We start from the raw sequence: 144,179 nt of genomic DNA on the forward strand, positions 1-144,179 counted from the left end.
AGATTCTACTCTGAGAAGACTCGACTTTACATTTTGACACATTTTATTTTTGATTTAAAACAATTTCAGTTATACAAGATTTGGCCATAGATGCCCCATCACTCTGACTGTCTCTGTTTATCTTGTTACACAGTTCACTGTAAGAAAGACACAAATCCTTATGACTGTGTGGAAGCCAGAGCTGTCATTCTTCTTGCTATCACAGAATTGGCTACTGCAATTTGCCTCATGCTCAGCAGATGGTGCTGCTCTTTGTTTTCTACTTACCATATCACCTTGTCAGTCGTTTTACATATGCTATTTGCCATAAGAAAGAAAAGCCCAATAACTTTGCGGAGGCCAGAGCTGCCATTCTTCTTGCTATTATATAACCAACTTCTGCAATTTGCCTCATGCTCAGCACATGGCGCTGCTCTTTGTTTTCTTTCTACCATATCACCTTGTTGATCATTTTACCTATGCAGTTTGCCGTAAGAAAGAAAAGCCCAATAACATAGCAAAGTCTGAAATTGTCATTCCTCATACAAACAGCTTCTGCAATTTGCCTCATGCTTAGCAGATGGTGCTGCTCTTTCTTTTCTTTCTACCATATCACCTTGCTGATCATTTTACCTATGCAGTTTGCCGTAAGAAAGAAAAGCCCAATAACATAGCAAAGTCTGAAATTGTCATTCCTCATACAAACAGCTTCTGCAATTTGCCTCATGCTCAGCAGATGGTGCTGCTCTTTCTTTTCTTTCTACCATATCACCTTGCTGATCATTTTACCTATGCAGTTTACTGTAAGAAAGAAGAAACACCCAATAATGGTGTGGATGCTGGAGCTCTCATTCTTCTTCCTGCTGTCACATGATCATTTTCTACAATTGCGTGCAGCGTCGTCTTCCTTGCACAAAAATGGCATATGTAAGCTGCTTTATGCTCAGCAGGTGTCGCAGAGGTTCTTTTCCTGTCAATGCATATGCTATTATTCTTATCCTGTCAGCCATGGCATGGGATGGTGCCATTGGTTGCTGTGACAAGGACGTGAAGCCCAGTTACGTGGGTGAAGTAGGCTGCATGACCAATTCGGGGCTTATGTTACGTATTTCTCCTTATAAGCTCCTGATTAAGACAAAGGTCAAGGCTTAAGACCCTCATGAGTTTTTGCGTGACAGGCAACCATTAGCATTTGATATACACAGACATAAGGCACACCCCACACTCACCCCCAATTTTGAGGCGCCCGTCCACCTAATGTTTGGGACGTGGGATCAGACTGGCATACCGCAGAGGATTTGTTACTGTTATGTTGTTGTTCTACAAGACAAGACGCACTTTGTGCTCCTCAAATGAAAGGCGCTGTATAAATAAAATAATTATGAGTGGTGTAGCGTAGACCCCCACCATACACACCACACGGAAATGGACGGATGGACAGGTGGGTAAATGGGTGGATAGGTGGGCAGGTGAATTAGTAGTGGGACTGGCGCCTGATGATAGGTCGGGGGGGGGGTGGGGGGGGCTACAGATGAACGTCTGGGTCAGTGGGAAGGCTGAACAGGTGGAGGTCTGCAAGTTGACGAGGGGCTGCTTGATGCTTGGTGGAAGAGGCAAGGAAGAGTGGATAAATGGGTGGCCCTGTTGAGGTTCCCCAGACTCCCACAATGGTTTAGGCTGAAGACATTTTATTTTGTTTCCTTGACGTCTTGAATGCACAATGATGGTCACTTTGTGTTGATCGGTGACACAGCCCCACTGTCAACTGTTCGGAGGATGTGACGGAGGAGGCGAGTGGCCAGCTGTGGAGTGGACTTCCTGTGTCTTTTCTGTCTCACACACTGATGAGCTCCAATGGGTCGGGCTGATCCTTCAGAGTTCATTTCATATAGCGCCCTGCACATTGGAAATAATGAGATCGACAAATATGTAAGAAAAGCAGTCAAACAGAAAACAGCAAGCAACAGAACAGACGGCCTTAGGGGTGTGCGGGGCCTCGGGCTGACCAACTCCACGCAGGGACGGTTACGTCAAACGCCGTTGCTGGTATGTGTGGACTGTATAAACTCGCATGCGAATTTAATAAAGATAATGTTAACATAGGGTGGCACGTTGGCGCAGTGGTAGCTCTGCTGCCTCACAGTAAGGAGGTCTGGGTTCGCTTCCCGGGTCCTCCATGCGTGGAGTTTGCATGTTGTCTGCGTGGGTTTCCTCCCACAGTCCAAAGACATGCAGGTTAGGTGCATTGACGATCCGAAATTGTCCCTAATGTGTGCTTGGTGTGTATGTGTGTGTGTGTGTGTGTGCTCTGCGGTGGGCTGGCACCCTACCCAGGATTGGTTCCTGCCTTGTGCCCTGTGTTGGCTGGGATTGGCTCCAGCAGACCCCCGTGACCCTGTTTTCGGATTCAGCGGGTTGGAAAATGGATGGATGGACACAAGGACCTTATCAAAATATAACTGGAGAATATAACTTGACAAATCGAACGGGACACGCGGACCTCAAAAGCAGGGCCCCCTTAGGCACGTCACCCCACTTGCCACCCTCAAACGCCGCTCTTGCATGAAGGTCTAGGGGTTGAGAAGCGAGGTGGGGTGGGATAAGCTGATGCTTTCCCTGACACATTCAAATGTGCTCCTTCATATATTTATTATATTGAATTGTCGATTCATATGACATTCTATTCCGGTGTCCCTTTTGTTGGGTTTTGTGTCCGTGTTGCTATTCTGTGAGATAGAGAGAGAGACAAGCAAGCAGGAATTTCTCTGTGCTGTGGACACGCAATAACAAACCTGACCTGGAAAGGCTGAACGCCCAGGATGAATGAACCGTTTTGCTGTCGGTTATTTGATAAACTGAATCATCTCCTCGATGAAGACTGCGATCCGCTCAGAGCGTTTTTCCACGGGTGTTGTCTCTCTTGTTGTTTTACCTGCACTCTGTAAGTGACACACATGCTTTATGAATGAGAACTTCATTGTAGTTGCAACCCGGCAGTTCTGTGCAAGCGGTTCCCAGGATTCTTTGCAATTTCTGCGGCTCAATGAAGAACATGCATTCAACCAGGAACAAAAAGAAAGAAATGATCTTGTGCATCTGAGTGTTACGGATCAGCTGCATGTGCCTCACTTCACCGAGGACCACAGGTCATAGCGGCGTTTCTCTCCATTTGTGACCAAGAGGACGGTCAGGCATCCCAGACAGCACTGAGGAGGGTTTCTTGCTCCAGGTAGATGGACAGACGTCCCGGCTGGGTTTATCTGCAGGACTTTTCCTGGCCGGAAAGAACTGGAGTGACAAGGATGTACTGTCTCTGCTGTATATTTAATCCCACACTACGCTAGGTGGCAGCTTCCCTCGGGTGGAGCTCCCATTCATACTCTCGCTAGGCACCCTGGGAAATGCAGTCTTATTGAGCAGCCCTGTTAGGGTGTGGGGGTCCCACCAGAGGGGACTGTAAGAAAGGCGCATACCTGGAAAGAGGTTCCACCTGACCCGGCTGCAGTCCTTTGACACTGGAAACTCTCGGGCCTGGCATAAAAGAAGTCACCTGACCTCCTCCAGGTGAGTTGAGTCGGGAGGAAGTGGACAAAGCTGTGCCTGGTGGAGTTATTGTGGAGAGACGTCCATGTTTTGAAGGATTGTGACCTGTATAAGGTATCTGGAATTAAGTAAACCTCACTTTATTGAAGCTCTTGACTCTGTGTCCAGGGATCTGGGCTCCCCCCTAGTGTTCACACCACTTTGACTCCTAAGACCCTCCCTGGTTAGCCCGAGTGCTCAAATAATGTAAAATGTGAAGGAGGGATGAGTAAAGGGAGTGATGAAACAATCCAAGACCAAGTGATTCCAGCTGCCCAGTTTGACTTGACTACATGTCCTCAGATGGGTGATGGGCCAGCAGCTTAACCACTAGATCTGCCAGTGGCATAAGATGGCCATATCTTATCACTGTTAGTTCTGGCGCCGCCAAGAGTGGCAGCCTTTTCAGCAGCTCTGTGTATGACTGTATGTGTATGTGTACTTTTCTAGTGAATTTCCCCTTGGGATTAATAAAGTATCTATCTATCTATCTATCTATCTATCTATCTATCTATCTATCTATCTATCTATCTATCTATCTATCTATCTATCTATCTATCTATCTATCTATCTATCTATCTATCTATTATATAGTGCCTTTCATATCTATCTATCTATCTATCTATCTATCTATCTATCTATCTATCTATCTGCACTGCTGACTAAACGGTGGGAGAAATAAATATTCACCACATCAACGTCAACGTTTCTACATACGAGATTTAGACGAGACATCGGTAAGAATGCAATAGAATGACACAGCCAAAATATCCATGCTTTTCCAATCTATAAAAAGTTATGTGCAATTGAGAGGAATGACACGAGGGAAAAAAGTACCTGAAACAGTGAGGTGGCGAAGCTTTTGTTTGCCACAGATTCCCACAGAGCACCATGGGAATTGGAGTTCTTCGACTCTGTGGGTGCCACCAGGGGGTGCTGCAGGGACTGGGGACCCCTACTTCGTGGGGCTCCAGCCTTTCATGGAAGTGATTCCGAGCCAAGCCTTGGGAACACCAGAAGTAGTTTTGGGGATAATATAAAAGAGGCTGCGTGCCACTGCTCAGGGAGCCAGAGTTGGGAAGAAAAAGACACATTTTTCTGGGAAGAGCAGGTGACGCCGTGACCGAGGGAGAAAGAGAGAGAAGACATTTACAGAGAATGTGAAAAGCCCGGGCTCCTAGAAACTATTGAAATTGTCAGAAAAAAACCTGAAATGCAGAGTTGGCGGTTTCATTTTATGGATGCTCTCGCCCCTTCTCCCTGTCTATCAGCAGCTAACTTGTTAACTTAGGGCCGCTTTGCCAGCTCTATGAGCTTCATTGCTGTAGCTTTGCACTTCCGGACTGGACAGACACACTTCCACGCATAGACGTTTATAAGAGCGCCCTCTTCTACGCAGTGGTGTACTGGGGAGACAGCATAAAGAAGAAGGACGCCTCACACCTGGACAAACTGGTGAGGAAGGCAGGCTCAATTGTAGGCACGGAGCTGGACAGTTTGACATCCGTGGCAGAGCGACGGGCGCTGACCAGACTTCTGTCACTCATGGAGAATCCACTGCATCCACTGAACAGAATCATCTCCAGACAGAGGAGCAGCTTCAGCGACAGACTGCTGTCACCGTCCTGCTCCACTGACAGACTGAGGAGATCGTTCCTCCCTCCACACTATGTGACTCTTCAATTCCAGCCGGGGGGGGGTAAACGTTAACATTATACAAAGTTATTGTCTGTTATACCTGCATTTTTTATTACTCTTTAATTTAATATTGTTTCCTTATCAGTATGCTGCTGTGAATTTCCCCTTGGGATTAATAAAGTATCTATCTATCTATCTATCTATCTATCTATCTATCTATCTATCTATCTATCTATCTATCTATCTATCTATCTATCTATCTATCTATCTATCTATCTATCTATCTATCTATCTATCTATCTATCTATCTATCTTATATATAAGATGTTCTTGCTATTTACTGGCTGTATTGTGCCTGATGTTGTGGGAAACACTTACCGGAAGGCTTTCCCATGAATAAAAACTCTTAGTGCTTTTATACTTGAATCTGTCTGAGTTGGGTGCTTGGGGACCTGGAGTGCCCCCTACAGTCCACAGCATATATTGCATGTGTATTGCTCACCTAGGTGCCCCAGCTCTTTATGATCTTTGTTGTCTCCTTATTTACATTGTTTTTGCTTCACTTTATTTCATATAACATTTTTATGGATTGCAATGTTATGATTTCTTGGCTGTTTTCTGCTGTCTGGTCTACAATTCATGTGCAATGCTGCAGTGGAAATATGTGTGATGTGAAAAATGTTGACATGTTGTGCTTTTATTTCCCCTCACTGCATATGGAAAGTCCGGGCAACCGTCAGACTGGGCTGCACAAGCCTTCTAGTATGAAGTTAGGATTTTGAAATCTTTCACTCCGACACATTCGGAGCTGCCTAATTACACACCGGCCGATCTGTTCGGTGAGTCAGCGGCGTACGTTTAACTTGATGCTTCCAGTTTGGCTCCTTAGTCATTCAGCCCACACGCCCGCCTGCTTACCCAATAACTCGTCTGACGGCATGCGAATGAAGACGGCTGCATGTTGTGCATCCATCATATTCTCATCTGACTCGCCAGAGCCAATGCAGGCAACACAGACTGGGTGCCACCCACACACACACCCACCCCGGAATGGCTAATCAACATAACTGGCACAGGTGATGACAGGGTGTAGAAATCAAATGTGGGGTACTGGACCAGTGACCCTAACCACTGCTGTAGTGTAAGTGGGGATAATTTAATAATAAAACACGTGGCAGTGGGGTTAGTGCTGCTGACTCACAGCTGACCTGTCTGTGTGGAATGTGAATGATCTCGCTGTGTCTTTGTGTGTTTTCTCCCAGCATTCACATCTTCTCCCCATATCCCAAAGTTCAGGATTCTATTCTTAGACTTAGCACCACATTCACTACAATTAGCCGTCAGCGCTCCATTCATAAGCTTGTTCTACTAGGTCTTTCTGCAACTGGATAGTAGACTTCCTGACAGACCGGCCCCAGTAAGTCCAAGTTGGAAACAACACATCAAATATCATCCTTCTGAGCACTGGTGCCCCCCACCATGCCTGCGTGTTGAGTCATCTACTCCTCACCCTGACGACCTATGACTGTTGTACCAAGTACCGCATGAACATATCATTAAGTCTGTGGATGATACAACAGTGATAAGCCTCCTCAGTGGTCAAGACTAAATGACTTATAGAGAGAAGGTTACACAACTCGTGGGCTGGTGTGTGAGAACAATAACTCTGCATCCCCACCCTCATCTGTTTCTACAGAGGCAGCATAGAGAGTGTACTGACAACTGGCATCTCTATCTGGTTTGGAGACTAATCCTGTTTGTTGATAAAACAAAGATCACCGACGAGTTCAGGAACAACCATGCTCACCCATCTTTCCATCTCTATCAAGGGCTCCACTGTGGAGTCAGTCAGGGGCACAAGGGTCCTGGGAGTGGAAATAACAAATGATGTCTGCTGGACCCAACACACCAACTCCCTGTACAGAAGAGAGGACAGAGGCAACTATGCTCCCTCTGGCACCTGAGAAGAGCTGACCTCCTCCATCCCACCCTCATGTACTTGTATAGAGAAATAGCTGCAGAGAACGACTTTGCTAGGAGCAGGAGAGCCTAGCATTTTGGTGGTTGTGGGGTGTCACCAGGCCAAGCTCCTCCTGCGTCTCACCAGGAATAGATCCTGTGCACTGCGCTACACTTGAATTTTCAGGCCTCATTTGTTCTTGTAGACCTTGCCATTTGCCAAAGTCGTCATCATGAGGTCCATATTGATATCCTCTACCCCCCAAGGCCCCCCCCCCAGGCACCCCATGGGTATGTCTCTGTGGGTCGATCTATAACTTTGTTGGGTTCTTCCTCAATAAAGATGCAGGTCGGGCTTCTTCCCCTTTCTGCCCCTGTTGCTATCTTTCTGTGCCATCAACTGTCTCTCCAGTTGTTCTGACCATCTGCATCTCTGTCTGGTATGGGGACTACATTGCCTCCCAGCAGAAAGTGGTGAGAGTGGCTGAAGAAATCATTGGGACATCTCTCTGTCCCATACAGGGACTCCATAGTAAAACAGGGCCACCACCATTATCAGAGACTCCACTCACCCTCACAATGCACTGTTTGCCCTTCAGTCTTCTGGCAAGTGGTACCAAGAGTTGCTAGAGTTCATAAAGGTTTCATCCCACAAGCCACTTGACTCCTAAAAAATGGTCTGTCTGATAAAACAGTGCAATACTTTATTAGGTACACCTTGCTAGTACTGGGCTGGACCCCCTTTTGCCTTCAGAACTGCTGTAATTCCTCATGGCATAGATTCAGCAAGGTGCTGAAAACATTACTCATGGATTTTGATCCATATTGACATGATAGCATCACTCAGTTGCTGCACATTTCTCGGCTGCACATCCTTGATGCACATCTCCTATTCCAGGACATCCCGAACGTGCTCTATTGGATTGAGATCTGGTGACTGTGGAGGCCATTTGGGAACTCATTGTCATGTTGAAGAAACCAGTTTGAGATGATTTGAACTTTGTGCTCTGGTGTGTTATCCTGCTGGAATTAACCATCAGAAGATGAGTATACTGTGGTCAAAACGGGATGGACATGGTCAGCAACAATACTCCGGTTGGCTGTGACATTTAAGCAAAGCTCAGTTGGTAGTAAGGGTCCCAAAGTGTGCCAAGAAATTATCCCTCAAGCCATTACACCACCACCACCACCAGCCTGAGCCGTTGATGCAAGGTAGGATGGATCCATGCTTGATGTTGTTGACCTGACCATGCGATTGTCACAGCAGAAATCAAGACTCATCCAACCAGACAACGTCTTTCCAATCTTTTATTGTCCAATTTTGGTGAGCCCATGGAAATTTTAGCATCAGTTGCCTGTTCTTTGCTGACAGGAGTGTCACCCTGTGTGGTCTCCTGCTGCTGTAGCCCCTTCGCTTCAAGGACATCTTGTGTATTCAGAGATGCTCTTCTGCACACCTCGGTTGTAAAGATTTGCCTATTTAAGTTACTGTTGCCTTTCTATCAGCTCGGACAACTCTGGCCATTCTCCTTTGACCTCTGGCATCAGCAAGGCATGTTTGCCCAGAGATCCCCTCACTGAATAATAGATCAGGAGTTTCTGAAATACTCAGAGCAGCCCCTCTGGCACCAACATCCATGCCATGTTCAAAGTCACTTAAATTACCTTTCTTCCCCATTCTGATGCTCCGTTTGTACTTCAGTGGGTCGTCTTGACGAGGTCTACAGACCGAAATGCAGTGTGCAGCTGCCATGTGATTGGCTGATTAGAGATTTGTGTTAACAAGCAGTTAAACAGATGTACCTAATAAAGTGGCCAGTGAGTGTATAACACATTTGCACAATATCCGACATACTTTGATAATCCTTGAGGGGTCTTTTCACATGAACTTTGAGGGTCAGAGTGCAGGGCCAGCCACTGTATAGAGCCCCCAATGGAGCAATTTTCAAGTTACGGGCCTTACTTGAGGGCCAAACTGAGTAGGATCCTTTCTGACAGTAACAGGATTTGAACCTCCAGCCTTCCAGGTAATATGCTGGCGACTGTGCAATACGGCTGTGATTGCGTCAGACTGTTGGACCATCACAAAGCTGTAGTGGATGTAGACAGTGGGTGGCATAATCTCAAAGCCAGCACAATTGCGTTTTCTTCTTTTTAAGCACACTTGTTTCTCTCTTGATAGCAGTTGTGTTAATCTTGCTGTGACCAGACCCCAAATACCCCAGACAAAACCACACAAAACATTCCCGTGTGACAACAAACACTCTTTATTAACAAACATACCTCCAATAACAGCCCAGTATGACACTGCCAATGCACCAATACACGTTCCTCCGACTCCAACCAGGCGAGTGTTGCTGGCAGGGGTCGGGCTTCCTCTTTTATCCCAGACCCGAGAGTATTTTCAGTACTAGGACAAACCCCGACTACCTGGGTCAATTAGAAGTCGTGAGAAAGAAGATCTTGTGTTGTATGCTCTCAGCTCCACCTGAAGGCTCCCATGGAACCCAACAAGGCTGCTCCATGTGACTACAATATCCAGCGTGCCCTGCGGGTGTCCAAGTGGGAAATCAAAGCTGAGGAGATTGCCCTCTAATGTTTTCAGGGAAGAAATTGCTGTGAATAGAATATCCTCCCCGATCCTTCTATGTTATGGGCATCCCTGTCGGGTAAAGAAGCAAGTTGTGTTCCGTCCGGGTGGCCGATTCCCACGTGGTATCTCTCACACTGATTAATCTGGGTATTATTTGCAGTCTGTTCTTGCACATAATTGAGATGGGTGATGCACTTTTGTTCTGCTGTGCTCTGTTGTGACTAACGCGGTTCTGTGCCAGAGATGCCCACGCCAAATTGTCAAGATCTGATGCTGCGATCACATCACCAACAGAGAGGTTCTATGAAAAAGTGGATTGTTCAAACTCCACGTCATCGTCTCCCACAGAAGACTCTGATTGGCCAGCCACATCCTTCAAAATTGAGAACCACCGGATCCCAAAGATGGTGATGACATGGGTACCTCCCAACACCAAACAATGAAAACAATGCCCGCGGAACACTTGGAGAAGAATGACAGTAGAAGACCTGAAGGTGCTGAACATCATTTGGGATGAAGCTGAGACCTTTACCAAAGAACAGAAACGATTCAGAACGCTTGTTGCCTGATATGCTATGTAGTATGGCAGGATCTAAGTGAGTAGTTCTATGCACAGCTGTGTGTGGTATGGAATGATAAATGAAGTTAACCTTATCGTAAAGTGAGCCCATTTTGAGGTGTATGTGTTTGAGGGTGCCTTGTGCTAGACTGCTGGACCCTCACAATGGCTGAAATGGACATAGACAATAGATGGCATATTCTCAAAACCAGTGCGATTGTGTTTTCCTTCTTTTTATGCACACTTTGTTCCACTCTTGATAGCAGTTTTGCTGATGTGAATTCATAGATACGTGCCATGGAATCTCGACTTCGCCTTCTCCAAGCCCAGGGCCTCCTGTACTAAAGTCTTCACAGCTGCAGCTGCCTGGTCTTATGTGGTTCACGGATGCCAAGTGGCTTTCTAACAGTCACGCCATTGCTTGGTGGTGGTACAGCTGCTGCTGTAACAGTTGCACCACCCCCAAATGCCACTCTGTGTCCGTTGGCAGGTGTTCTTTGTCTGTCTTGGTACAGGGCATCTGCCTGGGAGGCTTCTGCACTACACCTGTCCACTTGTAGGCCTCAGGTGATCTTCCGCAGGACCTATCACACACTTGGCATTGCCTTCACTTGGAAAGAAAGGAAAAGCAAACAAGTAAAAGTGAAATTAGAGCAGATATAAAACTGAAAATATATTAGTCAGGAGGGACCTGGAGAGCCAGCTGCTGGGCCGCGAGGAGGGGTGGATGAGATGTGCCAGTGCTGCACTTGTGGCGAGCAGGCCAGCTGACGCTGATCCTCAGTTGTTCACTTGTAGTCTGCATGATCATTTTTGTGCCATTACATCAGAATGTTGGTGGGAGGAAAGGAAAAAAAAAATAAGTTGGCACCGAGCAACTCGCTGTCTAACACTCAGCTAGCAGTTTTGGGATCTTTGAGGCGTCTAAAGAGGGTGGAGGTGCACCACAGCGCAATCTGCCATTGCCACTACTGAGCTCAGGCTTCTGCTTGTTGGCATTTCATGTTATTTCTCTTTGACCGAACTGTCACGTTGCACCCATGAGATGCTTGCTCAGCAGTTTACCCTAGAATGGTCTGACCAAAGTGTACCCAGGAGCAGAGCATTCATCGGTTTAATTGGTGGCCATGGATGCAGTGCCCGTCTATGAAAGCAGCTGGCAGGCGTCCTGCAAGAGTGTCATGTAAAGACTGGCTTCACTGTGCCACCTGCCCAGGCTTTCTCCAACCATTAAAAAGGCTTACAGAGATGCACTAACTGCAGCCAAGAATGCACACTATGGCAGAATAATAAACTGTGGCCATGATAACCCGAGTGTTTTGCTCTTTCCGTGGCTAATAAATCATTTCAGCCTGCATCTGGCCTGATCACTTCTTCCACTTCTTCTTCTTCTTCTTTCGGCTGCTCCCGGTTTTCCTGTCCTCTACATCTTAGGCCCTCCAACCAGCAGGGACGAACCTGTGGGTTGGTGGCAGAATTGGCACTCCAGCCATCATAAAAAACATTACACTGGTTCCATTCCATCTAAACTAGTGTGGTGCTGAGGTGTCACCCTTTGCATGGCTGCACTCGGGTCCTATTTTGGGATCCTGAGTTGGTTTGTCATGTGGTGGGTGCAGTAATGTGCTGTATCAGTGTGTGCTCCTAACCCCCCTCTCTCTCTCTCTACATCTTGCTCTGTCACACCCCCCACCTGCATGTCCTCTCTCACCACATCCATAAACCTTCTCTTAGGCCTTCCTCTTTTCCTGTTACCTGGCAGATCTATCCTTAGCATCCTTCTCCCAATATACTCAGCATCTCTCCGCTGCACATGTCCAAACCAACACAATCTCGCCTCTCTGACTTTGTCTCCAAACCGTCCAACTTGAGCTGACCCTCTAATGTACTCATTTCTAATCCTATCCATCCTCGTCACACTCAGTGCAAATCTTAGCATCTTTAACTCTGCCACCTCCAGCTCTGTCTCCTGCTTTCTGGTCAGTGCCACCATCTCCAACCCATATAACATAGCTGGTCTCACTACCATCCTGTAGATCTTCCCTTTCACTCTTGCTGATACCTGTCTGTCACAAGTCACTCCTGACACTCTTCTCCACCCATTCCACCCAGCCTGCACTCTCTTCTTCACCTCTCTTCCACAATCCCCATTATTCTGTACTGTTGATGCCAAGTATTTAAACTCCTCCACCTTCGCCAACTCTACTCCCTGCATCCTCACCATTCCACTGACCTCCCTCTCATTTACACACATGTATTCTGTTTTGTTCCTACTGACCTTCATTCCTTTCCTCTCTAGAGCATATCTCCACCTCTCCAGGGTCTCCTCAACCTGCTCCCTACTATCGCTACAGATCACAATGTCATCAGCAAACATCATAGTCCACGGGGACTCCTGTCTAATCTCGTCTGTCAACCTGTCCATCACCATTGCAAATAAGAAAGGGCTCAGAGCCGATCCCTGATGTAATCCCACCTCCACCTTGAATGCATCTGTCGCTCCTAATGCAGACCTCACACTTCCCTCTTACGTATCCTGTACAACTCTTACGTACTTCTCTGCCACGCCCGACTTCCTCATACAATACCACAATTCCTCTCTAATCACCCTGTCATATGCTTTCTCCAGGTCCACAAAGACGCAATGCAACTCCTTCTGGCCTTCTCTGTTCTTCTCCATTAACACCCTCAGAGCAAACATCACATCTGTGGTGCTCTTTCTTAGCATGAAACCATCCTGCTGCTCACTAATCATCACCTCACTTCTTAACTGAGCTTCCACTACTCTTTCCCATAACTTCATGCTGTGGCTCATCAATTTTATCCCCCTGTAGGTACTACAGTGCTGCACATCCCCCTTATTCTTAAAAACTGACACCACTACTTCCACTGATCACTTCTTCCACTGAAGACTAAAAAATTTCTTCACATTTTCTGTGGCAAAATGAAAGTCCTAAATAATTCAAGCAATTCAAATCCATCCTGCTTTTGTATTTTCCCTGTCTTCCCTTTCCACCCAGCTCCTTTACAACGTCTCGAATTATTAATGACCTGCTCAGCAGAACACTGGACCACCATCTCCACCACACTTAGCAAGTCCTGCCTTCATGCCATGATCCCAGTCCTGACAATAATAAATACATCTCTTGGCAGCGGCTCTGTGCCAGCCACTTTGAAAAGCACTTTCGTAACCCCAGCAGTAAAAAGTCCAGTCTTGATGCTGACAATCTAAACAATTGTTGGCCCATCTCTCCCTTACCTTTGCAGTTTAAAATTCACAATTCCCCAGTTATTTAACTTGTGTAAAAAGCCTTGAAAACTTTGAAAACCTTGTTCAAAATAATAAAAATGGTCTTCACAGACTTGAGTTCAACACAGAACCGAATAGTTTAAGCAAGATGGCGGGTTTATAGGCAAGAAAACAGGAAGAGGAGGGATCTTGTGGGACCTGAACCGGAAGTGACATCATCAGGTTGCAATGTCTTGAAAGGTGAAAATGGTGTCACTAAGAGGTGGACTATTCTGATGGTCTGCAGTGGGAGAAAAAGAAGAAAACATCAGAGGACAGCGCCAACCACGGGCTCAGCTGAGAAACACATATTCAAGCCATAAACCATCTCCCGTGCATGCCCCCCAGCCCAGACCCATCATGTTGGGCGGTCCAAACCGAGAAGTTGTGAACCCGAGAAACAGCATTGGCCATAATAATAAATGACAGCATATCTGTAAGGATGGAGGTCCAAAAACCACCTTGTGACTTGCAGGGTAGATCCTTGTGCACAGCCATCCACTGTAAAGTGGCATGGTGGGTGACCAGGATAAACTCACGGCCTAGGAGGGAATACCTCAACTGTGTAACTGCCTACTTAATTGCCAAGGCCTCTAATTCCACCGCTACATATCTGATTTACCTGTCCAGCAGTTTCTGGCTTAGGAACATGACAGGGTGTTTGACACCATCAACGCTTTGCTCAGCATGGTACCAAGTCCTATGTCCGAAGCATCGGTCTGGAGGATACAAGGTAAAGAAAAGTTAGGAGCCATCAAAACCGGTGCTGACATTAGGGCCTGCTTTAGGTCACGAAATCCACGGTTGGCTTTTCCATCCTTTCTTTGTTAAATTTGTCAAGAGTGCTGCTTTCTCAGAAAAGTGTGGCACAAACAAATGGTAATATCCCACCAATCTGAGAAAGGCCAATTAGACACTGTGGTATCACTGTGCCCCTGCCCATTAAGTTGTCTAAACATCTGGCCTCAACACGGTTGATGCTAAGGTTTTTCACACCCTGAGAGTGCCTTCACTCTCTAAAAGTCACCGCCTGTTGATGAGGTGCTGCCTGAAAGGCCATAAAGCATTACTTAGTCATATATGCGACTCCTAAAAGCCTATTCAGCTTTAGGGTGGGTGTCCCAAATGGCACCAATCACAATAAAATGGCACGTTAGTAATAGCGAGTGGCCTGTGTGGCAGCTGCTGACCTGCCACTTCTGACTCCACGTGCCCAGCACTTACTCCAATGACCCCTAGGAGCGATGGTGGTGTATGTGGTGGATCAGCTATGCGCCATTTTCTTTACATGCCTGGAAAGTGTCACTGATTCATATAAAGCACAATTAATGCCGGCCTATGTTTTACTTTAAAAGATTCATGAGCCGAATAGCTGAATCTCAGGCCCTAAATTACTCCAAACCCTATACCCAAGATCGATGACACATTCACCACGATATCTGTATTACTGTAAAGGACACCAATTCAATATTCTTGCAAGACAACAAAATAACGTTTTATTCTTTTCCACAATCCACTTCCTCATTATTCATTTTTCCACCAATCAGCCCACTCCAGACCTTTCCCTAATAATGTTGAGTAATTCCCTTAAGGTCACAGATAGCCAAATCCGTTAAGGCTTGCCATGCATATTTAAAACTTCAGGGAAATGCACACTGTAACCACAAGGGGGCGCCGGAGGGTCCCAAACCACTCATCCAACAATACACCACATGTTAATAGAATAAAGCATATTTATTATTTAATGCACCTTCACAGAGGTTTACCCAGCAATGTAACACACGTATACAATAAATGAAACTCAAATCGCACAATTCGTCCTCCTTCTCCCCTCCAGCTGAGTGATGCCAACTGCCTCCCAACTCCGACTAGATCATGTGTGGCACTGGGCTTCCTTTTATGCTGAATGCTTCTGGCCACGTCTTCCGGGAAACACTTCTGGACCATAAGGAAAGTAGGGAGGTCCTCTTCCGACAGTGTCCCCTACAGGACTGTACTTCAGTGGGTGTCCCGACTGGGTTCTCATACAAGGACCAATGCCACCTGGCGCGTAGGGGATGGAACTACTCCCAAGTTCCGACTTCTGCTGGTCCATCCATTATTTTATTCTGGCTGGGCACGGAGTTATCTTTCTGCCCAGCCAGCCATTCCATCCATTGTTCCTCTGGGGCCTTCCATCCAGGTAATAACCCATTCTACTTGGTGGCTGGGGTGTCCGTTCTTATCCCACAACACAAACAACATTCAGTTCAAACTATATTAGTGAGAGACTACTACGGGTTAACATAACTTGAATGACAATATGAAACTCATACGTCTGAGGTTTTAACCCACTCAGTCCAACACAGAGGCAGGAGGCATACAGTGAGGGGTTTAGAAGCTTGCTGTCGCCCCGTCTATGGGATCAGAGACTATTTGACCAACAGATCACAGATCAATAAGATGCTGCAGATGTTCTATCAGACGGTTGTGGCGAGCGCCCTCTTCTACGCGGTGGTATGCTGGGGAGGCAGCATAAAGAAGAGGGACGCCTATCGTAGACTGCATCAGCAGTGGGCAGGAGGAGGAGTATAGGAACCTAATCAAGGACTTTGTTAAATGGTGCGACTCAAACCACCTACAACTGAACACCAGCAAAACCAAGGAGCTGGTGGTGGATTTTAGGAGGCCCAGGCCCCTCATGGACCCCGTGATCATCAGAGGTGACTGTGTGCAGAGGGTGCAGACCTATAAATACCTGGGAGTGCCGCTGGATGATAAATTGGACTGGACTGCCAACACTGATGCTCTGTGTAAGAGAGGACAGAGCCAGCTATACTTCCTTAGAAGGCTGGCATCCTTCAACATCTGCAATAAGATGCTGCAGATGTTCTATCAGACGGTTGTGGCGAGTGCCCTCTTCTACGCGGTGGTGTGCTCAGGACTCAGCATAAAGAAGATGGACACCTCACGCCTGGACAAACTGGTGAGGAAGGCAGGCTCAATTGTAGGCACGGAGCTGGACAGTTTGACATCCGTACCAGAGCGACGGGCGCTGAGCAGACTCCTGTCAATCATGGAGAATCCACTGTATCCACTAAACAGGATCATCTCCAGACAGAGGATCAGCTTCAGCGACAGACTGCTTTCACCATTCTGCTCCACTGACAGACTGAGGAGATCGTTCCTCCATCACACTATGTGACTCTTCAATTCCACCCGGGGGGGGGGTAAATGTTAACATTATTAAAAGTTATTGTCTGTTATACCTGCGTTGTTATCACTTTTTAATTTAATATTGTTTTTATAAATATGCTGCTCCTGGAGTATGTGAATTTCCCCTTGGGATTAATAAAGTATCTATCTATCTATCTATCTATCTATCTATCTATCTATCTATCTATCTATCTATCTATCTATCTATCTATCTATCTATCTATCTATCTATCTATCTATCTATCTATCTATCTATCTATCTATCTATCTATCTAGTTTGTGAAGCTCAGGGCCTGTGTTTCAGAAAAGGTGGTGAGTAACACTGGGGAACCTTGGGGAACTGCCCTGTCTAATAATAATGATAACAATAATACATTTGATTTATATAGTGCCTTTTACATGCTCAAGGTGCTGTCTCCCTTCCTGTTTACCCTCTACTCAAGGGACTCCTAGGATAATACTAGAGCTTGCCATCTACAGAAGTTCTCAGATGACTCCTCCATCAGAGGTCATATTGGTAATGGAGACGAGTCGGAGCACAGGAGAGAACCACCTGCAGTTCAACATGAACAACGCACAAGGGTTAGCGGTGGACTTCAAGTGTGTTACGGTGCCCCAAAAGACCGTTTTACCATCCAGGCACTGGAAGTGCAGGTGGGGCAGAGCTGCAGGGATCTGAAGGCCATACAAACAGCAAACTCAACTGGTCTGACCACACAATGGGGCCATTGCAGATTATACTTTCTGATAGAGACTCAGGCCTTTGGACGTGTGTAGCAAGCTCCTGGAATTAGCGTTCTACCAGTCTGTTGTAGCCCATGTATTAGTGGTGGTCTCCCAGAGAAGCAACTTGTGCTCAGGTGATGCAAAATATAGGAACAAACGTATGTGAAAAACCAGGACTGGGCCGTGGACACTTTGGGAAGCTGCTGTGCAAAAGAGGACAGTGGCAAAATTGTGGGCACAATTCGGCCCATTCCCACCAGGAAGCGCTTTTAGCCACAGACCCTCATTGTGTAATAAGAAGCGTCTCTGGGGATCTTTCCTGCCTGCTGCCATTATACACATCAATGCTTTCCACCCAACATCCCGTCCTTCACTCCCACCGGAAGCCATAGGATGATAGGCCAGACTTAAATCTAGTGCAGTTATTGTAGTGTAATATTTATTGTATTAGATGTTTTTTTTTTCATTTTCTTATATTGCACTTTCAGTTGGTATTTGTGTAGTTTGTTTTTTATGTTTCTGCTGCTGTATGCATTTGAATTTCACCTTGGGGATTAATAAAGTATATCTAATCTCATTTAATCTAACCCCGACCAACTGTGTTCTGACATTAAAATTAGTGTGCAGAAGGCAAGAAAAACTGGCAAATTATAAATTAGGCACAAAGCGAGGGTCAAACCAATCTTTCGTCATCAGAAATTCAAAGTCAGAAGAGCGGAACAGTGCAGGGAACACAGCAACACCAAATGTTTTGGACGTCACAAACTCAAACTGTCTGACGTCTGGTGTTTGACGTACCACTGCAAGAAACTAGAAAAGGGGCCACAATTGTGGCTGAACTCGCCGTACCTGTTAGCCCTCCATAAAGCATCGGCTTCATAAGGCAGCACGCTAGAAAAAGGGTCACGCTCAGCACTGCCGGACAGTCCTTAAACAGCTGCCAAATGTCCTTTCCTTTAGATTCCAGTCTTTCAGGCGCTATATTGTGACAGATGCCACGCCTGCCACTTTCGTTCATTAAATCTCACTTGTCCCGCTATGAGGTGACATCATTATAGAGTATGCATTCATTTAACTCTTTAGTCATGGCATTACACACTGGTGCAGTTTTACATGTGTAATACCCTCTAGGTGGGCATATGCCATTCGTACCAGTTAATGTGAGTGTGTGAGCCAGGCAGATTTTACTATCACTTTAAAATAAGGGTGGTAGGGCAGCATGTTGGCATAGTGGTCTGCTCAACAACAAGGAGAGCTGCTTTCACATCCAAAGACATGCAGGTTAGGTACTTTGGCAATGCTAAATTGGCCCTTTGCGTGTGCACCCTGTGATGGACTGGCACCCCGTCCAGAGATTGCCTTGTGCCTTTTGTTTGCTGGGATAGGCTCTGGATCCCTGTGGCTCTGTTCAGGATAAGCGGGTATGGAAGATGGATAAATAAATATGGATGGTCATAACTAAAACAAACAGAAGGAAAACTCTGGTCAGGTTGGGGAGCATGCACTGGTACAGCACGTTGCTGCACCCACCACACAACGAAACAGCTCGGGATCCTCGTTGGCAACCCCCAAGGCAGACACACGGTCCGGAAACAATCCTCTATCTGCCGCAGCCAGGTGTTACGTGGACGTCCCCTGGGCCTGATTCACCCTCAGGGTATCGCGCCACATGGCTGTAGTGCCATAACTGACTCTCCCTCACAATGATCTGATGTACAGTAAATTAGCCCTTTAAATCTCACTTCACCTGTTCATTTATTAACATCTGCGTTTGCCCTTTACAGTTAACAGGGCATATTTCAGCAGGAATTTAAACGAGGGATGTACTGTACGAAGATGAAGAAAACTGGCATAACTTGAATATACTTATGTGATTATGAAGTGCAAGCAGGCACCAAGGAGCATTTGGCCAAGTTTGATTCTCCCACACCCTACAGGTATGCAGCTTTGGCTCGCTGCACACCATAAATCGACCCAGTTTGAATGAATGTGGTCGTGTGCCGGAGTGTCCCCTCACTCTGTCCGAGCCTCGTTTCTGCTCCGCACTGAATGCTGCTGCAGTTGGCTCCGTCCCCCAGAACTGGCCAGAAAATGATCGGAGTTCTGTTAAAGCGCACTCGTAATCCGTCAAATTTGTCTTCGATTACTTCTCCTGTTTCAGTGATCTCAGAACTATTAGATTTGCCAATGAAAACAAATGGTGTCATGCGAGTTAACTGGCATCCCGCACGGAGGTTTTGCCAGCCATCCACCTTTTTCCTCCAGGTTTGGCTTCGACTTCATAGCGTGGCCTGTTCACCAGCAGCTGTACCTCGGCGCTCTTTGCAGCTGATCACATAGGAGCCGTGCGTTGACCTCTAGCTGCCAGTGCTGTGGCAGGAGTCGCGCCTGACCAGCCTACTCATCGCGGTCCTGCGCCGTCCCGTCTCCTGACGTCATTCTCCTGACGTCACCCGCCGGCCACTTCCGCCTATTCTGGTCTCTTGAGTCACCCGTAGTGGTGGTGGAGCCTTCGGCGGCCTTGAGTCAGAAAAAAAGCCGCCGTCGGGGGGCCCCTGACGTGTCACGGAGAGGCAGGCCGATCAGACATGTGGTTGACTGGGTAATTCCGGTTGCCTGTTGTCACCTCCGTCTGTTTCTTTGTCATGCTAATGTCGTCCTTACTGACACGATGGCTCCCCTTCTTTGTCCACTTCATCGCATCTGGCTCATCTCTCCTTTCTAGCAGTTGGCGTCCCCATGATAAGGCGAAATGAACTTGTCCCCCAGCACCTCCCCAAACATCAACGACTGGCGATCAAAGTCCTCAACAATAAGACGATGATTAAATTATTAAATAAACAAAGTGGAGACGGCGTGCAGTATCGTGAAGTAAAAGAGCTTCAAACATTTCCTTTTTTATTTCGTTTATTTTAGTAACCCCCTTAGGCTCGAAATTTATCAAAAAACGTTTCGTGGTCAGGACATGTAAACACAGATGTTGGTGAGCGCCCCCAAACTTCAATAAATGAAGTCAGAAGCGGCACGGAAGCCATTCCTTGTTGTTAATGATTATAATAACGTTACATTATCAAAACATTACAGCGTGTAGACAAATTCAAACACGCATCAGCCCCATTTAAACTCTGAGTGCCCCCCTCCGCTACTGGAAAGGCGCTGACGTCACTCAACGAGGAATGACCTGCAGGGGGACCACTAGGCGAAGGTGCAGCCGCGACTACCCCAGCCCCGCATGCGCACTTCGCCTTGCGTAATTCTCTCTCGCAGACTAAAAAGTGGTTTTGAGAAAGCGACCGCTGAGCCAGAGCCTGTCATGACAGCAAAGGGCGCTGCGCGGTGTGGCGTATAGTGATGAAGGCTTTGGACGTTATTGGTTCAAATCCCACTACTGACACTGTGTGACCATGAGCAAGTCACTTCACCTGCCATGTGTCCTACTGCAACCAAATATATCTCAGATGTTGTAAATCGCCTTGGATGAAGGCAACGGCCAAATAACTAAGTCACAATACTGGTGTGCGCTAATTTGACCCCAAACGTCCCTGACTCAGTCATGAGGAAACCCCATACGAACTCGAACACTCCCTGGACGGGACACCACAGCACTTGGAAACGCACGTGGCCAGTATGGTGACACAAATCAGCGCCATACTATGTGTTTAAAATATATAGGGAAACCGTTATCTTTAAGAGTGTGGCAAAGGGGACCAGGTGCCAATCCGGGCAGCATTCAACTCAAAGTAGGAACTAGCAGGGGACTGGGCGGCACACACAAACAACGTCACTCGCATTACTTCGAGACAGGGACGGGATCGGGATTCGAATCTGGACATGCGAGACCACCGCAGCCCGAGTTGAATTACTTTGAAAACATTACAATTTTTAGAACATAACTCAAAGCATGTAATACCGAAATCTTTACGTTACAGCCGTTGCACAAAACGAGAGCGGGCGATCAATAAAAATGTTGTTTATATGGTGACTGCACTTCTAAAATGAATTTCACAAAACAAGATGGATAGATAGACGTGAAACGCACTTTATGATAGATAGATAGATAGAAATGAAAGGCACTATATAGATAGATAGATAGATAGATAGATAGATAGATAGATAGATAGATAGATAGATAGATAGATAGATAGAAATGAAAGGCACTATATAGATAGATAGATAGATAGATAGATAGATAGATAGATAGATAGATAGATAGATAGATAGATAGAAATGAAAGGCACTATATAATAGATAGATAGATAGATAGATAGATAGATAGATAGATAGATAGATAGATAGATAGATAGATAGATAGATAGATAGATAGATAGAAATGAAAGGCACTATATAGATAGATAGATAGATAGATAGATAGATAGATAGATAGATAGAAATGAAAGGCACTATATAATAGATAGATAGATAGATAGATAGATAGATAGATAGATAGATAGAAATGAAAGGCACTATATAATAGATAGATAGATAGATAGATAGATAGATAGATAGATAGATAGATAGATAGATAGATAGATAGAAATGAAAGGCACTAGATAGATAGATAGATAGATAGATAGATAGATAGATAGATAGATAGATAGATAGAAATGAAAGGCACTATATAGATAGATAGATAGATAGATAGATAGATAGATAGATAGATAGAAATGAAAGGCACTATATAATAGATAGACAGATAGATAGATAGATAGATAGATAGATAGATAGATAGATAGATAGATAGATAGAAATGAAAGGCACTATATAATAGATAGATAGATAGATAGATAGATAGATAGATAGATAGATAGATAGATAGATAGATAGATAGATAGAAATGAAAGGCACTATATAGATAGATAGATAGATAGATAGATAGATAGATAGATAGATAGATAGATAGATAGATAGATAGATAGATAGAAATGAAAGGCACTATATAATAGATAGATAGATAGATAGATAGATAGATAGATAGATAGATAGATAGATAGATAGATAGAAATGAAAGGCACTATATAGATAGATAGATAGATAGATAGATAGATAGATAGATAGATAGATAGATAGATAGATAGAAATGAAAGGCACTATATAGATAGATAGATAGATAGATAGATAGATAGATAGATAGATAGATAGATAGATAGATAGATAGATAGATAGAAATGAAAGGCACTATATAGATAGATAGATAGATAGATAGATAGATAGATAGATAGATAGAAATGAAAGGCACTATATAATAGATAGATAGATAGATAGATAGATAGATAGATAGATAGATAGATAGATAGATAGATAGATAGAAATGAAAGGCACTATATAGATAGATAGATAGATAGATAGATAGATAGATAGATAGATAGAAATGAAAGGCACTATATAATAGATAGATAGATAGATAAATAGATAGATAGATAGAAATGAAAGGCACTATATAGATAGATAGATAGATAGATAGATAGATAGATAGATAGATAGATAGATAGATAGAAATGAAAGGCACTATATAGATAGATAGATAGATAGATAGATAGATAGATAGATAGATAGATAGATAGATAGATAGAAATGAAAGGCACTATATAGATAGATAGATAGATAGATAGATAGATAGATAGATAGATAGATAGAAATGAAAGGCACTATATAGATAGATAGATAGATAGATAGATAGATAGATAGATAGATAGATAGATAGAAATGAAAGGCACTATGTAATAGATAGATAGATAGATAGATAGATAGATAGATAGAAATGAAAGGCACTATATAGATAGATAGATAGATAGATAGATAGATAGATAGATAGAAATGAAAGGCACTATATAGATAGATAGATAGATAGATAGATAGATAGATAGATAGATAGATAGATAGATAGAAATGAAAGGCACTATATAATAGATAGATAGATAGATAGATAGATAGATAGATAGATAGATAGATAGATAGAAATGAAAGGCACTATATAGATAGATAGATAGATAGATAGATAGATAGATAGATAGATAGATAGATAGAAATGAAAGGCACTATATAATAGATAGATAGATAGATAGATAGATAGATAGATAGATAGATAGATAGAAATGAAAGGCACTATATAGATAGATAGATAGATAGATAGATAGATAGATAGATAGATAGATAGAAATGAAAGGCACTATATAGATAGATAGATAGATAGATAGATAGATAGATAGATAGATAGATAGATAGATAGATAGAAATGAAAGGCACTATATAATAGATAGATAGATAGATAGATAGAAATGAAAGGCACTATATAGATAGATAGATAGATAGATAGATAGATAGATAGATAGATAGATAGATAGATAGATAGATAGATAGATAGAGCGCGAGCGCGCACCCTTTAAGTTTCATGAAACAGCGTCCTAGTCGGCTAATAGATTGACCAGCTCTGCATGGGGGTGCCGGTTAACATTTTCTATCTATCTATCTATCTATCTATCTATCTATCTATCTATCTATCTATCTATCTATCTATCTATCTATCTATCTATCTATCTATCTATCTATCTATCTATCTATCTAAACACAGGCGTCCATCCCTCCCTCCTTTCATTCCCGGGAGGCTATCCCAGCATTATTCTTCCAATGTCTTTTTCTAATCCGGTGCTCAGAGCCTTATCTTCAGATGTTTTTCTGCCCCCTAGTGGCCTTCACCCGGCATGTCATATTTTAGAGGGATTCTCCATTCACCACACCGACTTTTTCTTGTTCTTTCTGCCCGGTGTTTTCACGTAACCGGTTATAATGCGTACACGTCGTTAAGTGGTAATGCTCGCTACACGCAAGCACACACGTTGCTTTTTTGTGTGAAGCTTTTTCTGACATCTTTCAATTCCAAGGATGGTTGATTCACAAAGCGCTTCTTTGTTTTCCATTAATCCATTAGGGCTTGGCTTTGGCCTCTGTTATTCGTTCTCAGTGATTTCATTATATCCCTTTCGGGGGTCTTGAGCCAAACCCAAGTGACAGGAGCGGGGGCGACAAGACGTGAATGGGAATCAGGCAATGCGGACTAAATTACATGCGGTGATCAAAGAAGCCCCGAGACATTAGAAAGCATCTGCTTCCCCTCAAGAGGTAATTAAGAAGCTAATTCAGCGTCAACACAGAGACACAGACGAGCAATACTTTCCCAAATCCACCCTCCGCCCCCCCCCCCCCCCCCCCCAAAAAAAAAAACATTTGTGGGAGATGTGCATTTTTTTCACATTTCTTAGGCATCTGTGCCCGTCCAGTTCGGTTGCGCTTAACTGGACTTAACGGATTTGATAATAGATGGATGGAGAAATCTGTCACTGTTTTGTGAATTAACGACAATGATGCAAAATGGATCAGAGCAGAACGAGCTGCTTTTTTCTTTGCAGGACTGGGGCCATCGGATTTGCTCCACTGCGCCGAGCTTCAGTGACACGGGGTGCGTTTGCCCATGTGATCAGTAGGTCCTCAGGTGGCACACGATCGGCTTCTGCGTAAGTGCGATGTGATGCCAAACTAGGCTGGCAAACCATAAACCAGATCTGGTTATTAGAAATCTGGTTAGCCTTCCAAACTGCGTGGGACCGCGAACGGCGAACTGAAGCGGCGGATCGAATCAGAACATGACTTTAATTCATATTCCGAGTGACACAACAGCCGTGATATTGAGTCAGATGGATTTTACTTTTAACACTTTGGTGAATAAATAAGTGCTAAATAGAAAAATGAGGGCAATACTATCGACGAGGTGGCCGTACAGAAAATTGGGGGAACAACAAAGGAGAAGAGAGAGGGTGATGATCAGCGAATGGCTGAACAAATTCGCATCAGACGTGGAAATGTGACAAGAGTGGATGATCCGAATTCCTTCCCTTCACAATCTCACTTCTCACCCACGACCACAGGAGTCTGACAGCAGCGAGAGCGCCTCAGTGGTCTCTAAAACAACATCGATTGTCCTCGGACTGCGCTCCGTACGGTGTAGCAACGGTGAGCTTCAAAGTCCAAAAGCAAAACCTACGAATTTGGTAAATCTACAGCTCGAAGGCGCAGCCTCCACCTTAGAGCTCGAAGTACCTGGAGTTGACTTAATGGACAGCCGTCATCATTTGAGTCAGATGAAGCACAACGCTAATCCTGTGGCGTAACCAGACGGAGCTTCGGAGGTCTGCAGCTCGACTCTATTGGCGCCCATTGGCGCTAACTCCACCCACTTGGAGCTCCAGGCTGGAGGCCGCGGGCAGAAGAGATACTGAACATGGAAACCTGCGGGAGGAGGGAATAGTATAAAGCAGTGGTTCTCAAACTGTGGGGCTGGCCCCCCTAGGGGGGCGCGAAGTAACAAAAAGGGGGCGCGAAGATGTGAAAAAAAGAAAACAAGAATCGAAAATATGAAAAATACATCTATTGAAACCAAAACAAATGAACTTAAACTACAGTACATTCTGATACTGGAAAAATACATACAGAGTTAGATAAATGTCGATAAAAGTTAAGTAGGTCTAATAAAATATGCACCTATGATATATAATTTAAAAAGAACAAATTGGTATTAGTGGGCTCCTTTCAAAAAAACCTAAGGGAGGCACAATTAAAACTGTTATGAAAACTCGGGTCGCAAATACTTAAAAGTTGAGATACGCTGGCACAAAGACTAAACTGCGCCATCTGGCGGCGAGAAGTCAAAACTATCGGCGAGGAATTACAAAGCTGGGGGTGCTTGCTGTCTCAAGACTGGTTGGGACGCTCGGCCATTCTGGGAATTGCGCTCTTCAAAATAATGATTCTAAAATGGAACTTTATTAGGTTGTGCAGTTCCTCCTAGCACCATTGCTGGTCAAACAAGCATTTAATTCTAGGAAGGATTCTTTCAATATGAAGCTGGCTCTTTGGGCTTTGAAAAGGTTCCTTATACGTGGACAAAACAGACATCTTTAATATATAGAAGGTGACCTAGCAAGATACGTCAGATCAAGAGCTTGGCCTGTGTTATTGCATGTAGCCAGAATCTTTTTTCACAAATTTGTCATCATCTACTCATGGCAGTTTATAGAGCCTTTCATGGATCTAAATAAATAAAATCACCTCTCTGGAACCTTCATGTGAATGGATCTTTAGGGAACCAAATATAGCTATATATAAAATAAAGCACATTTGGATGATCTGTTCAATAGTTAAGACTAAGATGGGAAAATCAATGTTTGTGGCACAGTGGCTGTAAGAGGCACTACTGCAATAGGTGCTTCGAGCGTGATATGCAAACTCACCTAAAAGGAGAACTTAACAGGCAAAACTGTAGATAAAATCATAGATGGTAGAGATTACTTAGTAAAGGCAGATAGATAGATAGATAGATAGATAGATAGATAGATAGATAGATAGATAGATAGATAGATAGATAGATAGATAGATAGATAGATAGATAGATAGATAGATAGATAGATAGATAGATAGATAGATAGATATGAAAGGCATTATATAATAGATAGATAGATAGATAGATAGATAGATAGATAGATAGATAGATAGATAGATAGATAGATAGATAGATAGATAGATAGATAAGGCACTATATAATAGATAGATAGATAGATAGATAGATAGATAGATAGATAGATAGATAGATAGATAGATGGATATGAAAGGCATTAGATAGATAGATAGATAGATAGATAGATAGATAGATAGATAGATAGATAGATAGATAGATAGATAAGGCACTATATAATAGATAGATAGATAGATAGATAGATAGATAGATAGATAGATAGATAGATAGATAGATAGATAGATAGATATGAAAGGCATTACATAATAGATAGATAGATAGATAGATAGATAGATAGATAGATAGATAGATAGATAGATAGATAGATAGATAGATAGATAGATGTAAGGCACTATATGATAGATAGATAGATAGATAGATAGATAGATAGATAGATAGATAGATAGATAGATAGATAGATAGATACGTCTGACGTCCTCCAAGGGGGGCCTAGAGGTGCATCATGTGAGAGATGGGGTGCACCAAAGTCAAATAGTGGAACACGAGGCGCTGAAGACCTGCTGCCTGTTACCATGGCGATGAGACTCACAGCAGCCGCACCCCTCTCTGTTTATCACTGATTTTGATTCAGCCGCACCTTAGTAACGGGGCCTGCACCGGCAAGAGCTTAGAAATTTGGTAATCAATTTACCGTCTAGGACTTCTTCTTACATCAAGAATATACCTGCATGACCGGGTTAGCACTACTGCATGACAGGCATTCAAGAAAATGTCACCATTGTGACCTTGGCCATTATCCTCTGAAAAGTCTGGGTGCAGGCTAAACACTTTAACTGCTTGTGGTTTGCCATTTTTTGCTACCTTGTTCTATTCTGTGTTATAAGTGCTGAAAGTGAGGAAAGCAAAGTTTGATAGGCATGGATGACAGAGCACCCTTTGTGTCATATCCTGAACCCATAGAGGAGAACATAATATCTTGACGAGGGGTCCTCAGCTCCGGTGGCTGCAGGTTTTCATTCTAACCCTTTTCCTAATTAGTGACCTGTTTTTGCTTCTAATTAACTCCTCTTGAATTCATTTTATTTGTCTTGTTCTTGAAGATTCAGATCCCTTAATTGTTGCTTTTTCCATATTATTTAGCAGCCTAACAATAATGAAATTGAAAATGAGCCAAATCATGACCAGCAAACTGTGTCCATCATACAATATCTGAAAATAAAGAAAGATGAAGGTCTCGGGAATGTTGATCAGCTCAGGTCCCCAAAACATTTTCACAGTGTTCTTAGAAAAGAAAAAATCAGCAATTTCAGAAATGTCTGCTATTGCACAATGAGAGCAGCAACAAGCCACAGAATTACAGAACGGGTTTAATTAACAGTGAGAATTAAGCAGCTGGTTGGAGTTTGAGGCCCGGACTTAGTTGGTCTTCTGTTGGCTCCCTCATTTCATATTTCATTTCTATTTGGGTGTCATTTAAGGAAAGAAATGCAGCAGTACAGAGGAACGATGAAGAAATTCAAGGGAATAAATCTTTAAAAAAGCAAGTCAATTAAAAGTAATGGAAAAGGAGTTAATTAGCAGCAAAAGTGGTCACCAATTAGGAAAAGAGTTAGAATGAAAACCAGCATCTACCAGGACCAGAGCTGGAGCACAACGATCAAGGCAACTAAAATAAATCATGTGAAATTTTATTAGTAGAAAAAGAACATTTAAAATTATGTTTGGGAAGGCCAACCAACACAATTGCTCTGGGTTTGATTTCTCTCACATTTTCTCGTCACATTTTCTTACCCTAACAGTCCTATTAATTGACCAGCATGCACCAAGGAAGGCATGTGGGCACCACTAAAAGTGCTGGGCTTGTAATAGCTGATCTGTCGTTGAAAGAAAGGAGCAGCAAGGTGGGGGTTCAAAGAGAGGGGGGGGAGACAGCAAAAGATAAAGAAGCGCGCCACCCACCTCCTTCCTGCTTAGACATTCTGCTGGTCAGCGTCCCAAATCTCTTGTTTTTGTTTTGCCCTTCATTGGACTGGCATTAGGCCTTATGCCTTTTGCTGCCAAGGCTATGCTCCTACTTCCAGGTTTGAGAAAACTGGGGAAAGACAAAAAAAATAAATTAATTTGCCGCAGCTTTTAAGCATCATAGTGGCGCAGAATATAGTATGGCTGCTCCATGCTGGGGTGCCACTGTGTTGACTTTCCATGTTCTTGTTGAGATTCCTGTGCTGGATTTTAAACCCAGTGATGGTGTCTTTCAAGTTTATTGTCCTGTGTACACCATACAATGAAATTCTTTTTTTTTTTTTTACTTTAGTTATAAATTTTTCATGACACCATAACAGCATGAACACAACTGAGCAAAAGGGGGAAACAGAGAAGTTGCCTCTCTATTATAAAAGAAAATCTTGAGATGAGACTATTGCCAAGAGATTTTTCCAAATACCGTCCTCCTCTCAACCATTTCATGTTAACGGCCCACGCCCGCGGTCCTCTCACCTCTCATTCGTGTGAATGCTTTTGTCAGACACAGTTCCTGCGCTCTCAGCTCCTATAAATGTTTACGCTTTCCTCGCTTCAAGTTCCCAATAAAAGTAGACGTATTCTGTCCAAATCTTATTGAAGAATTTCACCCCAAAGGGTTATCAACAGAAGAAATGAATATACGGGCAATCCTAGCACCGAGAAACGATGAAGTCAAACGAATTAACATGACAATTGTCGATTGATTACACAGCAAATTGGTTAAATGTGTATCAATAGACTATGCTGAACTAGTTGGTGGTGATAGTGCAGAAGATGAAAACATCAATTTACAATATCCTGTAGAATAACTACAACCGTTAACACCGTCTGGTCTTCCACTGGCCTAATTACTGTAGAAAGAAGGATGTATCATAATGTTACTGGGTAATTTAGGTCTGAGTGATGGGCTATGCACTAGGACAAGATTAGTTGTATTCAAAATTGGTCGAACAATTGTGACATGTAAAATTTTAACAGGCGACAAGAAAGGTAATGTAGTACATCATCCATGGATAACATTAGACACCAAAGGAGATCTCGATGTGCCATTCCTATTAAAACGTTTACAGTTTCCTGATAGAATAGCTTATGCAAAGACAATTAACAAATCATGGGGACAAACATTCGAAAAAGTCGGTTTATTTATTAAAGAGAAAGATACGATATTTACTCACGGGCAGTTACATGTTGTCACAATGTAAGTCCAAACACGGAATCAAAATTCAAAGTGATACTGACGAAAAGTTAATTAAAAAAATTGTTTTTACTGAAGTTTTACAGTAAAAGTGTAAGTTTAAAAAGTATTTGTGTGTTAATTTCAAAGCCAAACAGAACGAAAATGTATAATGCAATGAATACCTCTAACACAACATGAAACGTAATTTTCTTTCCAATTTATTATGTTTTACTATTTTTTACTTTGGTTTATTACTTGCTGTAATCCTCTTTAATAAAATCCCTGTGTGTGTCCAGGTGTCCGTGTGTGTGTGCGTCTTCTGGTGAAATGCGCATGCGCGGGGCACGGTGTGACGCGCGATATTACTGTCAGAGAAAGTTAGAGGCGTTTTACGGACATACAAACCAGTATTACTGCGAGAGGAAATTAAAGGTATACAATACAGTGACACATATCACAGCCACATACAAGCCAGTATTACTGTCAGAGGAGATTAAAGGCATATTACTGACGCGCACGCCTGTATTACCGCCAGAGAAAATTAAAGGTATATTACGGACGTACAAGACAGTATTACTGTCACAGAAAATTAAAGACACACAATACACGGCGGCAGCCCACGAAGAACGGTCAGCTCAGCAAGTAAACATCAACAAAAGAAAGGCTGAAAGAAAGAAAAATACGACCAACAGACAGAATGAGGTCAAAGTCCCTTGCCATTTAATATAGACTGTTCCTACTAATGTTTATGCACTACTGTTCTAGCACCCGTTTTTGTAGTGGGCTAAATGACTAGTGTAAAATAATTAGGTCTATTATGCATATGTAACAATTCCCATGAAAATAACAATCTGTTGTCACACACGTGCGCATGGGAGGCAGCTAAAGGGCTTGAGTGAGGGCAGTTCCGAGACATACCGGGATGTGGCAGAGTGCACTGAATGTTTTTCTCCCTTTCCTGTAGACCATTCATGGGAGATTCCACCAGGTCCTCTTGATGTCACTTCCGGGACCGAGCCTATGGAAGGAAACCTTGCTGGCTCCGGTCTCTGTGATGTGACGTCCGGGCTCGAACCTATGGCTGAAGACCTTCATGAGCCCGAACCCCTTCAATCTCACTTCCTGTCTTCCCCTTTAAAAGCCTCCACCTTTTCCCTATTCCCTCAGTTCTGTTTTGGACTCGGTTTTGTGCACATCAGTGCCGTACCTAATTTACGACTTTGCAGCCAGGAAACCAATTATACGGGTGGCTGCCCCAAACCTTTCTATGACTCTGAGTCGAGTTTGTGACACTGTTTAAATTGTATACAGTAATCCCTCCTCCTTCCAGAACCCCCCGCGAAAGGTGAAAATCGCGAAGTAAAAACCATATGGTCATATGGTTATTTTTATATATTTTAAGCCCTTATAAATTCTCCCACACTATTATAAACATTTCCCGCACAATGATACAGCATAAACCCTTTGTATTCTCTTAGATATTAGGTAAGATTCATTGAAATTAAGTACGTATGTAAACACACTGTTTATATACAGTAAAACCTAAATATTATTTTAAAGATATCGAGCGTCTCCGATATCACATATGTTACAGCCATTACGACAGACAGGCCACCAGCAATAAATATGTACAATACAAGAAAAATTGTATACAGTAAAATGTGTGTACAGTGACACTAAACTATGTACATGTAATAAGTACTGTACGTAGAAAATTAATTATGGTTACTCACCAACAATGACACAACGACTTGTCCGATAACAATTAATTTAATTTTACTGCACAACAAAGGATAGCGTTACAGCTCTTCTAAAGGAGCCTCTTCAAGCGATTGTGTAGCACCACCATTGTTCTTCTTCCGGCAGTTTTCAATCCAAATCCCTAAAGCAGATTCCATCCGGACTACTGCCTTATCACGTCTACTTACAACTCGTTTTGCACCCTGGTTAAAGGACACTGCAGCCGTAGATCTTATATGCTTTTCCTCCTTTTTAAATAAAAAGAATCTTGGACTCATTGATGCCGTAATGGTGTCCTACAGCAGTGCAGCTGTTCCCTACCTTCAACATATCCAAAAATTGTACCTTTCGGCAATCGTTAGCATCTTCCGTTTGCACTTGGGCACGGCCCCTGAAGCAGTTGCAGGAGCAGATCGTTTTTGGAGCAATAACGAAGGGCTTGACTACACACAAAGATAAATAAAAAGGAGCACAAAAGTTAACTCTTTACGCAGCGAAACATGTTGATGCTGAATGAGCGAGACAAGACTTCCTGGTTAATGCAGCGGAATCAAATTTGCCGCTTCATCGCTGAGCCAATCAGCACACAGGAACTTAACTGCGTGCTCTGATTGGGTAGCTTCTCAGCCATCCCCCAATAGAATCCCTTGTATGAAATCAACTGGGCAAACCAACTGAGGAAGCATGTACCAGAAGTAAAAAGACCCATTGTCCGCAGAAACCTGCGAAGCAGAGAAAAATCCACGTTATATATTTAGATATGCTTACATATAAAATCCGCGATAGAGTGAAGTCACGAAAGTCGAAGCGCGATACAGGGAGGGGTAACTGTATCTGCTTCCCCATATGTTAGCGACAGATTTGCAAAGTGGCTAGTGTGTAGCGCCTGCCTGGGGGTTGGCAAGCGAAGTGAGCAGATGGCAGAGCCCCCTAGTAACTATCCATCCATCCATTTTCCAACCTGCTGAATCCAAACACAGGGTCACAGGGGTCTGCTGGAGCCAATCCCAGCCAATACAGGGCACAAGGCAGGAACCAATCCTGGGCAGGGTGCCAACCCACCGCAGGACACACACAAACACACCAAGCACACACTAGGGCCAATTTAGAATCGCCAATCCACCTAACCTGCATGTCTTTGGACTGTGGGAGGAAACCGGAGCGCCCGGAGGAAACCCACGCAGACACGGGGAGAACATGCAAACTCCACGCAGGGAGGACCCGTGAAGCGAACCTAACTGCGAGGCAGCAGTGCTACCACTGCGCCACCATGCCGCCCCCTAGTAACTATATAAATTCAAAAAGTGATATCTGAGAAAACATTACACCATGTATAACAAAATTACAGAGTAACTGCCCCTTCAGATGCAATGAGAAACAATCAATCACTTACACAGTAGCTATAAATGTACTACACATGGATGGAGAGAGTGAAGGAAAGAAAAATAAACGAGAGAAGGACAGAGACACAGAGAGAGATGGTCAGCACACGTTGAGATTCAATGTTGTTATGGCTCTGGGAAAGAAGCTGTCCCTGAAGTCCATTCATCCTTCATTTGATGGACCTGTAGTGCCTACCAGAGGGCAACTGGTCAAACAGGTGAAAACCAGAATGTTGGTGGTGGTGGTGGTGGTGGGGGGTCCTTCAAAATATTTTTGGCCCTGCCAAGGCAGTGGGAAGTGTACAAGTCTTGTAGGGAGAGCGGAGAGCAGCCGACAGTCGTCTGAGCTGCATTGATGACATGCTGAAGCCCCCTCCTGTCTGTACCAGGCTGCTATACAGTAATGTCAGCACGCTCTCTGTGGAGGAGCAGTAGACGGTCACCAGCAGCTTTTGATCCACATTATTCTTCCTAAGCAGTCTCAGGGTGTGAAGTCTCTGCTGTGCCTTTTTAATGACCGCACTCCAAGACGGGTCAGCAGAGATGAAGGTATCCAAGAATTTGAAGGCCGGGACAATGAAACTCTTACTTGCCTGTCCACTCAGATCGGTGGTAATGATTCGATACCAACAAGACACACACAAAAAGCAGACATAGCTGAGGCAGAGTGGCCTCTAGTCCAAGGTGGACACAGTGCTTTTCCAGTAAGGTGGACCCAATGCTATTCTGATATATGTACCATCTTACAGGGTGGAGTCGTGGCTCTGAGGTAGGGATCTGCACTGGCAATCGGAAGGTTGCCAGTTTGAATTCCATAAACGCCAAAAATGATTCTACTTCGTTGGGCCCTTGAGCAAAGCCCTTAACCTGCAATTGCTCTGTCCTGGGTAAGATGCTAATCTGCATCCAGCCCTGCATGAAGACCCTCAAACCTGGAATTGACACTCCAGCCACCATAAAAAACCTCCCACTGTTCCATTCCATCTGAACTAGTGTGGTGCTGAGGTGTCACCCGTCGCATGGCTGCACTCGGGTCCTAATCTGAGATCCTGAGTTGGTTTGTCACGTGGTGGGGGCGGCAATGCGCTGTATCAGCCCCTGCTCCTAACCTCTTCCAGGGTAGAATATGAATAAACAGATGCAAGCTGTCTTTTTCTACTTTATTCTTCGTTATGAATGTATGTTGGGTGACTAACAGCCTCACAGCTCCAGGGAGTTGAATTCAAAAACCTTGACAGTCACAGCCTGAGTGGACATTGCATGTTCTCCTTGTGTTTCTGCGGGTTTCCTTTAGGACCATCATTTTCCTCCCATAGAACTGGCAGGCTTGGACTGGTGTCTTGGAACTGGCCCAATGTGAATGATTATGCCATGTGATAGCACACTCATGCACACTCTTAACTAAGATAATTTAGAAATAAAAGCAGGCCACACCAACTCCATCTTCTAATCTGTCCTCAAGCTCATTAGGCACAGCGGTCCGCTCGAGTGATGCGATTCATCAGCCACAGAGCCTCGTGCCCTCAACTGTTAAATCATTTATGTTGATGCGGCCTAGTCGGAGGCTTTGGGACTTGCTTAGCCATTCAAGCAGCGTGCAGAAAGTCAGGCCCGGGAAATGAGGAGCGCTCATCTATCGAACTTTTGCACGCCTCATTTGCGATCATTTGTAATTGAAAATATTTAAATGTATGCCTTATTGCCTTGAATAGAACATGCCTTCAATTTCAAGATTTGTGATATTCACTTGCGTTCTTGTTACGGAAGCAGGGGAGGTGGTCCGTAAGAGATTACAGGATGACCCCACACACAGTAAAAGGACCAGTCTCAGCACCGACCAAGTGTGTCTGCTCTTGGAACTGTCTTCAATCCAAATATTTTATATACAAAGGCCAGTACTACAGGCAGAAACATGGCTGCGCCATGGGTTCCCCAGTTTCACCTATTGTGGACAATCTGTATATGGAAGAGGTGGAAAAGAGAGCGCTACTATCCTATCCTGGAACACCACCGAGCCATTGGTTCATGTATGTGGACGACACCTGGGTGAAAATCAAATCTCAGGAGGTACCACAACTCACGGACCACATCAACTCAGTGGACAAACACATCCAGTTCACCAGGGAGGACATGAAACGTGACAGGCTAGCTTTCTTAGATTGTGAAATTTCCATCAGCAATGGGGGACATTTGAAAGTGGATGTGCACCGTAAACCAACGCATACAGATCAGCATTTAAGGTTTGACTCTCACCATCCACTAGAGCACAAAACAGGAGTCATCAGGACTCTACAACACAGAGCAAACATCATACCCACAGACACAGCGGCTAGGGAAGCAGAAGAACATCACATCAAAAAGGCAGTGAGAAAATGTGGTTATTTCAGCTGGACTTTTGTCAAAACGGGGAAGACACCTAAAGAATGCTCTAAGCAATCCAGATGAGAGGAAGGACAAGCGAAAACTTTTGGTGATCCCTTATGTGTCAGGAGTATCGGAACAGCTGAGACGCATTTTTTCAAAACACGAGGTCTCGGTGGCGTTCAAACTCCAAAACATGCTACACCAATAATTGGTCCACCCCAAGGACCGGGTGCCCCAGCACAGACAGAGTAATATAGTTTACGCAGTTAGGTGCCAAGAGGATTGCTGTGAATTATACATCGGGGAAACCAAACAACCACTGGCGAAGCGGATGGCACAACACAGAAGAGCTACCTCATCAGGCCAGGACTCCACAGTCTATTTCCACCTACAGGACAGTGGTCACTCTTTCAGTGATGAAGATGTGCACATCCTGGACAGGGAGGAACGCTGGTTTGAGCGAGGAGTCAAGGAGGCCGTTTACGTGAAAAAGGAACGACCATCTCTGAACCGAGGAGGGGGCCTAAGGGTACATCTTTCACCATCTTACAATGCTGTGATTGCAGCCATTCCCCAACTCTCTGTGAATGGTACTCATGGCCGTTGATCAATGGACAATTTGCATATCATTGATCACACGGCCCATTGTCAGTCAATGGTGCTAGTTGTGGTCATTATGCAAAGGTACTGTTTATAAGGTTGGAGAAACTTGCAGTCAACTGAGACTGAGGAAGTCACTTAGATGAGTGATGTAACGTATCTCCCTGGAAAAGAACTACGTCCAGATGAACTGAATCAACTTTCTAGAATTTGTGATAAAAGATCAGTGGCTCACTTGTTCCAGACATTATCTCTCACATCCAGAGATCTGTGTTCAATTGGAGAGGGGGGTGTTGACAATTGCATGTTCCTCCTGTGTCTGAAGTGTACATTAGGAGCACTGACATCCTGTTTTGTGTCAGCATGCTCTGTAATAGCATACTGCTCTGTCCAGATATGGTACCTGCATTGCATTGAAGTTATTGGGACAGACCCCAGCACTTCATGATCCTGTGATCGAAAATGAATGGAAGGATATGTTTCTTTCCCGAAAAAGCATTCAACTTTAAGAGGCACAAGCCTGCATCTTCATGTGTCCCTTGTGTCATCTGCAAACTGTACACAGCTGAAACAGAGCAGAAGTAATTATGTGAAATGGTTGCGTGCCAACTGAAAACATCTGGGAGGAGAATCAGACAAGCAAACAAGCTGCCGTGGAGCAGTAGTCCTTGTTAAGGCTCTTAAGGACACGAGTTTCCAGTGGTGGACAAAAGTAAAGGAGGCCAAGCCTAGTCGGTAGCAGATCATACTGAATTTATGCTTCATTTTATGAGAAAAAAGGTAAAACAAATCAATTTTTTTCAAGGAAATTTTGGCCAAATGGTACACTGCATAGTGACAGGTAGTCAGAAGTCTAACATCATTGTGCCGTATATGCAAAAATAACGTATGCCCAGTTTATTTATTTTTAAATTTCATTGATTTTATTGTAATCATTCCATACAAATAGATCAGTTTTTACAAAAAATAGGATTGAAAACAAATCAACCCCCACCCCTGAGAAAGAGAGCATGGCCAATGGAGTAAAACTTAAAGCTAATAAAAATAAATAAACTGATGAGTTTAATAGGCAGATAAAGATAAATGGAGAAGAAAAAGAAATGGGGAGAGAATCTACTTCCTCAGTGCTTTAAGAGCTTCTTCTAAAATATTATTGATTAGATCCTGCCAGGTTTTGAAAAAGTTCTGCACAGATCCTCTACGTGAAAATTTGATTTTTTCCCATTTCAAATAATATAAAACCTCAGTTACCCCCACGGTTATCAAACTTTTTTGAACAAGTACCACTCCGCGAGGACCAGTAAACTGAAGTACCACTGTCAATGAATCGTTAATTTACGCCTGTGTTGTTTTGAAGAAAAAGTCACTATAATCACTATAATGACTATAATTATGATGTTAAAGTGATATTAAACTAATTAAGGAAATGGGTGCCCGTGCTAATAAAAGCCGGCTTGGAATCTTCCACGCATTTACAGTAGTATACTTATACTATATATGATTATATGCAACATATTGGCATTCTAGCAACATCGATTCGTGGAAAATAAAGGACCACACGAGTACCACTTGGCATGACTTGAAGTAACACCAGTGGTACGCGTACCACAGTTTGAAAACCGTGGAGTTACCCACTGACTTAAAAGAGGTGAGTTAGGTTTCTTCCACTTGAGTAAAATAAGTCTGCGTGCCAATAGTGTAGTGAAGGCGATCACAGTTTGTTTGTCCTCCTCCACTTTAAGCCCCTCTGGAAGAACACCAAACACGGCTGTTAGTGGGTTAGGAGGGATTGGGACACCAACGTATGCCCAGTTTAGTCTTTTCTTTCTCCTTCCAGTCTACTTGTACTGGTTCAAACCCTCTGAGTCACAGTTACTTAAACTATTTGCTGTGATACAAAATGGCTTGCAGGTTGTCACCTTTTAGGTCACTCAGGGTTGTGACTTTCTGTTATACTCAATGGGAAAGGGTCTCATGGTGGGTTTCTGTGGGGAGTTTAAGCAACTGATATTGCTCAACTATCACTCCCACCCCCTTGCCGCCGCTAATGTGGCGATTCTCTCCCCTGCTCTGACGGTAGTGACACTATGAAGGTTGTAGGTAAAGCTCTTATATGTGAGGTTTATTACAAACACATCTCTCTATTATATAAAAAAATCTTTCAATGCGACAAGACTTTTTAGGAGATGAGACATTTTGGAAAAGATTTTTTCAAGTCCCCCGAGACAAGAGTATTGCCATGAGATTCTTTCAAGTCACATCCTCCTATCAACCATTTTCTTACAAGACCACGGTCCTCTCACCTCTCAGTCTTGTGAATGCTTTTGTCAGACACACTTCCTGCTCTCTCAGCTGTTATAAATTTTAACGTCAGTATGCCACACTTCACAGATATGAATAACCTATCTACTGATGTTTTGTAAGTGTTATGAAGACCAAACGTAGCATTTGGTAAGGTCTTGTTACATACAAGTAAATGACTAACCTCCACTAAAGTGTTACCCGATCTTTAGTGTTTGTCTCCTCCACTCTCAAGGATTTCATACTTCACTTTTTTACCAGTCTAATAAATAAAACTGAATGTGTGTTTCTCCGGTATGCAAATCCATACCAATGAATCGATCTCCATCAAATTTTGCACCAATGTATCATTTGTACGGTGAATGACCAGAGGCCATGTTACTTTTAGATTATTTTCACTTGAAGAACTTGATTCAGTGACTGTATCTGCGCTTTATTAGGGATTTTTGAAACTTGACACACAAAATTGTTCCATAAGGTGGGTTTAGCCAGTAAAATTTTGGTTTGTGGTGTGGCCACCAGGGTGCACACCAGCTCTCCAAACCCGATACAAACAGATGTGGACACAAGTCCAGCAACGCACACATTTTATTTTTCAGCTGGGGGAAACCCTTTCCTACATTTCCCAGCTAGACAGCACATTGCACAACCACCAAGCACAGTGAAGCACAACATGGCACTTTCTTTTCTTCTTCTTCTCCTCTGTCTCTGTTGCTCCTTCCACCTCCACTCCTCCTCTGGCAAGCTTTGTCCTCGTCCTCCTCCCGACTCTGCCTCCTTTTAAGTGATCACTAGAAGTACTTCTAGTGTTCCAAAGGCTTGGCCTGGGAGCACTTCCTGGTAAGGCTGGAGCCCCACTAAGTATGGCTCCCCAGTCCCCACAGCACCCCCTGGCACCCAACAGGGCTGAGTCACAGAATTCCAATTCCCATGAAGCCCTGTGGGAAACCATGGCACTGCCCCAACCCAGGGGGACTGCCATGTAGCAGCCCGAGGGAGGTACTGTCCTGTATATATTCTCTCCCTGGGTCCTTCTGACTCATAGGTGATACCCGACCAGGTAAGTGCCACAAGTGTCCACCACAGTGGCCAAACTGTTTCCCCCTGTTTTTATTTGGTGAGGGCACTTTCATTTTATTTCACCTTGTGCACCCTGCCATATAGCTCCTTTTAAAGAAGGTGATGATAAATGGAGCATCTTTGTTTCCAAATGATATTACACTCTCAGTCATACCGAAAATAATGAAGAATACAGGAATATACCCTGCCTAAAGCCGGCTGGTTACTTAGAGGCTTACAGATGATTTGATAGGTCATTTCGTGGATTATCTTACAAACAGACCTCAGTATGTGCGTCTCGGGAATTGCAGATCTGACATTGTGGTCAGCAACACAGGAGCGCCGCAGGGGACTGTACTTTCTCCGGTCCTATTCAGCCTATATACATTGGACTTCCAATATAACTCAGAGTCCTGCCACGTGCAAAAGTTTGCTGACGACACTGCTATCGTGGGCTGCATCAGCAGTGGGCAGGAGGAGGAGTATAGAAACCTCATCAAGGACTTTGTTAAATGGTGCGACTTAAACCACCTACAACTGAACACCAGCAAAACCAAGGAACTGGTGGTGGATTTTAGGAGACCCAGGCCCCTCATGGACCCCGTGATCATCAGAGGTGACTGTGTGCAGAGGGTGCAGACCTATAAATACCTGGGAGTGCAGCTGGATGATAAATTAGACTGGACTGCCAATACTGATTCTCTGTGCAAGAAAGGACAGAGCCGCCTGTACTTCCTTAGAAGACTGGCATCCTTCAACATCTGCAGTAAGATGCTGCAGATGTTCTATCAGATGGTTGTGGCGAGTGCCCTCTTCTACGCAGTGGTGTGCTGGGGAGGCAGCATTAAGAAGAAGGATGCCTCACGCCTGGACAAACTGGTGAGGAAGGCAGGCTCTATTGTTGGCATAGAGCTGGACGGTTTGACATCCGTAGCAGAGCAACGGGCACTCAGCAGGCTCCTATCAATTATGGAGAATCCACTACATCCATTAAACAGTGTCATCTCCAGACAGAGGAGCAGTTTCAGCGACAGACTGCTGTCACTGTCCTGCTCCACTGACAGACTGAGGAGATCATTCCTCCCCCAAACTATGCGACTCTTCAATTCCACCAGAGGGGGTAAACGTTGAACATTATTCAAGTTATTGTCTGTTTTTTTACCTGCATTTTTTATTACTCATTAATTTAATATTTTTTGCTGCTGGAATATGTGAATTTCCCCCTGGGATTAATAAAGTATCTATCTATCTATCTATCTATCTATCTATCTATCTATCTATCTATCTATCTATCTATCTATCTATCTATCTATCTATCTAACAGCTGATGTGGTCCTGCAGTGGTTACAACCTGCTGTCTCACATGAAGACCTTCTTATTATTAGTCAGACATCACAGATACCTCTTAATAATTCATCTTCTATAATTTGCATATCTCCATTCTTCATCTTCAATTAGAAAGGTCTTTAGGAGACATCTAGTAGTCCCAAAGGCCACTTAATCTAATAAAGCTCATGATTTAAAATTCTGTGCACCACCTGCTACAAAAGCTCATGAGAATCATGTTGTGCATGAGATGAATCTACATTTGAATGATTTTCAGAAGGCATTTGATAAGGCTCCACATAAATGGTTGGGAATGAAGCTAAAGTGGGAATTCAGGGTGTAATGCGTAGAGGCAAAATTAGGCTAAAGGACAGTAAGTAAAACTTACCAGAATTAGGTGATGTTAAAAGTGTCCAGCAGGGGGCAACGCTAAGGCTGCTTCTTTTTTAATATGCAAAAATGATCGGGAGAGGAAAATAAACAACAAGCTGCTTACATTTGCAGAAGATACCAAGCTAGGTGGGATGTCAGAAAAACTAGAATCCACTGAATCATTACAGACTTGGACAGATTTGTGGCAGATGAAATTTAATGTCAGTAAACTTAAAGTATTACATGTAGGAATTAAAAATGTGAGGTTTGAAACACAATGGGAGGTCTGAACATTGAACGTACACTTTATGAGAAGGATTTAGGAGTAATAGTTGTCATTCTGATGCTCGGTTTGAACTTCAGCAGGTCATCATGACAATGTCTTCAGGCCTCAATGCATCAAGTTGCTGCCATGTGATTGGCTAATTGGATAGTTGCGTTAACAAGCAGTTGGACAGGTGAACCTAATAAAGTGGCCAGTGAGTTTATGTTAAAACAAGAATTTCATTGGGTGTACTTACTTTTTTCACAGCCTGTCCCATTTAGTGTCTTCTCCTGATTGTACAGTCCCATCCAAACTCCCGGAGATCATGACGATCTATAGCAGACAAGGGAAGAGGAAAACAGTACGAGGCGAACTGAATGGGAAGTCAAGAGAAGACAAAATGTTCTGCTTTGTATTCTTCGAAGCAAATCCTATTGATAATTTTGAGATAAAACCTTTCCCTAAAATGAAATGAATACAATCCTAACTCTTGTGTTTGCTTGCTTTAGGCAAAACAATTGCCCAGAGAACGTCTGACAGTACTAATTACAGTAATCATCCTTATTATTCTAATTCTTGTCAGCTGCATGAGCCTCATAAGCTTTTAGGATGACTTCATTATAGGGTGTACCTAAGCTGGTCGCTGTCTGTACGACTGCAGCATGACTCTTCTTCTTGGAGGGTAATTAGGAATTGTCAAGTTGGCATTAAGCACACAAATGTTTGCCCTGCAGTTCTTGGTATGATGCGTTAATAAAATAAAATGAAAAGAACTTAATCCTGATGACTGCAAAAACAAAGGCTTATATTTCCTAGCAGAACATTTTCTATTATGGTGTTACAAAGGTCATGAATCAATTGTGGGCATAGCTCCATCCCAGGGTAGCAATGTACCATAGCCATCTTTTTAGCTGCAGACCATCACAAAGCATATTCACCTTCAGTCACTCACACTGGACCAATGTAGAATCACCGTCTCATCTCATTACACTTTCTGAAACTTCTCCTGGTCAGGGTGATGGTCCAGTACAATACAACTTGGAGTCCTGCCACGTGCAAAGGTTCACTGACAACACTGCTATTGTGGGCTGCATCAGGAGTGGGCAGGAGGACGACTATAGGAACCTAATCAAGGACTTTGTTAAATGGTGCAACTCAAACCACCTACAACTGAACACCAACAAAAACCAAGGAGCTGGTGGTGGATTTTAGGAGGACCAGGCCTCTTATGGACCCCGTGATCATCAGAGGTGACTGTGTGCAGAGGGTGCAGACCTATAAATACCTGGGAGTGCAGCTGGATGATAAATTGGACTGGACTGCCAATACTGATGCTCTGTGCAAGAAAGGACAGAGCCAGTTATACTTCCTTAGAAGGCTGGCGTCCTTCAACATCTGCAATAAGATGCTGTAGATTTTCTATCAGATGGTTGTTGCGAGTGCCCTCTTCTACGTGGTGGTGTGCTGGGGAGGCAGCATTAAGAAGAAGGACGCCTCACGTCTGGACAAACTGGTGAGGAAGGCAGGCTCTATTGTAGGCACGGAGCGGGACAGTTTGACATCCGTGGCAGAGTGACGGGCGCTGAGCAGGCTCCTATCAATCATGGAGAATCCACTGCATCTACTAAACAGTGTCATCTCCAGACAGAGGAGCAGCTTCAGCGACAGACTGCTGTCACCGTCCTGCTCCACTGACAGACTGAGGAGATCGTTCCTCCCCCACACCAAGTAAACGTTAACATTATACAAAGTTATTGTCTGTTATACCTGCATTTTTATCACTCTTTAATTTAATATTGTTTTTATCAGTATGCTGGTGCTGGAGCATGTGAATTTCCCCTTGGGATTAATAAAGTATCTATCTATCTATCTATCTATCTATCTATCTATCTATCTATCTATCTATCTATCTATCTATCTATCTATCTATCTATCTGTCTGTCTGTCTGTCTGTCTGTCTGTCTGTCTGTCTGTCTGTCTGTCTGTCTGTCTGTCTGTCTGTCTGTCTGTCTGTCTGTCTGTCTGTCTATCTATCTATCTATCTATCTATCTATCTATCTATCTAGTGGCAACAGGTCAAGCAGGTCAGCAAAGGCCTCCCTGTCCACATCTACAAATTTCTGCTCTTCCTGGGAAATCTCCAAGTATTCCCAAACAACCCAAAAGATATAATCACTCCAGAGCAGGTGTTCTCAACCTGTGGTGCCCGTACCCCCAGGGGGTGCAAGGTGGCATTTTCTGGAGTGTGACAAACAGGGAGGCTACATCGCGATTCTCTTACCTTGTCCCTTACCCTTTTCACTAGATACCTATTGACCCCCATTAGGGCAAAACGTGTTGTGTACTCTTTATATTATTTGACAGATACTGTATAGCATATATACTTTTGGATGACAAGATGGGAGCTGACGGCTATCCTTCCTCTTGTGGGGATTGTTGATTTATTTCTGGACATTTTGTGTTGTTTTTCCCGCTCCCCATATGTGAGGCCTGCTCCAGCTGAAGCCAGTAGGTAGATTTTGGGGCCTGGCTGAGCTTGGGTAAGCCTCTTCTGAGTGGGTTAATGAAGTTTCTAGCTTGCTTCTTGGCTTATTTTTGGAGACCTCACACCCACTCTACCTTTGTGAAGAATCCATTTCCATGACACTTTCTTTGTGACTTAGTGCTCCTGGCTCTTGATCCTCGTTATTGGTATTCTGAGTACAGTTTAGATTTATGGTTTGGCTTAGATATTGTCTTCTTCTTCTTTCAGCTGCTCCCATTGGGGTTGCCACAGCTGATCATCTTTTTTCATCTCTTCCATGTCCTCTCTCACCACATCCATAAACCTCTTCTTAGGCCTTCCTCTTTTCCTTTTGCCTGAATAGAAATCACAGAAGTGTTTTGTGAATATCGCAGGACTCGGTGAACTGCATCAAAGTCAATGGGGAAGGATAAACTGAACTAGATTTGACTGGATTATAATGGTGGAATCATCTTTGAAGTTTCCCTGAGGGTTAGGGAAACATCCGCCTGCTATACTGGACCACTTATTGTGACCAAAAAGACGACCTGAGCTGTGCAGCAGCAGTGCCAACCACAGCACCACCGTGCCTCCGTGAGATCAAAGAAGAACACTGTGGAGTTTGCTCATCAGTAGCATTCACTATAATTTACAGATTTTATTTTATATGCTACCAAGTTCTCAATCCTTATCTTAAATCCATATTTAACCTGAGGCCAGGACAGAAGGGCATGCAGGATGTGCTTACTGCCAGTATGCTTTACTGCTTTTCTCTCTGTTTTATAAAAAAATCTTGGAAGGAGATGAGACGTGATTTTCTCGGAGAGACACTTATACATCCCGTGAAATGAGTCCACACCCGGGGCCGGAAATGAAGGACAAAAAGTAGATGACAAAGTAGAACTTCGTAAAGAATTCAAAAATGTTGGCACATACACATGCAGAGCAGGTTAGAGATAATGGAAGTACTAAAATTCAAAAGTCTCAAAAAAAGGATAGGAAAGATCGCATTAGCGCAAACAAATGGAAATCATTACTTAATTATAATGGAACAGCGAAAAGAGATTGAATATATTATTTGGATTTAAACTTAAAGTCAGAGACTTGTAGATCGTCTAATTTGTGTTGCCAGCAAGAATCAAAAGATTCCAAAAACGTTGGCACAGTATGAAGTCTCGTGAGATGGAGACTTTTAACATGACATTTTTTTAAGTCATGCCCTACTTACAACTATTTACAAATAAGACCCCGGTCACCTAACCTCTCAGTTGTGTGAATGCTTTTGTCAGACAAACCTCCAGTGCTCTCAGCTCTTATCAATTTAATCAGGACAATAATGTTATACCTTCTAGATGACACGTCAACAACTAAGCGAAGAAGAAAGAGCATGGAAAAACATTCGAAAAAGTTGTTTTATTTAGTAGAGAAAAAGAAGCGATATTCACTCACAGGCAGTTATACGTTACATTGTCACGATGTAAGTCCAAACACGGAATCAAAATTCAATGCGATCTTGAAGAAAAGTTAATTCCAAATATTGTTTTTACTAAAGTTTTAAAGTAAAAGTGAAAATAATGCATATGTAACAATTCCCAAGAAAATAACAATCTCTTAAAATTGTATATCCGGTTAACCAAACCTGGGGGTGGGCAAGTGAAGCAAGAAGGGGGTGGAGCCCCCTAGTATAATATTAAATTAAAAGCAGCTTTTTTGCTTCAAAAGGTTGCTTATTTTGAACCATAACATTTTCTACTTTTTCTTATTGTGGTGCAGCCAATAACTATTAGCAGCGCAATAGCCCACTGACTGCGTAAGGCACCGAGTGACTACCTAATATGTCTCAGACACAGTAGGCTAATCATAAAGGCCGACTTCTTGGCCATTAGCAAGCCTGGTAAACAGCCCACTACAGACCTGCTGCAGGCCAAGTGAGCTGAGGCCCCTCCATTATTCTGCTGCTGTTTATTGAACCAACTCTGCCCTCTTCAGGAAGCATGAAGAATTTACATAGCTATATTCAGTATCTCAGAGAAAAGCCAAGCAAAATGACACCTTTTATTGGCTAACTAAAAAGATTACAATATGCAAGCTTTCGAGGCAACTCAGGCCCCTTTTTCAGGCACGATCTTGCCTGAAGAAGGGGCCTGAGTTGCCTCGAAAGCTTGCATATTGTAATCTTTTTAGTTAGCCAATAAAAGGTGTCATTTTGCTTGGCTTTTCTCTACATTCATAATGGCTAACACGGTACAACACCCTAGCACTTCAGTATCTCAGAAAGCTTTCGATAAGGTGCCACATGAGAGGTTGGGCATCAAATTAAAAGAAGTGGGAGTTCAGGGTGATGTTTTTAGATGGGTGCAGAATTGGCTCAGACACAGGAAGCAGAGGGTTACGGTGTGAGGAACCTCATCAGAATTGGCCGATGTTAAGAGAGGTGTACCATAGGGGTCAGTGCTAGGGCCACTGCTAGTTTTAATATATACAGTGGTGTGAAAAACTATTTGCCCCCTTCCTGATTTCTTATTCTTTTGCATGTTTGTCACACAAAATGTTTCTGATCATCAAACACATTTAACCATTAGTCAAATATAACACAAGTAAACACAAAATGCAGTTTTTAAATGATGGTGTTTATTATTTAGGGAGAAAAAAAATCCAAACCTACATGGCCCTGTGTGAAAAAGTAATTGCCCCCTTGTTAAAAAATAACCTAACTGTGGTGTATCACACCTGAGTTCAATTTCCGTAGCCACCCCCAGGCCTGATTACTGCCACACCTGTTTCAATCAAGAAATCACTTAAATAGGAGCTGCCTGACACAGAGAAGTAGACCAAAAGCACCTGAAAAGCTAAAAAATCATGCCAAGATCCAAAGAAATTCAGGAACAAATGAGAACAGAAGTAATTGAGATCTATCAGTCTGGTAAAGGTTATAAAGCCATTTCTAAAGCTTTGGGACTCCAGCGAACCACAGTGAGAGCCATTATCCACAAATGGCAAAAACATGGAACAGTGGTGAACCTTCCCAGGAGTGGCCGGCCGACCAAAATTACCCCAAGAGCGCAGAGACGATTCATCCGAGAGGTCACAAAAGACCCCAGGACAACGTCTAAAGAACTGCAGGCCTCACTTGCCTCAATTAAGGTCAGTGTTCACGACTCCACCATAAGAAAGAGACTGGGCAAAAACGGCCTGCATGACAGATTTCCAAGACGCAAACCACTGTTAAGCAAAAAGAACATTAGGGCTCGTCTCAATTTTGCTAAGAAACATCTCAATGATTGCCAAGACTTTTGGGAAAATACCTCGTGGACTGATGAGTCAAAAGTTGAACTTTTTGGAAGGCAAATGTCCCGTTACATCTGGCGTAAAAGGAACACAGCATTTCAGAAAAAGAACATCATACCAACAGTAAAATATGGTGGTGGTAGTGTGATGGTCTGGGGTTGTTTTGCTGCTTCAGGACCTGGAAGGCTTGCTGTGATAGATGGAACCATGAATTCTACTGTCTACCAAAAAATCCTGAAGGAGAATGTCCGGCCATCTGTTCGTCAACTCAAGCTGAAGCGATCTTGGGTGCTGCAACAGGACAATGACCCAAAACACACCAGCAAATCCACCTCTGAATGGCTGAAGAAAAACAAAATGAAGACTTTGGAGTGGCCTAGTCAAAGTCCTGACCTGAATCCAATTGAGATGCTATGGCATGACCTTAAAAAGGCGGTTTATGCTAGAAAACCCTCAAATAAAGCTGAATTACAACAATTTTGCAAAGATGAGTGGGCCAAAATTCCTCCAGAGCGCTGTAAAAGACTCATTGCAAGTTATCGCAAACGCTTGATTGCAGTTATTGCTGCTAAGGGTGGCCCAACCAGTTATTAGGTTCAGGGGGCAATTACTTTTTCACACAGGGCCATGTAGGTTTGGATTTTTTTTTCTCCCTAAATAATAAAAACCACCATTTACAAACTGCATTTTGTGTTTACTTGTGTTATATTTGACTAATGGTTAAATGTGTTTGATGATCAGAAACATTTCGTGTGACAAACATGCAAAAGAATAAGAAATCAGGAAGGGGGCAAATAGTTTTTCACACCACTGTATAAATGATTTAGATAGGAATATAAGTAACAAGCTGGTTAAGTTTGCAGATGATACCAAGATAGGTCGATTAGCAGATAATTTGGACTCCGTTATATATCATTACAGAAGGACTTGGATAGCAGACAGGCTTGGGCAGATTTGTGGCAGATAAAATTTAATGTCAGTAAATGTAAAGAATTACAGATAGGAAGTAAAAATGTGAGGTTTAAATACACAACGAGCGGTCGGAAAATCAAGAGTCCACCTTATGAGAAGGATTTAGGAGTCATAGTGGACTCTAAGCTATCGACTTCCAGACAGTGTTCAGAAGGCGTTAAGAAGACTAACAGAATGTGAGGTTATATAGTGCCTTGATGTGTGGAGTACAAGGCCAAGGTGGTGATGCTGAAGCTTTATAACACACTGGTGAGACCTCATCTGGAGTCCTGTGTGCAGTTTTGGTCTCCAGGCTACAAAAAGGACATAGCAGTGCTAGAAAAGGTCCAGAGAAGAGCGACTAGGCTGATTCCAGGGCTACAGTGGATGAATTATAACGAAAGATTAAAAGATCTGAGCCTTTTAAACAAAAGAAGGTTAAGAGGTGACCTGACTGAAGTGTTTGAAATTATGAAGGGAATTAGTCCAGTGGATCAGAGACAGTTATTTTAAAATGAGTTCATCAAGAACACGGGGACACAGTTAGAAACTTGTTTAGGGTAAATTTTCCACAAACATTAGGAAGTTTTTCTTTACAGAAAGAACGACAGACACTTGGAATAAGCTACCAAGTAGTGTGGTAGACAGTAAGACTTTAGGGACTTCCAAAACTCGATTTGATGTTTTTTTGGAAGAAATAAGTGGATGGGACTGGCGAGCTTTGTTGGGCTGAATGGCCTGTTCTCGTCTGGAGTGTTTTAATGTTCTAATGTTGTAATGTTCTAATATGATCCATGCAGGGTCACGGGGATCATAGGGTCAATATGTTCATAGTACAGTGAAATTCTTACTTGCATGTAAAGGAGGTTAGAAGGGTGCCAGCACACTGCTTTCTGTAAATTACTCAATTAAACTTTTTTGTACTGCGGTCTTCAAGCTAATCCTAATGGTGGGATATTACAATCTTAAAAACTTTTGTTTGTATTGTAACAAAGGTGCTATATTGCGCCCGAACCAACACAGACTGGACATGGAGGCACGTATAAAAACCAAGAAATCTTTTATTTTTCTTCACCTGTGGGGCACGTCTTCCCCATAATCCTCACAGGCACAACACATTCCCCAAGTAACACAAACACATCAAAGTAGAACACTCTTCCTCTGCACCACCACTCCTCCCAGGCAACCTTGTCCTCATCCACCCGACTCTGGCCGCTGAGTGGTGGTCGTTGGCTCCTTTTATTGGGTACCCGGAAGTGCTCCTGGTGCTTGATTGCCGACATCCGGCTGCACTTCCAGTGTGGCAAAACCAATGCCCAAAAGGGGCCAGCAGCTCCTGCTGCAGCACCCCCTGGCAGCGCCTGCGGAACCCAACAGGGCTGCACAGAACTCCAACCCCTATGAAGCCCTGGGGGAGTCCGAGGCACCGCTGCAACCCAGGGAGGCTGCCATCTAGCGTCCAGGGGGAGATACTGGGTTTCCCACTCTTGCCCCCCTGGCACATATGGTGCAGGGGCATCCCGGCCAGGCATGGGCCCCAGCCATCCGTCACAGTATTTAAAAACATGTCTCAAGTTTTTTGAGCGTAACATTTTGCATTTTAGTCAGGATGCTGGTCTTTCCTGTTTTCTCTTCCCTTTTGGTGGTGTCCATGTCATTGCTATCCTGGGATGTCGATGGTCAGGTGGGTGAAGAATATGTCCTGCTAATCGTAAGTGATGTTCCATTACGACATCCTCCAGTCGTTTCATGCCACACTATGTTGCAGGATTTCTTCATTTGTGATATAATCACAATAAGTGATGCCCAGGATTCTTCTTAGGCAGCGCTGTTGGAAAACATTCAATTTTCTTGCTACCTTTGCTGTGATTCTCCATGTCTCTCTGGCATAAATTACAATTGGAATGACAATGGTGTTGAAGAGCCGAATTTTCGTCTGCATGGTAATTGTTTGTGTTGACCAGATGGAGTGTATCTTTTAAAACACTGCTGATGCTTTGCCGATGCTCTAGTTGCCATCTGCTTCAGTGTCCCCATCTTCACAAGTCAGTATGCTGCCAAGGTACGGGAACTGTTGCCCTCTTTCGATCACTGTATTGCCAAATTGGATGTTTATGTGGTTTTGAATGGTGCCTGTGAGCTATCACCTTCATTTTATTTTGGCATATTCGTAATCCAACTTTGGCAGCTTCTGTCTCCAAGTTTGTGGTCATATCTTACAGCTGTTCATTCGTCTCAGCTAACAATACTATGTCGTCGGCAAAGTCCAAATCTGTCAGTCAGGTACCTTGTTTCCATGAAATGCTAATATCTGGTTTGTCCATTGCATTCTTCATGACGAAGTTGATGGCAAGAAGAAACAGAAATGGTGATAAAATGCATCCTTGTTTCACGCCTGTATAGATGTTAAAGAAAGTGGTGGTGCTATTGTCAGTTCTTACACAGCAACTGGAATTGTGATAGGGCTTCTTGAAGATGTTAATATATTGTTATATACTCACTCACCTAAACTAGGGACAGGGTTATCCTTTGTTGGGTTGTCACAGTCATTCGGATTTGGTTAAAAGCAGCAAATAAATGTCAGTTATGGAAAGAAAGAAGGGTGCAAAGCAAACTCGCCGTCTCTGCCGACTGTAGGCCACGTGACACCGCAGCGAACAACGAGCGCCGCTCCCTAGGAACCAATGCGCACTCGGAACCTTTGCTGACCCGCCGTGCGTTCCCCATCCGGAGTCAGTTCACGTTTCCGCTTGTCCAAGATGGCAGATCACGAGGATGCAGTGAGGGAATTTGTTGCGGTAACGAATGTGGACGAAGAACGCGCTCGATTTTTCTTGGAATCCGCCGGATGGGACCTACAGGTAAGCACCGGGAAGCTGGTGAAGTGTCAGCCTTGTGGATTAGTTGACAAAGAGCGGGGCGAGCGAGGATAATACGGGGACAGTCAACCACGGCGGAGAGTGGCTCAGAATCTGCAAGTCATTCATTACTTTCTCTTTCAGGACCCGGGCTATGTGATAAAGCGGTGGCAACAGTTGCTGGACCTTTTAAACACCCCCTTAATATTCATTTAGAACAGTATTCTCTAAGTAGAATGTTTTCCAGAAAGTGTTTTTGTTGTATAGTGGCGGGCCACTTTAGGTTCTCATGTGAATGGGAAAGTAAGAACAAGTCGGTCCACTTTGTGATTAAGGACCGTTTTTGTTCTCGGCGGTAGTAACATGAAGTGGCCAGGCGGGTTAGTTAGAGCTTTTCACTACGTTGGTCGCGGTGTTGCCCATGGGCTCCCGCAGACGGCAAGTCCGGACCTTCGGCTTCATTCCTACCTGGGCACGCAAGTGGAGCGGATTAGAACTTCAGTGATTTTTACACCCCGCACTCGCGATCCGTGCCATCTGCAGCCAGCAGTTAGCGGAATGCAGTGCTCGGTTAAGGTCACCGTCACATTTGTGAGGTATTCATAACATTATGCATATTGCGTTGGCTTAGGTGTCATTCGTGCAATTTTGTATATATTCGTTAATAGTTGTGTTACTTGGATTCGCCCGGTTAATTTCATGAGAAAATGGGCCATGGTAATAGTGCCGTCGGTTAATCGGATGTATCGGACATACTATGTAATGAAATGGTTTTCTGTTTTTTCACACCATGGGTTAATATTACAGTGGTGTAGTGGCTAAGGCTTTGGACTGAAAACCCTCAAGATGTGGGTTCAAATGTTGCTACTGGACACCATGTGACCATGAGCAAGCCACTGGGCACCAATTGAGAAATAAACCAAGGAAATGGTATCTCAAATGTTGTAAGTCGCCATGGATAAAGGCATCAGCAAAATAAGCAGATGATAGTAAGAATTGCATCATTTTGTTCAAGCACTGTGTAGATGTGAATGTATGTTATGATGGAGTAGCAGTTATTGGATCCAAGAAGATTACTACTCTGCTTCTCTCTCTCTCTCTCCCTTCCTTTTTGCTTCTAGCGAAGCAACACCTATACTCACAGCCACCATGCCTGGCACCCGCACTGGACTTTTATTGTGTTTGCTAGTCTTTGAGCCTGGCATCATTCTTGAGTTTTGCCAGATTTTCTTTTTGCATTTCACACCTCACTGTACTCAGGAAAACGTAATTTCTTTTTTTCCTGTCTGGGACACTGCATGCTTCTAAAGTCGTCCATCGATTCTTTTGACTAGTCAGTCACTTGTACTCCTTTGTTTGCGTAAAGGCACACCTATGCTCAGTGCAGAGCATGAACGTTAGCATAATATTAATAAATATTGGGGGGGGGGGGGACACAAGTTGGCTAATTTTCTTTTTGTCTGTAATGCCTCCAAATTTCAAAGGAATCAGTGCAAACGTTTTTGGGGTAATTATTTTTTTATGGGGGGGTATCCCTAAATATTGTGATATTGAAATGTCCTTTCTTAGCAGATGACAACCACCCTAGGTGTACTATCCTGCTAAGTCTGAGCTTTTTGACTACATGGGAAATAGTATTTTTGTTGATGAGTGAGTGGGTGAGCGAGTCGGTCAACTTTGCATTTTATGTATATTGGCTCTCTTGTTAAAGAGGAGTAAACAGGTTGCAAAAAAAAAAATTTGGGGGTCAATTACCTTATTGTTGTATTGACTAAAGTGAGACGAGTCCAGCCTTTCATTGAAGAACATTTATTCTGAGAAAAAATAAGCCTTCTTCAAGAATACCTATATTTAACAAATGACATGTGCCACTATTGTGGCACTCCTAGACATTCTCATGAACAAAGTGTAGCTCGAGTGTTTTTTTTTCCCATCTATAACTTGACTTTTTTAAATTGATTTTGTGTAGAACAGTGTTTCCCAACCTCGGTCCTGTGGCCCCCCTGTAACTGCAGGTTTTTGTTCCAACCAGATTCCTAATCAGTGACAACACCTGATAACACTGCGCTCATTTAATTAGCTGGTATTGTTTTTCTCTCTTATTCTACATTCAGAAAAGCACAGCAGCATGATTTTTACATTTGTAAGACATTTAGAAATATTTCTGCTTTTGCTATTGATTTAAATGCTTAACTCTCTTTTGTTGATTTTATTATATTTTGCCCTTTCTCTGTGCAGTTTTTTCCCCTTTGTTTTATCTTATTAACAATGAGCAGAATGACAATTAAGGCTGACAATTAACAAATTGAATGACAATTAACAAATTGAATGACAATTAACAAATTGAATGACAATTAACAAATTAACAATTATCAAACTGAATGACAATTAATGGCAATTAACAATGAGGAGAGCAGACATGCTGGTAAACAACACAGAATATTCAAAGGCTGCAACTACTTTAGCATCAGACACACTAATTAGTAAATAATGGATTAATAAAACAATTAGAACACCTAGAAAGGTAGAATGAAAATCAAGATGAAAATATTGTTAAAAAGAAAAAAATATATTAGTCCAATATAACTGTTTGGTACATTTTAATATCCATATTACTAACCAAGAATGGTAAACCGGATATGGACGCAGGTACATGGCATGCCCATGGACGCAGGAGACATCGCTCGCTGTCGGCGCCTGCGCACTAAGTGTGATCCACCGAGAACAAAGGAGTCACAGCTCAAAAACGAAGGAGCTCAATTAACGTAAATAAGAAATGAGGCAATGTTCCCATAGGTAACGACACAGCCACACAAAAAAGAGGATTCCGCGCTGCACCTCAGAGTCGAATGGAAGAGGCTACGGAGGCCCCACAGGTCCACAAAGATAGTATGGAAGGTGCGTGAAAGTACGAAAGGCACATGCGCCTACAACGCGCTTCTGAACTAAACGGCCACACTACACAGCATGGACCACGCGCTTCTAACACACCTACGGAGGCCCCACAGGTCCACAAAGATGCGAGCCCGCATGGATAAAAACAATAGACATGGGCACCTACAACGCGCGTCTGAAACCGCGGAAGCAAAACTGTCTCGGCTCCAAAACCAAACAGCTGGACTAACGGAGCTACAAAAATGAGCCTGCATGGACAAATACAATGTACATAGACGCCTACAACACGTGTCTGAAACTGCGGAAGCAAAGCAGGCACGGGTTCAAAATGAACGACCACAACTGACAGAGATACATACAGAAGCGAGCCCGCCTGAATACAATTAATGAACGTAGGCACCTACAACGCGCCTCTCAAACAGCAGAGTGAATAGATAAACGGCAAAGAAAGGAACGACAGACGGCCGATAAACAATTCCGCCAATTAGCTGACAACGCATTCTGTGATGAGTCCACTATTAGTGGACATTCATTAGGTTTAATGAATACACTTCCTTTGTTACACTCTAATATATCTCATACATTCATCAATGTATTTCGGGTTACCCAACACTGGGGGTAGGCGAGCGAAGCGAGCAGGGGGCGGAGCCCCCTTGTATCTATCAATTATATAAAAAAGTCTTGGGTCGAGACGTGATCATCTTGGGGAGACACTTTGAAGTCCCGGGAGACTACTTGCACGTCACGCCCTACTTACAAACAATTTCTCGGAGACAATTTAACGTCCCGGGAGACAAGGAAGTGAGACAAAAGGACAACTACTGTACAAGCTTTTAAATGATCACCGCATAGCGCGACATGCAGAACACGCAGTGTGGTAGCAGCAGCTGATTCGTCTGCATCTTCTTAGTGTCATTCAGCCCTCCCTCTTCACAACGCCAGCGGCAGAGACGTGAAGCGTGCCCCCGGAGAGAGGGGTTTGGGTGGGTGGGAAAGCGAATACACATACACACATATATATATATATATTTTTTTTTTACCAAACTTAGTTTTCTAATTTCGATATTGTTCCCAAAACACAGAACTTGGAGAAATAACACATCACTTAATTAGCCCAATTAAAAACAGAAGCTGGTTGGAACAAAAACCTGCAGCCACAGTGTGCCCCTCAGACCGAGGTTGAGAAACAGTGGTGTAGAACCTTTCCAGCAGTAATCCGTGACTTCCTATTTCACTGGGGTATAAATGTGAGGTAGCACAGAGGTCAACATCCCTAAGAATATTAGAGAACACACAATTTCAAATGAGAGAAAAGTGTGTTGACCTGCAGAAGTTGGGGAATTGCTATAAAAAATGACTACTAATAAAGCACTAAATGCAGTGAGGACCTGGGATTTGAACCAAGAAACCTCTTGACTACGAAGCAGCAGCTCTATCACTGCGCCGCCTGAGCGGATCTGCAAGACACAGCCACGTTTCCACTGTGAAACACGCAAACGTCATTATTTTGTACCAGCTGATATTTGGGCTTCAGTTTTTACACATTCTTAGCTACATGTCATTTGAATGATTTATTTTTATTTGGTTTTATGCTTGAATAGAAGCAGACATGTTTTGTTATACCTTGATATTTTACACATTCTGCACGTCATGTCAGCATTATGTCATTATCACTATAGCATATGAAAACATTTTCTGTTTTAGCTATGTGTACACCTTTTGTTGCCTCACATCTGTTATGTTATCCTATATTTACACAGATCGTTGTAGACACAGAACACGCAGGAAATGTATTTCAAATAATGACATATCATTTACAGTACCTGTACAGTTACCTACAACTCATTGCCAGATAAGCATCAACACAGACTTGGGCAGTGTGAATTTTGCTGTGTGATACCTTCATGCGGTTTAAATAGAGTATGGGTGAGTGCAGGCTGTGTGCACATTTGCAAAACATTTTTCATCATATGTTGTTCACTGTCGGGAGTCAGTACTTTTTTCAGGTTACCGGCACTCTGTCCAAAATTGTTTCTTGTCTCTGGTAATGCCCAAATAGGCATCAGCCACCAGGGCCGCTGTATGAGATCAAGTTCATCATAGGCTAAACAGTTATAGTGTACTAGGGGGTTTGCCCCCTGCTCACTTCGCTTGCCCAAACCCCCCCCCCAGCCTGCGCTACGTGCCAGCCACTTCGGGTCTCTGCCGCTCACGTTGTGAAGAGGTGGGGGGCTGAATGCACCCCAAGGAGACGCGGTCGCTCCTCTGAAACCCCCTCTTGATACATTCGTTAACAAATAGTTTTTTTTTTACCTCCTCTTTGCTCGATTAGCTGCTGGGTTGCTGCTGCTGCTGCCGTGCCACGTGATCTGCATCTTGTGCAGCACATTGAACATTTTAAAGCCTGTACAGCAGCTGCCCTACTCTTTGTCTTTTATTTCCGGCCTCGGGCATGGTTAAATCTCTTAGCACAAAATCTCATCTCACAGAACATGAGTTCTTGATATTTTTTTAGTTTATAATTTAAAAACGGAATAAGAATCTGAAGAATCTAACAACATCACATTAAGGTTTGCTAAATTCTGAAAAGAATGATACCAAACATATATATGTAGGTTTTAAAATAAGCCCGATTTAAAGCGTGACAAAAAATGTGTTGTACAAAATCGTTGCACTTTTAGGCTTAGGATTTTATATATATATATATATATATATATATATATATATATATATATAAAAGTAGATTTGTTTATTAGCAGACCAGTGGTTAGGATTATTGGCATTATAATTTCAGAATTCTGGCTTTGATGATACCTTGCATGCTGGTTGGTTGTCTGTGTGCCGTTTGCACACTCTCGCCATGACTGTGTTGCTTTTTCTCTCTCTGGTTTCCAAGAGAAAGAGTTGTTAAGTTAATTGGCAGTTCTGAATTGACCCAGCATGAGCAAGTGGGCATTATTCATTTTTGGAAGTTGGATAAGTGGGTCAGAGCTTACCTTGGTAATTTTGGGGTCAAGGTGGGCACCAACCTGATGTAGGATTTCTAGTGTATTAACAGGGTATGCTGGAAAAACTAAATACTGAAATAGACCAAAAAGAAATTGGCATATTAATTTAATGCAACATGATCAATATGCTGCATGTACAGTGGACCATCCACTTAGCCTGTCAACCCAAAATGTAATATATTCATAATAAAAATACTGTTAAGCATATATTAAATATATATTTGAAAGTACATTTTTATGTTTTTTTTTATTCATATATTTACTTTTGTGCTTGTGGTACATCTGTCAATTCTGAAGTGCTTAATGATATGTGCACAGTTGTTTAAAGAGGGCAGGTGAAAACTGCGGCCTTCAAGTGAATGTCACTCCTTAAAACACAGAATGCACAAAGTGCAATAATCAAAGAAAAAGTGGAATTGGGTGCACGTCTCCTGCCTTTGTCTACCTCTTAATGCACAGAGGAGCCCCAGACTTGCGATTGTTCAGACTCAGTAAGCGCAGTAAATTAGCACATTCTTCTTCTTCCTAGCTATGCTTCTTTTTGCTCGTTTGTAACATTACTAACTGTTCGCCTCTTTTTTTACGGTCGATACATTGAGGCACTATGAGGCTGTGCCTGTTTCACAAATGAAACAACTGAATGTACTAAATTGTGACAGTTTTTAAGCATTTCCCTGTAATTATATGTATTTAGCAGAATTCTGAATTTAAGGCAATTTGGAAAATTAAAAAACTTATAAAATGAGTTTAAGTGGGCAACACTACTACATTAGCAAAGAAAATAGAATATATTAATATATAAAGCACAAGAAGCCAACACTATAGTTACTTCTATGACTCGATGAAAGGTAACAAGCTATTAAAAAAAAAAAAAAGTGACATTCATGGATGACAGACAGGCTCTGTTGAATCTGACTTGGCAGTGCGGTGTGCCCATTATATACTGCTGGCATAAGTTTGCAATCAAATAGCAATAGACAGGACTGAACCAAAGTCCTCATGTCTTTGTTTTTCCATTTCACAGCTGCTGTTAAATACAGGTGACCTGCTTTTATTTCTTTCAGTTTGCTTCATTATTTTAGGCCTTTTGTGTCAAGTCAGCCCACCAGCTAAGATGCAGTCTATGTGTGAAACTGCAGTTTGTCTGAGTAGGCTAAATAAGCATTGCTGACATTGTATATTATAACTGCTTTAAAATGGTAACTTCTAAAGCAGTTCTAAACAAAAGGAAAATCAGAAACATGGTAGTTGTTTTCCCATTGTGTTTAATAAGAAAGGATAGAAGCTTGCTGCAATGAATGCTTAACAGTTGTAGCATAAAAAGCAGCAAGTTAGGGATCTCTGGCTCAAGGCTTAGGCTGAATGAGCCTGTTAATGTGCAGGAGAAGGATTTAAAAATGTGTTCTTAGTACAACTATACATCAAAGAGCAGAGAAGTGAAGCAGAAAAATTTGTTCTAGAGTACATTGTGCTGGAGTGTGTTTAAGAACGCTGACCTTTTTCCTTAATGATGAAACGAGCTAACCAATCAAAATTACAAACAAGCTAATCCTGGAAGTGATGTTCATAAATAGATGTATAAAATACTGCAGTACTGGAGCAGAGATGTCACAATACCATAATTTTTGTATTTAACACCAGTGAAATTTTATGATATTCGATACCTTTTTATACCTCTGCAAAAACAGAAATTCCATTCAGTGGCTTTTTACTAAAGTACCTCCATTATTCAAGTGAACAATGCTTTTTTTCTGTAATGGAATATAAAATATATAAATACTAACAGTAACAACAGCTCTAATTAATATTTTAAGTACACACATTTTGCCATTCAAAAATGTCAAAATACAATGCAAGGCTTAGATTTTAATGTGTGGCAGATGGGGGTGATTCCAGCATAGCGCTATGGTCCCTGTTGAAGACAGGTGGTAGAATATTTCAAAGGTATTTCTTGCATTCTGTGTACTTCCAGCGCCTTTCATCTGTATTCGTGTGTGTCTGAACTTCTCTTCACCGGCACTCCCTCTCTCAAGCTTGCTCCCGTAAATCCTGCTACTCCGACTCGCTCATGATTTTCGAGGCGACTTTCTTGCCTATTGTCCTGTTTTATACTTTCCATCTTTGAAGGCGACTCCCTAACTGTGTGTCTTCTCCTCGTGTGTCTCCCTCTCGCATTTCCTCTTTCATTGCAATGCCAAAGCCAAACTGACCAATTTGATTGCTTGGAGAGGCTGGGCACACAGATCTTAGTGTTTTATTATATAGTATAGGGTGGTCCAGATATAATTATGCAGTTTTCATTACGCTATAACATATTATGTTTATTACATAGAGAATTCACAGCACCTGCCCTGCACATAGAGATTTCACTTAAAATTCTTTTTGTTGCCGATAGATGGCAGCACCTGCCCTGCATTCCAAAATGGCGGGGAGACGGTTGTCAGTCGAACAGTTGCATAATTAGATCTGGACCTCCCTCTAAATCTATTCTATCATCCTGAGCCACCTAATTTATCTTAGTATATCCATACTTTAAATTTATTCTCTGACATTTTCTGTCCAGTAACTGAATACTACTGCTTATAATCCGTACTAAATTCAAACATTATTGCATATGAACTGTTGAATTGGTGAGTTCCAAAATAAATTGGGATATTGCCATTTAAATAAACTCTTTAAGGCTTTTTATGCTAGTAAGCTGATAAAGCTCTTATTTTAAATATTCTAAAGTAATAGGTGCAAATTTTATTTTTGACTTTTTGCTTTTAATGGTGTCAACTGCCTTGGCAACACTGCTGTTGTAATTGAACAGTTTTTTAATTTACTGAGCTCACTGCGGTATGCAAAGTAAATTGAGATCAGTGAGAACATTATGATATATTATTATTCTTCATTATAGAAGCCAAAAGAAGATTATTATATTTAATAACAATAATAATACATTTTATTTATATAATGCCCCTCCCATATTCGGTTTGGGTTCAGTTCGGGCTTCTGACTTGCTACCTCCAGTTGGGCAGGTTGTGGTCAGATTTGAGCATTAATTTCAGGCCTGTGTAGACCTCTGGATTTTAGTTTAGGGAGGGAGGGAGGGAGGGAGGGAGGGAGAGAGAGAGAGAGAGAGAGAGAGAGAGAGAGAGAGAGAGAGAGAGAGAGAGAGAGTCCATCTATCTAGTGTGCTGTGGGTGTTCTTCCAGTGGGAATCTAATATTTAAAAGTGAGTTTGTCTGGTATGCAAATCCACACTGTTGAGGTTATCTCTGCCAGATTTTGCATAGATTCCCCATCAGCACAAACTCTTCAGTTGTGATAGGTTTCCCACAACTTTCTTTAGTGACCACACCTGCACTTTACTAGGGAAGTGCCAATAGTAGGCCTTTTTTAGAACTATCACATTAGCATTGGTATGCCAAGTATGCAAAGTCTACCCTCAGTGGGCATAGTATGTGAAATTTTGGTTTGGGACCAAAATAGTGAGCATACCTGTAACTGTGCTCTGCTCAGGGTAGTACCAAGTACTCCTGATAGTCCTTAATATCTAAAAGTGTAACTTACTCCCACAAATCCTTTTGGATAGCTGCATTTTGCACTCTATCATGGCAGCTTACCCAGCAGGAGGGCCTAATTTCAATCACTTTTACCAGAAATGTTGTATTTCCTCTTATCTTATCTTTTAAACTTTGTCAAGGATGAGGATGTCGGTTGACTGGCAAATTAAAAAGTCCAAGGTTATTGTTGTATCTACAAAGTTAAATTAAATTCTTACTTTAATGGCTTCTCAGAGTAGTGGAAGTTTATTAAAGGACTCAAAAGAAATAACCATGACCTGCGAGCCCAAGGTGCCGATTCTCTATTTGCTGTGCATGCTAGAATAGACAGTCAGATGTGACCAAGTGGACAGATGGAACTCTCAAGTCATCAAAGTGAATAATTTACAGTTTTTAACCAAGATTTCCTGTTTCACACAACACTGTTAGTAAGTTTGCAGCTTTGCCTGCTCCTTCATGCTCACTTTTAAAGGCAATGCTTTAGAATTGTTGAACTGAAATACAAAACAGGGTAACAGAAATTAATTGATGCGAAAGCAATAACTGTTCATTGCTCATAATTTCTTTCAAATATTAATATAAAGTATTTTTGAAGTTTCTTATTTATTTCCTACTCACTAATCAGCAGAAGTTCCATTTTGGAGGAGTATACAGGTATACAGGCTGCTTCATCATTTAGCTTTCACTATCATCTGTTGCTAAGGCGTGCATGTACATTGTTGCATCAATCAGTGTGTGAGGGGTACACCGAGTTTCATGTATTTCGGTAACAAATCTGAACTTGTCTCTGAAGGTGAGGGCATTTCTTGGCATGCCATACATGTAGTTTGAGATCATTTCATGGCGAGCACACTCTGAGAGAGAAGATGGCAAACACATGTCTATGGTTCCATAATTAAATTACTTTCAAAGGAAGGGAAGAAGCCAAAGCAAATCAATGAGAGGTTGAATCCTGTGTATGGTGATAATGCATCTTCGTTCTGTAGGGTGACATTTTCCGTCAAGCAATTTAAATGGAGTAGGGAGTCAGTTGAATGTGACCCCTATAACTGGAGATTTTAAGGAGGCATTTTCATGGGAAATGTGCCAAAAACTGAAGGCTATGATTATGCAAGATCGTTGTTTTAAGGTTCATGTTATCGACCATGAACTACACATTGATACACAGAATGGTCTCCTCCCGTTTGTTAAATTTCTTATGTTCAATTCTCTTATTTTTCCTTTAGGTCTGGGCTATGGGGAACCACTGTCATTCAGCTCGGGTTGAGTGTTCGATTGCAGCCATTGCTGTTTTATTGGTGGGCACACTAACACACACCAGGACAATTTAGGTTGTCACTCCACCATGAGTATGGACTAGTATCTATATTACTAAACGACAGTTTAATTTATGCACGGCGGACACACCGAAGCGCATGTGCACTGCGCTGCAGCGCCCCAGAGTCAAACGCAGCGGCTTCCCAGAGTCAGTAGGTGGCGCCCAAACAACACAACCTGTAAACTAAACTTGCTCTAATCCACTGTGCCAGCACTCTGTGTGGCATGTTTGAATCACATAACGGTAATTCAGTAACAGAGAAACAAAAACGAGACCGCATGGATAAAAACAATAAATGGAGGCTCCTACAACGCGCTTCACAAACACCAGAAGCAAAGAAGTCACGGCTCCAAAACGAAACACCTCAAGTAACGGAAATACAAAAACGAGCCCATATGGATAAAAACAATGAACGAAGGCGCCTACAACGTGCTTCTGAAACACTACATGCAAGAGAGGCACGGATCCAAAAAGAAACTGCAGAAGGGCTACAAAGTCGTTTAAAAGGTTTAAGACGTTCAGTATTCCAACAAAGGAAAAGCCAAAGACAGGAACGACGGATAGACGCTGAACAATTCCGCCAGTTAGCTGAGAACGCATTCTATAATGAGTCCACTGTTCATGAAAATTCATTGGGATTAATGAGTGTCATTTGCAGTCATTGTCATTCACTTAACTTCCTTGAAGAAAAAACTGGCAGTACAACTGATGAGTTTACACGTTGTTGTCAAAAAGGTCAAGTTAAGCTGCCTCCTTTGGATGAATATCCTGAATATTTACGGAAGCTTTTGACTAACACTGTACCCGAAAGTAAAAGCTTTATGGAATGCGTTAGATCCTACAATAGTTCATTTGCTTTTGCATCTACCGGGGTAAATATCAAGCCACCACCTGGGAATGGCCCATACTGCTTTCGCGTGTGTGGACAAATATTGCATCGGATTGGAACAGTGCACCCTGAGCCAAATCACCACAGCAAATTTGCCCAAATGTACGTGTTAGATCTAGATGACGCAGTTTATCAACGAATGAACCTTCCTGAAAACAAGCAATGCACAGAGCTAATAATGAGAAACGTAGCTGAAGTCATAAACAATCACCCATTAGTAAACTCTATAAAAAATACTACATGAGGTTGAAAAAGAAGCCGATACAAAAGCAGAGGCAGACTGTGTGGCACCAACTAAAATTGCCTTAATGCTAATAAAGGACAAAGAACAGGATCCGAGACGATACAATGTTCCCATCGTTAATGAAGTGGCAATTGTGTTTCAAAGTAAACACAGTGAGCCTCCGTTTCACCGCGATATTGTCATGCATTTACGTCCTGATGGAACCAACCAACCTAAATTCCAACGCGTGGACATTTGTTTTCCTAAACTTGATAATTTGACATACCTCATTTTGTTTCCAACTGGCCAGGATGGATGGAGTGCTGGAATTTGCAGATATAAAAAAAAATCAAGCACAAAAAAGATCACGGGTATCAATGAAAGAATATTTTTCCTACAGACTCTCAGTAAGAGACGAGTTTAATCCATTAATCAATGCAGGAAAGCTAACTCAACAATACATAGTTGATGTTTACGTTCGAGCAGAATCAAATGATCTCCAACGGATTAAAAACAACCAACCTGCACTGAGGGCCAATAATTATGCGGATGTGATAGTTCACCCTGCTGGAAAAGCGGTTATTTTGAGTGCAGCGTACACGCCGGGTTTTACAGTATATATGCACAGATGCCAGAGGCAACAGGCAAGTCGTTCACACTACCACCGCTGCCAAAAGCGAGACTGCATGGATAAAAACAATACACGAAGGCGCCTACAACGCGCTTCTAAAACACACCTCATGACTACCAGAATCGTACATCAACGTCGCCGCCATACTGTGAGTGGCACTCTGGACGCACCCACCCTCCATGATATTTCATCCCTACAAATATCGGAGGGGACAGAAAGTGATTGCCATTCTTGGATTTGCGATTCTTTCGAGAATCGCGGGGTTGCTGGTTACTCTCTATTTGCCAGAAACAAAACAACAATTTCAAAAGTATCTGTACACCTCATACTATCACTAGGGGGCTTCGCTCGCCAACCCCTGTGTTTGGTTAATTGGATATACAATTTTACATTTTTTTTTTTTTGAATTGTTTCAATTTCATTATTTTCACTTTTACTTTAAAGCTTCATTAAAAACAATATTTTTTGGAGACACATTGTGACAACACAACGTATAACTGCCCGTGAGTGAATATTGTTTCTGTTTCTGTAATAAATAATCCGAGTTTTTCTGTTTGTCCCTGTGATTTATTGATTGTCATAGCAAAAGCTATGCTCACGGTAAACTGTAAACATTTTACAATGAATGGCATATCACAATCTCCTTTGAGTGTAATGTTATTCGCGGAATATATACATCACCTTTCTCTTTGCCTGTTAAAATTTGCATCACTTCTCTGAGATCATCAATATACACCCGACAGAATTGTGTACTCTTTGAAATTTAACTTGTCGTTCCTTTAACTGTTGTGGGACCACAGATTCTCATAGCATATGGTCCATTATTGTGTAAATCCACGTTTTGTCCATTGAATGATGCAAATGCGAAAAGACTTTGTTGTCTACTCTTTTTTTCAGACCTCAATTTGTCCTGGTATTTTTTCAATTACACCTGGTTCTGATGATTAATCACCTTTTGTTTGCGGTAATGCAATCGTTCCTATCTTTTCTTTGATACTGTAGTGACTGACATGATAAAGTGTCACAAAAGTTTCACTTGAACAATCGCTGACTTCCTAACCCCAAACACAACTTTCTAGCACCCTCTCCAACGACCCCCCCTTACCGCATCAAATCAATACCTCGCCATCAGTCCTCCGTGCTGTACTTCGCCTTCCCTCAATCGGACGGACCTAACAGTCACTTAAAACCAAAAAGCCCTCAACCTGGCTGGGACGCTACAATACTTTCGAATTTTACTGCTTTCATATTCTGTACCTTTGTCTGCATGTGTATCGCGCCATCGTTTGTTTGAGCCTTTCGAATTCCACTGCTTTCATAATCTCTTATGTGCCTTTTTTTCTCTCCAATGCCTTTGGGTCTCTATTCTCCGTATTGTCCTTATACGCTTTATATGCGCTGAGAGCACATGATTTGTGTGTACTATGTGCTTTTACACAATTGATTTTTTTTTGATGGGTGTGCTCTTATATATTTCGTACTATCTTTGTGGACCTTTGCGGACCCCGTAGTGTCTTACGTTTGACTCTGGGGTGCAGTGCAGAATCCTCTTTTCTGTGTGGCTGTGTCGTTAGTCCTCAGCTATGGGCGCGTTGTTTATCCAGGTGGGCTCGTGTTTATATATCCGTCAGTCGAGCTCGTTCGTTTTGAACCCGTGCCTGCTTTGCTTCCGCAGTTTCAGACGCGCGTTGTAGGTGCCTGCGTTCATTGATCTTATCCAGGTGGGCTCGTGTGTGTGTATCGTTGAGCTGTATTGTGTTTGGATTTGGTGTAACGTGTTCAGCGGTTTATACAATCCCAAGCAGCACATTATTCCTAACTTCACTTCGCAGTAGTGCCACTCACAATATGGCGGTGACGCCTGCGCCTTCCGTAACATCTCGGGTTTCACTATGCTGTGTAGTGTGGACGTGTGCGGCATCCGTACTCTCTCCGGTTTGACTTTGGGCGGTGCACCGAATCCTGCTGTGTTTGTTTGTTCTGTGGCCGTTCTCTGGGGCTGTGTGTTAGTTAGTTGAGCTGTTTCGTTTTTGTGGCTGCGTGTTTTAGACCGTGTGTTAGGTAGTTGAGCTCTTTCGTTTTTGTGTCTGCGGTGTTTTAGATGTGCGTTGTAGGCGCATGCAACTTCCATACTATGTCGGGTCTGACTATGCCATGTAGTGTGGGCGTGTACGCTTCCGTACTCCTCCATCTGGTCTCGTGTCTGTGTGTTCGGCGCCTGCGCACTATGTCTCCTGGCTCCATCGCCGTGTACCTGCGTCTGTGCCTTCCGGTTTAGCGAGAGACCTGCATCCATGCCATCCGGTTTACCATTCTCGGTTAGTAATATGGATCTCTACAATTGGTGATAAAATCTGGTTACGGGTTCTTAGGGCAGCAACAATCCAACAAAAAATGTGTTTTTACCATGATGAAGTTGGATTACATTTGAATTGAAAACTAAATAAGCGATGTTTTTAAACTTCTCAAATTAAAATTCCTCCATCTACTTCTCGAGCAGCTTAGAAGTGGCCCTCACAGTAAACGGCACACACTAGCTCGCCACACAAAGAAGCAGTCATGTGGAAAAGGAGCAAAAAAGTAGCCTGATTTCAAATGTTATTTTTAAATCTGAGTTATTTTAGTCCCTTTTTAATTTGTTGACCTGCATACACTCTCACGGGGCTTACATGGCAGACTTCACTTTGAAGGTACTGCAGAGATACTGCATCTATTTAATGACATTGGAGGTGCATTAAACTGCTGGTGTACATTAAAGGACTATATGTGAAGATTCCTCTTGCCTATATGCAGGCAAAAGGTTAGAAAAATTCTATCAATTTTTAAAGTTTGGATTTCTTTAAATGGTGCTGGACTGTGATTAGCACTGAGCCGTATGGCTCCAATAACTTGTTTTTGAACCCTGTTCCTGATAATATTCTGTGAGGATTTTATCAGAATTTCCTCCCACGGTCTTGTGACATGCATGATAGATTAAATGCCAATTCTTAATTGGTCCCATGTCTAACAGAGCCCTGTGTCTACCTCATCAGTGGTAGATTGCTGCCATGTTGCTGGTATAGACAATAATAACTCCCACCCCATAACCTGAACTGGAATAAGTGGGTATGAGTGTTATGTAATGATTTCATTATTACTAACTGTTCCACTATATCATGAAAACAGAGAGAGAGATAGGTAAAGAGGTGAAGGGAACAGCCGAACTACTTTTAAAATAGCAGAATCTCTGGGGAAAAAAAATGACATGGATAAGCTGCTTCACAATACGTGCGCAATTTTAAGATGTGGATCAACACTTGAGACCATTCTTGACTTGAAGTTTATTTAATAATTATATATTTTTTTTCATTTATGTTTGGTCTGATTGCCTGTACATCCAATTTTAAACTTCAAGAGAGGTTATGGTATGTTTTTTTTTTTTTTAAAGAATATAATTTTCCTGTGCCAAATTAATGGCTGCCATGATTGCAAATGAAATACCACTGTCTTCTAAAAAATGCCAAACTTATTGATTTGTGGAAATGATTATTGTAATGAAGTGTACCCTCCTGTAGGGTTTGGTTACTCTTGATGCTGCTGGCATAGGCTCCAGCCACACACCACTTTCACTTGGACTCATTTGAATATAATGTTAAATAAATGTGTTATAAACATTCTGTAATTGATTTTTTTTTCCATTTTTGAAATTCCCAAGGAAGAGAACAGGAGCTGGGCTTTAACATATCCTGGTAGATCACTGGTAGTGGTGACAAACCAAGTGTCACTGGATAACCAGTAGGGGGGACTTTCCCTTTCCATAAATGATGTTAACCCAACAGATAATTATTCCTGGGGTAGAGATTTGAGGGACAATAGAAAGTGGAGTACATGTTCCCCAAACTGATCCAGGAACTGATTATGTATTTGAATTTGCTTGTTTATAATGGTGCCATGTTGGTTGGACATCCAGATAAGAATTTCAGTACACACTGTACATATGACATTACTACTACTACTAATAATCTTTGGACACCAACATTTTTCCTTCTTCTTTATGTGATATGAAGCCTGTCTTGCCGAGCACAGCTATAGATTGTACATTTTTTTATTCAGGTCAGTTTTATTGATCCTGGGTATGACGTTGTCCTCCAACTTGCAGGGAAAACTCAGGGGTTGATGACAGGATTGGCACTCCAGCCACTGTTAAAAAGCCTCCCACTGTTCCACTCCATTCAAACTAGGGTGATGCTGAGGTGTCACCCATTGCACGGCTACACTCGGGTCCTAACTTGGAATCCTGAGGTGGTTTGTCGTGTGGTGGGTGCAGCAATGCGCTGTATCAGAGCAGGCTCCCCACCTCCCTCTCTCTATCTCTGGCAAAGTCTTCAAATATTTTTATTTATTGTTACACTCTAACAGTTTAGGGTTACTTGACTAGGAGCAGGGATTGCAGGTGTTTCACCAATAGCTTAAAAATCCTGCATGGTTTATAATAATAAGAAAACATCCTGCTGCATTTTCAACGCAAAAAAGCTTTCATTATGGCCGCTATTATGCCATTATAGAATTACTTGTGAAATGGCACAATTGGTGCATGCTTCTAAAGCATGATGATGTGATGAATCAACTGTTAGTCGATTGAGTTGAGCAAGTGGTGAGACGATTTTTTTTTTTTGATGCAGTGTCATACGTACAGTGCATCCGGAAAGTATTCACAGCACATCACTTTTTCCACATTTTGTTATGTTACAGCCTTATTCCAAAATGGATTCAAATCATGTTTTTCCTCAGAATTCTACACATAACTCTTTTCACGTTGTCATTATAGGGTGTTTACTTGAGGTTTTTGCAAATTTCTTAAAAATAAAAAAACTGAGAAATCACATGTCCATAAGTATTCACAGCCTTTGCTCAATACTTTGTCGATGCACCTTTGGCAGCAATTCCAGCCTTAAGTCTTTTTGAATATGATGCCACAAGCTTGGCACACCTATCCTTGGCCAGTTTCACCCATTCCTCTTTGCAGCTCCTCTCAAGCTTCTTCAGGTTGGACGGGATGCGCCGGTGCACAGCCATTTTAAGATCTCTCCAGAGATGTTCAATCGGATTCAAGTCTGGGCTCTGGCTGGGCCACTCAAGGACATTCACAGAGTTGTCCTGAAGCCACTCCTTTGATATCTTGGCTGTGTGCTTAGGGTCGTTGTCCTGCTGAAAGATGAACCGTCGCCCCAGTCTGAGGTCAAGAGCGCTCTGGAGCAGGTTTTCATCCAGGATGTCTCTGTACATTGATGCAGTCATCTTTCCCTTTATTCTGACTAGTCTCCCAGTCCCTGCCACTGAAAAACATCCCCACAGCATGATGCTGCCACCACCATGTAGGGTGGTACTGTAGGGATGGTATTGGCCTGGTGATGAGCGGTGCCTGGTTTCCTCCAAACGTGACGCCTGGCATTCACACCAAAGAGTTCAATCTTTGTCTCATCAGACCAGAGAATTTTCTTTCTCATGGTCTGAGAGTCCTTCAGGTGACCCTAAGTACACAGCCAAGATATCTAAGGAGTGGCTTCCGTCTGGCCACTCTACCATACAGGCATGATTGGTGGATTGCTGCAGAGATGGTTGTCCTTCTGGAAGGTTCTCCTCTCTCCACAGAGGACCTCTGGAGCTCTGACAGAGTGACCATCGGGTTCTTGGTCACCTCCCTGACTAAGACCCTTCTCCCCCGATCGCTCAGTTTAGATGGCCGGCCAGCTCTAGGAAGAGTCCTGGTGATTTCGAGCTTCTTCCACTTACGGATGATGGAGACCACTATGCTCATTTGGACCTTCAAAGCAGCAGAAATTTTTCTGTAACCTTCCCCAGATATGTGCCTCGAGACAATCCTGTCTCGGAGGTCTGCAGACAATTCCTTTGACTTCATGCTTAGTTTGTGCTCTGACATGAACTGTCAACTGTGGGACCTTATATAGACAGGTGTGTGCCTTTCCAAATCATGTCCAACCAACTGAATTTACCACAGGTGGACTCCAATTAAGCTGCAGAAACATCTCAAGGATGATCAGGGGAAGCAGGATGCACCTGAGCTCAATTTTGAGCTTCATAGCAAAGGCTGTGAATACTTATGTACATGTGCTTTCTCAATTTTTTTATTTTTAATAAATTTGCAAAAATCTCAAGTAAACTTTTTTTCACGTTGTCATTATGGGGTGTTGTGTGTAGAATTCTGAGGAAAAAAATGAATTTAATCCATTTTGGAATAAGGCTGTAACATAACAAAATATGGAAAAAGTAATGCGCTGTGAATACTTTCCGGATGCACTGTAGTGGCGATAAAGGAATAGAAGCTTTATATTTGTCTATAGATTGTTTTAAACATACTTAGTTATGTCCGTCCAACCATTTGGCTGATTTGTGTATTCAGTTCAGGGTCACAAGGAGTCAGAGCCCATCCTGGCTCATTGATTGCACAACAGATTCCAATGGTGGTGAGGCCAGCGACCTCATACACACCATTCAAAAATGTATGTAATTAGTGTTTCAGAACTTCCACGTTGGCAAGGCAGTCGTTAATATTTTGAAGCACAAGGCATATCTCTCCATATGTACGGCATGCACTGCGTTAACAGAAGAGCATAATCTCAGACACACTATTAGCAGAACAACTGTAAAAGTATGCTTAGTTTCTGAAAATGAATCCGAGAACCTAAAATTCGTATCTTTTGTCATATTGCTGGGTTGTTTGAAGCCAAAGTAATATTTATTAGTTAATTACTGTGACGAAAATTTTACTTAAAGCACATGCTTCATATATTTAATCTCCAGTCAAGACTAAGTTCTGCACTTACAGTCAGTCCAATGCAGTAGCTGATTCTTCAGTAATAAACAGGCACAAGCAGCAGAAATGGCTGTGCACTTGCGTAAAGTTAGAGAACGATTACAGAACTGAGAGAGGCTGTTTTATGGGAATTTTGAAATCTTAAATTGACTAGTTTGATTTTACTCGGGTAGTCGTAATGTTGGGACAAATCTTTAATGAGAGAGAGAGAGATATCTTGGAAGTTAAAGCATCTGGTGTTTGTGACATTTGAGTTAATTTGGCCTGTTAATTGTTACTTTTCATAAATGTTATCAGCCAGCTAGTGTCTCCTCCATATACCGATAGAAACATAAATACAACAGCACATGTCACAAACCTGATACGAAAAATGTGTTATTACAAAGGTTTGTGTGAATGAAAACATCCTGAATTACCTTTCTATTCAATAGCTTTTGTAACAATGATAAAATAATGTTAATAAATAAATATTTCTTACAGTTTTTTAGACCCGTTTGTATGGGTACTTAACGGATTTAGATTGGGTTTTTTTCTGTAATTTGCTTGAACATTCTGTTGATTTTGCAACTTTCTCATCATGCTAAGTTTTGTAGTCCGTTTGCGGTACCGATTTATTAGCGCGAGTCCGAGAGAGAGTCATTGGGCTGCAGGGAGGGGGGCGGGGCTCCTCTCACTCACATGTCTGCCTCGGGGCGTAACCTTAACTCCACTTAGTTAGTGAACGAGAGAACTACTTCACGGATTTAGATCTTTTTTATATATATAATTTGCTTCAACATTCTTGTTGAATTTGCAACTTCCCTCATTGCGCTAAGAATCATACTTCGGTTGCAGGAGTGATATATTCGTGCCAATCCAAGACAGAGGCTGCGGGCCGAGGGGAGGGGGAAGAGTGACGTCAGGAGTAGAGAGCTGGGAGGGGCCCTCCTCACTGTTCTGTTTCACTAGGCCGTGGGCAAAGCCACGGGGGATGGCTAGTCTTCTTGTATAATATGCTACCATGGCTGTCTGTTTGTCTGTCCAGGATTTTAAATCACCTGTAGCTTGCAAACCATTTGAACTATTGACCTGACATTTGGTACACATATACTACGTGACGTCTACTATCCGCTTTCAGGGTGATGATGATTTACCGTCAAGGTTATTCCTCTTTTTATTTTTATTTTATTTGATTGTAGAATCAACTCTCGGCTGTGGCCAGCAGGATGGCCGTTTGACGCATGTGTACGGGCGCCATTCTCATTCCCTACCACCTTCGCCGTCACTTCCCCTACCTCGTCATAAATTAAATCATTCTTGAGGCAGATTGAAGACTTAAGTGCCAGCTTAAGTGAAACATTAAAGAAAACATATTAAGTAATAGCAACCCAAACACTGACGTGATCAGTTTTAATGTGAAAAGATGCAGATGAAAGAAGAAAAGAAGCGGGCCGCCGGAGTGGAGAAAAGAAGAGCTGCTCAAGAAGCAGCAAGCGCAACAACCTCAGAGCAAACGAATGCTAAATGTACAGAGAAACAGGATGAGAGCTAAGAATGCTTAAGTCAAGTGGATTCACTGCACGTTATCTTGCAGTGTGTCGTTATTGGTTAATAATATTACAATTTGGGGGGATTTTTTTTTGCCCCACTTTGTACTCTAAGGGGCAAAGTTGTGTGAATAATTACACTTTGCTGTGGTTATTTGTGAGAGTGCTGTTTTTTCTTTGATTAGATACGTAATATTTTTTTCTTCTCCATACAAGGTTGCAATTATGTTAATTAAAAAGAAAAACAACAATGGCTCTCAAGTTTTTCTTCACAATCTATTAGTCTCTGCTCTTTACTATTCTCTCCTTCCAGCACTTTTAGCTTTCAATTACACAGCTTCATTTTCCAATATATCTTTTCCATTCACTGTAATAGTTGTTATCTGTTGTTGTTTAGCCCAAGCCACAGAAGATACTACTGTAATAGCTTTTAAATTGAGAGAATGTGTATGTTTTTGGCAGCTGTGTTTTTGAATTGCCATTGGTTACGCAACATTGTCTTTGAAGGGCTAAATGACATGAACACAGTGAAGTAATAGAAACTGTAATGTGAAACTCATGAATGATTAACTAATACTCGTTGATAGACAATTTTACTGTCATACCATCAGCTATTTTGTTACATCAATGATAATGTTCCTAGCTGTATCTGAGAATCCGCTGAAGGGCATTCCTGTTCTTCTCAGCTCGGTAGATTTATTATCCATCTGAATACAATGTTTTAAGAAATATTCTTCCCATCATCCTTATGGATAAACATAATTTGATCAATTGAACTGCATAATACAGGAGATGAATATTGATCTTCTTAAATATTGAATCAAGAAAAATAATTATTTATATGAAGTATAAATGGGGTGGATTGGCAGACTGGGGTGGTGGTCCCCCTCTTTAAGAAGGGGGACCGGAGGGTGTGTTCCAACTACAGAGGGATCACACTCCTCAGCCTCCCTGGAAAAGTTTATTCAGGGGTCCTGGAGAGGAGGGTCCGTCGGATAGTCGAGCCTCGGATTCAGGAGGAACAGTGTGGTTTTCGTCCTGGTCGCGGAACAGTGGACCAGCTCTATACCCTTAGCAGGGTCCTGGAGGGTGCATGGGAGTTTGCCCAACCAGTCTACATGTGTTTTGTGGACTTGGAAAAGGCATTCGACCGTGTCCCTCGGGGAATCCTGTGGGGGGTACTCCGAGAGTATGGGGTACCGGCCCCCCTGATAAGGGCTGTTCGGTCCCTGTACGATCGGTGCCAGAGCTTGGTCCGCATTGCCGGCAGTAAGTCGAACCCGTTTCCAGTGAGAGTTGGACTCCGCCAGGGCTGCCCTTTGTCACCGATTCTGTTCATAACTTTTATGGACAGAATTTCTAGGCGCAGCCAGGGCGTTGAGGGGGTCCGGTTTGGTGGGCTCAGGATTGGGTCACTGCTTTTTGCAGATGATGTTGTCCTGTTTGCTTCATCAGGCCGTGATCTTCAGCTCTCTCTGGATCGGTTCGCAGCCGAGTGTGAAGCGGCTGGAATGAGAATCAGCACCTCCAAATCCGAGACCATGGTCCTCAGCCGGAAAAGGGTGGAGTGCCCTCTCAGGGTTGGTAGCGAGATCCTGCTTCAAGTGGAGGAGTTCAAGTATCTCGGGATCTTGTTCACGAGTGAGGGAAGAATGGAGCGTGAGATCGACAGGCGGATCGGTGCGGCATCCGCAGTAATGCGGGCGCTGCATCGGTCTGTCGTGGTGAAAAAGGAGCTGAGCCGCAAGGCGAAGCTCTCAATTTACCAGTCAATCTATGTTCCTACCCTCACCTATGGTCATGAACTATGGGTAGTGACCGAAAGAACGAGATCGCGAATACAAGCGGCTGAAATGAGTTTCCTCCGCAGGGTGTCTGGGCTTTCCCTTAAAGATAGGGTGAGAAGCTCAGTCATCCGGGAGGGGCTCAGAGTAGAGCCGCTGCTCCTCCGCATCGAGAGGAGTCAGATGAGGTGGCTCGGGCATCTGATCAGGATGCCTACTGGACGCCTCCCTGGTGAGGTGTTCCGGGCACGTCCAACCGGGAGGAGGCCCCGGGGAAGACCCAGGACACGCTGGAGGGACTATGTCTCTCGACTGGCCTGGGAACGCCTTGGGATTCTCCCGGAAGAGCTAGAAGAAGTGGCCGGGGAGAGGGAAGTCTGGGCATCTCTGCTCAAGCTGCTGCCCCCGCGACCCGACCTCGGATAAGCGGGAGACAATGGATGGATGGATGGATATATGAAGTATTCTTCACGTGTAGATGAGACAAGGGGGCTCCGCCCCCTGCTCGCTTCGCTCGCCTACCCCCGGCGTTTTGAACCCGTGCCCGCTGGGCAGCCGTAGTTTCAGACGCGCGTTGTAGGAGCTTGCGTTGTTTTGAACCCGTGCTTGCCCTGCTTCTGCGGTTTGAGACGCGCGTTGTAGGCGTATATCTGTCAGTCGAGCTTGTTCGGTTTGAACCCGTGCCTGCTTTGCCTCCGCAGTGTCAGACGGTGGGTCGCGTTCGGCATTTTGTACGATCCCAAGCAGCACATTATTCCTAACTTTACTCCGCAGTAGTGCCACGCACAATATGGCGGTGACGCCTGCGCCTTCACTACACAGTAGTGCCACTCACAATATGGCGGCGACGCCTGCGCCTTCCGTATTATGTCAGGTTTTACCATGCTGTGTAGGCGCCTTTGCCTTTCGTACTGTCCCGCGCTTTCCGACGCGCGATGTAGGCGCCTGCACCTTCCGGGTCTGCCTCCGCTGTGTGGTGTGGACGTTTAACTGTCGTGTTTTCTGCTTTTATATTCTGTATCTCGCTGTGCATGTGTTTCGTGCCTAGGTTTTTTTGAAGCTGTTGCATCCCAGTTTTCATCATCTGTAACCTGCTCTCCATGTGTTTGGCCCCGTTCTTTAACCTCTTTATGACGTTTTACTTTGTTTTCTACTCTGTCTTTTATTTCTGACCTCGCTTTATCCTGCTTTTGTTTCAATGACACCTGGTCCGTGGTGATTATATTCTCCCTTTTTCGAGTACTAATTTCCATTTGTTTGCGAGACTGTGATCTTTACTGTACTGTCAATAATGCATCACTGTAATGTGATCCACCTATGCTGTATAGTTTGGACGTGTGAGGATGACGTACGTTTAATACGGAGCGTCCGCCCGTGTCACTCTGGGGCCCCCTATTGTTAATACGGAGCTTCTTCCGTACTATCATGCGGTGCATTGTGGACCACTGCGGACTCCGTAGTGTTTCCCGTTTCACTTTGTAGCTCGGTCAGTCGAGCGGTTTCTTTTTGGAGCCGTGCCTGCCTGGTTTGCGGCATGTCAGACGGTTCGTAGTTTCTCCCGTTTCGCTCTGGGGCGGGGGGGTCTTTGTGTGGCGCCTGCGCATGTTCATAGTCTCTCCCGTTTCACTCTGGGGAGGGGGGCTTTGTGTGGCGCCTGCACACTATGTCTCCTGCGTCCACGGGCAGGTCCCTGTGTCCATATCCGGTTTACCATTCTCGGTTAGTAATATGGATGACCCTGTTTCTGTCCCGTAAGCTGCTAGTGTATTTCTCAGTTCTTGCTTCTAAGCTATGCAGTAAGCTTTCTATACGTATCTGAACTTATCCCACTCTACTGTACAATGCATAACTGTGACTGTTGAGTAAAAAAATTTCCTTTTCTTTGTTTTTAAATGTTTCTTCTTTAATAATGATGTGTGTTCAGACCAGAGTGAGTGTGTTTCTGTGTGTGTGTAAAAAAAAAAAAAAAAAATTCTTGTCAAACGTTGGCGCTGTATCTGATCGTGTTCAGCTCTGACGGGAGAGCGTCCACCGCGTGGGGAGAAGAGCACGTGGCCATGATATCTCAGCAGCTACCCTCTAAAACACAGAGCTCTGATTTCTCTCTCAAAAACATCAAACGGTACTCCTTAACAATCTCTAGATGATAATGTCTGTTGAACAAACAGGTATCGCTAGCTAAGCTGAGGCATGGTGCGCTCCAACACGTGGCAATAGGTAGACCGACTCGAACGAAGGCTGGCTTGGGAGTGAGGAGGGCCCCACCCCCTCCTCTCGGCCTACAGCTGCTCTCTCAGATTTGCGCAAATAAATCAGTGCCGCAACCAAACTATAATACTTAGTGCGAAGGGAGAAGTTGCAAAATGAACTGGAATGTTAAAGCAAATTTTACAAAAAAACCCAATCTAAATCCGTTAAGTAGTTCTCTCGTAAAAAGCAGACAGACATTTATTTATGTATTTATTTAAAGTGCTTCTGTAAAAAGGAAGATTTTTCACTGTGGACAGATGTTATCTATCTATCTGTCTGCCTGTCTATCATATAGTGTCTTTCACATCTATCTCTGTCTATCTAAGCTCTCTTCAGTTGCACTTTTTCCTCAGAGTCAGTCGAATTACCGTCATCTTTTTATCCATCTGCTTTACCATGGGTATCCATAGCTTTTTCTGGTCCTATCAAGCACCTACAATGCATCCGGAAAGTATTCACAGCGCATCACTTTTTCCACATTTTGTTATGTTACAGCCTTATTCCAAAATGGATTAAATTCATTTTTTTCCTCAGAATTCTACACACAACACCCCATAATGACAACGTGAAAAAGTTTACTTGAGATTTTTGCAAATTTATTAAAAATAAAAAAATTGAGAAAGCACATGTACATAAGTATTCACAGCCTTTGACATGAAGCTCAAAATTGAGCTTGGGTGTCTCCTGTTTCCCCTGATTACCCTTGAGATGTTTCTGCAGCTTAATTGGAGTCCACCTGTGGTAAATTCAGTTGACTGGACATGATTTGGAAAGGCACACACCTGTCTATATAAGGTCCCACAGTTGACAGTTCATGTCAGAGCACAAACCAAGCATGAAGTCAAAGGAATTGTCTGTAGACCTCCGAGACAGGATTGTCTCGAGGCACAAATCTGGGGAAGGTTACAGAAAAATTGCTGCTGCTTTGAAGGTCCCAATGAGCACATTGGACTCCATCATCCGTAAGTGGAAGAAGTTCGAAATCACCAGGACTCTTCCTAGAGCTGGCCGGCCATCTAAACTGAGCGATCGGGGGAGAAGGGTCTTAGTCAGGGAGGTGACCAAGAACCCGATGGTCACTCTGTCAGAGCTCCAGAGGTCCTCTGTGGAGAGAGGAGAACCTTTCAGAAGGACAACCATCTCTGCAGCAATCCACCAATCAGGCCTGTATGGTAGAATGGCCAGACGGAAACCACTCCTTAGTAAAAGGCACATGGCAGCCTGCCTGGAGTTTGCCAAAAGGCACCTGAAGGACTCTCAGACCATGAGAAAGAAAATTCTCTGGTCTGATGAGACAAAGATTGAACTCTTTGGTGTGAATGCCAGGCGTCACGTTTCGATGAAACCTGGCACCATCCCTACAGTGAAGCATGGTGGTGGCAGCATCATGTTGCGGGGATGTTTTTCAGAGGCAGGAACTGGGAGACTAGTCAGGATAAAGGGAAAGATGACTGCAGCAATGTACAGAGACATCCTGGATGAAAACCTGCTCCAGAGCACTCTTGACCTCAGACTGGGGCGACAGTTCATCTTTCAGCAGGACAACGACCCTAAGAACACAGCCAAGATATCAAAGGAGTGGCTTCAGGACACCTCTGTGAATGTCCTTGAGTGGCCCAGCCAGAGCCCAGACTTGAATCCGATTGAACATCTCTGGAGAGATCTTAAAATGGCTGTGCACCGACGCTTCCCATCCAACCTGATGGAGCTTGAGAGGTGCTGCAAAGAGGAATGGGCGAAACTGGCCAAAGATAGGTGTGCCAAGCTTGTGGCATCATATTCAAAAAGACTTACGGCTGTAATTGCTGCCAAAGGTGCATCGACAAAGTATTGAGCAAAGGTTGCGAATACTTCTGTACATGTGATTTCTCAGTTTTTTTTATTTTTAATAAATTTGCAAAAACCTCAAGTAAACTTTTTTCACGTTGTCATTATGGGGTGTTGTGTGTAGAATTCTGAGGAAAAAAATGAATTTAATCCATTTTGGAATAAGGCTGTAACATAACAAAATGTGGAAAAAGTGATGCGCTGTGAATACTTTCCGGATGCACTGTATACCTTTGCTATTTTGCCCCTTTCTTGTGTCATCCTCGTGTTGACTATCTGTTTCTTTGCCTTCAAATTCTACTTTGCAAAACCGTTTAATTTATTGTCAACTCTCAGGTGCATTGTACTTACTTTTTTAGCTTACCTTGGGTAAAGGTGTATTTTGAACACTTTTTTTTTCTTTTATACAAGTTGTTTATCTGAAAAATGTTTGTTGGGCTTCTTCCATCCATCCATTATCCAACCCGCTATATCCTAACAAAGGGTCACAGGGGCTGCTTTAGCCAATCCTAGCAAACACAGGGCACAAGGCAGGAACAAACCCCAGGCAGGGCACCAGCCCACCGCAGGGCACACACACACACACCAAGCACACACTAGGGACAATTTAGGATCGCCAATGCACCTAACCTGCATGTCTTTGGACTGTGGGAGGAAACCCATGCAGACAACATGCAAACTCCACGCAGGTAGGACCCGGTAAATGAACCCAGGTCTCCTAACTGCGAGGCATCAGTGCTACCACTGTGCCACCATGCCATTGTTGGGCTTCTCATTTCTGTAAATCATCAAAGTATCAAAAATGAATACTGATGTAGACCAGTTAGTATTAAACTGTTAAGAAGCCAAGTAAGTAAAGCCAATTAAGTAGTTATATTCCAACATCCACAGTTTTTAGTAGAGTCTCATGTGGTCTGTTTCTCCATTTTGGTTTATTACTTTCCTTATTTTAATTCAGAAGTATGTAATTCCATTTATACCAAAGTGATATAAGTAAGTGGCAATTATGAAGGGAATAATCACTTGAAAAAGTACAGATATATTTGTATATGCATACACAAGTCATTAAATTATGAAATAAATGTAGAGTTACATAAAAGCCACCTAATGTTATCATTTTATTTTGGCTCAGTGAAGCTGCTATCCTATAATTAATTAATGGAGGGTTAGATAAAAACGGTATTTAAAAGTAAGTCCATTTTGAAATGAACGGTGGCCCTTTTCCAAATGGCAGATTTCTAAATTGCTGTTTTAATGTCCGTCCTGCGGTGGGTTGGCACCCTACCCGGGATTGGTTCCTGCCTTGTGCCCTGTGTTGGCTGAGATTGGCTCCAGCAGACCCCTGTGACCCTGTGTTCGGATTCAGCGGGTTGGAAAATGGATGGATGGATGTTTTAATGTCCTTGCTGTTTATTTCAGAATGCCTTCTTTCTCATGAAGGTTTCATAACTTGTGAATCAAGACCAACGGGCTGAGCCTCATTCCTATTGGTTTGTTATTTCCTTTTAATTACTTTGACTTGATTGTAGTTCATAGACTGACAGATATATTTAGCACCACTTTTCTTAACATTCACACTGGCAATGACAGAAATAGAGAAATAGGAGCTGCGGTATTAGTTTTGCATACAAAATATATAGAGATAATTGAACTGTCAAACAATGGATGTGTTTGATAAATGATAAAAAAAAAAAAACTGAACTGTAACAATAGACCTAGACGGAAACCACAAAGCTGAGTTATGTAAAGCAGCTGAGCTGGGTTTGGAATGGAGCCTCAACCGATGAGTGACATGAGAAGGACCCATGATAGCTGTGAGACAGACCTCCCCTCTAAGAATGGTGGATAACAAGGAGACTGCGCGAGTGGGATCTTCCACTGCTGGATAGCACTTGACACCCAAAGATCTTGATCACTCACAGTGGCGTCTCCTGTGGCCAAACAACGGAAGAATGGAAGTGCTGAATTAACATCCATGGGAGCTCATACAATAAAGCAATCCTTGACAGTTACTGGTGATGTTTCAGCCATCCTTCTTATCTTGTGGTCCTAACAGTGCTGTAAAAGCCTAACAACCTAGTTATACTTTTCTGCTGTTATAATCCTAGAGAATGCCTTGTAAAACAACAAATCCCCTCTGTGGAAAAGACACAGGTAGATCCCCCTCCTGAAAGTAATGCTGCTAGTACTGTATCTCTGATCACTATTTGTCATGTGTTGCTCTCTGTAATTTTTTCTCTCACCACAGTCCACAAAGAACAAACCCACTACTCCTATATAGGGATGCTATTTATCCTCTATTTATGCTATTTATCTCTCCTCCACCTGTCTTTTTAAATGTTCTACAAGCTGGTGGTAATGTCCATGTCTGATGGATTGCGATCATGGTGACATTTTAAGATGAATTTACGATATATTGGGAATGCATAGATGAATAAGTCCTTTTCAAAATGTTCATGTCCTGAGTAGTCCAAGATCAATTGAGCACCTTGTCCGCATGGGCATTCCATCAGTGCGTGCATGTGTTTTTTTCTGTGTAGACTTGGTGCTCTGTCAGTGTTAAACTGCTAGTGACTTCTCCATCAAATGCCTGAGCATTTCCAACTTATCATCAGTTCTCTTTCTATTTTGTCTGCCAAACTAACTCTTAACTGCCCCCAGCCAACTGTCAAGTCTTTGCCAGTAGTGCTAATGCTCTTTAGTAGCCTGTTGCCAGCAATCAGGTAAAAGTAAGTGACAGCAAGGGATTTAGTGATAGGAATTGGTCAAGCCTGTTGGTGTTTGCCTTGATTGGCAAGTGACAACACCATCATTGAAAGAGGCACTTTGGAATAAATGGTACTGGCATTAAAAAAGTCTTTCAGAAATAAAATCTGCAGCAGTTAAATATAAAGTAACTTCAGAACATTATTGAACAATAATAAAATGATGTATTTCATTATAATTAAATGATTTTTGATTCAATTATTCATTCTTTTCAAGATGTATTACCTTATTTATATGGATCACTGTAGTTTTTCATATGAATATTTATTTCATAATTACCATTTCATTTTGGCACAAATGGTATTCTATATTGACGAACATTTTACAAAATATATCCAATAATGTTATGAATGGAAGTTTTGCTTTCAGTTATTCTTTAACAGATTCTGTTATTTAATCTTCATATTTTTCAATTCAATATATAAAATATTTTGCCTTCTGCTGTTTCAGCTTGCCATTGCGAGCTTTTTTGAAGATGGAGCTGATGACGATATTGTCACACTTCCCCAACCAGAGCCCATTGCTGTGCCAAGGCCGACTGTTCCTAGGTAAGTCTGTCTGTCTGGCACAAATTTAAAATAATTTTGCCTTTGATCAGTTTTAGATGTGTTGTTACAAGTCAGTCTGCATAGAATTTGATTTTGATTTTTTTTTTTTTCCTTTTAGCAAAAAATTGTAACAGGGACATGTTGTTGTCTGATTATAACAGCTCCTAAATGTAACAATGAAGCTGTTTGTTAAAAGAGACCAGTTTGGTTTGCTATGTGAATTTCCCCTTGGGATTAATAAAGTATCTATCTATCCATCTATACATCCATCCATCCATCCTGCCTACTACCCTAAAATGAATATCTGTCTATCTATCCTGCCTACTACACTAAAATGAATATCTATCTATCTATATGAATATCTATCTGTCTATCGTTAGCTTACAGTGCAGCCCATAAGGATTGGGACAGTGACATAATTGTTATTAGTGTGTATGGGGGACTACATTAAAAAATTATTGTAATTCCCATACCTTTTTCCCTTTTTAAATGTCCTCAATTCAATGCTGAAATTCTGCGCTAAAAACTCGTATCCTTTGTTTCGTTTCAGCACCAGTATATTTGAAAAGAGAGGCACTGTAATAAGAATTTGTCACTGTCCAAATAATGGAGTGCACTTGTATGATCTGGAACTGTCTCAACTCGCAAAATTATTTATTTTATTTATTTTTACTTTTCAGTGAACACAGAGTAACTTCTTTCAGAGATCTGATGCCTGAGGCAGAGGAAGAAAGTGACGAAGAAGAGGGTCAAAGGTGAGAGGAGACAAAAATAAAATTATATATTGTACGAGGGACATTCACAAAGTTTCCGCACTTTTATATTTTTGTTGGAAACGGTGAAGGTGGGAGGAATAGTAATTGGTCGAGTCTGAGAGTGTCATGTGACTAGTGCTGTGTGGCAAGCTGACTGCCCTTGCAGTTTAGTATAAGAGTTGTTACCCTGTGGTGAAGATGGCTGTGAAACGTTTAAATTGCACCAAAGAGGAACAGCGTTCTGTCCTATGCTTTTTGTGGGCAGAAGGTGTGCCGGGAGCACAAATTCATCTCTGCCTGTTTGCTCAATATGGGGGTAAAGTTCTCTCTCATAGAGTTGTCTATGAGTAGATTGAAATGTTTGAAAATGGCTGTACTAGTGTGACGGATGCAAAGCGCTCCAGACGTCCAGTTACAGTCACAACCATGAGGAATGAAGAAATAACCCTGATGTGAAAGCAGAGGTGCATCAATGGCTACACACTCAACCAAAAACTTTTTTTTTTCTGATGGCATTAAAATGTTGGTACGATGTTAGGAGAATTTCATCGCAAAGTAAGGTGACTATGTAGAAAATGTCAGTCAGTGTCAATTTATTTTTATAGCATATTTAAAACAACATAGGAATACTTTGGCCAAAGTGCTTTACAATAAAAGAAGAAAAAAACATACAATTAACATAAATTACATAAATAGAAATAAAATAAATTAGCATAAATAAATAATAAATAGAAGTAATGTTACATAATCACAATGATGAAACCATCAGTATTACTGAAGGTCACGGAAAGCAAGTGAATACAAATGAGTCTTTAATCTTGTTTTGAACAGTTCAATTATAGACGACTCCTTTATGTGATGAGGTAAAGAGTTCCACAGGCGAGGAGCAGCAGCTGCACAAGCCCTGTCTGTCCCCCTTAGTTTTACACTTGGTACGAGGGACAACAAGAGACAACTGACCAGAAGATCTAAGCACTCTAGATGGCTGGTGTAAAGCACACAATTCAGATAAATAGGCAGGAGCAAGCCCATGTAAAGATTTCAAAACTAGGAACAAGATTTTAAAATCAATTCGAAAACTGAAAGGCAGCCCGTGTAAAGAAGCTAATATTGGAGAAACAGAATCAGACTTTCTTGCCCCAACCAGAAAGCGAGCGGCAGCATTCTGGACCAACTGTAACCCACGTATCAGGGATTTGCTAATCCCAGAATATAGCAAGTTGCAGTAATCAAGGCGAAAAAAGATAAAAGCATGAGTAGCTTTCTCAAGATCCCTAGAAGATAAAAAAGGCTTGATCATACCTAAAAGACGAAGCTGGAAAAAGCAACTGTTAACTACAGAATTAATCTGTTTCTCAAGAGAGGTTACTGTCAAAGATAACACCAAGATTGCGGACTTGAGGTTTTTCAAAAGACAGAGAAAGAGCCGAGCAGTCCAAGACCAATTTGGCCTTTAGCTGATGGACCCACTAGAAGCACCTCCATTTTATTTTGATTCAGATCAAGAAAATTATTAGCCATCCAGGATCTTAGTTCAAAAAGACAGTTGTGCGGTTGATTCATTGCAGAGTTGCAGATGGGAATATAAACCTGTGTATCATCAGCATAGCAGTGAAAAGAAATGTTAGATTTCCTAAAAATAGCTCCAATAGGGTGAAGGTATATAGAGAATAAAATAGGACCCAAAATGGATCCCTGAGGAACACCACATTTAAGAGGAGCAGTAGACGGAAAAGAGGAATTTAAAGTCACTGAAAGGTGTCTACCAATTAGATATGACCTGAACCAGTTATGAGCAGCCCCTTTAAGCCCAACAGGATGTTCAAGCTACAACAGCAACATCTCATGGTCAGTAGTGTCAAAGGCAGCGGACAGGTCCAGGAGGACAAGGACTGCAGCGCCACCTGAGTCAGTAATGATAGAGATGTCATTGAATACTTTCAGGAGGGCCGTCTCACCACCACGATAACACCTAAAGCCAGATTGGTAGATCTCAAATAAATTATCGGAGTTAAGGTGATCAACCAATTGATTATAAATAATTCTTTCTAATATTTTAGCCAGAAATGGCAATTGGGAAATCGGGCAAAAATTGGCTAAAACTCCAGGATGTAATTTTGCATTTTTTAGACAGGGACGCACCACAGCATGTTTAAAAAATGAGGGCACAACTCCCTCACTAATAGAATCATTGATAATGGCTAGTAAAGATGGACCCAAAATGTCAAGGCTTCCACTGCGAGGCGTGGTGGTACAATATCAAGAGGACTGAGAGTAGCTTTAAGGGTGTCAATAGTACTTTTTAACTGTGAAAGTGAGGCAAGATCAAAAGATTCCAAGACAATGCCATGATTAACAGTAGGAAGTTCACAGCCAGTTGGAACAATAAAACAGCGGATTGTATCAATTTTACTGACAAAGAATGAAAGAAACCGTGCACATGAAAGCACGGTACTATTTAATCCCGTCACAGAATGAGGGGGAATGGCCGCATTAATTGAATTAAATAACACCCTAGTGATGTCGTTTGTTTTTGAAATTCTTAATAAATGAGTTAAAAAAAAAAAGCACTGAAACTTTATGAATGTCCCTTGTATTCTAATTATAAGGTGTTTAAAAAAAAAAAAACTGTAGGGTCTTTGTTAGATTTAGTATAAGGAGACCATTTATGAAGCAAAATTAAAAAAAAAAAATAACCGCACATTTAAGGAATTATATATATTAAAAAGGTATTAAATATTAATTTAGAGCAGGTTTCAAAAATGTTTTCAGTCCTGTCATGTGTTTTTTTCATTTTATGTTGCACCTGTTTTGCATTTGGAATTTGGAATTTTTTTGGGTGGTCTGTGGAAGCTTTATGCACTGTGTCACTTCAAATGGAAATGCCAACAACTTTTAAATAGTTTGCACGAAATGGGAATCATGAGACTTAGAAAAGCATTCATCCCCTTTGTAACTGAAATCCTCAAATCTGAAGATAAATCCCCTCTTTCTCTGTAAGGTCCCCATGTATGGTAGAGACTTTCAAAGGAAATGTTGAAAATGAAGACAAAAGAACATTCTGAGTCAGAGATCTGACTATGGAGAAGCACAAGCCACGTAAATGAAGGGTACATAACCATTTTAGAAGGATGGAACGTCCCTCAGAGCTTGATGCAGTCCACCATTAAGGAGTGGAGAGTGTCCAAAACTACTGCCGTTCCCTCTTAAGTAAGTTGTTCTAAACAAAGGTACTTCTTGGGGAAGCAACTGCAGAGTCAATGATCAGAAGTTAGTGCCACTAATTAAGACAGTTGCGGATGTATCTAAACAAACCATCAGGTTGTTCCACAAAGAGGGGCTATTTATAAGAATGAGAAGAAAGAAAAAAATAACTGTCCATAAAAGTGTGTTCTGAGACTAAAGTGGTATTTTTGGCTTGAGTGCTAAGCAGTTTGGGTGGTGCAGATCAGACACTACATATTAACCAGGTCACATCAGCCCAACAGTTGAGCACTGTGTCAGGAGCACCATTTTATGGGAATACTTTTCAGAAGCAGTGACGGCCAATCTTTCAGAATTGGCAGAAAGATGTATAGGGCACACTACTGAGAAATAAAATAAACAGGATAAAGATCTGTATCCATCTTTTAGAAACCACATAAACTGACTGATAATTTAAAGCTTGAACAGGACAATTGACCAAAGCACACTTTTAGAGCAATATTGCACTTGTCTGGGGCAAAAGAAGTGGACGAACCTTAGTGTCCCAGTCAAAGTATTGACCTTAGTCTCATTTACAATCTATGGCATAAGCTCAAAATATATAGAGGAAAATAGAAACAGAACTGTTGAAAATGAAGGTTTGGCTTTCAAAATGTTAATGTTAACATCCCGTTTAATATGTAAAAACAGCTTCTGCTAAATGTGTGAACATCTGCAGCATCTTATTGCAGATGTTGAAAGACGCCAGCCTTCAAAGGAAGTATAGTCGGCTGTGTCCTCTCTTGCACAGAGCATCAGTGTTGGCAGTTCAGTCCAATTTATCATCCAGCTGCACTCCCAGATATTTATAGGTCTGCACCACAATGTCAGATCTGCAATTCCCTAGACGCACATACTGAGGTCTGTCTGTAAGATAGTCCACGATCCATGCCACCAGGTATGAATCTGCTCCCATCTCTGTCAGCTTGTCCCTAAGGAGCAGAAGTTGGATGGTGTTGAAGGCACTAGAGAAGTCCAGAAACATAATTCTTACAGCACCACTGCCACTGTCCAAATGGGAGAGGGATCGGTGTAGCATACAGTTAGGTCCATAAATATTTGGACAGAGACAACTTTTTCTAATTTTGGTTCTGTACATTACCACAATGAATTTTAAATGAAACAACTCAGATGCAGTTGAAGTGCAGACTTTCAGCTTTAATTCAGTGGGGTGAACAAAACGATTGCAAAAAAATGTGAGGCAACTAAAGCATTTTTTTAACACAATCCCTTCATTTCAGAGGCTCAAAAGTAATTGGACAATTGACTCAAAGGCTATTTCATGGGAAGGTGTAGGCAAGTCCGTCGTTATGTCATTATCAATTAAGCAGATACAAGGCCTGGAGTTGATTTGAGGTGTGGTGCTTGCATGTGGAAGATTTTGCTGTGAACAGACAACATGCGGTCAAAGGAGCTCTCCATGCAGGTGAAAGAAGCCATCCTTAAGCTGCGAAAACAGAAAAAACCCATCCGAGAAATTGCTACAATATTACGAGAGGCAAAATCTACAGTTTGGTACATCCTGAGAAAGAAAGCATGCACTGGTGAACTCAGCAACGCAAAAAGACCTGGACGTCCACAGAAGAAGACAACAGTGGTGGATGATTGCAGAATCATTTCCATGGTGAAGAGAAACCCTTCACAACAGCCAACCAAGTGAACAACACTCTCCAGGGGGTAGGCGTATCGATATCCAAGTCTACCATAAAGAGAAGACTGCATGAAAGTAAATACAGAGGGTGCACTGCAAGGTGCAAGCCACTCATAAGCTTCAAAAATAGAAAGGACTTTGCTAAAGAATATCTAAAAAAAGCCAGCACAGTTCTGGAAAAACATTCTTTGGACAGATGAAACCAAGATCAACCTCTACCAGAATGATGGCAAGAAAAAAGTATGGAGAAGGCGTGGAACAGCTCATTATCCAAAGCATAGCACATCATCTGTAAAACACGGTGGAGGCAGTGTGATGGCTTGGGCGTGCATGGCTGCCAGTGGCACTGGGACACTAGTGTTTATTGATGATGTGACATAGGACAGAAGCAGCCGAATGAATTCTGAGGTGTTCAGAGACATCCTGTCTGCTCAAATCCAGCTAAATACAGCAGTCAAATTGATTGGGCGGTGTTTCATGATACAGATGGACAATGACCCAAAACATACAGCCAAAGCAACCCAGGAGTTTATTAAAGCAAAGAAGTGGAAAATTCTTGAATGGCCAAGTCAGTCACCTGATCTTAACCCAACTGAGCAGGCATTTCACTTGTTGAAGACTAAACTTCAGACAGAAAGGCCCACAAACAAACAGCAACTGAAAGCCGCTGCAGTAAAGGCCTGGCAGAGCATTAAAAAGGAGGAAACCCAGCATCTGGTGATGTCCAGGAGTTCAAGACTTCAGGCTATCATTGTCAGCAAAGGATTTTCAACCAAGTATTAGAAATTAACATTTTATTTCCAGTTATTTAATTTGTCCAATTACTTTTGAGCCCCTGAAATGAAGGGATTGTGTTAAAAAAAATGCTTTAGTTGCCTCACATTTTTATGCAATCGTTTTGTTCACCCCACTGAATTAAAGCTGAAAGTCTGCACTTCAGCTGCATCTGAGTTGTTTCATTTAAAATTCATTGTGGTAATGTACAGAACCAAAATTAGAAAAAAGTTGTCTCTGTCCAAATATTTATGGACCTAACTGTATAGATGATGGCATCCTCTGCTCCCACCTTCTACTGGTATGCGAACTGCAGAGGGTCGAGGGCATGGCGAACCTGTGACCTCAGGTGGTGAAGCAGCAGCAGCTCCATGGTCTTCATCACATGTGACGTCAGAGTGACAGGCCGGAAGTCATTCAGCTCACTAGGACGTGAAACCTTTGGGACTGGGGTGATGCAAGATGTTTTCCAAAGCCTCGGGACTCTCCCCTGTTCCAGGCTCAGGTTGAAAATGCGCTGTAGAGGACCCCCCAGCTCCGATGCACAGACCTTCAGCAGTTGTTGCGATACTCCATCTGGACCCACTGCTTTGCTGGCATGAAGTCTCCTCAGCTCTCTGCTCACCTGGGCTTCTGTAGATAGATAGATAGATACTTTATTAATCCCAAGGGGAAATTCACAATTAATTGTAATTGTGGGTGGGGTTGTATCTCCTATGCTGGTATCAGCAGAAGGATGGGTGGAGGGTGCAGTACTCCGAGGTGAGAGTGGGTTAGGGTGGTCAAACCTGTTAAAGAAGTTGTTCATCTGGTTTGCTCTCTCCATGTCTCTCTTGATGGTGGCACCCCACTTCAAGCTGCAGCCAGTGATGATCTTCATCCCATCCCACACTTCCTTCATGCTGTTATTCTGCAACTTCTGCTCCAGCTTTCTCCTGTACTGCTCCTTCGCTGCCCTGAGCTGGTCTCGAAGTTCCTTCTGCACGCACTTGAGCTCATTCTGATCACTGCCTTTAAAAGCCCCTTTCTTCTGTTTCAAAAGGCAGCTCCCTCACTTTTGGTTTGTAGTGAGGCTGAAGCAGAACTAGGTTATGATCTGCTTTCCCAAGCGCATGCAGCGGGGTGGCACTGTATGCGTCTTTCTTTGCATACAGTAAGTCAATAGTCTTATTTCCCCGTGAGTTACAATCCACATACTGGGAGAAGGCAGGTAATGTTTTGTCCAGCGTCACATGGTTAAAGTCTCCAGCAATTAGCACAAGCACCTCTGGGTGCTGCATTTGTAGTTTAGCAACAGCGGAATGGATGATGTCACCCACTATCTCCACGGCCGCCCAAGGAGGGATGTAAACAATAACAACAATGACGTGTCCAAACTCTCTGGGCAAGTAATAGGGACGCAAACTTACGGCCAACAGTTTGATGTCTCTGCAGCAAGTGGAGATTTTGACATTTACATGTCCAGAGTTGCACCACCTTGTATTCACATAGAGAGCGTGTCCTCCTCCTTTCCGCTTCCTGCATGTATTTGTGTCTCTGTTCGCTCTTACTGTGCTACACCCTGGTAGCTCCACATTAGCATCTGGGATGCTAGTTGTTAGCCACATTTCACAAAAACACAACAAGCTGCATTCTCTGTAGGTCCTGACATTTCTCACCAGTGCAGCCAGTTCGTCGATCTTAATTGATAGTGAGTTCACATTTCCCAGGATCACAGAAGGCACCGAAGGCTTGTATCGCCACTTTCTCGCTAGCCTCTTAGCTTTTAGCTTAACGCTGGCTCTGCTGCCACGATATGACCTTCTTACCTCGTCAGGTAAATAGGGAACCACACTGGCACAAGACTTTGTTCTCAGAGCTGGAAGTTGACTACCTAAATAGACGACTCTCGGCGTGTAAAAATCCATGTCCAAGTAGTAAAAAGTGTCCAGGGAACAAGTCCACATAAAAGAAAGTGGTAGGAGTGATCAGTAAAATAGAGAAAAAGGTAGAAAGATAAAGTCATACACGGAACTGCTGGAAAGGCTGCCACTCACGGCGGCGCCTGAGTCATATACAGTATAACATACAAAGTTTGTGTTTTCTTTCACAGTAGGAATAAGCAAGTATGGCACCTTCATGAAAATGTTCATTAAATAAATGTTCTTTAAGGAATGAACTATATTCAACTTTGTTTCATGAATACGCTATTCTAGTAAACATTGCATCTTTTAGCCCAAATTATTTAGATTTTTTTCTGAAAATCCCAATAATTTATAGCCTCTGATTTCTCTTGCTTTCTTGTTGTTGTAGATATTTGTATGGTGAAGAATGTATATTATTGTGCTGTTTATATTTATTTTGTGCCAATTCATAATTCAGGCTCACATTGTAGAAACCACAGAGAAGGGCTTAGTCCAAAGTAATGGTGATAAATTTGAGAACGTTTTTGTTTCAAAAGTTTTTCATCCACAGAGAAATTTTCATATCGTTGGTGAAATGTCAGACATGTGAGGTTTGTCGACCATAAGCAATGTTTGTTTATGCAGCAAAGTCAAAGTAAATCACAATGCTGAAAGCATAAGGAAACCAAAAAGCACTTGAAGAAAAAAGTAAACTGGATCTGTCGTTTTGTACAACTGCTTTTAAAATTTCAAATGAGTATAGGTTACCCAAAGCTGTGTAAATATAGATGGTGAATCTTGGCAAAATAAATATTCAAATGTTTCAAGGCACAGTACAAGTCAGCAGATACAAAAAAGGTAGGACTATCCCCACAGTAAAAATAAGATCACGAAGTACATTATCACAGCAAAACTAAAGTCGATGCTGCATCACAAGATAAACATGTCTCAGCATTTTCAGAAAGCTCAGTTTTCCCCATCCATGCTGCTACACAAGACCCAGTTCTTTTAAATGTATACATTTGGGGAGCATTTTCAAAAAAGTTTATTTTCAGCTGTTGAAACACAGTTTTAGTGTGGAAGGAAAGTCAAAATAAATGAAAAAAAGATGATTTTTTTTCAAATGATTCTGTGATCTGTGAAAGATTATGTATGACGTTAATCTGCCTCCTGCCCTGCAAACAATTCCTCCAACTTGCAGGGAAAATGTGACGAGTGGTGGCAGGATTGGCACTCCAGCCACTGTAAAAAAAACCTCACGCTGTTCAATGTGGTGCTGAGGTGTCACCCATTGCACGGCTGCATTTGGATCTCAGTCTGGGTGGTTCACTGTGTGGTGGGTTTGGCAATGAGCTGTAATCAGTGCATGCTCCCAACCTCCTCCTCTAAGAATTCCCTGAAGCTTCTTGTACATTTTTAAAATAAATGGTAAGCTTATACATTCATATGAAAAATTAAGTATACTCTATGACAGTTGTTGACTTTATTGTACTTGACTAAAAACAAAGGAAAATTTGCCATTTGCCACCAATAAATGTAATGGTCTACTGGAGAAAATATAATTGTGTAATAATAATAATTCTTTGCATTTATATACCGCTTTTCTCACTACTCAAAGCGCTCAGCAATTGCAGGTTAAGGGCCTTGCTGAAGGGCTCAACAGAGCAGAGTCCCTATTGGCATTTACGGGATTCGAACCGGCAACCGTCCGATTGCCAGTGCAGATCCCTAGCCTCAGAGCCACCACTCCGCCCATTGTACCCATAGCCTCAGAAGCTGGTATTGCCCCCTTTAGCAGAAATGACTTCTTGTAGGGGTTTTGCATAACTGTAAACAGTGTAAGCAGTCTAACATCGACTCTTATCATTTTTAAGTACACTTCCATGCAAAATTCCTTCAGTGGCAAGATGTTTGTTGGTTTTCTTGCATGTACTGTCCATTTCAAATCCCCCTACATTTCAGTAGGATTCAAATCAGACCTTTGAGTAGGTCAGTCCGTAGCTCTCTTCAGATCATTATCATGTTGAAAGGTCCATTTCCAGTTCAACTTCAGCTTCTGGACAGATGGTTTCACATTCTCCTCAAGTAGACTTTGATATAGTGAAGATTTCATAGTTGACTTTATGACTGCAAATCTTCCCCGTTCCTGAGGCAGCAAAGCAACCCCAAACTAAAACATTTCCTCCTCCATGCTTCACAGTTGTCAGTTGTTATGAAGTTCTTCTGAAATGCTGTCTTCGGTTTGCGCCAAACATGTCAGTGAGCATACAACTCCAACTATGACTCATCTGTCAAGATGGCCTGGTTTTACCTAGATGCTCAATGGCACACTGTAGCCTTACTCTAATGTTCTTTTTAGACAGTAGGGGCTTTTTTTTTTTTGGAACACCTCATGTGAAGGTTACATTTTCTCATTCTTTTTCTGATTAAAGATGTATGCACTTTAGCATCTACTTTTGCAGGAGTTACCTACAGATCCTGCAGTAAATGTCTGGGCCAGCCTATCCTGGACGTATTAGCAGTTGTAGGTAATTTTCGTTACAATGGAATGATTGATTTCAAATAGTTTGGTGATCTTTTTAAATCCCATGCCAGACTCCACACACCCTTCTTTCTGAGGGCATTAGAGAGCTCTTTTGATCTTGGCATCAGAACAACACACACATGTGTCAATAGCAAAGAGAACAGGACACCATAGATATCTGCAGCTTAAATAAGGTAGGGTTCACCTGCATACTCCCTAAGGAGGTTCTGACCATTGGTGCCTAATCTGGAACACCTGATTACAAATTTTAAAGATTTGAAGTAGTGATAAATATAGCGGTGGACTTGCTTTTTCCACAAGACTAACCTGCATTTTTGGTCTTCATTTAAATTATGAGAATGAATGCACCGCGCCAATCTTATGTCATTTGATGAAGTATATCACTGTTAATCTGTAGGCACGGTTTGCATGAAGATCTAATGTTTGCCTGTTTAGATATTTTGGAAAGAGTCAACAATTTCCATGTGGTGTACTCTTTTTCACATGACTATTTACCCACAGAATAGTTACACATATATTTTCCTCTGCTTAAAGTACCATCATTATGCACTTTAACACCCATTGCATGTCTTGTATTTTTAAACAGGTGGTCTTTTTTGCAGAATAAAAAGTACTAACGTAGAACTTATGTACTGCATTTTGTTGCAGGAAATCCACATTCACCATAGATAGATAGATATGAAAGGCACTATATAATAGATAGATAGATACTTTATTAATCCCAAGGGGAAATTCACATAAATATGGTAGTAGCACCAATTGCTATAGCTGAATACCAAGAAGATCAGCTGGTCATATTTGCTGCACATAAATAAGTAGCTTACGTTTCTTTATTAGACCTGAAGTATCAGGTCTTCATTGTTTTGCATGCTGAGACAAAAGAAGCATCCCTTATAACAGAAGACCGATCATTCTAAAGCCTGGGTGCCTGTGACCCTCCTTTGGTAATTTTGTTTATCCTTGACATTGTTTAGCTCTTTATGTTTTGATCACTGTTCACCATAGATAGATACTTTATTAATCCCTAGGGGAAATTCACATATTCTAATATAATTCCCATATTATCACATGCGTTTAAATTGTTGGCTCTAGCAGGCTGTGCATTCTTGATAATGGCATATAACAGATTCCTAAATGGTTCCCCATCGTATCTCTGGGGGTTGTTGCACTCATCACTTCATTTGCTTATTTTACTTTAACCTGGTAGTATATTAGAAAGTGTACAGTATAAAAGCTGCAACACATATACTCTACATGTGTTGCAGCTTTTATACTGTACACTTTCTAGTATACTACCAGGTTAAAGTCAAATGGATAATTATTTTAAAAATAAATAAAGTACATTTAAACATGAGACATCAGTCAAGTCATTTCACTCCTCTTTTCTCATTTAATAAAAAAACTTCTTTATCCCTCAATTGCAAGAATAGCACATTACTATCATGTGTTGTATCAGTACGTTTAATTTTAAATGAGGTTAAGCAGTAAAATTGTAAAAGCATTTCTGTATTACGGAGTTATGAATCGGAGAACTTGTCTGTATATAAAGTCATTAAACAAGCTTAACTATTTTGACATTAAAAAAAAAAAAACATCTTGAATAATTTTAAATTCATCTGAATAAACTGTATAAACTTATCAAGTTAGAAAAATGTATGCAGTGGCCTGTTAAGCGATAAAATGCAGCCAGTTCAGTTAACTGTGCTTAATCTCTTATCATTGTGTTCTCCTCCTTGCATTTCTAACAGAGGTTTTTAAATATTATTTTATTCAAACAGAAGAAGAAATTCAGTTTTTCTTTATTTAGAAAGACATCTCTGTGGTATCAATGATGCACATTTTTTCGTTTTCACAGAGCATGCCTAATACTTTGCTACGTACTGAGTTTCTGTACCCATAACACAAAGCCTTGATTCTATCAGTTTAAATGTTGTAGACCAGTTTCCACCTCTGTCTCCATTTGGGCATTTGGTGGCAAATCCTAAAATGATTTTAACGGGGTTTGTATGATCAACAAGTACCTTTTTTGTCTTATTATGCATATGTCTATTATTTTCTGCTTTAGGCCCAATGCAGCCTGGATAGGTTTTAGTATCCTGTCTCTCCCAATTCAGCAAAGCAAGTTTAATTTTCATTGACAGATGTTTTGTGCTTGTGACCCCTGGTTTTCCATCATGTGTTACAATCCGTGCTGGGTCATGCGCTGCAGCAAAGATGTTTTCGTCTTTTGCCGATGTTTTATTTGCCTTATGTGACCAGTACAAAGACATTTTCCTTGTATGTGTTCTTTCCTGGTAACAATATAATGCAAAGATAAAGAAGTAAAATTAAACAATACAATATTCGCCATCACACAGAAATGTGCAATACATAGTGCAAAAAAATACAACAGCTTACAGCTTTGGGGTCAGCAGGATAACCATCAGATAATTTGGATTCTCCAGCTGTTCATGACATTATTGTAAAAAGCTACAATTGTGGTCAACGTTATTGGCAAGCCGGATCAACCTCGGGGAATCACGCCACATGGCCGTAGTGCGTTAACTGATGCTTCCTTTCAATGGCGGTAATGTGCCTCATTTGGGACTCCATGAGCAACCACTCATTCGACACAAAGTCAAACCTGCGGTACCCAAAAGTTCTCCGGAAAGACACAGTACCAAAGGAGTCCAGTCTTTGTCTAAGGTCACTGGATAGCATCCATGTCTCACAACCATATAGCAAAACAGGAAGCACCAGGACTTGGACCTATGTCCTTTTACAAAGATATTGGGAGCACCACATACCCCTTTCCAGCGACCTCATTACCCACCATGCTCTTTCAATCTGTCAACTGATTTCCTAGGATGAGTCTCCAGAGACAAGGTTGACACTCTGCAGACAGAGTGGCTGTGCCCAAGAGGTCGTTAAAGGCCTGGATCTTGGTCTTTATCCCGGACACTCACAAGTCCAGACACTCACTCATTGCTTGGTCTCTCTCGATAGCCCCAATCAGAGCCTCCATTGACTCTGCGAACATCACGGTATCTCGGCAAAGTCAAGATTAGTGAATCTCTCTTCACAAAAGATGCCCCACAGCCACTAGACCCTGCGACACTGCTCAACACCCAGTCCATGCAAGCACTGAACAGAGTAGGAGCAAGAACACACCCCTGACGAATCCCAGAATCAACTGGGAAAAACGTGAAGGGTTCTGCCTCCACTCTGCATAGCACTCACAATAGCAGTGTACAGTCTGGCCATGATATCCAGCCACCTTGAGGGGATCCTGCACCACAACTTGTTTAAAAAAGGCTGCTGCCTAACCAGTGTTAAGACCACTACTTACAATGTCCAAAACACTAGACTCAATCATGTAAAAAAACATTCTTAAAGAACGTGAGAGGGAATTGTGTATCTGACAGGCAGGTTGTGGGTTTAAGGTGAAATAACGTCTGCCAAAAAAGGAAGAGATACAAGCTCAAACTGATGAAAGACAGCAGAGCATGTAGAGCAGACAAGAAGGCTCATCAACAGAGGGTGTAATGTTAGATCTAACGTCAATTGTTTTAACAAAAAATCTGAGAAGATCCTCGCAGACTGTTGATGACTTGTCAGGACGTGTAGGAATGGTCATGATTTAGTGTGATTTTGGGTCCTCTAAGGCCACCAATGTTTATTTTAATTGTTAGGTCCGCTTCCAGTGTTATTGGGGCATGGCCTGTGAGGCCTGGAATCATGCGTAATTGACACAACAGGATAAAAGCATGGCAATGAAGGTAAATCCTTATCTGATCTGTGGATGCCAAATCTCTGAAATAATCAAAAGTTTATCATTGTGCTCTTTTCTTGTGTGTCCTTTCCGTTTTGACCCTCTCGTTCTCTCGACAATGATTATTATGTCTCATTTTGGGTTTCGGTGTTGTTTTGTTTTTTACGCACATCTTCCTGTGTTTGCTCAGGTGTTCAATCGCCAGTTTTCTGACAGAACAGGAGCGAATGGTTTAAAGATAGTGTTAAATAAAACTGTAGGTCTACAATAATTATTTGCAATGTATGAAAAATACGTTGTTCTTGTAGATTTCACAAGTTTCTTGTAATTTGGCAAACTGTCCCATAAAATATCATAAGACACCTGAAATTTGTCTTTTTTTTCCAATTATGATTTGCACACCTACATGTCCGACTAAGGTTACGAGAGGCATTACTTATCAGGTTTAGGGTTTGAACACTTGACCTTCAACAGAACATGATATTGATGATGTTCACACAGCATTCATAAACGCTGTAGAAAACTGGTCGACAGTACTGGGGTTTATTGTGCGAGAGCAGCAAGCCTGATTACGAATATTGACTGTTTGGCGGGATAAGGAAGCCTCGGTTACAACAGGCAGGTGATCAGAAAAGCCAGCAGCACAGATTGTATGCTTACACCATTTGATCCAATGTATGTCCATGTTGATGGGCTGGGCCTCTCACAAACTGAACAAGGTTAAAAGAATCAGTAAAGTTTAAAAAGTGTTCAAGCAGAGGTTTACTTGGGCAGCACACATGAACATTAAAATCACAGAGAGTTAAAAGCTTGTCTCAGTTTGGTGTAATTCCTTCCAGAAATTTGGAGAATTCCTGAATAAAGTCCTTGTTAAAATTTGATGGTCAGTGAACCACTGCAACACAGCACAGGGTGAGACCAGTCTGTTTCAAAGAGCTGTAGTTCAAAGCTGAAGTAAATATCAGGTGTTAATTGCCAACAATAATAACAGATTTTAAGTATTGTTGCTAATCCACTACTCCAACCCCAGTCCTTACTTACAGTGTGAAGCCAGAACGCACTGCACACATACAAGTTGTGGTCCCTTCAATAAGTGTGTTGATATTCTAGTCAATAAGTGGCGGTGTATAGTCAGTGTTGTATAAATAATAATGTCACAGCAGAGGATGTGAGACTCTGCTGATGGTAGAAATGTGCTATTACTGACTTTAAGGGGAAGAAAAAGAGAAGGTGGAGTGACAGACCTATTGTCCAAAAGCAGTGAGGGAGGAGTGAGTGTACTTTTCTCATGAGTGGGGGGGCCTACATGATGAGCAGATACATTTCAAATGTTTTTGCATGTCTTCCTTGCGTTTTGATGACCTGTTGTGCCACATTTAGCACTTTTTTCATAATTCTGGCACTCACATATCCAACCTCTCCTTATAATTCACTATTTTGGATCCATGGCCGTGTCTTCAAATCTGACGTTCTTTTCACCACACAGCAGTTGTGCTCAGCCCAGAAGCATCAAGTATAAACTAGGTTTAACTCGCCAAAGAAACAAGGAGGACCCCTCTGCTCAAAGACTGACATAAAATGGCATGCCTGATCTTTGACCAAATCCACCTTGAAAGACCATAATCCTGGTAAAATATTGTGGGGACTTATGAAACCAAACTGGAGCTCTGTGGCAATGCAGATCAACAATACATTTATAGGACAAGAAATGAAGCTTATAAGAAAAAGAACATCCTTCCAACAGTTAAATATGTTGTGTAGTTGTTTCACTACCTCAGGATTTGAAGCCCTTGAACATATTGAAAGGATTGTGAAGTTAGAGGATTATCAATGTATTTTGGAGCTAAATGTGATAAACTAGGGGGCTTCGTTTGCCAACCCCCCGGCCTTTGTGTCTGTGCCGCTCGCGTATGCGGATTTCACTTTCACCAAACAACAAATCTTTTAATTCTCGCGGATACGCCTCTTTATTAGAAAGAAACACTATTTTTCCCTGATGGCATCATGAATTAGACGATCTACAAGTCTCCAACTTAAAGTTTAAATCTTAACAACATTTATATACTTCTGTCATATCACCTATGTCCATATATTTGATTGCTTTTCGCTGTTCTGTTATTTCATCGAGTAATAATTTCTGTTTGTTTGCGCTAATGCCATCTTTACTATAATTTTTTTTGAGACTTTCGAATTTTAGTATTCATTATCTCTAACCTGCTCTCAATGTGTAGCACGGCAATGTTTTTGAACCTCATTATGACGTTTTACTTTGTCATCTACTGTTTGTGTTCTACTTTGTCATCTACTGTTTGTCTTTTATTTCCGGCCCCGGGTGTGGTTAAATCTCTTAGCACAAAGTCTCATCTCGCAGGACGTGAAATTATCTCTCTGAAAAAGTCATGTCTCATCCCAGGCTAAAAAGTCTTGTCTCGTCCCAGGATTTTTTTTATATAATAGAGAGACCCAAAACATACAAGGCTACAAAAGAATGGGTAAAGGGGCTTAAATGGACAGTTTTAAACTGTAATGAATCCTGATTACAGTCCGTTGACAACTTTTAGAAATAGTTGAAATCTGCAATTTAGAAAAGGATTCCTGGAAACATTTATGAGCTGGAAAAAATTGCAGTTGGAGAGTGGGAGTAATGGCCAACAGACAGATGTAAGAAACTTGTAGATGGCTACAAGAAACACTTAAAGGCTGTCATCATTGTCAAGGGTTGTGCAATCTAATATTAGTGAAGGGTGCCAGTAATCTTGATCTGGTCATAATTTTGTTTTTCTCTTAGAAATTTTTACATCTAATTTGTATGAATATCTTTTTTTTTTTACACATTCTATTAAAACATTATGGAGATATAAAGTTAGTATGTTTCCAGTTTTTTTCTCAAGATTTTGTACATTACATACATAAAGTGCAATGGTGCCAATAATGTTAACCACATCTGTATTTCTCAATCTGCTGGCCTGGCTTTGGATTGTAATTTGCTATTTGCCCCACTGTTACCAGAACTTAAACTATGATCTTACTTTGTAAAGTCCAGGGCTAGTCAGACATTAGATCTTTAACTTGGACAAATTTATCAGTCAATCTTCAATTTCAGTCTGTGTCTTTTGCTATACGCAACTAGCTGTTCCAAAGTGTATTTGTTTTTGAGTTAACTTTTGTGAGTACAGGCCTGTCACTCATCTATTCAGTTAGGTTAGAATTCATTCTCTTTAATTTCTGTAAGTACATTCTGCATGTTATTCATTCTCTATTTTTTTTCACTTCAATGCCATGTTCCATTGTGGAATTTGAATGTAATAACTTACAAACTGCATTTTTCTAATCAACAGATTTTATGCTGGTGGCTCAGAAAGAAGTGGTCAGCAAATTGTTGGTCCTCCAAAGAAAAAAAGTTCAAATGAATTAGTAGACGATTTATTTAAAGGGGCCAGAGAACATGGAGCTGTTCCTGTGGAGAAGGCTTCGAAAGGTCTTGGAGAATCTAGTAGAGCACGGGTATGGTCAAATACGATTCTTTTCCTAAATTCTCTATGTCATAGGAATATTTTAGAGTAACTGTAAAGGAAATTTGAATAAGACCTATTTTTATAGTACTTTTAAGTCAGCACTCTATCAAAAGGCATAATGATACAAAATGACAAAATGTTATGCAAAATATTCAAATGCTTGATAACAGGACAGGAACATAATAACAGCACAGGAACATAAACGCTAAAAAGAGCTTTTCAAATTAAAAATTAAATGATAGTACATTTTGTTGTTCATGTGCTGTGAAGTAAATAACATCTGCACCCCTTTTACATCCTCCACCTGAGCCACCGATGAGTTACAGGTTGTACGAAGGCTGCAATGTAACCCAATCTCATAATTTTTTTTTTTTTAACATATCTACGAGGTGCGATCCAAAAGTTCCTGGAATGCATTTATTTAAAAGCATACACACCAAATAACAATTAATGGTGAACAGCTCCTTCAAAATAGTCGCCCGCTGAGTTGATATACCAATCCCAGCAAGATTTTAACCTTTCGAAGCACCTCTGGAAGTCGTTTTTTGTCAGTGTGTTCAAGACATCTGTTGTTACCGCTTGAATCTCCTCTACCGTCTCAAATCTGCGTCCCTTGAGCCTCATCTTCATCTTAGGCAATAAAAAAAAATCAGACGGCGCTAAATCAGTACGGAGGGTGGGGAATGGCAGTAAACTTTGTAGAAGCCAAAAATTCGAGCACAACCAAGAGATGTGTGAGCTGGTGCATTGTCGTGATGCAAAAGAAATGACTTGTCAGCCTACATCTGAGGACGTGTTCAGCGACGATTTCGCAAATACCTTAGAACATCCCTGTAGAATGCTTGTTGCAACATTTCATGGCTTTCTTTTGCTGTTTTTCTCAGTTTAAAACAGAATTTAACACACACTCTTTGCTTTTTCAAATCACTCATTTTCACGAACAACCCTTCACAGACACAACCGAAGTTTAAACGAGAAATGCGACTTGAAAAACAACTGTGCTAACGTTATAACGCGTGATAACAGCTCTCAAGGACAACTTGAACTGCTATCTAGCGGCGATTGATATAACCAAACCCTTCTGGCTGCAGAATAAATGCATTCCGGGGACTTTTGGATCGCACCTCGTATAGCAAATAGCTGAATTAAAAACTAAACTAACTCTATTTATATGTTTCTGTTACTGGATTGCACACTGCACACTATTTTTTGCTTGGCTGTGAAACTGAGTTCCACAAAGGAATGGCACACCAATACTTGAATGTCTTGCCTTGTACCCAGTTCTACTAAACTAATGAAAACACAGCTACTTTTACTTATAATAAGTAATGCGTTGGCTTACTCGTTACTTTAAAAAGCAATTGGACTACTAAATTCACATTATTTTTGCCATGTTGCCAAACTTTGATCCTTGCATTGTACTGCTGAGCTTAGCTCTGCACATTCAGCTCCTCAGTGTAAAGTTAGTGATTTCAGAAATACTGTAACCTGGTTAAGGGTTTACATGGCAACATAACCAGGATATTCATGGAGAAATCTACCTCTGTTAACCAGGTTTCTCCAAGACCAATAACCTGGTTTCTGTAACTGGAATAAAGGTTTACATGGCATTTTACAAACCAGGTTTCTGTCAGTAACCGGGTTATTAAGATGCCTATAAATACACTGAGTGAGAGAGCTTTGTGGTTAGACCTTGGAAGACAGTAACAGAGAGCAAGACCCACAAAGCTTAAAAGTGTCTTCATAAAGTACTTTGTAATGAGAGTTGCAATATTGTGCAGACCAAGGTCAGGTAAACCTTTGTCTACCATATTAATATTGGGCAAGCAGTAATCCATATTACTAACTGAAGGTTGTAAACCGGATGGGCGCAGGGCTCACCGGATGTTCGGAAACCCCAAAGGTCCATGCTGTGACAACGCGCGCGCCTACAACGCGCTTGCGAAAGGAGTCACGGCACACACCAACTGTGACAACGCACGTGCCTACAACGTGCTTGCGAAAGGAGTCACGGCTCAAACCAAAGGTCCATGCTGTGACAATGCGCGCGCCTACAACGTGCTTGCAAAAGGAGTCACGGCTCAAACCAACTGTGACAACGCGTGCGCCTACAACGCGCTTGCGAAAGGAGTCACGGCTCAAACCAAAGGTCCATGCTGTGACAACGTGCGCGCCTACAACACGCTTGCGAAAGGAGTCACGGCTTAAACCAACTGTGACAACATGTGCGCCTACAACGTGCTTGCGAAAGGAGTCACGGCTCAAACCAAAGAAAACACAGAAACGAGACTACAACCTGTGAACTACACCTGAGGTAAGGCGTGCACGCCAGGTTGTACGGCTGCCCGGACCCGACTGCCCACACCACCGCATATACCCTCCATGATATGTCTTCACGCAGCGGCTTCCCACCGAGGCGCATATTGCACTGTGGCGCTTGCCCCACAGTCAGACGCAGCGGCTTCCCAGAGTCAGTAGGTGGCCCCCAAACAACACAACCTGTTCAAGCAGTTGGTGTCAGTGAAGGCAACAGACCCACGTCCCCAAAAAACGAAACCGCTTTAGTACAGATATGCCTATTGGATTAAATGACATTTCCTCAGACGCATCCGCCCTCCATGATATGTCATCCATCCACATATCAGATGGAACAGAAACTGATTGCCATTCTAGGATTTCCGATTCGCTAGCGAATCGCGGGCTTACTTGTGACCCATAAGATGGAGTGTTATATAGTTCTTTTTCAGGCTGTAGCAGAGTTTTTAAACTAAGTAAACATTGGAAATTGGCAGGACTCTAGTTGTATCATTTGAGGGAGACACTGTATATTCATTGCATCCTCTCCAAGTCAGGCCGCCACATTTTTAGTCTGCTTCTGTTTATTAATTACAAATGCATTATAATTAAAACACAAAAATACATCCAATGAAAATGCATTATGATTTTGGCCCACACATACACACAACACACACTGCAATATATAAACAGGTGCCATTGATGTATTACATAAATAAGGTAGGAATGTAAGAGTAGCATTTTATTTTGATTAATGAATAATTTCGCTTTATTTGGTTTTGGATTTATTAATTATTGGATTTATAATGTATGTAATAGGACCAAGGATTATGTTGTCAGCACATTGTTTACTGTATTTCTGAAATATTTGAAAGGTTGTCAAAATCCAGCTTGTTAAGCAACACTCTTTCATCCTTAATAGCCTTTTGCTGGTGGTGGTTATCGTCTTGGTGCAGCACCAGAGGAGCAGTCTGCCTACGTAGCTGGAGAGAGGAGGTCTTCAAATTCATCACAAGATGTATGTAGATATTTCTAGCATGAAGCGTTTTGAGTAAATTGGACAACCGTAGAATTTTTTTTTTTTCTGTTGACAGGTTCATGTGGTATTAAAACTGTGGAAATCTGGATTCAGTTTAGATGAAGGAGAGCTCAGGAGTTACTCTGACCCAGAAAATGCTCAGTTCCTAGAATCCATCAGGAGGGGGTAAGACAAAGATGTTCAAAGTCTCCTTGAAAGCAACGTTAATGTGATTTTAATTAGTTGCACAGCTTGAGTTCCTTTCCTTAAATTCCTTTAATGAACTAATATACCAGTAAGGTTGTGTGTGTGTGCATGCACGTGTACAACTGTTTACAGCTTTTGGTATATCATTCTCGTAACACTGCTTTTAGTCACTTTATATCCCCAAAGATAACTCTGGAAGCTGTTTTAAAATGTTAATTATCATATAGCATCTGAAATTATACTGGCTAAAATAAGTCTGAAAAGTCAAGCTAATTTAAAAAACTGATATCCAGCTGCTATCTCAAGATATTTTTATTAATGTTATTTCTAGTAATGGGATTCCAGTATTTACTTGGTGGAATAAGGGTACCCAATTTTAAAAATATAAAAGCGGTTTCTCTTGCTTGTAACAGTGTATTATTCAGAATATGTTCCTGGCAATGTCAGTAAAATACATTAATCAAATTAAATTTACTGAGGCTTTTGCAAGGGCACCGACATATTTTCGTAATGTAGATTAACCATCAGTGTCTAATCAGGGTTATTTTATTTGATGAATTGAATGAAATTCAATGAAAGAGAATGTAAATGGCAGGTAAATCCAGTATTTTATATAGGACTTAAATGGCATGCCTGATCTTTGACCAAATTTCACCTTGAAAGACTGTAATCCTGGTAAAATGTTGTGGGGACTTATGAAACCAAAATGGAGCTCTATGGCAATACAGACCAACAATATGTTTATAGGACAAGAAATTAAGCTTATAAGAAAACAAAAATCCTTCCAACAGTTAAATATGTTGTGTAGTTGTTTCACTACCTCAGGAATTGAAGGCCTTGAACATTTTTAAAGGATTGTGAAGTTAGAGGATTATCAAGGTATTTTGGAGCTAAATGTGATAAACTAGGGGGCTTCGTTTGCCAACCCCCCGGCCTTTGTGTCTGTGCCGCTCGCGTATGCGGATTTCACTTTCACCAAACAACAAATCTTTTAATTCTCGCAGATACGCCTCTTCATTAGGAAGAAACACTACTTTTCCCTGATGGCATCATGAATTGGACAATCTACAAGTCTCCGACTTAAAGTTTAAATCTGAACAATATTTACCTGCTTCTGTCATATCACCTATGTCTATATATTTGATCGCTTTTCGCTGTTCTGTTATTTCACCGAGTAATAATTTGTTTGTTTGCGCTAATGCCATCTTTACTATCATTTTTTTGAGACTTTCGAATTTTAGTATTCATTGCATGTGTATGTGCTTTGCATGTGTATCACGCCAACGTTTTTGAACCTCTTTACAACGTTCTACTTTGTCATCTACTCTTTGTCTTTTATTTCCGGCCCCGGGTGTGGTTAAATCTCTTGGTACAAAGTCTCATCTTGCAGGACATGAAATTATCTCTCTGAAAAAGTCATGTCTCATCCCAGGCTAAAAAAAGTCTTGTCTCATCCCAGGATTTTTTTTATATAATAGAGAGATATTGTCAGAAAGCTAACTCTGGGCCGAAGGTAATGGACCCAAAACATACAAGGCTACAAAAGAATGGGTAAAGGGGCATAAATGGACAGCTTTAAACTGCAATGAGTCTTGATTACAGTCCAGTTGACAACTTTTGGAAATAGCTGAAATCTGCAATTGAGAAAAGGAATCCTGAAAACATTCGTGAGCTGGAACAAATTGCAGTTGGAGAGTGGGAGTAATGGCCAACAGACAGATGTAAGAAACTTGTAGATGGCTACAAGAAACACTTGAAGGCTGCCATCATTGTCAAGGGTTGTGCAATCAAATATTAATGAAGGGTACCAGTAATCCTGACCTGGTCATAATTTTGTTTTTCTCTTAGAAATTTTTACATTTAAGTACTGTAGTATGAATATCTTTTTTTTTTTTTTTTAGTTGTATAACTATGAACATTCTATTAAAACATTATGGAGATATAAAGTTAGTATGTTTCTAATTTTTTTCTCAAGATTTTGTACATTACGTACATAAAGTGCAAAGGTGCCAATGATGTTGACCACTTGCAGGACTAGTTAACATTGGGGAAGTAGAAGCCCAAGGCTCCATGCCTTGAGATCTCTGTGAAATAATAGTGTTAAATAGCACTGTAGACAGTAATCAATATAGACAACATGATAAAATTGTATTATAAGTAGGTGAAGAAACATGCATTTTGAAATATTAAGCACAATTCTGTGCAGTCACGCCATCAGTCTGATTTTTGCACAGTGTTTGGTTATTGGGTCTACTACTGCTATTTGAAATATCATCATCTCATTGTGCTCCATTAACCACAAAATGTCAACACTGCTATTAGAAGAAAGTGAAGCATCCCTGATAACTGTTGGCTTGCTTGAACCCTCAGTGTTCTGTGAAGCATTGCTTCTGCTAAGTTTAAGTACCCATAGGTGCCCTTCCAAGCGTATTTATGTATGTATGTATGTGTGTATATATATATATATATATATATATATATATATATATATATATATATATATATATATATATATATATACAGTCGACCCTTGATATACGACCGGCTTGACATGCGAACAACTTGATTTACGACCAAAATTTTTATTTTGATTTACGACCAACATCTTATGTTACGACCTGATTGCGGTCACGTGTATCCGCTTGCGCGATTGTAAACAAACAGAAACATTCCTATTAATGCGGCACTCATTCAATAAAATGTCAGGTTTGTAAACTCTCTTGGGACCTCCCCCAACTAGAAGACATGCCAAAGTCCAAACTCCGTATGGAAGACTGTTTATCTGTTGCTGGGGCAAAAGCCGGCTTAAAGCTGTGCTGAGTCTCTCAGACAAAGCAAACAGAAAAGATATCAATGGGTGACATGCATGTGATATCCCTGCCCGGCAATGGACAAGCAAGCTTCCACAGTCGCGGCAATCGCGCTTCAGGACGCACTTCAGCATGTCGTTCCCATTGAGTGGGGAGTGGGGGGGTCTCAGAAGAGTTCAGAAACAGTTCCTTGTATCATCGCAAGGAAATGCTGAGAAAAATTCTCGTCAGAATAACTTGTAGGCAGGAGGAGATTAAAATTAACGCAAAAGAAGCTATTGAAATGATTGCAAATGCCTGAGCGCAAGTTAAAGAAAGCCTTTAAAAAGCCTTCAGTTTCATTATCATCCTCATCCCTTCCTGCAGCCCAAAGATGTCAAATTAAATGGTGAGTACAGTATGAAATTGTTGTTTCTGGTAGGCTAGGCACTTTTTATTACTTTTTGGTTAGTACATTAGAAAAATTATTGGTGTTTTGGTAAATTATGCACATTATACAACCCTTTTTTTATTATGAAAAGGTTAAGTAAGTGTTGCAGAGGGAGGTTCGGAACGCATTATGGGTATTTCCATTATTTCTTATGGGAAAAATAGTCTTGACTTACAACCAATTTGAGTTACAACCAGCCCTCGCGAACGAATTGAGTTCGTAAGTCAAGGGTCCACTGTATATGTATATATATGTATATATATATATATATATATATATATATATATATATATATATATATAATCATCTCTACTCTAGCTGCTGCCCCCGCGACCCGACCTCGGATAAGCGGGAGACAATGGATGGATATATATATACACATCATACACACATACACATCTATATAGGTGGTATGGGCTATTGTATCCCTTAGTGGCCATTGGATCCTAACACAGGTGTCTTCAAGATCTGTGCCATCATGATAGTGTCTCACAACATGTATACACATACACACCACACTCATTTTTGAATTGAGGTCCTTTCTTAAAAAAACCTTTTGTACAGTTTCCATTTGCCCTGACTGTAAAGCAATACCAATTTCGCAAAGTTTTGGGGTACAGGATCATGATTTAATAAAAGCAAAATAAGTTTTCTTTTTTTGTATCCCTCCAAGTACACTGTTGCAATTAATTGTTACTGAATGCTGGGGAGATACTACTGGGGAATGGCTAAGAAGTTATTCTTGACAGTAAATGGCTGCCTCCCAGCCTTTGTTTATTGGAGTAGTCATTCTTCCTATACTCCAGTTAAAAAATTGCATCTCTGGGAAACAGTTGCATGGTTGTGTACATGTGAAGAGCTTTGGATGTTGTGCTCTGTCAATGTTTAAATTAGCTGACAGAAATGTTTAAGTAAAGAGTGTCCTTTAAGCATGAAAAGAAACGAACACACCTGTTTTGTACATGCTGCTTTCAGAGAGATTCCTGCAGAATTGAGGAGATTATCACGCGGTGGCCAAGTTAATCTGGACATGGAGGATCACAGAGATGAAGAGTTTTCCAAACCCAAAATTGCTTTTAAGGCTTTTGCAGGGGAGGGCCAAAAACTAGGAAGGTAGGTATGGTATCTGGTGAATGAATTGCATACTCGACTATTTACCAAGATCTGTTTGCATTTATATTTATGTGAGGATGGTGTGGTAGTGCTGTGGTTAGTGCTGTTGTCTGCAACTAAGGCGTCTTGGGCCGTGAAGAGTTTTCATGTTCTCATCCTGCGCAGTGTTTTTTGATAGATTTGTTTTTCTCTTACATTTGAAGCACATTTATATTAGTTTACTCTTGAAATTAAGGCAGTTCAGCACAAATTGTATTTCACTTTATTTTTCTGTAGCACTTTTCAATAAAGCAGGCAAAGAGCACACATAAAGATGTAAAAATATTATAAAGCACAAGAACATAAATAAATATGAAATGTTTTAAGCACATACATCTAGATATCTAGATAAATAAAAAGCAATAAAGAGAACTAAAAAGATTCATTACAAATAATAGAAGTCACATAAAAAATACATCTAAAAAATGGCCAGTTGAACAACTTAACGGTGTTCCTAATGGAAATAAACAAATATTGACTTGGTAGGCCAACTAGACAGCTCCATATGTCAAGGCATTCGCATACTAAAGTCTGTTTGTTAGAATATATAAGTCTGCTGTTGTGTCAGTAATGTCTTGTTACTTGGTGAGTAAGTGCAGCTGGATAGATAGATAGATAGATAGATAGATAGATAGATAGATAGATAGATAGATAGATAGATAGATAGATAGATAGATAGATAGATAGATAGATAGATAGATAGATAGATAGATAGATAGATAGATAGATAGATAGAATCTTTCTTTCTTTCTTTCTTTCTTTCTTTCTTAATCCCAAGGGGAAATTCACATAAATATGGTAGTAGCACCAATTGCTATAGCAGAATACCAAGAACATCCGCTGGTCATATTTGCTACAAATAAACAAGTAGCTTTCCTTTCTTTATTAGACCTGAACTATCAGGTCTTCATTGTTTTGCATGCTGAGACAAAAGAAGCATCCCTTATGGCAGAAGACCGATCATTCTAAAGCCTGGGTGCCTGTGACCCTCCTTTGGTAATTTTGTTTATCCTTGACATTGTTTAGCTCTTTATGTTTTGATCACTGTTAGCACTCTTAAGTGTTCACATTAATAAGATATATTAAGTAAAGTGGACCGCAGCAGTGCCAACTGACTACACTCACTACATCCTGTGAAAGAAACAACTTTATCAAAAGTTTGTGTTTATAAAGAGTTTGTTTGGAATTAAAAGAATCTGTCATTAATGGAGTTACAGGATGATTCATAATGTAGGCAACTCCAAAAGAATCAAATTATAAGATGTAGCCAGTTATCTTATATATAAACGTCTACACGTGGAAGTGCGTGTGTCTGTCCAGCCCGGAAGTGAGAGGTGGAGTCGGGGGTAAGGGCTCCACCTTCGAGGAAACAGAAAACTAAATGTCTATGCATGGAAGTCTGTCTGTATGTCCGGCCCAGAAGTGTGAGGCAACTACAGCGTGAAGCTCAGCGAGCCGACAAGTTAACGAGCTGGAAGAAGAAAGCAACTCTGTTGCCAAAGTAAAACCTCAGAGAAAAGAGAGAAACTCTTATGCAAGCGAGACGAGCACATCGGCAAAAGGGTATCCCTTTTACTTTTCCTTCCACCGCTAATACACAAGCGAGGCAAGCACGTTGGCAAAATGAAACCTAGGAGGGAGATACCCAGATTAGTTCCTAATTACCTGACATCTACATTTCAATTTTTTCCTGACCATTTCAATAGTTTTTAGGACCCCGGGCTTTTTACAACACGGGCTTACACAGCTAGTTTAGTATAATCAGGTCTGGTGTCTTCCATGTAGAAGCAAGGACATTTTTCAGTTGCTCAAGTTCAAAATTTTGATGCAGCCATTAATGTGAATGTCAGGCAGTGCAGTTAGCATACATTTTTTTAAAATGTTTACTGTCAGATTTTGATTCAACTCCTTGTCAGTAAGTAGGAACACTAAGAAGGCATTGTTTTACACAGTTGGAAGCCCAAATTACCTGTTTGCTCTCCTGCTGCTGAAATGCTTGTTTCAAACTTTTGATTTGGACAAAAGTTAAATCTGTTTTTGTTTTATATTCTTTGATAAGATAAACATAAAGATAAAATTGCCTAAGAGGATGTAAAGTTCTTACTACAGCTTTCTGCATTTTGTTAAAAATATTTTGTTTTGCTTGGCTAGCAGTCACCCATGTTTGCATTTTGTTTAATTCAAATGCTCATCTGAAGCATTCCCTGCACATGCAGATGAAATCAGCTGCTGTCTCTTGGATAGCTTTCAGATATCAGCATATCAGTCTCAGATGTACAAGTTTGTTTTTTTTTTTTGTTTTTTTTTTTTAAAGTACTTAATTATAAACATTTGTATCCATTTGCATGCATTGCCCTCCATAATTATTGGGACAAAGACACATTTTTCCTTGATTTACCCCTCTGCTCCACACAGGCAAGAAGGGGCCTGAGTTGCCTCGAAAGCTTGCATATTGTAATCTTTTTAGTTAGCCAGTAAAAGGTGTCATTTTGCTTGACTTTTCGCTACATTCAAGGAAGTGGTGAAAGATTGTTAATTTCTTTAGAACTATGCTGTTTGTTTTGCAAACAATGTGTTGTATTAGTTGATACTGTTATTTTGCCACATGCATTCAATTAGTTTGTGTTTGATGGGTGTTTTCATTTTAAAAATTAAGGTTACTACATGCTTTATCCATTCTTGATACCCGTTTATTTTTCTACATGAATATGGCGTAGCAATTACTGTAAACACCCTTTACTTTCCTGATTTCCCTCATAACCACTACTCGCTCTGATACCCATCTCAGATGGTTTGAAATGTAAGTAATCGAAGTGGTCTTGTATAATATAAAAATGACCTTTCTCTCTACATTGATACTTAGTATTTTGTGCTTTCAGTGCCACTCCACAGGTAATAGGTTCAGTTTCTGGGGCGCAGCAGGCTGATAATGAAGCTAGAGCCAGCTCATCAATAATACTCAGCGATTCAGAGCCCACCACCAACATCCAAATCAGACTAGCAGACGGAGGGCGTCTCGTCCAGAAGTTCAACCACTCCCACAGGTGAGGAAAGGAAACAAGTAGTTACTGCTTTTGTAAATATATTTTTTATCTCAGGTGCTTGCTGGCTTGAGGCCCCAGGGACCTGAACCCTGGCTTGATCAGTGCCTGTGAACAGTTTGCACATTTTGACAAAGTTCATGTATGTTCTCACCGTACTCTGCTTTTCTCCTACATCTAAAAAATGACCATTAGGTTGATTAATGATAAGGTCACTTTGTAGCATGGTTAGTGGCCCTGTTTTCCACAACATTGTAATTGAACGATATTAGAAAATGGGAGAGTGATTTTTCTTCCTTTTTTGTTTTTTGGTCTGGTGTCTCCTGATTTACCAATACAAGAAAACCCCCATATAATGCAGCGTTTGACTTGTCTTGATGCCTGGTTATGTAGAGTGCCAAGTTTTTTGGGGTCCCTCCCTATTTTTGGTTTTGTATACCGTATATGCTCCATTAGAGTCCCCCGGCGTTTATTTGCAAAAATAGCCTTGACTCCCGGCCCTTAATAGAGACCAGCTGCTATTAGAGACCGGCCATTATTAACAAAAACCTTCAGAACGCAATATTTTTTCACACGTGTCGGTACAGGTAGGTACACAAAAATATCGGCTAATATTACAAACATCTACTTTATTTGAATTTCACATGCTGCATAAGACTGTTAACCCCTTAACCGCCCTCTGCCGGATATATCCGGCACCGTTGTTTTATTGCTAATGCCATTCTGCCGGAATTATCCGGCACATTTGCCTGTGGTTATATGAATGCCTGGCAAGTAGTATAACTGACGGTTTGGCGTGGGTATTATTACTACGTTGTATTTCGATAAGTCTGTGGTTGTTTTGGCCGGTCATGTGACGTGATTCGCATGTAACAGCTGTGAATATGGCGAAACGTAAACTGACTTCAAGTGAGGCTTTGCAGGCGATTTTGGACAGTTCTGATCGTGATTGTAGCAGTTCTGAAGAAGATTTTAGTGACAGTGATGAGCAGCAACGTGCGCTGCATGATACTGTGAATGAAGAGGCATCGGATGACGGCGCTGAGTGGGTGTATCCCCAGCATGTCAGCTGGGCTGCTGCCCGTGGTGAACTACCTTTTCTGCATTCGTTTGAGGGAACGTGTGGCTTTATTGTTGATGTAAACAATTACACTGCTGAGCAGTTTTATGAGCTGTTTGTGTCACCTGATTTGATCAGACATTTTGTTCATCAGACAAATCTGTATGCAGCACAGTTTATTGAGAAAAATCCCAATTTACCTCCACATTCCCGTGTTCGTGCTTGGTTTGACACTGATGAAAACGAAATGAAAAAATTCATTGGGATTTTGATGTTGATGGGAATAATCAGAAAACCAGATATTGAGATGTACTGGTCTACAGATCCTATGTATGCAACACCTATTTTTGCAGCTGTCATGACACGTAACCGATTCTCTTTGCTGCTGAAATTCTTTCATTTGAATGACAACAGAAACGAGCCAGATAAGAAAGATCCAAACCGCGACCACTTGTTCAAGCTACGTCCTTTGATTGATCATTTATTTGAAGCATTTCAGTTGCCCTACATGCCAGGACCGTCAGTTGCAGTTGATGAAAGTTTATTGTCGTGGAAGGGCCGCTTACAGTTTCGACAGTATCTACCATTGAAAAGGGCACGGTTTGGTATCAAGATGTTTTGCTTAGCTGAGAATTCAGGTTACATTTATAGATTTCGTGTATACACTGGCAACTTGCACAACATTTAGTGGTCAATACTGCTTGAATAAACGTAAAAAATGTAAAAAAAATGTAAAAAAGTAAAAAAAACGAAAATTGTTCAGATTTCGCCTGGCGTGGGGAATATTTAGGGAGTTGGCGGTTAAAGGGTTAAAAGATAAATGGAATTGTCTTTCTGTACCTTTCGCTGCTATTCGTCGTCGGAATCCGCAGTGACGGCTTCGTTGTTGTCCAGTTCACTATCGTCTTCCTCTTCTTCCAGGTTTGTCACAACGCTTTGAATTCTTGCCACCAACATTTTCTCTCTTCCTTCAAAACACGGCTGATTTTCTTTGAGGCAATGAATTATTTAATACTCACTGCCGTCGGTAGAATTGGTGATGCCACAGTTTTTGAAAGATTCCTGAATCATTTCATTTGAAAATGAAGCAGTTTTAGAAACCGGTATATCCGTATTCCTTATATATGCAACGTGCTGACATGCGCATGTATTACACACGTCTGTAAAGATACAGACGCTTACAATGTACGCTAGTAGGGAAATATCAAAGACACGGCTACTGTTAGAGACCGGCTACTATCCTGTCTGAAGCCCAGTGCTTATTAGAGACCGGCGACAATAAGAGACTCGGAGTTTATTGGAGCATATACGGTGACCGAAAAGAGTGATTTGTAAGCCCTTTTTGGACCATGTTTTGTGTAGGAAACTACACCCTTATGATAAATAATAAACCAATTGGTGTCTTCAGCTAAAATGATCAGAAGGATCTGAACTTGTGCATTGCCATATCAGTCAACCCCAGGGCTTCACCTCCTCATGGAATACGAAAGGTAAAAGTTATCACTATTCACAAAAATGGGACCTGGTAACACAGGCTTATGGGTTGTCATTTTATGCTATTTTGAGTTTGATGATCATGAGTATAATTTTGACATTTGATTTACTGGGAGTCCTAGCCTTCTGAAACGCACTCTCAGAAGGGTAAATATTTCAGCTTTCAGTCATAAGCATATGGGGTGGGTGAGGTTTTAGTCTACTCAAGGTCAGTGATTTTGAATATGATGGTATTTTTGATCCTATGCTATGGGCCTGTATCAGAGGGTGAAGATGACAAATGTCTTTTACAATCTTATAAACTGAAGCAGACATTTTAATATTTTAAATATCTGACACAACTATTCTTGTTGATTAAGTAGTTCTACCTCGTGAAGTAAATCATTATATTTCTTCTGAATACCCCAAATTAGGGTGGTTTTCCTAATTCAGACTTTTTTAAAGTTTAAATCCTAACTTTAATAAACATTATGCAAGTGTGTCCATTTTAGAGACCATGTGAGGTGTCCTGTAAAGTATATTGCCAATTTAAAACTTGGTCTTTATGGTATGCCGGCTCAATTATAATTAAAAGAAAAAGGTTAATTTTATTTTGGGTAAAAAATACAAACATGCAATATATTTCTAACAAAACTCTTACAATTAACATTACATTACAGTATGTTAGCATGACATTATTTTTCATCTCTAATTCAACCGTGATCTCTTTGAATATGTAAGCTGATATTCTCTTTAAATTTTACTGACTTACCGTTGAAAAGTGATATTTTTAAGGTCATATAGAAATTATGGATTACATTATCACAAAAAATATAAGTAATGAGAGGAAAGAAATATTTTGAAATCTGCCCCTGTGCGCCACTTCTCACATCCTAATGAGATGCATCTGTAGCTGTGTTTATCTAAAATTATTAAAGCTCTGCAGCTTTTAGTTCACTTCATAGGATGATTCTAGCTACAGTGTGACGACGCATGTTTCAAGTAATTCCACAGACAATGTGTCTTCGTTTTAAAAGTTTTAGTAAAATTTCAAGGCAAAACAGTTCCCACAAAAATAGAGAAAAAACGAAAAAAAGAAAAGAAAAAATCTGTTTAAGGCTTTTTTCTTGTTTCATTTCTCTAAGTTTGGTCATACAGTTGTACTTGAGGCACGTTAAGCAAGTTAAACACGATCAGAAAACTGTATGCTATTTGAAAACATATCTAATAGTTCATGCAAGCAGCAAGACTGTTTCCTCACTGGTTTAATTAACACTCTGTTCTACAGATAGAGCAAAGAAAGTTCGATCTCATGACCTCTTACAGGGGGTTAAAGGCTATACCATATTCTAGGCAGCTATAAGAAAATAATATTCGACAGAAATTAAGCAAACACTATATGAATTTAACATCAAACATTAACTTTCTAAGATTGGCTCTCACAGTATCTGTTGATATTCATTCAAGAAAATCACATAGCCATGATGACAATCATCAGAGAAATTTACATGGAAAGTAGAAAATAAAAAATGTTGATGGTGTAGACACATGTAGTATGTAAGTACAGTGGAACCTCGGGTCACGAACGTCACAGAACACGTACAGATCGGGTTACGACCAAAAAGTTTGCCAAACTTTTGCATCTGTTCACGACCACACACTCGGGTGACGAACAAGCCAGTTTCCCTTCCGGTTTGTACGTGCCAATGATTTCCGCACGTGTTCAGTCTCTCCCTGTGCATTCGCTGAGAACTCTTTGTGCTCTATTTCATTTCCCTTCCGGTTCATACGCGCTGGTGATTTACGCACGTGTTCAGTCTCTCCCTGTACATTGTTCTCGGTCAGACATGCGAGCTTTCACTGTGAACTCTTTGTGCTTTATTTCATGTGCTTTTGCATTAATTTTGCAATTAACCATGGCCTCTAAGCAAGTGAAGATTAGTAGTGTTGGTGAGAAGAAAGGTTAGAAGAAAATTGAAATCGAATTAAAGAAATTATTGAAAAGTATGAAGCGTGGCGTTCGTGTTACTGATCTTGCCGCCGAGTACAAGAAGTCAAAATCTAAGATTTCGACTATTCCAAAGCAGAAAGAAGCTATTAAAGCAGCTGATGTTGCAAAAGGAGTTATAGTGTTAACCAAGCAGAGGCCTCAAGTGCTGGAAGAGGTGGAAAAACTGTTGCTAGTGTGGTTGAACGAGAAGCAATTTGCAGGGGATAGCATAAGTGAGGCAATGTTATGCGAGAAAGCCAGGAAGATTCATGGCGATTTGCTGCAAAACTATCCTTCTACGAGTGGCTAGTTCTTCCTCCTCACTTCCTTCATGCCAGAACTCGACTGATGCAAGGTTAGTTTTCTTGGTTGTTTATGTATAAATTAAGGATTTTTCAAATTTTCATTTTTTTCCCTGTGGTTAAAACTCATTAAAAAAAAAAAAAAAAGTGTTTACAGTGAGTGGTTCGTAAGGGTCTAGCGTGAACTATTGCAATGTTAGTTTTCTCTGTTGTTCAAGGTTTTCTCAGTGTTATTCAATGTTTTTACATTTAGTTTACTATTACACTGTGCATTCTCTGGTATAATTAACTATTTTTGTGCTTAAAAATCTTTAAAAATATATATATTTACATACAGTTCGGAACGGATTAATTGTATTTACGTACAGTCCTATGGGGAAAATTAGTTTGGGTCATGACCAAATCGGGTTTCGACCAGAGTTTTGGAACGAATTACGGTTGTGACCCGAGGTTCCACTGTACTCCCTAATAGATAAACAGATGTGTATTGGTTGCTGACCATTTGTAGACCCCTGCAGAGACTTCACTGACACTTTAGAAGGTGCCGCTTTTGTTTATTCTGGCCTGTGCAGGACCATGCTGTTTATTGTTCAACTGTTTTCTTTGTTATAATTTTTGTACAGGATGTCAATCCATGACATTTGCCATTTACTTCCTTTGGGCTTATTTGGGATGTTAACTTGGTGGTACTTAGGATGATACCGTTTGGAAGTGGCACTGTATACCTAGTGACTATTTTTATGTATTTAACATATTGTAAATATAAGTCAGAGTCACCTACCTACCGGAGTCATTTTCAGTTTATAAAACTGTTGTGTACAATATTGAAATTGTTTACATGTTGTTAAGTGTGGCTCAGGACTCATTGGTGGTCTTTGTGTGTATGTTTCAGAATTCAGGATATACGCCAGTTCATTGTCGGAGCTCGTCCTGCTATGGCAGCTGTTGAATTTGTGATGATGACCACCTTTCCTAACAAAGAGTTAACCGATGAGAATCTGACCTTGAAAGAAGCCAATCTTCTCAACGCCGTCATTGTACAACGATTTAAATAGTGCCCTGCTGCCCATGTAAATATTGCCAGGTTGTTTCCTGTTGGACTTCAAGCTTTTGAACATTTTGCAAGTTTGGGTGGAACTCTGGAAGAGGAGAATAATAATAAATATTTTTAAAGAAACTTACATTTTGGGTTCTTCGAGTAGCCGTAGAGAATCTTAGTTCTTTGGAGTACTTGCTTCCTATGCCAAGTTCAGACCTGCGGACAACTACTTCAGCGTGTAATTGATTTGTATTGAGTAAACTGTTTAAACCAAATGCCTAATCTGTTTAGTAATAATAATTTTAAGTGTACAAACTTAACCAAGCAACAGAATTAAGGAAAATAATTACTGAAAATATTAATTTGAAGAAATAAGCTAGTGTAAGTAAGCTCACACACACACACACACACACACACACACGTTCATCTGCTGAAAGTCTATTTTTTCAAATTGCATTGGTTTGTGTACATTTTTCCCCTATGCCTCACAATTAAACTACGTGGTAAAATGTAAAGTCACCATCTTTCTTAGACCAAAATGATTGCCTAATTTTGACATTCATGCAGTTCTGATATCTTGAGAAATTAAAAAAAAGAAAGACTGATTTGCTTTAAGATTTTTTATACATTATGCAGTCATTGGAATATACCTGTGCAAAAATGTATTGACATGCCTGAATACTGGTGACCTGTTTGAACTCAACTGACTTAATTAGAAGTGAAGTCTTAACAGTTGTGTGTAATATAAAAATGATGATTTAGCTCATAAATTGGCAAATTAAATAAAGTTTTTTTTTTTTTTGCCCCAGAAATTGTGGGCTATTGCTAGATACAAATTGTGAAATTGTATAGAGACTATTAGGCCAGTTATAGTGTAACGATTTTCATCTACATCATCTGTCGTCACTTATTCAGGGTGCTGCGCTCGTAATGACCAACAGCAGGATTTTCTCACCCCATGTTTTGTTCAATTTTGTTGCATTTCTCTTCCTTTAATGTTTGTCTGTCCTTTCCTATTTTCTAGGAGTTAATTATGACTTGGATGGTGTTGCAGGGAAATAAACAAATTGAGAACGTTTATTCTTTGGATTTATTTTCATCCGACTTTAGGCAACTCCACCTAATCAGATTGAGTATAGCAGGGAGTACCTGTTTCAGTTGAGCTCGCATGAACTCACGCATCTTCTGCCCAATTTCACGATGTATCGTAGGACTGATTCAGTACAGTAATGTGTTATAATAACTGTGTAACCAGAAAAGAACAAAAAATGTGAAGCTTTGAAAAAAGACTGAAACAAACTGTGAGGAATTCGGCCTACCTGACCAACTCTTATTGATTGTTCAGTCTCTTCGAAACAAAGTGGATGAACTTTGAGTATGTGTGTGCTTTCAGGCCGAGAACAGAGATTGCATGTATTATGGCTTTTACAGAAACCTGGCTGAAGAAAATGATTCAGATGACCACCAAACATTCGATGGATTTGATGCACCAGTTCATTTGGCTAGACACTCAGCCATTCCCGGTAAGTCACACGGCGTGTACATCTGTCTTTATATAAGTAAATAATGGTGTAAATCGGGGATGGTTAGCAAAATAGTGTGCACGATGGATGTAGAACTTCTGTATGTTTGTCTGCCCCCCCGGTTATTTGCCCACACCATTTCCGCAAATTTTCATCATGATTGTGAATGTTCTTCACCTGAGGATAGCAATAAGCGAAGCCACTAGTGCCATCGCCAGTGTGATACAGAAGTTTCAGTCGCTGTCTCACGGCTCGCCGAATTTTATTTTGGATTATTTTAATCGGCGTCACTGAACAAAACCCTCTAGTTTTTACCATTACGTCACTTGCTCAACTCTTCACAATGGAACGCTTGATCAGTGCAATGGGAACATTATCGGTGCTTATGAATCGAGAGCAAAACTCCCCACTGGGTTCATCAGATCATAACTGTGTCCATCTTATTCTAGTCTGTAAAGCAGTCTTTATAACGCACACAAGTTTGGGATGAGGAGTCTGTGCAGATGTTGATGACCACATTTCTCAAGGTCATTGCGTGAGGTAGAGGAGGTGGCCAAGTGGGTTGGGGTGGGGGTCCTTTGATAGGCAATCCCTTGTAGTTTTCAGTCAGCAACATGCAAAGGTCCAGTGCACACCATGCTTTCGCTGTTGAAGTGTTCTTCAAAAACAATAAATCCATCATCACTATGCAACGCGCATTCCAAACACACTTCAACATTCCTCCTAACGGTGATATCCCAAATCGGAAAACAATTCTTCAGTGGGTGGCTAAATTTAGACAGACGGGTACAACATTGAACAGAAAATCTCCTGGCTGTCCTCGGACTGTACGAACACCTGAAAACATCTAAGCTTTAAGGGCATCAATTTTGCAGCTTTCTAGATGTTCAGCGCGCAAACATGCTGCTGCCTTAGGCATTTCCAACATGTATTTGATTTTGCATGAGGACCTTAATTTCCATCCATACTAAATGATGGTAGGAACTCACTGGGAGAGCCGTAGAGAGTTGTGCGCGAACATTCTGCAAAACGTTCGAGATACCATCGTCACGAGTAGCGACGAGACACATTTCCATTTGAATGTTTGTGTAAATAAGCCAAACTTTCGCTATTGGGCTGACACCCTTGTGAACTTCATCAGAGACCCTTGCACAGTTAGTAGTGTGTTACAGTTTGGTGCGCCGTTGCAGAATTTGGCATTGTAGGCCCTTACTTTTTTAAGGAGTGGGGAGCAACGATCACCGTCACTTCAGAACGTTACATTGAAATGCTAGGGAACTTTTTGCAGCCCCCACTGGAAGAAATGGATGGGCTGGATTTCTGGTTTCAACAGGATGGAGCGAGATCTCATATGGCACGGAGATCCATGCAAGTTTTGCGGGAGATGTTTCTAAGGAAGCTGATCTCCTTGCGCGGTAATGTTGGGTGGCCTTCACGTTCTCCTGATCTCCCTCTGTGCAATTTCTTCTTGTGGTGGCTCTCTCAGGTCAAAGGTATTCACACACTGACACCACAAAATCGCCCCAGTTCCCCTTGAAATGGCCGAACAAGTCATGTGAGCCTTCAGAAATCATCTTGAAGAGTGTATCGCTAATGATGGCCACCACCTTGAAGACATCATTCATTTTTAAAACACAGTAGGGGGGAAAAAAAAACCTTTCTTGTAATTGTAATGAAATTTATTTGATCTTGTAGCGTTTTTGTAGAATAAACGTTTTTCTTTTTGGCTCACCCTGTATATGAAATTCTGCAAGGATGCCATAATCCCTGTCAAATAAATCAAAATATACCCCAACCACAAGCCCTGGATTACTGGAGATCTAAAAGAATCGGTGTTTTCATTCATACTCGGTTGCGGCTTTGGAGGTTGTGATACTTTAATTTGATTGGTTAAACAGTAAAGAGCTCCTCAGATATTGTCTTGGGAGTTTGGATTTCTCTTTGTTCTTGCTGAGTGAGTTGAACCGCGTCATTTCTTTGGTTTTGCACATTAATTGTCTTTCTCTCCCTTAAATAATATATAGAATGTATGTATATAAATACTTTCTTTTCAAATACTATGGTCTAGTTTTAATTTAACAAGGATTTTTGTAGTTAAAATATGCTCCTTAACGAACATTCTTAACTCTAAGTATGTGAGATGGGTTTTGATTTTGAACAAGTTGCTGTGAGAGGTGTGTGTGTGTTAATGGGGTGGTGGGGTTTATTACCTAAAGCTTGAGTGAAAGACAGATCAGCCATCTTACGGCAGATTCATTGAGTGGCATGCTGGGAGCGCTGAGACCTTGTCATCATCCTATCGTTCCCACACTTCTCTGTTATTGTGTAGAACTTCTAACGGTTTGTTCCATATAAATGTGTTAATACACAAAGGAAACGTTACGGCATTACCCCTTTGTCAACATGAAACAGTCGAGCTTCCGCACACCCTGTACTGCAGGCTTGCCGTCTTCTGTATGTCACAACCACAACTGAAGCAATGACAAGTCCCGTCGTATTTTAGAAGTTTCTGGAAGGATAACAGATAGACAGCAAAGACCACATATCTGATTTTTGTGTCACAATAAAACATTTTTATTTGAATAGCTTTCATTTTCTTTCCATTGGTCATCTGCAGTATGACTGTAATAATAGAAATAACCAGTTTTATTTACAGTGCATCCAGAAAGTATTCATAGCGCATCACTTTTTCCACATTTTGTTATGTTACAGCCTTATTCCAAAATAGATTAAATTCATTTTTTTCCTCAGAATTCTACACACAACACCCCATAACGACAACATGAAAAAAAGTTTACTTGAGGTTTTTGCAAATTTATTAAAAATAAAAAAACTGAGAAATCCCATGTCCATAAGTATTCACAGCCTTTGCTCAATACTTTGTCGTTGCACCTTTGGCAGCAATTCCAGCCTCAAGTGTTTTTGAATATGATGCCACAAGCTTGGCACACCTATCCTTGGCCAGTTTCGCCCATTCCTCTTTGCAGCACCTCTCAAGCTCCATCAGGTTAGATGGGAAGCGTTGGTGCACAGCCATTTTAAGATCTCTCCAGAGATGTTCAATCGGATTCAAGTCTGGGCTCTGGCTGGGCCACTCAAGGACATTCACAGAGTTGTCCTGAAGCCACTCCTTTGATATCTTGGCTGTGTGCTTAGGGTCGTTGTCCTGCTGAAAGATGAACCGTCGCCCCAGTCTGAGGTCAAGAGCGCTCTGGAGCAGGTTTTCATCCAGGATGTCTCTGTACATTGCTGCAGTCATCTTTCCCTTTATCCTGACTAGTCTCCCAGTCCCTGCCGCTGAAAAAACATCCCCATAGCATGATGCTGCCACCACCATGCTTCACTGTAGGGATGGTATTGGCCTGGTGATGAGCGGTGCCTGGTTTCCTCCAAACGTGACGCCTGGCATTCACACCAAAGAGTTCAATCTTTGTCTCATCAGACCAGAGAATTTTCTTTCTCATGGTCTGAGAATCCTTCAGGTGCCTTTTGGCAAACTCCAGGCGGGCTGCCATGTGCCTTTTACTAAGGAGTGGCTTCCATCTGGCCGCTCTACCATACAGGCCTGATTGGTGGATTGCTGCAGAGATGGTTGTCCTTCTGGAAGGTTCTCCTCTCTCCACAGAGGACCTCTGGAGCTCTGGCAGAGTGACCATCGGGTTCTTGGTCACCTCCCTGACTAAGGCCCTTCTCCCCTGATCGCTCAGTTTAGATGGCCGGCCAGCTCTAGGAAGAGTTCTGGTGGTTTCGAACTTCTTCCACTTATGGATGATGGAGGCCACTGTGCTCATTGGGACCTTCAAAGCAGTAGAAATTTTTCTGTAACCTTCCCCAGATTTGTGCCTCGAGACAATCCTGTCTCGGAAGTCTACAGACAATTCCTTTGACTTCATGCTTGGTTTGTGCTCTGACATGAACTGTCAACTGTGGGACCTTATATAGACAGGTGTGTGCCTTTCCAAATCATGTCCAGTCAACTGAATTTACCACAGGTGGACTCCAATTAAGGTGCAGAAACATCTCAAGGATGATCAGGGGAAACAGGATGCACCTGAGCTCAATTTTGAGCTTCATGGCAAAGGCTGTGAACACTTATGTACATTTGCTTTCTCAGTTTTTTTATTTTTAATAAATTTGCAAAAACCTCAAGTAAACTTTTTTCACGTTGTCATTATGGGGTGTTGTGTGTAGAATTCTGAGGAAAAAAATGAATTTAATCCATTTTGGAATAAGGCTGTAAGATAACAAAATGTGGAAAAAGTGATGCGCTGTGAATACTTTCCGGATGCTCTGTATATAGCTCCTGCCCTATGCTCAAGGGTAAGGACTTGTCTGCTGATCATTTTTTGTAACATGAACCAGCACAAGGTGTTACAGCAATTCATTGTGAACTGGTGGCTCTTTTAAATATGGCAGCCATGGCACAGTTGTTAATGGTTCTGCTTCATCTATCCAGGTATCTGGGTTCAGGTCGTGGCCTCCATATTGTCCATGCGGGTTTTCCTCAACATCTGAAAGGCGTCAAGATCCAATTGACTGCTGTCTGTCGTTTAGGACTTGTCTATGGCTTGTGCACTTTGAGTAGACTCATCCTCTCGACGGTTCTGTGTTGTGTGCAGTGAATTCAGAATCTGGATGTTTGCTGTGGTCTTAACTGCCAAGCATCCGTTTCACCTCTCATCTCACCTGCTGGTAGAAAGGTAAAAAGAGTTAACGGCTATGGCGAGTTCAGTTGTAATCTCTGCCGTTTTGTTTTTTTTTTTTTTTTCTTTTCCATTCTGTTACAGAGTGTAAAATACGAGAAATCAGACAGGTGAGCTTCTCTTCTGTTTGTCAGATCCAAAGCCCCTGTATTCCTTACTCCTTGTTGCTGCATTATAAGCTTTGAACTTCTGGATTGGCTTTCATTTGTTGTCAGCTCTCAATCACACAGAGCCCACCCCCTTGACTAAAGACGAATTTGATTTTTATCCGAGTGAGTCGCTGTGCGTGTCATGTTAAATAACTGGTTTCACTACCAACTCGCCAAGATGATGTCAATTATTATTATTTTCTTACTGGACTGATTCATTTATCCAAGACGACTTACAATGCTTCTTTTTTTTTTCCAAATGGAGCACAGGCAGGTGAAGTGACTTCCTCATTAGAACAATCTGGACGAGAACAGGCCGTTCAGCCCAACAAAGCTCACCAGTCCTATCCACTTAATTCCTCCAAAATAACATCAAGTCAAGTTTTGAAGGTCCCCAAAATCCTACTGTGCACCACCCGACCTGGTAGCTTATTCCACCTGTCTGTGGTTCTCTGTGTAAAGAAAAACTTCCTAATGTTTGTGTGAAATTTGCTATTCAAGTTTCCAATTGTGCCCCCGTGTTCTTGCTAAACTCATTTTATAATAACAGCCTTGATCCACTGGACTAATTCCCTCAGTCTCTTAATTTTCTTTTGCTTAAACTGTAAAGGCTCAGCTCTTTGAATCTTTCCTCATAACTCATCCCCTGTAGAGTACTTCTCCCTCTGCATGAATGCCTTTGTAGATTTCGAACTGAGTTTTGGGTCATTGTCTTGTTGGAATATCCAACCCCTGCGTAACTTCAACTTTGTGACTGATGCTTGAACATTATCCTGAAGAATTTGTTGATATTGGGTTGAATTCATCTGACCCTTGACTTTAACAAGGGCCCCAGTCTGTGAACTAGCCACACAGCCCCACAGCATGATGGAACCTCCACCCAATTTGACAGTAGGTAGAAGGTGTTTTTCTTGGAATGCAGTGTTCTTCTTCCGCCATGCAAAGCGCTTTTTGTTATGACCAAATAACTCCATTTTTGTCTCATCTGTCCAAAGCACTTTGTTCCAAAATGAATCTGGCTTGTCTAAATGAGCATTTACATACAACAAGCGACTCTGTTTGTGGCGTGAGTGCAGAAAGGGCTTCTTTCTCATCACCCTGCCATACAGATGTTCTTTGTGCAAATTACGCTGAATTGTAGAACGATGTACTGATACACCATCTGCAGCAAGATGTTCTTGCAGGTCTTTGGAGGTGATATGTGGGTTGTCTGTAACCATTCTCACAATCCTGCCCATATGCCACTTCTGTATTTTTCTTGGCCTGCCAGACCTGCTGGGTTTAACAGCAACTGTGCCTGTGGCCTTCCATATCCTGATTCCATTCTTTACAGTTGAAACTGACAGTTTAAACCTCTGAGAGAGCTTTTTGTAGCCTTCCCCTAAACCACGAGACTGAACAATCTTTGTTTTCTGATCTTTTGAGAGTTGTTTTGAGGACCCATGCTGTCGCTCTTCAGAGGAGAGTCAAAGGGAAGCACAACTTGCAATTGACCACCTTAAATACCTTTATATCTCATGATTGGACACACCTGTCTATGAAGTTCAAGGCTTAACCAGCTCATCCAACCAATTTGGTGTTACAAGTAATCAGCATTGAGCAGTGACAGGCATTCAAATCAGCACAATTACAAGGGGACCCACATTTGTGCAAATGTGTTTTTCACATTTGATTTAATTTCATACAACTAAATATTGCTTCACTAAAAATCTTTGTTCAGAAAACACCCCAGGACTCGGATGTTCCTAGGAAATGAAAGACATACCACTGTTATCTTTTTTGTTGAAAGTAAATTATTATGCAGGCTGAGAGGGTTTCCCAAACTTCTTCATATGACTGTATATGCACAAACACTCACACACACACACACACACACAAGGTCCGACACAAACTAACCCTATAGCTCAGGAACCCAAGTGTGGGTTGGGAGAAACAAAGAGATGGTTCTAGAACCTGTTCTAGCTTGTCACAGTGAGAAAAGACTCGGCTCGATCACTTCACTCGGTACGAGTGGACACACGTGTTCTAATGTAGACATTTTGCTACCCTCGTTCGGGAAAATGTCAGAGTGCATGAGCGAACAGTGAGTTTTAACATTCAGTTTCTTGTGAAACTAAAGAAATCTGCAGTGGAAACTTTTTTCAATTATTGACTGAGGATCACGGTGAAGAGTGCCTGTCTCATGTCCGTGTCTTTGAATGGCACAAGTCGGTGCTCAAAGGAACTCATTTTTTGTCGGTAGAAGATGTGAAAGCAGAAATGACTGAGATCCTCATCAGCCTTTCAGAAAATGATCTGCGGAGTTGCTTTGAACGTTGGCAGGGTTGTTTGCAGCTGCGTGTCAATTCAGAGGGGAACTGTTTTGAAGGTTATCGTAGTTAATTTTCTTAATTTGTTAAATAAATAGAGTTACACAGTCTTGTTTTATTTTTTTGTGTTCTGTATATTAAAAGTAGTAGTGACCCCAGCATTGACAGGACTCGTAACATCAACCATAGTCACACAGAATCAGCAGCAGGATTTGAACCCACCGAGGTCAGGTTGGGGAGCATACACTGGTACAGCGCGTTGCCATGATGAAACACCTTGGGATCCCAGATGGCAACCCCCCCATTCCCCCCCCCAGCCATGGGGCAGGCAGACATGGGGTCCAGTCTCCCACTCTGGAAATGACCCTCTATCTTCCTTGTCTTCTTAGAGAGTCAAGGCTGGGGGGCTGTGAAGAGGCAGGGCCTGTTAAAGCCCATTGCGGCACTTCTTGTGTGATTTTGGGCTATACAAAAATAAACTGTATTGTATTGTATTGTATTGTATCTGCCGCAGCCAGGTGTTACGTGGGTGTCCCCTTGGCCTGGTTCAGTCACAATGAGGGTCCTGCAAGCCGTATCACCTTCAGGGAATGGCGCCACATGGCTGTAGTGCCGCAACTGACTCTCCCTCACAATGCAGGTAATGTGCCTCATTCGGGACTCCATGAACAACACAAAGTCAAACCAACGGTACTCTGGAAATGACCCCCTATCTGTCGTAGCCAGGTGTTCCACGGGTGTCCCCTTGGCCCGGATCACCCTCGAGGAATCGCACCACATGGCCATAGTGGCGTAACTGACGCTCCCTCACAATGCAGGTAATGTGCCCACCACCTCAGGGTTTAAAGTCCAAAACCTTAACCACTCCACCACACCCGAATGCTAGGACTGGAAAAAGTTTCCAAATGGGACACGGCCTTTATTGAAATCAAAAAGCATGAGCAGTCTAGTCAGGATTGTTAACCTCTGTCGTCCCTCATATTGTTGCATGTTGATTGTCGTAAGTTAGAATTTCTGTGTGCGTTGCACATGTCACAGTACTCTCCCAGTACACCCCTATAATATATTTGATTATTCACACCCCTGTAATATATTTATTTTCAGAACCCTTACAAAGAGTTTCCTTTTCAGGGAAAGCAGGCAGATCCACAGCACAGCACCCTCATACCAAAAGTGTGGCAGGCATTCCTAAAACCTTTTAAGAGGAGGATTATCATACGGATAAACGTGCAAAATCCATATGCAGGCCACCTGGAGGCAGGTGATAAGCGTAAAGCAGTGCACAGATTGTTACTTCATTTACCGAACGACGATTCTGTCCTCCCCGTCTGACCTGAGTTTCCGTGGCACAGATTTTCATATTTCCATATCTATAAGCTTGCACAAGAACGAGAGCTGTATTTTACAGTATGTACATAATGTGCAAAGGATTAAATAGTTTCCAGATTAATGTGATAAAATCGTCAGAGCAGCCGAGTGATGTGGCTGGCCTGCCTCATTTGAGGCGGTGAAGTTGCCCAACCCAAAAGGAAGTTCGTTTTTGCAAAGACGTGGGGCCGATGTTACACAATGCTGTGGGTGTTCTGATAACGACGTGAAGACTAAGCCACTTCACAGAATATCTCTGTGCAATGTTAGCAATATGTCAAGCTCTTATCCTTGCAATGTCTAAACAGAAAAAGTGTTAGAGGAAGAAACAAAAAATCATCATACAGAATAACAGGGAGGGTCCACCCAAGCTTATACATTTCTAAATATGCTTTAAATATTCATAATAAATGCAGTAAAAGATAAGAAAGGCATCATGTATGTAAAGTTTTAAAAAAATTGTCAAAGTCAAAGTGAACTTTATTGTCATCTCCACCATATACAAGTATACAGATAGACGAAATTGCGAAGCTCAGGGTCCACAGTGTGACAACATGACGTTGCAAATAATAAATTAAAAATAGAATTAAAATTGAAATTTAAAATTAAAACACAAGATGAGAAGACATTGTGCAAAGACAAGACAAAGAAGTGGCAGCAATATTGACGTGTAGTTAGCAATATGAACATTGATGCAATGTATGGTGTTATACAATCTAGGTACATAAATATACAGTAGTCAATAGATATGTAATATAATAAATAGATATAGATAATACAGAAATGATCAGTGTATGCTAATAGTTGTTTAAGACGTGTAAACAATGACAGGTCAGAATGTTTCACAGCAGAAGGATAACAAGAGTGTCAAAATCCTTAAAGGTCAGTAGGAGATTTTCAGTTCTTCTCTACCTGCACACTCGTCTTTACAGGACAGTCGCTCACATGTATAAAAGTTCTCTTTTTGAGGTGGTTGAGGCCGTGTGGAAGGTCCCAGGGGGCAGCCTGGTGTTAAGGAGTCTAACAGCTTTGGGGGTAAAAACTCTCCTGCAGCCTGGCAGATCTGGCTCTGATGCTGCAGTATCTTCTCTTGGATGGCAGAAGTGTGAAAAGTCCATGTGAGGGGTGTAAGGGGTCCTGCACAATGCTGTAGGCCTTGCACACACTGCATTTGTAAAATATGTCCCACAGTGAAGGGAGAGGCACCCTAATAATGTTCTCTGCTGTCTTCACTATCCTTTGCAGGCGCTTGCGGTCAGATATGTTGCAGTTGCCGTACCAGACAGTGATGCAGCTGGTCAGAACACTCTCAATGGTGCCTCTGTAGAACATGGTGAGGATGGAAGGGGGAAGACGTGCTCGCTTCAGCCACCTCATAAAGTGTAGTCTCTACTGGGCTTTCTTGATTAGTGATGAGGTGTTATGCGTCCATGTAAGTTCCTCAGTTATGCACACACCGAGGAACTTGGTACTCCTCTAACAGTCTCCACATCTAAACCGTTGATGCTAAGTGGGATGTGGGCAGGATGTGATTTTCTGAAGTCCACAATTATCTCTCTTGTCTTGTCAGCATTGAGAGATAGATTGTTGTCTTCACACCATGCAGACATGTATGTGGAAATAAAAAAAAATATATGTAATGGCTAATGAAATTACACATGCAACGTATAACAGCAGGAACACATAAAAAGACAATCAAACTAGCAGCCCACCCTTTAAAAAGTGGGAAGCAATCCACAGAACCCACATGAACCCACTCAGACACTGGGAGACAGCATACGTTCAGTTTAGCGTGTGGTCTAAGCTGTTCCTGCATGTTACCTTCAGAGTTGGCACATTGCTCTGCGCCCGTGCTTGGTGAGAGGAGTGCTGTGCCAAAGCAAAGAGTCTTTTGTACCCACTGTATTGTAATTCTGAGGTGGGCCGTGACAGATTGGTCATCTAGCTCTGTGAATAGGATTACTCTTGTTCTGTTTTGTGTGTTGTATTTTCCCCATTTTGTGACATCCATTGTATGCCCAACCTACTGTACCTGGAAGGGGGTCTTCTCTCTGAATTGCCTTTTCCAAGATTTTTTTCCCCTACAGGGTTTTTTTGGGGGGGATTTTTTTGTCTTCTTAAGGAGTCAAAGGGCTGTCAAATATATACAGGGTCACTGCGGAACTCCATGTGTGATGTGGGGCTATGCAAGAAATACATTGTGATTGTTCAGTACAGATGGCGATCAGGAAGTGATTTGTGCCCGGGTTCCCTGGTGTTGTGAGGCATACCACAAAAAATTAAAATAAAATAAAAAGGCTTGTTCATTTCAAGCAATGTTCTCATTACTTGTATATTTGACACTGTCATTGGCGTTGTGAAGAACTGTGAAAAAAATCATTTGGACCCCCAAAATGGCATCCTTGAAAAATGTGATACTGAAAACACAGTTCCTTGTGGCTGTAGCACTAGGAGGAGGAGGATGAGGAGGATGTGAGGGTTCGCTGATAAGGCGAGTTGCCGCACCCACCACACAGCAAACCCAAATTAGGACATCGAGTGCAGTCGTGCAATGGATGACACCTCAGCAGCACACGAGTTCAAATTATTTCAGTATGCCATATGAAAGTTTTCACGAACCTGACTCATAATATTAAACACTTAATAACAGTCCCTGAAAATTCTGATGGCTAAGAATTCAAAAACGGCCAAACCTGCAACATCGTAGACCATTCTCTCTTGTGTATTACGTGTGTGTTTTGTTGCATTAAACTTGTCGTTTACTGAGGGAACACACACATTCACCTTTTAATAAGTGACAGGTCCCAAAAATAAACAGGTGCCAGATGGTGTAAATAATAATAAGAACAAAACAAAAGCAATATGTCCAGGTCGAGCTGAGAGTTGATTCAGGGCTCAGTAGAGCAGTCACTTGATCAGATAGGAAGTCGGTCTTGCGGTCTGCTCTTCCCAGAATGAGATAACCCCTGCTGTGAGCATCTCGGCTTTATAGTCCCTGGACTGGGAAGGGGCAGAGTTAGTTGCCCTCCTTGGGCAGTTTCTCTGGACTGTGGGTGAAAGCGCCCCCTTGTGTCCCGGAGTGGTAGTGCTTACCTCTGATGAGCCTGGAAGGCAACGGGCATGCGTGACAAACTGTACAACCATATTGTTGTTTCCAACAGCAGTGTGGTAACACCACATGAAATGATCTTGTATCAAAGAAAGTGGATGTTGTCAGTAATCGGGGTATATGGTCATCCTAAAATATAATATTTTAAAGCCTTCTGTGCCCATTTGACTTACAGCATCATCTTCTCTAGAATTTTCTTTTTATTAAAACAAATCTTTTCTCTCTACAGCAGCAGCCCAACTGGCTGAGATTTAGGTTTTTATGGATCAGCCTGTACTAACATCTCTTTAGAGAAATCAAAACATTTTGAGATTGATGTTCACTTTACACATATAATGTGAGTGGTATGTTCGTAAGTATGAGAGAAGCAGCCATGTTTTTGATGGACAAAGCATAGTCCATTGCAGTGTTCTCCTGTCAATTGTGTACTCCACGTTTGGCCCATTTTACCCAGACCATAATTTTTTTTACTTTTCGTTCCACATGTTGCCCCTTTCCGAGCTTATGTCACTGCACGTGGCTCATAGACGTTTGTTTCCCATATTTTACTGTATGTCCTTACATCATGTAAGTAAACAGGAAGGCAGAAGCTCTGCCACAGAGTCAACTAAACCAGATTTTTATTAACAAGGATCAATAGAAGAAGTGCTTTAAAAACTCATGTAGTTAACCAAAAATCAAAGTCGATTGATCAGTCATCAGGCCTAAAAGTAGTTCCACATATCAAAGTCAAAAGAATCAAAGCACAGGGTCTTAACTAGGAATACGATACACCAGTAACAATCAAGGATCCTACCGACAAACCTGGATGACGAGGAAGTTATTGAGTGACCTGTAGAACTTTATAATACTGTAACTTTTTGTTCCCTGTTGTCACCTGGCCATGGCTTTCTTGTCTCACATGTGGTTTTGTTAACTACTGCCTTTTTCTCTTTCCACTCCTCCATCTTTTTGAGCGTCTCTACAAACAGACACTCCTTATGCTTCTTTCACCACCTTCCATTTGTCTTTGATGGTTCCCTCCTCCAACATCTCTTGCAAATCTTGAAGCCTGTTGCCGAGAGAGAGAGTCTGTACTCTTCCAGTTTGCTCTCCTGTCTCAGAGGTGCATTGTTGAAACTGTGGTGCTGACTTGTCTCCCGTGTCCAGTTTCTCCTCAACTTCAGCTTCAGTCCGGGCTACCAGGAGATGATGGTCTAAAGCAGTGTTAGCTCCTCATTTGACACACGTTTCTTAAGCGGCCTTCACGAATTTTTAAGCAGTGCTGGCGTGGTCAATCTGGTTCTCAATAGGTAGGCCTGGTGGTACCCAAGTCATCTTGGTTATCCTTCTATGAGGTTTGACCAGCAGTGTCCCAAATACTCGGACACAACTACACTGCACAGTCCTGGGTTCAAACAGAACATTTTTTGATTATTTGTTTATAATAGTTCCAAATCCTTTCCGCAACAGTATAATACAAATCTTCTTGCCTCCTTCCTCACCTCCCACACAGTCTCATCCACTCTGCCCCCAACTCTGACCTTCATGTAGGAAACTCGTCTTCTTTCATTCTGGACCCAGGAGTACTTCCAGTGCCACAGCCCCACAGCACATTGGAAACACTTTGGGGTCAGGCAGGAGTCCATCAAAGAGGGTGTAACAGTCCCCTGCGGAATCCCCTGATGGTACCCAAGATCTCCGACAGGGCTGTTGCATGTGTCTACAATTCCCTGACTGCCCTGCAGGTATCCATATGGGAGTACCACCAGTGGGATGCTGCCATCGTTTGCATGAGGAGAAAACAGAACTCCGAGGAATCCTTCTGTCCTCCCATTATGGCCTCCTCACCTAGTAAGGAATCTACCTCCATCCTGGTCAAGATGCCAGTCCATCCAACACAGCAATCACAGAGGGAAGAAGCTTTCAATTCGGTCTGCAGCCCTACCCTCATTAGCATTTACCTTGCCCAATCACTGCTAGTCTCCTCATGGCCCTCCCAGAAGGTTGCTGATGTCTCTTCTTGGACTTCTCTGCATGATGGTCTTCAGTCTTCTGTATAACTCTTCCTTTCTCTCCTCTTTGGTGTTGTTCATCAGTGCATAGCACTGAACGATGCTCAAGTGATGATCTGAAGACTCTGAGCTTCCCACCCAATGTGTGCTCTCTGTGGACAGCATCAAGGCCACCCCGTAAGTATGAGGGCACATTGTCTTCCTCCTGGTCCCCTGTGGTGAGCCTTTTTTGTCAGCAGCTGGTCCATCTAGGCTCACCGATTCCTAATATGTTGAAAGTTTAATTCCTCATCTAGGAGGTCGCTTGTGCTGGTGTCCCTGCTTCATCCCATGTTCTGATGACGGTGGTAGCCATGGTTCAAAAGAAGGTAGTCGGCTGAGTGGCTTTCAGATATTTCTCACTTTCACCTTCTAACATCATGGGTCCTCTTGCTGGAGGTCCATCTCCTTCCAGCGCCGAGATGTTCTGAGTGGTGATTGTGATTTTCTTGTTTTTTCTATAGCTTGCAAGGATTTATGAAGAGGGGTATCTGGCCCCTCGCTTAACTCTCCACCTTTCTCATTCAGGCTTTGGACTGGCCATGACGGAGTTCATTGCTCACTGGCATTTACAGTATATATTTCTCAGAGCTTTACTTCCAAGCAAAACCCAAGAAGACTTTCACATCCAGGACCAGATGTCCAAGTGGTTTCCCTGCATACCAGAGTCTGGGTACCAATTGTAAATATTCAGTCCGCCAGGCGTGTTCTTGTCCCACTACCTCTTGATAGTACAGAAAAGGGGTAACATGAGGTGTCCCTGCTGCCACATGTTCCGCGGTAAAAAGCTAGGATTGTTGTTTCATGGTGGGCAGAGGCCCCCCAGACATTCATAATCCCATTGTGACGATGCGGGTTCTGCTCCATGCTCCCATTGGCTGTTAGGGAGCCCTTGAACCCAGCACCGTCGGTAATGTCACCAATGAGCTAGACAGTGAGGCAATAAACAATTGAGCAAGGGGATGATGTATAAATGCAAAAGTGCTTTTATTAACATAGAACAAAACAGTGTTCATAATAAAGTGCTGTGCAGTTCAAATGTCTTCATTAAATAAATGATCCATAAAAAGCAAGTGAAAAACCAAACGAACAAACGTGGAGGTTAAAATCCATTAGGAAAAAACTCTTCTAAAAACCACGAGATAAAATAGTACAGGAAGCAACAATGTTAAAACCAAAAAGCCCGGTGTCTTCTGTTTAGCCTGGCGGCTCCCCTGCTACACCCATCTGGGCTGTTCTACCGGAGAGTCGCCCTACATGCAGCTGACCTTCTCTCTGCCTGCTTCAGCTGTTTGGATCGCCTCACCGACCACTGGCTCCAGTAGGCACCTCCAGACAGCGACTTGGGTTCAACAGCGACCAGGGCGCCCACGCTGGGGAATACACACCCCAAGTCACCAACTCCCGCTGCCTTATGCGGAGAGTCATCCACCATCCGGTCACTCCCGCCCTTCAACTCTGCGGGAGCGACAACTACTGCTACTCCCCGGGGGTCGGCCCAACACCCAGGCTCACTGTCCAGCTGCATGCGAGCCTGCACTCGCTCGCTGTCCCGCACCTGCTTTCTATCTCTATCTCTCCACTGCTTCCTGCAACCTCCGTTTCTTTCTGTCTTTCCTTTTACTTCTTTTCCTCCTTTTAACCTGCTCGTGCTTCTCTATATATGTGGAGAGGACATGGCAGCTGCAGCCCATTAGCCACAGGAACGATCAGGGATGTGGGCAGTCCCTCACCTGTGCACTTAGGTGAGAAACGCCCACACCGCAGATACGCCCTGCGGCTCGCTCCAGTCACCAGGCCCCCTCGCTAAGTCGCGAGTGCGGCGATTATTTATTCAAAACAAAACGGCCTTTGCTGGAAGAGCTGTGGACCCATAACACCACACCCATAAATATCAAGATTTGTATAATTACATATGTTCAGTCCTATATGTTCAGGGAGATATTATAGTCATGGGGGACTTTAATTATCCAAATGTTAACTGGGATAACCTTACAGATGGCGGAGTACCAGAGCAGGAGTTTTTAGAAGTAATCAATGACTGTTTTTTAACACAGCATGTTAAAGCACCAACACGGGGTGAAGCCTGTCTGGATTTAGTATTTTGTAATAATCAGGATAGAATTGAGGGTGTAGAGGTGATTGAACCACTAGGGTCAAGTGACCATAATGTAATACAATTCTCAGTATTTTGTAAGAGTGCAGATGCAAAGACTAAAATTGTTAAGTTGAACTTTGGTAGGGCTAATTTTGAGCAGATGCGACAAAGTCTAAGTAGGATACCCTGGGATAAGCTTTTAAGTGTGGAGACAGTCGAGGAGCAGTGGAACAGGTTTAAAAATGTTTTACATGTAATGCAGGACAGATACATACCTAAATTTGGAATTAATAGGAAACTAAAAAAAACTCCACGGTGCATTAATAAAGATTTAAAAAAGAAGTTGCAAAGGAAAAAACTGCTTTATTAGGCATACTAGGGGGCTCTGCCCCCTGCTCGCTTCGCTCGCCAACCCCTGGTCTTGGGTAACCCAAAATAGATTTGAAAGAGATTATTGTCGGCGCCTGCACCTTTCATACTTTCCCGCGCCTTCCGTACTAGCTTTGTGGACCTGTGGGGCCTCCGTAGTCTCCTCCGTTTGACTCTGGGGTGCAGCGCAGAATCCTCTTTGTTGTGTGGCTGTGTCGTTAGCTATGGGCGCGTTGTTGCTTCATTTCCCATTTCACGTTAGTTGAGCTCTTTCGTTTGTGGGCCGTGACTCCTTCGTTCGCAGTGGATAAGACTTCGCTTGCGGTTTATGAGACGCGCACTGTAGGCGCCTGCAGATTTGAAAGAGATTATTGTCGGCGCCTGTGTGTATCGTTGAGCTGTACTGTGTTTGAATTTGGTGTAAAACGTTCAGCAGTTTGTACAATCCCAAGCAGCACATTATTCCTAACTTCACTCCGCAGTAGTGCCACTCACAATATGGCGGTGACACCTGCGCCTTCCGTACTATCTCGGGTTTCACTGTAGTGCCACTCACAATATGGCGGTGACACCTGCACCTTCCGTACTATCTCGGGTTTCACTGTAGTGCCACTCACAATATGGCGGTGACGCCTGCGCCTTCCGTACTATCTCGGGTTTACGTTAGTTGAGCTCTTTCGTTTTTGTGGCTGCGGTGTTTTAGATGTGCGTTGTAGGCGCCTGCACCTCCCGTACTATGTCAGGTCTGACTATGCCGTGTAGTGTGGGCGTGTACGCTTCCATACTCCTCCATCTGGTCTCGTGTCTGTGTGTTCGGCGCCTGCGCACTATGTCTCCTGGGTCCATCGCCGTGTACCAGCGTCTGTGCCTTCCAGTTTAGTGAGAGACCTGCGTCTGTGCCTTCCGGTTTACCATTCTCGGTTAGTAATATGGATAAGACTAATGACTGCAAAGTGAATTGTAGAGCGTATGAGAACATGAGGGCAACCATTAAGAAGGATATCAGGAAGGCTAAAAGACAGTTGGAGAGAAATATAGCAGATAAGGTGAAAGACGACCCTAAGAGATTCTTTCAGTATTTTAGTAGTAAAAGAACAGTCAAGGAGGAGGTCAAGTGCATCAGGAATAGTAAAGGGGAATTAAAAGATACAGACAGTGAATTAGCGGATGCCTTAAACTTACATTTTTCTGAGGTGTTTACAAGTGAGCAAGTGGATAACCTCAGAGCAGTAACAGGGACTACTAAGGAGGTACTGAGGCATTTGGAAATTGTAGAGGGAGAAGTACTGCTCAGATTAAATAAGCTGAAATCGAACAAATCACCAGGACCAGATAATATTTATCCTCAAGTTCTTAAGGAGGCTAGCAAATACATATATAAACCCTTGACAGATACTTTTATGAAGTCATTCCACACTGGTGAGATTCTGAAGGACTGGAAAATGGCAAATATCATCCCATTATATAAAAAGGGTGACAGGGCAGATCAGAGCAACTATAGGCCAGTAAGCTTAACATTCATCACAGGAAAATTAATGGAAGGAATTATTAAGGATAAGATCGAGCAACACCTGGCAAGGACAGGAGTTATTAGGAACAGTCAGCATGGGTTCAGAAGAGGGAGGTCATGTTTTACTAACATGCTGGAATTCTATGAGGAGGCAACAAAAGGATACGATCAAAGTGGAGCTTATGATATTATTTATCTGGACTTTCAGAAAGCATTTGATAAGGTGACACATGAGAGGTTGGGCATCAAATTAAAAGAGGTGGGAGTTCAGGGTGATGTTTGTAGATGGGTGTAGAATTAGCTCAGACACAGGAAGCAGAGGGTGATGGTGCGAGGAACCTCATCAGAACTGGCTGATGTTAAGAGTGGTGTTCCACAGGGGTCAGTGCTAGGGCCGCTGCTATTTTTAATAAATATAAATGATTTAGATAGGAATATAAGTAACAAGCTGGTTAAGTTTGCAGATGATACCAAGATAGGTGGATTAGCAGATAATTTGGAATCCGTTATATCATTACAGAAGGACTTGGATAGCATACAGGCTTGGGCAGATTTGTGGCAGATGAAATTTAATGTCAGTAAATGTAAAGTATTACACATTGGAAGTAAAAATGTGAGGTTTAAATACACAATGGGCGGTCGGAAAATCGAGAGTCCACCTTATGAGAAGGATTTAGGAGTCATAGTGGACTCTAAGCTATCGACTTCCCAACAGTGTTCAGAAGCCATTAAGAAGGCTAACAGAATGTTAGGATATATAGCGCCTTGATGTGTGGAGTACATGTCCAAGGAGGTTCTGCTCAACCTTTATAATGCACTGGTGAGGCCTCATCTTGAGTACTGTGTGCAGTTTTGGTCTCCAGGCTACAAAAAGGACATAGCAGCGCTAGAAAAGGTCCACAGAAGAGCAACTAGGCTGATTCCAGGGCTATAGGGGTTGAATTATGAGGAAAGATTAAAAGAGCTGAGCCTTTACAGAGTAAGATAAAGAAGATTAAGAGGTGACATGATTGAAGTGTTTAAAATTATGGAGGGAATTAGTGCAGTGGATCGAGACAGTTATTTTAAAATGAGTTCATCAAGAACACGGGGACATAGTTGGAAACTTGTTAAGGGTAAATTTCGCACAAACATTAGGAAGTTTTTCTTTACACAAAGAACGATAGAAACTTGGAATAAGCGACCAAGTAGTGTGGTAGACAGTAAGACGTAAGGGTCTTTCAAAACTCGACTTGATGTTTTCTTAGAAGAAATAAGTAGATAGTACTGGCGAGCTTTGTTGAGCTGAATGGCCTGTTCTCGTCTAGAGTGTTCTAATGTTCTAATATTCTATATACTGTGAGCAATAACCATTTCAATGTTTATTTTCAGCCATTAATATTTTTTAATAAACTGTTTTTCACTTCCTATTTTTAAAAGAAATTCTCACTGTATGTTTAGATGGAGAAGGGAGAAGTTGCCCAAGAGAATCTTCAACCAAATATATGACACATGGTTAATGTCATGTGTGGCACCTACACTTACACCACAGACCGTGGCAAACACCCGTGGAAAAGGAAGCTGACAAACAAAATGAGATTTGCTGTCCTTGAGTTAAATTTACTGTATATTCTTTTTCTAATCTTTTCTTAAACAAAAAAAGGAAGGCGCTTATTTTACATCCGCTCTGATGCATTTGACCGACACCTGGACTTTTGCACACCTTGTGAACTTGACATTTATGGCACTCTAGCACTGTGTGCGATGCCCAAAGATAGTTCCTTAAAATTCGTTTAACATTCAAGCAGTTTAAGCACGAGAAAAGTAAAACTTTTTTGCTGCTCATAAAGATTTTAAGAGAGGAACAAAGATAACAACATTTAAGCCAAAGTATGTTTTTAAAAGTGTTCATTTTCTGAATCCGCTTATTCTTACCCTGAGGTGCAGACCAGGAGGCTGAGGCTACGCAGGATGGAATGCCAGGCCACCACACAAACGCACTCACTGATTCAGGACCAATCAGCTGTGGCAGGAGGCTGGGGGCCAGACCCAGCCGGGACGCCTGGAAGGACCGGAAGGAGATCTATACGTCCCCCTGGCCATGAAGGGGCAACCGACCTGAATAGCAAGGGGACCATGGGGAAGTAGCAGGGAGGCTCAAACCCGTGGGGGCCCGTGGCTACAACCAGGGGGCACCCTAAGCCTCATAAAGCCTGGGAGATCTACACTTCCGCCACACCTGGGAAGGTGGAGGAAGGACCTTCCAGCAACGCCCGGAGTGGTTCCAGGAGCTCATGCAGCACTTCTGCCACACCAGGAAGTGCCGCCGGAAGAGCATCAGCGAGCACCTGGAACACGTCCGGGTGACTATAAAGGAGGCCGCCTTCCTACAGTCGTGGAGATAGAGTCGGGAGCTGGATCAGGACGATGCTCCAGTGACAGGTGGAAGAGAGGCGGCCCACGGACATTGAAGGTCTGTAGAAGGGTGTTGTGGTGCTGGAAGCACTGTGTGTGTGTGCGGGACTTGTGTTTGGGGACACTTCTTTAATAAAGAGCGTGTCTTTTATGAAGTGTCGGTGTCCGTTTGGTTGTGTCCGGGCTGAACATCTCACACAGCCTAACCTGCACCTGTTTGTAATGTGAAAAGTGGAGAACCTGGAGAGCCATGTGGACTTGAGGAGAAGGTGGAAACAGAATGGATTGTGGACCCTGGACTATGGAACTGAGTTGGCTCTAATACCAACTGCTGTGACACGGTATCAATCCAACCGTCCTTCTTTGTTTTAGGATCGTAAGTACCTGGAGTTGATCGGGCAAAAGGCTGGAAACAGACCTGACTGTATTGCGAGTCCTTCACATGGTGGGTGCACTTGGGGACAAATCCCGGCCCACTCTGACAGGACCAATTTAGTGTCAATCAGCAGAACATCTTTGGTATTTGGAAGGAAAACTGGAGTACTAAGCAAAAAAAGGTAGGCCAAAAGGTTATGGTGATTGGCATTCCTGAGTTGGCCTTGAGTGTTTTGTTGTGGTCTGACTGTGATTTAACCCTAACCCTACCCCTAACCCCAACCGAGACCAAGCACTACCTCTAATAATATAACACACAAGGGGAAATGGACAATGACAAACAACCCTGGCCGAAGTACACATGCCAAAGGCCAGGCAGCCATGTGTGTATGGAAAGCAAGTGAGTCCAATTCCTCTCCACACTAACCCAAATACATGTCCTAATCTTAACCAAACAACTCCAAAAGCAGTTGTAAACCAAACCCCTAAACTTAAACATTTTTCCCAGAATCAAACACTAGCTCTAAAATTAATCTTCCCAACCCTAAGGGTTAATTTCAACCCTAGAACAATAGAATGTAAAGGTACACAAAAAAAAATTGGTTTTAATTCACCACTTTATTAGAATACAATTCAGAGTAGCGGAATAAGGAGAGAAAAGAGGTAGAAAGGGACGGGACAAAAACTGAAAACACACTTTCCAACTAAACAGCCCAAAACAAATTGGCATTGATGGCCCGTGCCTTTTGGGCACCCATGGGACCAAAAACAAATAGCTGACATTGCAGCTAGGGAATCCATTCCTGGATGGGTTTATCCATTCCTGGGAATTTGGGAATCGTGCATTTCATTCCCGGGAATCCCGGGCTCCCAGGTATGACACCGTGCACGGGCATCTCACATGTGAACGGTTTTAGAACGACCGACACTTATTTTTAATAAAACTACAGTAATCCCTCCTCCATCGCGGGGGTTGCGTTCCAGAGCCACCCGCGAAATAAGAAAGTCCGCGAAGTAGAAGCCATATGTTTATATGGTTATTTTTATATTGTCATGCTTGGGTCACAGATTTGCTCAGAAACACAGGAGGTTGTAGAGAGACAGGAACGTTATTCAAACACTGCAAACAAACATTTGTCTCTTTTTCAAAAGTTTAAACTGTGCTCCATGACAAGACAGAGATGACAGTTCAGTCTCACAATTAAAAGAATGCAAACATATCTTCCTCTTCAAAGGAGTGCGCATCAGGAGCAGTGACTGTCAGAAAGAGACAGGAAAGCAAACAAATCAATAGGGCTGTTTGGCTTTTAAGTCTGCGAAGCACTGCGGCACAAAGGTGTTGAAGGCGGCAGCTCACACCCCCTCCGTCAGGAGCAGAGAGATGGAGAAAAACAAACAGTCAAAAATTAATACGTGCCCTTCGAGCTTTTAAGTATGCGAAGCACCGTGCAGCATGTCGCTTCACTAAGCAGCTGCACAGAAGGTAGCAACGTGAAGATAATCTTTCAGCATTTTTAGATGAGCTTCCGTATCGTCTAGGTGTGCGAACAGCCCCCCTGCTCAATCCCCCTACGTCAGGATCAGAGAAAGTCAGCGCGAGAGAGAGAGAGAGAAGTAAGTTGGGTAGCTTCTCAGCCATCTGCCAATAGCGTCCCTTGTATGAAATCAACTGGGCAAACCAACTGAGGAAGCATGTACCAGAAATTAAAAGACCCATTGTCCTCAGAAATCCGCGAACCAGCAAAAAATCCGCGATATATATTTAAATATGCTTACATATAAAATCCGCGATAGAGTGAAGCCGCGAAAGGCGAAGCGCGATATAGCGAGGGATCACTGTACTGCAATATGTTGACACAAATAAAAGACTAATCTTATCTACAAGCAGTTCATGATGTTATAGAAGTACATGTATCTTTAGTTGCGGTAATAAGAGCGTAGAAAGCACAACGTCCTCACAGGTGGCGCAGTGGTAGTGCTGCTGCTTTGCAGTAAGGAGACTGTGGAAGATTGTGGGTTTGCTTCCTGGTTCCTCCCTGTGTGGATAGCGCTTTGAGTACTGAGAACACCGCTATATCAATGTAATGAAGTATTATTATTATTAACGTGTCCAGCGTGCGGTCATCCATGCGAGAGCGCACCTTCGTGCAGAGTATGCCAGCTGCTGAGAAACCACGCTCTGCCTCCACTGAAGTAGGCGGCACAGTCATCAGATACTGATACACTTGTTCTAAACAACGCCCATGCTTGCCGTTGCTCTGAAACACCGCCATTTCAGCTTTTACTGATACATCCAGTTTCTTGTCATCATTCTGTGATAGCAAGTTTCTTGGCACAGATAATGCGGATGCAACAGACTGACGCATTGCAATTTCAAGTTGCTGTTCAAAGCTGTTGTCTGATGAAGTGCAAGCTGCAGCAATGGCGCCACCTTAATTATTTTCAACTATAACTCTGTTATTTCTTGATCGATTTTTACACTTTTACACGCTATATATGCACGCTTGGCCGTTCCCGTTTCCCCGGGAATTACAGCAGTTTCATTCCCGGGAATGCAGGAATGAAAAATGTCCAGGATTCCCTAGTTGCAGCATTGTGGATGGAGCCTATTGGAACCCTGTCTTTTTTCCCTTAACCTAACCTTCTGATGGACTGGCACCACATGAAGGTTTGGTTCTTGCCTTGACTTGTTTATATGGAATAAATGGGTTTGGAAAATGAATGAAAGCTTTATAATGAGCACTGCAATAGAAAGCCATCTGCCCCCAGAAATACACCGAAGAGTCTTAAGGTAAAAAAAAAATATATATGCCTTTAGTAAACAAAATAATAAAGGCACCATGTATGTCAAATAAATTACACTAATGGACAGGGCTGGATTAAGACGAAATTGGGCCTGAGGCTGCAGCGCAAAAAAGGCCTATTTTTTCTCGGCATTGGCGCATGTGCATTCAACACTCTCCGTACATGCGCACTCAGACCGACCAAGGAGCCTTAATTGCTTGTGACGCAACCAGCCAGCCTTTATTGAACATGAATAATAATAACGACGTAGTATCGTAACAACTCGAGATTAACATCAAACTATGTAACATCAACATTCAATAGCAATAGTCTGAAAAGTGCACTTAATGCAGAAAACCTAACAATGAAATACACAAAATTTCGCAATTTCTCTGACGAAACAGAGTAAGAAAAAATTAATTTGCAGAGACATTTGGTCAAAGTGACTCAGTTCAGACTCTTGAGCGTAAAAATGTGTCCACGATTTAAATTTCATAATAGACCAGAATCCTGTCGAGGATTTTAAAAATTCTAAACATCCATGCCAGGCCCGCGGGCACGCTTTTAGTTTTACCTTTACAGATAACCATTTAAATAGCCAGCGATTTTTACTGTGCAAGTAACTTTCAAGGTGAAAAATTGACTACGTGGCACTTACCGAACAATAATAAAGTGGTAAGAATCCCCAAGATATTGCAAAAAACGCAGCTAAATTACGAAGTAAACTGTTTAACGTAAAATTGATAGCATTAACTTGAAATCTTCGGTTTACAATAAACACAACGACGTTATAGTTACGTCACAGTGCAAAGAACAATAGTAACTGAATAATAAGTAACGCTGTGTCTAGACATCCGAAAGTCGGACTCCAAATTTCATTCAAAGAATTATTTTGAGGTTAATATAGCAAAGGAAAACTGTTCAGCTTCTGGAAAATTCTCGTCTGTTTTCATCTGGGCCCATTTCAGGAATGGGCCTAATGCTGCAGCATCAATAGCACCCACCTTAATCCGGCCATGCAAATGGATATAAGAAGTAACACAAAGTAAAAACCTGCTGCCCTGTGGGTCTAAATCTCCCTGTCTACCTGCTAGAGTGGCACCACACCAAGGATATCTCTCGTTTCTGGGCTCACGCAGGATCTTGGCTTCTTTTCTGTCCACCAGTTGACTCTTTGACCTTCTAATCTCCAAACTCTTCATGCAGAAGAATCCCTTCTGAATTCAGACAAAGGTCTTTTATTTATGAAGCTAGAACTGTAAGCCTTCTTCACTTGCCCTTAAGGTGTCAGATCTCCAGTGCTGCGTTCCATTTGGCTGCAGTCTCACTGGGGTACAGTAGTACCGTCTTCTGTATTCCCTCCAGGAACAGTGTGCTCATGTACATGCCAAACTCTCTTCACAAAGAGACAGTCGGGCATCTTTGCCAGTAGCGGAGCTGCCTGTCCTTTGGCATGCTGGGTTAGCATTGTAGCCTTCCCTGCAGGTAATCTCGCTGGTGTGAATTTTGCTGAGGAATGGGTGGGGACGGCTCACTGGGTGTCACATTTCTAAACCAATCTAACACATCATGAAGGCGGCGCTCAAAGTTGGGGTGGGGATTTTGAACTGCAATGATCAGAGGTGCTCTCGTTAATCTGGTGTGACAGCAAGCTTCCGATTACGATGAGTCGTCTGCAGTCAAAATAGACCCTGTTAGACATAAAAATGCCTAGCACAGCGCATGTCTTTAAAATAAACATAACCCGATGCCAAGGAAAAACTTTCTACAAAATCAGAGTATACATTAGCATTTGATGGCATCAATGGGCAAGTGGTATATACAATACAATACAATACAATACAATTTATTTCTGCATAGCTCAAAATCACACAAGAAGTGCCGCAAGGAGCTTTAACAGGCCCTGCCTTTTGACAGCTCCCAGCCTTGACAAGGGAAAACTCCCAAAAAAAACCCTAGTAGGGACAAAATGGAAGAAACCTTGGGAAAGACAGTTCAAAAAGAGAGACCCCTTTCCAGGTAGGTTGGGCGTCCAATGGGTGTCAAAAAAAAGGGGTAAATACAATACACAGAACAGAACACAAGTAATCCGCAATACAATATAATAGTGCAATAGAAAATTACAATATATTGCATAATACAGTAAAATATATTACATAATACAATATATATAAATATTACAGTATACATGAGTGATACGAGATGAGACACAAAAATTACCCGATTGGTAAAAAAAAAAAAAAAAGATTTTTTGATGAATTGCAGCATTCTAAACATTGTCACCTTCTATATGCTCCATACATACAGTGCATCCGGAAAGTATTCACAGCGCATCACTTTTTCCACATTTTGTTATGTTGCAGCCTTATTCCAAAATGGATTAAATTCATTTTTTTCCTCAGAATTCTACACACAACACCCCATAATGACAACATGAAAAAAGTTTACTTGAGATTTTTGCAAATTTATTAAAAATAAAAAAATTGAGTAAGCACATGTACATAAGTATTCACAGCCTTTGCCATGAAGCTCAAAATTGAGCTCAGGTGCGTCCTGTTTCCCCTGATCATCCTTGAGATGTTTCTGCAGCTTCATTGGAGTCCACCTGTGGTAAATTCAGTTGACTGGACATGATTTGGAAAGGCACACACCTGTCTATATAAGGTCCCACAGTTGACAGTTCATGTCAGAGCACAAACCAAGCATGAAGTCAAAGGAATTGTCTGTAGACCTCCGAGACAGGATTGTCTCGAGGTACAAATCTGGGGAAGGTTACAGAAAAATCTCTGCTGCTTTGAAGGTCCCAATGAGCACAGTGGCCCCCAACATCCGTAAGTGGAAGAAGTTTGAAACCACCAGGACTCTTCCTAGAGCTGGCCGGCCATCTAAACTGAGCGATCGGGGGAGAAGGGCCTTAGTCAGGGAGGTGACCAAGAACCCGATGGTCACTCTGTCAGAGCTCCAGAGGTCCTCTGTGGAGAGAGGAGAACCTTCCAGAAGGACAACCATCTCTGCAGCAATCCACCAATCAGGCCTGTATGGTAGAGTGGCCAGACGGAAGCCACTCCTTAGTAAAAGGCACTTGGCAGCCCGCCTGGAGTTTGCCAAAAGGCACCTGAAGGACTCTCAGACCATGAGAAAGAAAATTCTCTGGTCTGATGAGACAAAGATTGAACTCTTTGGTGTGAATGCCAGGCGTCACGTTTCGATGAAACCTGGCACCATCCCTACAGTGAAGCATGG

The 144,179-nt window shown here is 42.0% G+C and overlaps 1 protein-coding gene across 1 annotated transcript; it reads left to right on the top strand.

Moving 5' to 3' along the window:
- The first annotated feature begins 51,103 nt into the window (after positions 1-51,103).
- nsfl1c (NSFL1 (p97) cofactor (p47)) lies at positions 51,104-117,290 on the top strand. Its single transcript, XM_028812133.2, has 9 exons — positions 51,104-51,254; positions 81,181-81,278; positions 81,959-82,033; positions 99,219-99,384; positions 102,613-102,708; positions 102,785-102,894; positions 107,131-107,268; positions 110,187-110,351; positions 116,066-117,290. Exons 1-9 carry the CDS (start codon positions 51,153-51,155, stop codon positions 116,226-116,228), a joined length of 1,113 nt encoding a protein of 370 aa, XP_028667966.1. The 5' UTR covers positions 51,104-51,152; the 3' UTR covers positions 116,229-117,290.
- The last annotated feature ends 26,889 nt before the right edge of the window (positions 117,291-144,179 follow it).

The sequence above is a fragment of the Erpetoichthys calabaricus genome, chromosome 10 (assembly GCF_900747795.2).
Source record: "Erpetoichthys calabaricus chromosome 10, fErpCal1.3, whole genome shotgun sequence".
Lineage (NCBI taxonomy): Eukaryota > Metazoa > Chordata > Cladistia > Polypteriformes > Polypteridae > Erpetoichthys > Erpetoichthys calabaricus.

Bases quoted from the DNA above. Each gene is read 5' to 3' on its own strand.
- nsfl1c (XM_028812133.2), top strand. From the start codon at position 51,153: ATGGCAGATCACGAGGATGCAGTGAGGGAATTTGTTGCGGTAACGAAT. The intron at 81,279-81,958 runs GTAAGTCTGTCT...TTTACTTTTCAG, and splicing joins CCAAGGCCGACTGTTCCTAG to TGAACACAGAGTAACTTCTT. The intron at 82,034-99,218 runs GTGAGAGGAGAC...TCTAATCAACAG, and splicing joins GACGAAGAAGAGGGTCAAAG to ATTTTATGCTGGTGGCTCAG.